Source organism: Cupressus sempervirens, chromosome 5 (assembly GCF_028749045.1).
Source record: "Cupressus sempervirens isolate cs-2001-9-10 chromosome 5, ASM2874904v1, whole genome shotgun sequence".
In the NCBI taxonomy this organism is placed as follows: Eukaryota; Viridiplantae; Streptophyta; class Pinopsida; order Cupressales; family Cupressaceae; genus Cupressus; species Cupressus sempervirens.
Window position 1 is genome coordinate 705,531,001 of NC_143122.1, and position 144,179 is coordinate 705,675,179.

At 34.5% G+C, this 144,179-nt stretch overlaps 1 pseudogene; it reads right to left on the reverse strand.

Moving 5' to 3' along the window:
- Window positions 1-49,305: 49,305 nt before the first annotated feature.
- LOC149557939 (exocyst complex component EXO70B1 pseudogene) lies at window positions 49,306-114,193 on the reverse strand (annotated as a pseudogene).
- Between the last annotated feature and the right edge of the window lie 29,986 nt (window positions 114,194-144,179).

Below are 144,179 nucleotides of genomic sequence, written 5' to 3' on the forward strand. Positions count from 1 at the left end.
CAAAAGAGTTAGAACCTCCAACTAGATTTTTTGAAAATATAATTAAAATAACTATCCAACCATATAATTTTTATACCTTAACTAGGTCACATATACAAATGGAAACTAGACAACGACAAATATTTTTTCAAAAATCAAAAAATCTCTCTTATTTCTATATCCAAGCTTGTAAAAAAAACCCTTTTTCACTATTAATACATTTTCCCTATGATATAATTTGACCAAAAAAATCATTTATAAATGTGACTCTTGTCCTTTTGAGTTCTTGTGTATTTAAAAGACTCTTATACTTCTAAAATTTCTAGAATTTCCTAGTTTTAAGAGTGCAACTTTGTATTATGCAAGCAATATTAAACTACCATGCATTTCTATTTGTGTGACCAATTTGAAACACTTAGATGATCCTAATATTAAATTAAATGAACTAGTTACATGCTTATAGGCTAGTTAAAACTTGAACATGATGGCTTATAGGTGTGACAAATCATATAAGTGTCTTACACAATAAGCAATTATTATAACTAAATGCAATTAGAAGACTAGATGGCATGAACATGATCTATCCTAATGCATGATGGACATATGTACATGTGGAAATGAAATTTAAAAACTTTGTATGTAGGTGCTCCTACACCAAACTCCTAAAAGGATTGGAATCTTGTAATAGGGATTCAAAGTCTCCTAACAAGGACTCATATGTACTAATTATATTAAATTTTCTCCTATAAGGGTCGTATCCTTTCACGAGGAACTCTTATATTAGTACATCATCTCTAGGTTACCATCTACATTGAGGTTTCCCTAGTTAACAAATCTTGTGTAACTTTGCATGTTTCTTATCTTCTAGTTTGTTCATATATTTCTTACTGGAATTGGATTTAACAAGATTAATTTTATTTATATTGGGCATACAACTAATTCACATCCCCCCTATTGTGTTGGTGGACTTGACATCCTAAAAATTGGTATTAGAGCCTCAGATCCTTGGTCAGGAAGCTTAACAACTTAAGGAGATCCATGGAATTCAGGAAAAAAAGGTCCTAACTTTGATGGTGAGAACTCTAAAAACTTGAAGGATAAAATGAAGACTCATTTTATATGCATGGGAATTTATTATTGGATGATCACAAGGGAGAGTAAGACTATGGTGAAATAGGAGAATCTAGGAACTTGTACTGCAAAACAAAAGAATGATATATACATGTATAATATGTATGCTAGATAAGCATTGATCTATGAACTTCTTGTTGTTGAGGTAAATAACTTCTAACTTCCTAATGATATTTGAATTAGATTAGAAGCTCTTTATGATGGTGATCAATATTAAAGGAAGTATAAATTAAAAAATTGGAAGAATATGCTTGAAAGTGTTAGAATGTAGGAAGATGCATCAATAAGGTCATATTTTGAAATTAGGAATAAAGTGTTGTGATGGAACTATTACTATAGATGGAGTGCTATGAATTTTTTGAGGTCATTATCACTTGCTTATGAGACTAAGGTAATTGCTATAGAATAAATTATTACTATCACACTAGAATTTAATAGAGAAACATTGATTGGAAAGTTGCAAGCACATGAGTACATACTTAAACAAAATTAGACTAGGACAGAAATTGCTTTCAAAACTAGTGAACAAAAGGCTAAAAGAGCATTAACTAGAAGTGAAAGCACCATTTGGAGATTATGATAGAGAATTGGTATCCATGCAAGAGGAAGAAAGGAAGGTAGATGAAGGTATTGCACTACTTGTGAAAAGAGAGCCTAGAGGTTTAAAAATATTTTTTGGACTTGCAAAGAATTTGGTCATTTTTCATAGCAATGTCCTAAGAGAGAAAAGAAGATGACACCTAGGAAGTCTTGAAAATCAAAGACTACAAATGATTACTTCTTTTCTAATGAAGATGATGAGTTTTTTTTCAAAGAAATAAATTTCCTAGAAAGTGATGATGAAGATGCTCAAATAGGATTTGTTTCTATTAAGGAAGAATGTACTATAAAGGGAGAAAAAGCATTACTATCACATGTAGAAAAGAAAATTTTAGATTGGATCATAGATAGTGGATGTTAAAATCATACAACTAGTGATAGGAATAAATTTGTTGAATATAATATCTATGATGGTGGGGTAATAAGAGTTGGTAACAATGCACCATGTTCCATTAAGGGAAAATGATCTATTACACTTGATGGAAAAACTAAAATTGAAGATATATATTTTGTTGAGGGATTGAAACATAAATTGTTGAGTGGTTGACAACTTGTTGATAAGGGATATCTTCTGCAATTCACTAAGAAAGCATGCACAATCAAAGATAAGTATGGTAAAATAATTGGAATGAGTACAAGAACTAAAAGTAGTGTCTTTCAATTGAATCCTATTGAGATGACTTGTCTAATTACTAAAGTGGATGGCAGTTGGTTATGGCACAAGAGATTTATTCATATGAACTTTAATAATAGTATGAAGATCAATATTAGTAATGTAGTAAGGAACTTACCTAAGATTGTGAAACCCTCTAACATAGTTTTTAAGGAATGTGTGATGGCTAAATAGAAGAAATCTTTTCCTTGAGAAAATTATTCACTACATCAAACAAATTAGAGATTGTGCACATAGATTTATGTGGTCCTACAAGAACAATAACATTGTATGGTGAAAGGTACTTTATTCTTTTGATTGATGATTTCATAAGGATAATGTGGGTAGCGTTTCTTAGAGAAAAACTAAAAGCTTTTGAGAAATTCAAGTTATTAAAGCTAAGAATAGAAAATGAATTAGGATTTAAGATAACATGTTTAAGATCAGATAAAGGAGGAGGATTTACATCAAATCAATTCAATATTTTTTGCAAAGACAATGGGATTAAAGGAAACTTTCAACTCCTAAAATACCATAATACAATGGAAAGAAGAAAGAAGGAATAGGTCATTAAGTGATACACCTAGAGATATGATGCTTAAAGAAAATGTAACACATACTTATTGTAGAAAGATAGTTAACACCATAATATATACCATGAATAGAATATAGATAAGATAAGGTACTGGCAATACCCCTTATAAACTTTGGTGTGGGCATACACCTACTATGAAATACTTTAGAATTTTTGGAAGAAAATGTCACATCAAAAGAGTGGATGGAATATGAAAGTTTCATAGTAGAAGTGATGAAGGCATATTCCTTAATGGATACTAATTGAATATCAAGGCATATAGATGCTATAATTAGGGGTTGAGGATAATAGTTGAAAATGCAAATGTGAAAGTTAATTAAAATTTGAGAATTCAAGAAAGGAAACTTGATTATGATTCTAATAATGAAGAAAGTACTAGTCAAAGGTATAATAATCATAATATGGAATTGTTAGAGTGGGGTTGCCATTGCACCAAAAGATTGATTTTTCAATATTCGATAGAACCACTCAACTTATAGTACACATGAGGCACTTAAGCCCTTATCATGAATCCTGAGGGGAGCACTAAAAAAATTTCTAATAAGAATTATAATTCTATGAAACTAATAATGATTTGTACACTGACAAACCAAGAGAGGAATACATACCTAAAGTAAGAGAAGAACATAGAACACCAAAATAGAGAACACCAAGATATATGACAAGGAATCATCTTGAGAAGAAAATAATTAGGAGCATAAATAAAGCGTCTTTGATAAGAAATCAAGTAAGAGATTTTATTTTTTAATATCACAAGTTGAAACTAAGACTATAGATGAAGCATGTAAAGATGAGTAGTGGATAAAGGATATGAAAGAAGAACTTGATTAGATAGAGAAAACAAGACATGGGAACTGGTCCCTAGAGCTAAAGATAAGAATAATATTGGCACTAAGTGGGTATTAAGGAATAAGATGAATGCACAAGGTGAAGTTGTAAGGAGCAAGGAAAAATTGGTATGCAAAGGGTATTCAAAATAGGAAGGAATTGACTTCAATTAATTTTTTTCCCCTGCTGCAAAACTTGAAGTAGTAAGAATATTTTTCTCCTATACATCTAACAAAAAATTGAAGTTATATTAGATGGATGTCAAGTCAACATTCTTGAATGAACAACTTGAATAAGTTTACATTGAAAAAACTAATGGCTTTCTACTGATTGAGGACAAAGATATGGTTTATAGGATTAAAAAAGCTTTATATGGATTGAAGCAAGAACCTATAGCTTGATATGCTAGATTTTACAAACACTCTCAAAGTTTAGGATTCAAGAAAGGTAATGTAGCTAGTAATATGTACTTAAGAGAAAACTCAAATGGATTACTAGTTATAGAAGTATTTGTCGATGATAGTATCTTTGGTGGAAATTATGATGCTAGTGAGAAATCATCAGAGGAGATGAATAATGAATTTGAGATGAGTATGATTGGTGAGATGGAACATTTCTTGGGATTGAAAATAACTTATATTAAGCATACAACTTTCATACCACAAAAAAAAAATCTCAAAGATCTATTGATAAGGTTTGGATTGGAAAATTATAAACCACTTGGTACACCTATGTTCACAAGATGCAAATTATCAAGAAAGGATGAATCTCCTAGTGCAATGTAAACAAGGTAAAAATTAATGATAGTAGGATTACAATATCTAACTCATACAAGACTAGATATTATAAAGACAATTGGTATTGTGGCTAGATTTCAAGTAGATCCTAAAAAAACACATCCATCAACACTAAAATGGATATTAAGATATTTGAAGGGCACATCAAATTATGGATTACGATATGAAAGATCATATGATTTCACTTTATGTGCATACAGTGATGTAGATTGGGCGTGGAATATTTATGATAGAAAGAGCACTAGTGGTGGAACATTCTTCTTGGGGGGAATGTAGATTTCATGTCTAAGATAAAAATGAGATTGTAATTCACACTCTATAATAGAAGTAGAGTATGTAGTTGTAGAATTTTTTTGAAATTAGATGATTTAGATGAAGCAAATATTAAAGCATAGAGGTATTGAATTTACAAAACCTATTATTACTCATTGTGATGACACAAGCACAATTGATATGTCAAAGAATTTTGTACTACATTCAAAGACAAAATTCATTTCTATAAAGTATCACTTTTTGAGAGAGAAGGTAGTAGAAAAAGAAATCAAAATAGAGTATGTCAACACAAAGGAACAAATAGCAGATATATTTACTAAACTATTGGATAAGGATACATTTGAGTATATTAGAGGTATGCTTGGGATAATTTCCCAACTTATTTTAGAGTAATTGATGCAAGATTTCACCATTCCAATATAATCAAAGCATTTTCATAAACTTGGACTAGATGCTTGGCAATGCTCCTATGGGGAGCAATCACATTGGGAAGAGTTATTTGAGAACTTCTAAGAATTTTTTTAACATATTTGTTTCTATTGGCACTTGGAATTTATATAGATTGTATTGGATATGATTTAAATAATGAGAGAAGTTAAAATTATTTCAATTGGCATAGTATTTTTTTTCCATTTATGTCAATGGGGTAGAGTTATACATGAAAAAATCATACTTAATGGGGGAGAGAAATTTATGGTAGAGAGTATTCATTAGAGGATTGATTTATAGGTTGTATATTTTGAAGATATTCAAGGAAATATTGTATTGAATTGGCATTCATGTTTCACCATATGTTACCATTAATGCCAACGAAGGAGATCATTATCATGAATGAATTGTTGAGAAATTATAAGTTAATGGATAGATTATTGGCACATGGATTCATTGTATTCATGTCAAGATTTGGTTCATGAAAAACAACATTTCTATACATCACAGAGGTTAGATTGATAAACAAGGATAGACTAATTAGAGTTAAGTGATGCAAGCATAGAATCATATTTAGGGATATGTCTAGATGCTACATATGTATTTACAAAAAAGTTGTCTAAAGAATCACATGGGTCCTAGTTGTATTTGTGAAGACTGGTTACAAGCCAATGTGTAGGAAAGAGTTTACCAGTAATTCGGTTGTATTTGTTGAGCAAGAAGAAATTCAATTGAGAAAGTTTTGATATTAACTAAAAACATGTTTAGAATATTGTGTTCAAGGTAGTAGATGCTAGATATTACTTTGGGAAGACGGTTGAAGGATAATGTGTGATGTATTCACGTTTAGCCAAATTTTTGGTTTAATTATTTTGCGATGTGTAAATGTAATGTAGCGTGTATTGTAATATCTTAATATGGTCCTATATTTTTTATTGTACATTGGGAAGCCTCAAGGCTGACTCAATTGGTTATTAGGACAAGGTATAAAGGAAGATTTTTTACTTGGATGTAAATTGTACCATGTGGATGTGTAATGTTCAAATGATGAGATAGTAAATTTGATCAAAGAAGAGAAGAAGATGATTTTGAGAACTTCAAAGGAAATATATTGGAAAATAAGTTGTTGTATTGGTTAGTTCATTATTTGATATGTTGTTGAGATCTATTTTTTGTAATAGTTCTGTAGTAATTTGGATAATGGATTCAATTGTCTTCTTCCCATCTCCTAGTAGGTTTGGAACAACTCCTAACAAGATTGAAATCTTCTAATAGGGATCAAGAGTCTCCTAATAGGGAATCATATGAATATATTATATTAAATTGGCTCCTAATAGGGTCATATCCTTTCACAAGGATCTTTTATACTAGTACATCATCTTGTGGGTACCATCCTTGCCGGGGTTTTCGCTCTAATCAAGGGTTTCCCTAGTTAAAAAATTGTGTGTCACTTTGCATATTTCTTATCTCATGGTTATTTCATATATTGGATATTGGAATTAGATTTAACAAAATTAATTTGAGTTATATTAGATACACAATTGATTCACCCCCGCTAGGTGTGTTGGTGGACTTTACTTCCTAGCAGTATCTTACATTTCTAAAACTTAAATCAGAAGCTTTTTATATGTTGAAAATGTATAAAGAAAGAGTTGAGAATGAGAAAAGTAAGATATTGAAATGTATTAGATCTAATAGAGGAGTTGAAGTTACTTCACATGAGCTCAATAAATATTTTGATCAACATGGAATCAAAAGACATTGACTAAACCACGAACATAATTATAGAATGGAATTGTTGAAGGAATAAATAGGTCTACTATGGAATATGCTAGAACATTATTGAAATGGAAAGGAGTTGCAAAGAAATTATAGATGATGCATGATGCTCGCAAAAAAAAAATGTGGGAGATTTGCATTTTGTTTTTTCTTGTCCCTGTTGAGGTGGAAGCTTGTGGTGAAGATGAAGATGGTTTTATATCTTTCTTTTGGCGTCAAAGTGTGGGACACACTTCTCTATCTACCAAGGGAGTCTGATGTAGGAGCATCTTGCATGGGATAATTAAATTATTAGAAATATATATATATATATATATATATATATATATATATATATATATATATATATATATTTGTGGAGGAGAGAAAAAGTGATGAAAATAGAAAGAAAATAATAAAAAAATTGAAAAATAGGAAAAAAGGAGAAAAAAGGAATTTCTATTTTCAAGGTGCATGGGCGGCATAAATAGGAAAATAGTTCTCATTCCATTAATCGAGGTGGAAAGTTCCTTAAATCATGCATTTAATATTTTTTGTGATCCATGAAGGAAATGTAATTTTTTAATTGGGCCACATGGTGGTGCTTAGTTGTATCTAGGTGGAAATTCTAGAAGGTTGTGGATATTGTAGAAGGTTGTGGATATTCTAGAATGTTTTGGATAAATCATGCCTTGGGTGTCAAGTGCCTATTTAAGCAAGCCATAGGAACAATTGTGAGCAAGCTCTTCAAGTGTAAGCTCTCAAGGAGAAGCTCTTCGGATGTAATTTCTTGTAGAAGCTCTTCAAGTGTCATTTGGAGAATATTGTAATGAATTGCAAGTATTAATGGATGCTTTATGAAGCATTTTTTTTAATCTCTTGTCTCCATCTTATTGTGATCTTGGTTGTGAGTTGGTATGGGTGGTATGCCCCTACATCAGTGGTATCAGAGCATACCTTTGTTAGTGGTAGTAGAGTGTCCCTATATCAGTGGTATGAAAGTAGGAGTTCCTGAGTGTGTGGACAAATCGTCGAACGTGAGGCAGTTTGCACCAGGACCTTGAGTTGGGTGAAGTTTGTCAAGAAGTTCTTGATTGTGTAGACAGATCGCCGACTATGAGGCAGTTTGCACAAGGTTCTTGTGTTACACTAGACTTGTCTTCTAAAGACTTGATTATGGAGAAGAGAAAGAAGAAGATGACTTTTGTGATTGGATGGATTTTGAGGATTCCTCGACTAGAGAAAATTAGGACAAGAAATCAAGAGGCATTGATAGTTGATTTGCAGAAGCAAGTGAATGAATTCTAGAAGCTGAGTTGTGGAAATGAAGAGTGCATTACTAGAAAAGGAATGTTGATGATTCCTTGGATGCAGAAAAGAAAGAAGATCTAGTGGAGTATCAGACATGTGGTACAAAAGAAGAGCAAGCGGATGTAGAGGAAATTATTTGCGAACCTAAAGTGGAAGAAGATGAAAGAGAAGAAAAAGAGCATGAAGATGACAAGATTTATGAACCTGAAATAAATCAAGATGATTTGAAGATTGCAACAATGGAGGAGAAGTATAGTGCCTTAGTTGGAGAAGTAGTTACATGCATTGTTGATGACATGAAAGGGGCAAGCAAAGATGAATATTTCAAAGAGGTAAATTCTTATGAATTATATGATGTTGAATTTAAGGTGAGTTTAAAAGATATTGATAATGGTTTGCATGAGGATCTTATTAGTCATGTGTGGCATGCAAAGGAAGATTGGTATGGTGTTGTTGGGTTTATTACAGGTGCAATTAATTCAACAAGATTGAATGAGGATGAGTTTTATACTTGGATAGAGTTCATTGCAGAAGAGAGATTTCAGCAGCAAACACTTGTTCTAGCCAGGTGTTGGAAAAGAAGAAAGAAGGAAATATATTGGCACCAGATACTTGTTCTTGCTATGTGTTGGAGGAAGAGAAAAAATATATATATATATCAACAGTGGCTACTTCATTTTGTGAATCCATACTCACAAATTCTTTTTCCTACCATGGGATTCGGATGCAGGAGCATCATGCATTAGCAAAAAAAAACTATGGGACAATTGCATGTTGGTTTTTCTTGTCCCTGTTGAGGTGGAAGCTTGTGGTGAAGATGAAGATGGTTGTATATCTTTCTTTTGGCGTCAAAGTGTGGGACACACTTTTCTATCTACCAAGGGAGTCTGATGTAGGAGCATCTTGCATGGGATAATTAAATTATTAGAAAAAAAAAATTATGGAGGAGAGAGAAAGTGATGAAAATAGAAAGAAAATAATAAAAAAATTTGAAAAATAGGAAAAAAGGAGAAAAAAAGAATTTCTATTTTCAAGGTGCATGGGTGGCATAAATAGGAAAATAGTTCTCATTCCATTAATCGAGGTGTGTAGGTGGCATCTTAGAAGTTTGTGGAAAGTTCCTTAAATCATGCATTTAATATTTATTGTGATCCATAAAGGAAATGTAATTTTCTAATTGGGCCACATGGTGGTGCTTAGTTGCATTTAGGTGGAAATTATAGAAGGTTGTGGATATTGTAGAAGGTTGTGGATATTCTAGAATGTTGTGGATAAATCATGCCTTGGGTGTCAAGTACCTATTTAAACAAGCCATAGGAACATTTGTGAGCAAGCTCTTCAAGTGTAAGCTCTCAAGGAGAAGCTCTTCAGATGTAATTTCTTGTAGAAGCTCTTCAAGTGTCATTTGGAGAATATTGTAATGAATTGCAAGTATTAATGGATGCTTTATGAAGCATTTTTTTTTTATCTCTTGTCTCCATCTTATTATGATCCTAGTTGTGAGTTGGTATGGGTGGTATGCCCCTACATCAGTGGTATCAGAGCATACCTTTGTTAGTGGTAGTAGAGTGTACCTACATCAATAGAGAGAATTTGTAAGTACTATTGTATACACATTGAATCGAGTACAACTTAAGAAAGGTACAAACAAGATGCCTTATGAACTTTGCTATCGATGAACACCTAATGTTAGCTATTTTGAAGTATTTGGTATTAAATGATATATCAAGAAAGATGATATGAAATGCAATTTTGATACTAAATTTGATGAATGAATATTTTTTGGTTATTCTACAAAAATAAATCCTTACAAAATCTTAAACTTAAGGACAACTAAGATGATTGAAAGTGAAAACATAAAGATTGAGGAATTTTTAGAAAAGATTGAAGAAGACAACATGAAAAAACTAGAAGGACACAATGAACTAATTTACTATGAACCAATGAAAGTAGAGAAGACACCACAAGTGATTGTAGGAACAAGTAATACTTAACTAATAACTAATAACCAAGATGGAACCAATAATGCAAATCAAGGAAATGAAGGAATTCAAAATGCATAACTAGTTACCCCAAGACATGTAAGGATAAATCATATTTTATCATATAAAATTAGTGATAGGAATGAAGGATTATTAACCAAAATTTAGTTAAGGACAAGGTATACTAAAAATTTACTATCAAAGGTGGAACTAAGAATAGTAAAGAATTATTTAAAGGATGGTGATAGGATACAAGAAATAAAGGAGGAGATTGATTAGATTTAGAAGAACACAACATTGTCACTAATACCCAGACTAAGCAAGAAAATTCTTATAGGTATGAAATGGGTTTTTAGGAACAAGTTGAATGAAAATAGTGAGGTGACAAGGAATAATAAAATGAAAGTTTGCAAAGTTTATGCAAAAGAAGGAATAGATTATGGAGATTTTTTTTCACCTATTTTAGGATTGGAAGGAGTTAGAATATTGTTGGCTTATGTTACATATAAAGGATTCAAGGTTTATCAAATGGATGTAAAATCTACTTTTCTAAATAGAATACTTGAAGAGGAAGTCTACATTAAATGACCTAAAGCATTTGTAGCTAAAAAAGGTAAGTATATGGTTTGTAGGCTAGTATTGTATGGATTGAAGCAAGCATCACAAAGGTGGTATGAAAGACTATAATCTTATCTTATCAAGATTGGATTTGAAAGAACAAGAGATAACAATAAAATTTACTTGAAATATGAAAGTGAGAATATCATATTAATTGTTGAAATATGTGTTGATGATATAATATTTGGAGGAAATGAGTTAATGAATAGATCATTTTCTAATGAAATGAGGAAATCATTTTAAATGAGTACGATAGGTGAAATTAATATTCTTTATAGGATTACAAGTATAAAAAATAAAGAAAGGTATCTACATCACTCAATCTATGTATATCAAGGAAATACTGAGAGTTTTTGGTATGGAAGATTCAAAACCTATTAGTAGACTAATGATTACTAGTTGCAAATCATCAAAGAAAGATGATTCTAAGGAGGTAAATAAAACATTGTATAGATAAATGATAGGTGAGTTACAATATTTTGTTCATAGAAGAAAAAACATTACACATGATGTTGGAATAATTATAATATTTTCATCAAATCCCAAGGACTCACACATGGCCATTGTTAAAAGAATATTTAGATATCTAAAAAGAAATAAAAATTATGGTATAAAGAATAAGTTGACTCTGATCTAAAAGTATATACAGATGTTGATTGGGCTAGAAATATCGATGCCCAAAGAATAACAAGTGGTAGATTATTCTATCTTGGTAATAGATTAGTTTTATGGATAAACAAGAAAAAAAATTGTATTTCACAATTCATTTTGAACTTGAATGTGTTGCCACTACAATTAATTATCAACAAATACTATGGATTAATAAAATATTGGAAGGAATACATGAGAAGTCCAGCAAGGGATAGTCCAAACCCCACTGGTTCAAACAGAAGGATCTTCTTGAATGGATTGCTAAGATCATTGTTTGTCATGAGAGTTTCTAAAAAGTTATCAAAAGAGGAATGCAAAGGATGTTCACAAAAGATCGAATCTAAGAAACAACACCAATGTCTTGGCCACACAGCCTAAGCATGGTCAGGATACAGAAAGAAAATAAAAAAGAAAGAAGGTGTTAAGTATGAAGGATTCTACAAAGTCTGAGAATGGTAATCTAATTAAAGGGATATGCACTCTAAATAAGCTATCCAGTATCAAAATCATTGCTTCATTGAAGAATCAAATGATGACATTATGGGCTATGTGAAGCAAGTACTCAAAAGGTTACCCAGGACTTCAAATGAAAAGTGACAACCTGCTAATAGCCCTTTGAACTAATTCCCTCATCTAGTTAGACAAAGGATTGATAAATATATTTCATGAAGATTCCTTATGGATGGATCGGATGAGGGGAGAGATTGTTTCCAAGTTGTTGGAAACTTTTGATAGACTACATTCTGAGATGTCAAAGGAAATGAATACACTAAACACACACTAAACTTGGAGATTTAAGATTTTGAGGTTTTCACTATAAAAGTGACTCAAAATATGCTTGAGTGTTCAGGATTTAGTTTGTGTTTGATACATATCAGAGGAAGGTTTACTGATGAAGAAATGCCTTTACTTCTTTCTTTTTCTGAGGCAATTTATTGTGGTTTCACAATGCACACCCCATTTCTAATAGAAATGAGGACCCCTTACTTTATTTTTTAGTTTTTTGAAACCCTAGTCTAGGGTCTAAGTCTTTTTTAGGGTTTCATTTACTATTTCTAGTGAAATCTAGATCCTAGTTCGAAAACCTAGAGTTTAGATTTCATCATCAGAAGGAGATAAGTCTTTTGCAAAGAAAAAGGGGCACACCAGCGCACCTCAACATGTGCACTAGTGTGCCAAAGTACTAAAAAAAGACATTAGCATCCCCCTTTGGTGATGTGAAAATGTGCAGTAGCGCACTTGTGTACTTGCACAACTCCAAAGGTGTGTGGGGTCCCTAGGTCCATAAAACCCAAGGGCCCCCTTTCTCCTTCCCACTTCATTTCATTGTCTTCCTCCAGCTCCTAAGTTGCACACCTGCACCTTAGTAGGTGCACTTTCCTACCTACACAAAATACAAACAAATGTTAAAGAAACCTAAGCTAAGGTGTGCTATTGCACACATTTACAAATAAAACCTCAAGAAAATCTTAACAAAACTTTCAAAAATATAAATGCACACCCTTGGTATTAAAGTTTGTCTAAATATAAGAGGCGCACTGAATGCACTAGGTGCACCCCTTTTTGCAAATAAGAGACATAAAGTTAGGTTTTTTGGTTTTTTTGAGTAGATTAGGGTTTAGGGTTTTGTTTGTGTTAGTCTATGGGTATGAATTTGTGAATTTTTCTTCAACTCTAGACTAATGGGAATCATTTTTATGTAGATTCAATGGCTTCTTCATCATCCTCCCTTGCAACAAAGATGGTCCCAATGCTCATTGTATTCAAGTTTCAAGGTGTTTTGACCAAATCACGATTTTAGGATGATCATTCAAAGATCTGAGACACTAAACTAGGTCACACTAATTTGGGCACATTCCTAACACTATGTAACAAACCAAAAAAAAGGTCTCCAATGATTTCCACATTGTTCCAATTAGGGCTTGTCAGTGTAGCATCACATCTGGTGTTAGTGCAATCCTTAGAGCTAATTACGACACTCGCAAAGAATTATGTTCCTAAAGAGAGAGTTGTCAAGAGCATTACTGGAGAGATCATCTTGGATCTTTGACCCAAGAACATTGAGAAGGTGATCATGTTGGAGTTGATGAAATCGAACTCTAAAGAGACCCAAGATCACCTGCATGCAAAAAATTGTCAAAGAGAAGCCAAGGAGAGAAGAGCGTGGAGCAAGGGAAAAACCATGAACGAACATGAGAGACAAGAAGTATGCAAACACAAGAAAAAATGTATTTAAAATATGCAAGAAGTGATGTTGTTATGATGTTGTAAAAATACAATGAGGGAGAGATCACTTATAAAGGCCTCATGCAATCTTCTAGAATGAGCTAGAAGATGCTAGGAAATAAGTGTGACAACTAAGCATACATCCACAAGAGGTGGAAAGTCCTCGAACAAGGTGAGAGGATAAGTATCACTTAGGAGAGAACAAACTCTCGTATTGTCAACAACTTATAACTAACTCCTAGACTACAACTAATAAATAAATGCATTTACCTAAGTAAGATTAAGTAAATAGAATAAATAATTAATAAATTGATTATTTACTCTAACACCCCCTATTAAGTGCAACTTAGGGAAATGCCTTAAGCTCATAAAACTAAGAAATGCAAAAATGCATAATGGGTCTCGATAACGAGGCCATGTTAGGTACCCATGTACAATGAAACAAAATGCAACCTTTGTAAATGGGGAAAGAGAGAAAATCACATGGGAAAAACCCTCCCTCAAAAAGAGGTAACCTAGTGAAGAACAGAAGAAGCCTCCAACTAGGGAAATGTCCCCTAAAATAAGAACAAGGAGTGATCATGAAGAAGCATCACCAAAGCATGTAAAAGTCAAAATATGCCAAAATGTTGATCTGAAGAACCTCCATGGAAGAAGAAGGCATGAACCAAGTGTGTCTATATGGTAGATGATCCATCTCATTGAAATGCATAGGTAGCTAGCGACTGCAATTACCTTGTATATAGGATCAACCACTAAATACATAGTTCACACTATCGAACCATCAAACCAAGGATACATTAGAACAACACTATAACCCCCCTTAATGTAGATGGGGTGAGATGATAGGCAACTGAGAAGGTGGGCCAAAGTCTCCTATAGATGAACCAAGAACGATGAGAGAGGAAGAGGTACAAACACTTATAAAGACACGGTCACACTAATGCTACATGGGGCTAATGTCATGGAAGGGACACTCACTTGACAAAAGGAGAATGCCTAAAACAGTAAACAACTATCCCCCCCATGGTGTTTTAAAAAAATAGTGCATGTACAACTAACTCAAAACAACATTCATGACCCCTGGAATGCAAGAGTGACACTTTATCTCAATGTGACACATAAAAGAGCTTCAAAATGATATCTACAATGATCAAAACCAAAAAAAAGCTGCAACAAAACATAGTACAGCCCAAAACAAAGGAAACCATGCCAGGAAAATGATCTTTGGGCCTAAAACACTCAAGATATCTACCATATAGCAAAAATGTCAAAAATATGATAGAAAGAGCATGGGCCAAAAACTAAGAAAAAGGACCACATTTCTAAAAAGGTGACAGAACCAGCTTTCCAAAAATATAAAGCTTTTAAAAAATTGACATGGGATGCAAAAGATATGCTTGCTAGAGTCAAAAATAAGATTTCAGACTTTGACTAAAAAAATGGATAACAAAAATGAATCAAAACCTAAAAATACCTACATCAATGTCTCTATCTCAGAACCAGCTTTTTGGCATTTCTTTTGGATTGGAAAAATACCTCTATATACTCAAGTTATGGCCAAAAAAATGAAGGTAGGTCAAAAAGGACCTAGCAGAGGTGCAAGGAAGGTATGCTGATGTAGTGCTAACATCAACATTTCACGAAATTAAAATTGATGGCTTGAAGGTCGTCGCCACAAAAAAGAAGGTGCCATGTGGCATGCCACATGGCAAAGATGATGTGGCGAGGTCATGTGGCAAAGTGCCATGTGGCACCCATGCCACACGTCACCCCCACAGCTGTTGATGGAGCTCAGAATAACCAACTGAGCGTTGATAGGCCTACCAATTGTGCAAAGGTGGAGCAGCAAGTACTAGAAGCATTTCTGGTGTTGCTATTGAAGAGGTGGTGGGCGGGTGGCAACCGGGTGGTTCTACTGCAACGGTGCGGAAAGCTACGGCCACTCACGGGCTATGTGCAAGTAGTGTCGTGGTGGCATGACGGTGACCGCCAGGCCGCGCACTAGCAGAGTGCCCAAAAAAATTTATTTTATTTTTTAACTTTTTTGATGAAATCATCCGTATGACAGCCCTAGAATGAAAAATAATTTGCCTCCCGGAGCTCTGTCTCCAAAATGGACAAGTTTTATATGGATTCTAGCTGAAAAATGCCTTTTGAATCCAATGACAACGTCTGTTTGGATCCAAAGTGCTCCAAAAAAAATTTGTCCCCCCCTGATTTGAAGAAAAAATGTACAAACAAACTAGGGTTTGTGACTCCAAATCATGGCTTCAAAAATCTTCAATGAAGCAACAGTAGGGAAGCTCTGATACCATGTTGGAGTTGATGAAATCCAACTCTAAAGATACCCAAGATCACCTGCATGCAAAAACTTTTCAAAGAGAAGCCAAGGAGAGAAAAGAATGGATCAAGGGAAAAACCCTAAATGGACATGAGAGACAAGAAGTATGCAAACACAAGAAAAAATGTATTTACAATATGCAAGAAGTGATGTTGTTATGATGTTGTGAAAATATAATGAGGGAGAGACCGCTTATAAAGGCCTCATGGAATCTTCCAGAATGAGCTAGAAGACGCTAGGAGATAAGTGTGACAACTAAGAATACATCCACAAGAGGTGGAAAGTCCTCGAACAAGGTGAGAGGATAAGTTTGACCTAGGAGAGAAAAAACTCTCGTATTGTCAACAACTTATAACTAACCCCTAGACTACAACTAATAAATAAATGCATTTACCTAAGTAAGCTTAAGTAAATAGAATAAATAATTAATAAATTGATTATTTACTCTAACAACTCCATTTCCTAAGGGTAGATCAATTCATTAGATTAAGGAGATAAGGGAAAAGGCATAGCTAAGAAAACTCCATCATCCTCAATAGGAAAATCCCTAGTACAACATATTCCAAGATGGTTGAGAAAATAAGTAAATAAGAAATAAGAAGCAGCAATTCACTACTGAAGAGGAGGATAGAATGGAATTAATTGAAGTTCTAAGGAAACCTGAGTCACCACCAAAGGATGCACAAGCATTAGCCTTCATCATGAGTGATCAAAACCAAGACTTGTTTTCTCACATGTATATCCCTCCTCTACATTAAAATGTTTAAAAATTGACTCCACAAGATTATTAGATCAGGGAGGTTATGCTCAAGAAACCTTCCATGGATACTGTAAAGTTGATAGTTACAACAGGAATAAAAGAGGTATTCAGTTGCTTAGAATAGGATGGGATGGAATTGATAACACTTAAGTGACAAAATGAAATCCTAAAGGGATATCTAAGTGAAGTTTTTGGTCCCTTAGATCTCAAAAACCTCGAGGAAACCTTGAATGTAGTAATTGAGAGAAGAGATAAGGGTGCAGCACAATTAGAGCTTTGAGAGCTTGTCAGTAGTGGAGAGAAAGTTTTGAGGAAAAGGTTGTATAGATCGTTCAAGGAAATCTAAAGTTGTTGCACCTTATGTAGGATAATTTAGATAGGCTTATGGCCATTTTGAATCAAGATTTTGGTCTGATGGATGAAGTACATACTTTGGGCAAGGATTTGCAGGCATTATAGGCAATTAAAGGCCAAAGGTATCAAATGTTGCTAGAAGTGTATACAACTGAGGAGTTAGACAATATTGATGGTTGGATTGAAAAAATTGTAGATGGTGATAAAGTAATAGAGGTATTACATCCAGAGATTCACAACCTCAAGGATCAAACCCAAGAGAAAATTTTGGAAGCAGAGAGGCATTATAGTGATGTGTATTTAGACACTTTTGAGGATGATTCGAGGGAGAAGTTACTAGTTGTAGAAGTAGTAGTCAAGAATTTTTGGAAATATTTTGAAGCGGCTACTAATGATGATGACACTAGGCAAGCATTTAGAATAGAAGAAGCATTGTTAGACTTGGATGTAGAATTAGGAGATTTTGCGGAGACTCATATTGAGGTTGGCAACTATAGGTAAAAGGTGAAAGAAAAATATGAAGCCTTAGATTTACCATATGCATCCCAAGTTACTAAGATCATTGAGAAATTAAAGGGAAAATACCCAGACATAACTTTGGTATAAAAGGGAACAGAACCCAGAAGCCAGAATTTCAATTTTGGCACTTGGAAAAATTTTGCATTTTTTGAACCTACCTCTAAGGTGTGTTGTTATGCCAAGTGTGCATGTGCACTTTTTCAATGGTGTTTTGGAAGATTCTAAAGAATTTAGAGGTATACCAATAGTTAATTTCCATTTCTAAATTTTTAGAGCTTTCCATGCATCGAAAATGCATTCTGACAATAATTTAACTCTGATAGATGCCTAGTGAAGATAAAGCTTCTATTTTTGGCACTTCCAGACACTCCTACATCAACTGAAGGCTTTCTCTTTCTTATTTTTTTTAGGTTAATTAAATATTCACTAATTACACTTACTTAAGCTTACTTAGGATAATACTTTGCATAGTAGTTTGTGATTGAGACATTTAGGAGTTTGGACCTCAATTAAACACATGGTGTAGGAGAATTCCACTCTAGGTGTTCATAGTTGTTATATCATAACACCTTTAGTGTACATATCACATTATCATCCTCATCATCACACATCCTTGATTGCATAATGGAGGATGATCCACCTTTAGTGGACATGTGATTTCACCTGATGTGGGTCATAGCTTATCTTCTCCTTATCATTGTCTCTTATCACCTCTCCTATATAAGGAGCCCTATTATGTACATTTCAAATCAATCCATTAGATGTCAATCAAGTCCATTATCAATAATATCTTTCTTGCATCTTCATGCAATTGTGTTGCCAATCTCTTGTGGAAGTTATCTTGATCTTTCATTTGATCCTAGGGGTATTGTAGAGCCACCTAAAACTCTAACATGGTATCAGAGCTCTCATAGTGTGAAAACCTCTTGTCAAGAAGTGTAATCTTGGCTTGACTTATTGTTGGTTCAGCATTGGCAATTTGGACATCACAATTTGGAGGAGGTCCAAAAATCCCTAAATTGAATTTTGTTTCATCCAAATCGGACATCTAAGGCCAAATCTACAACCATTTGATTTGTGAAGGTGTGGCGGTGGTGATTCAAAAAAATAATTTCAGAGACAATTTTCAAACAACAATATCTTCCTCATACGGACTCCTTTTTCTGAGTAATTTGTTTTGTTTTAGGGTAGAATTTCATGATCTACACAGTGGTGCAGGTGATTTTGAATCTCTGTCTCTAGATTTTTTGAAAAAATGCAAATCCCATTTTTTGCAAATTTCAAGACTTTTTTTGGGCACATCCAGTAACATTTTCAAGTGTAATTTTTTTTGAAAGTGCATGATTTTTCTCTACTTTCTAGATCTATAATCAGATTTTAGTGATTTGGAGTGGACATATCACTTTTAGAAATAGGTCTTTTTTTGGCTATATTTGCACTTAGTGAATATTTGGATTTCAATTTTCTTAATTGAATCAGTAATTTGAAGAAGTTATCAATTTATTTTAGTCATTCTTTCATTCATTATGGATTTTTCAAAAGTTCCATTACTCACTTCATATAACTATCATGAATGGAAATAAGTAGTTTCTAATTAGTTGATGAGTATTGGATTGCTTAGAGTAATTCTTGGATAGGATCTAGAACCAGCTACAGGTGTTGTAAAAAGAAGGAAATGGTTTGATAGAAGGGATAAAGCACTTGGCTCTCTTAGATCTACCATCTCAAGTAATGTGTTATATCATATTGCATCTTACACACATCCTCATGATGTCTGGACTACATTGGAAGGAATCTTTGGCAAACTTGATAGAAGAAGAAAATTCAAATTGGAGAATGAGCTTATGGGTCTAAGTCCATGTGATTTTGACAATATTCAAGACTTTTTTTCTAAGTTCAATTCCATTAGATTGGAGCTTTCTAATTGTGGCATTACTAAAGATGATGAGCAATTGATATTATCTATTCTTTCCAAGCTAGATCCTAAATATTGAATCTTTGTTTCCACATTCTATTCTACTATGGATGCTCTTGGTAGTGCATACAAAATGCCTTCTCTTGATGGATTTTTAGCTCAGCTCACAAGGGAACAAGAAAAGTTCCCAATTGAACCCTTTAAAGCATCAACCATTGGTTGCAAATGAATCCTCTCCAAAGGCTTCCAAAGGAAAGGGAAACAAACAACACAAGAATCCTAAGCAACATGGAAAAGGTGATGACTCTTCTTCACAACATAATATTGAATCCAAGTCCTCTTCAAGAGAGCAAACATCTAGAAGAAAAAGAGATAAATGTTCTTATTGCAAAAAGTTAGGACAAGATGAGCATAAATGTTACTATAAGAAGATTCGTGAGCTTACTCACATTCTTCAAAAGGAAAATATCTAGTTGCCCTCATTAGTGTCTTCTCCTTCTTCTCAATGTCAGGTAGCTACTACATCCACATCATTATCCAAAGGCAAAGGACAAGCACTCATTACTTCCACACATCCTAAGCAAGGTAAATGGCTTCTTGATTCAGGTGTATCACATCATATGACATCTTCTATGAATATGTTTTCTTTTATTGAGCCTAGTACTTCTCCACCTATATTAATGGGTAATAATACATACATGAAGGTTTGTGGGAAAGGCTCTATTCCTATTGGATAGGGTACATTTAATGATGTTCTTTGTGTACCATCCTTAATCACTAATAGCCTTTTCATTTACCAAATTACTCATGGGGGACAAGGTAAAATTGTTGAGTTCACTCCTAATTATGTCTATATTAGGGACATGGAGACTAGAGATGTCATAGCTATGGGAGTTGTTGATCATACATCATGCTTGTATTCTTTTGCACATTTTTTTGTTAATGATGATGATGTTAACGATTTACCTAACCCTTTATCAAGGGTGAATAATTCATGTGAGGAGAAAATTGGACACTTGAATCATTTTTTTCTTGAGACAAGTGTTGAACTTCCTACTCCACCTCCTACTTCTTTATATATGAGTTCTACTATTTAGCAGGATGATCTTTGTGCTTCAGATCTTGTAGTGTGGGATGAATTCATGGATGCTCTTTTAGACGAGTCTCATAATGTAGATTTAGTTAATACACCTGACGAGGTTTCTCTATGAGATACTTATTCACCTTCTTTGAAGATTGGATTTCCCAACTCTTCATGTTTTCTTGTTTTTTCACATCTCATAGGTCAACTTGATGGTGTGATAGAATCTTTGAGCTTGGAGACACCTATTGAATCTTTAGAGATGCATACATGGAGACCTTCTTCCTCCTTCCTCACTTTTTACATGGAGTGGCTTCTTCATCTTTTGATGTTTTTATCTTGTAGGCATTGGATTATATTTTTCTTGTAGGTACTCTTCATCTACATTGGAGCTTCTTCATTATGGGGGGGATATCATGTCTCCTTATTTCCTTCCTATGGGGGTATCATTATTTGTATTTACATGATCTATGCAATTTTTGGGGGGTCTCGAGTACTCCATCCATCCATGCATCTTGTTTTCATCTCTCTTTTTGGGGAATGGTTTTTCTCATGAGGCTTTCTCTCTTTCTCCACTTTATGAGAGATTACATTTCATGTATTGCATTGCATATTGTACATGGGTACCTAAAATGGCCTTGTAGCCAAGACCCATCTTGCATTGTGAGTTTAAATGCATTCCCCTAAGTTGCACTCAAGAGGGGGCATTGATGTAATTAAATATTCACTAATTACACTTACTTAAACTTACTTAGGATAATGCATTATGTATTGCCCTGCCAAGGGATCCAAAAGAATTAACCTAAAATTTTACTAAGTTTTCCAAATATTTTTTTTTTAAACATGAAATATAAACCATTCACATCAAACACATAGTAGTAGAAGCAATAACATACATACATACATAAACATACATAACAGGTTACATTCCTTAAGGATCCCAAGACGTTGAGTCACATTTAAACTAATTAAGACTAATTCTAACAACTACCACATCCACATAATAGAAAGTCCAATGTCCATATTACACATTCATTTTCAAATGCCTATTCAGAATGCTCAATTATCCGCTATACATGTCACAGTGTATGAAAATCTTAAAAGATTAAACATATGTAAAAATAAAGATACATCATCCTCATCGAATCCATGATACAAGTGCAACAAGGTAAATGAAACCAATAACATACATGATACATCCATTAATCAATAAAGATATAACAATCATCATAAAATATATCCATCCATCATAAAACACATCTAATCTAAGTGCGTGGTTCCTCCCAACCATCAATAGCATCATTAGACCATCATGGGCCCTACCCATCCCCTGTGTATAACATCCCAAATCATTGAAGAGATCATCAGTATTATCATAGTAGGGATGTCACTCCTAGAACATACTACAACATATGCATAAAGAAATCTAACATGCAAGAATAAAGCATAAGATGATCCTACAAAGTAGATAACATCATCTATCACATGCTAATCATCAATATAAAGAAACATGTCAGTAAATAACATCCATCATAAGATCCAAGAATAAAATGAAGATAAATACCAACCAAGAATGCTCCAGCCACAGTGTCTCAGACGGACCTCAAATGGTAAGAGTCAAAAAGTACTACCACCTGACCGCATAGAACCTAAATGGCCCACACCCACCATGATAAGGAGATAGTCTCAAGTCCCAAATATATTATCAAATCACGTAACACAAGTACTCTCTACGTCCAAGAAATCCTCAAAGTATACTAACTCAAAGATTCCAACATAAAAGAGTCAAAACCTATACCCAGAGGCACAACAATGACATGTAGGAAACTTACTATGTAAGCGGGAAAGTGTCATCCCACGAATCACACTAGAGTTACCCTGGTAGTCTCTCAATAGACCCTGGCCCCCTAGTGATCCCTATGCGGCCACTAGTATCCTCTCATACTGATGAGGCATACTACAGAATGCAAGGTCACAACCAAGCATTCTCTTTACTCCCATCCTAGTTTATACTAGCACTCGAGGCATGGGCAAGAACATACAATTATCTTATTAAGTTCATTTTAATCCCCATTTAGTGTAAATGTTTTCACTTATTAAAACAACTTACAATGAGTTACCCTGGTAGCCACGTAGGGCCCCGGCCCCCATTGCAAGCCACTTCCTGACACTACAAGTAGATAATCTACCCGAGGCTCATGAAATCACAAATCAAAAAATCAGCCTAGTCCTATACAAGCAACTAGAAAGCAACATAAAGATAATCAAAATAATCACATCAGTTCTCCACAAGCAACTGAAAAGCATCCAATGATAATCATAATATCCATATCAATGATAAATCACAACATCCATTAGTTCTCAACAAGCAACTGCAAGGAATCTCAAAATAAATCACAATATCCATTGGTTCTTAACAAGCAACCAAAAAGGCATCTAAAAAAAAAAATATTGATCAAAGACTCCAAAATGGTTGAGTCAAAACATGTCACAACATGACAACTTCAAGAAATAAATCAACACTTTAGTCTCATCATGGCGACTGGAAAGTAATACAAGGATAACTGATTGATGACTCAAAAAATGGTTAGGTCAAGTGTCTCATATACATATAACTCAGCTTCACTCAAGAAGACTGATGAGTAATAACAATTAGTAAATACAAACATCTCATAGAGCATACCATCACATTACCATGGTTGGGTTTTAAAAAGATCGAGATCAACATCAGCATGACATCACAAACACATAACCCCTGAGCCTCTAGTAACAACCTAAGACTGGTCAAGCTAGGACAAACTCCAAAACCCCAAAACACATATAGCATAGAGAAACAAGATACAAACACATGTTTTAGTTTGCTTTTGCAATCACATGGTTAAGCCAAACATGAGGTTTCAGATTTTATTTCAAGTACATTTCAAAAGTATAAGATTCTTCATTTAATCTCCAAGTCAACCCATTTATCTTTTCGAATAAAACATAGAATTATCCCTCCATTATTGTAAAATAATTTTCTAAAATAATCAAAAGATAATTATTTACTTATTTTAATCATTAAACTAATTCTCATTGACTTTTAATAAAATCATTGCATTATTTTACTAAGATCAATGTTACTAATAATTAAATGAAACTCCCTTAATTCCAAGAGCATCTCCCATTATTCAAATCATAAGAATAATACTTATATACTTCCAAATAATTAGTTTACAATTTCCATAAAACACTTCAAGGACAATCATCTATTTAAAATAATCCTCATTGATTTTAAGTAAAATCAATCTCATTAATAATTCAATTATTTAATTCTACTAAACACTTATTAATCTCTTTTCTTTTAATTTGCCCTCATTTAAAATCCATTTACTAAAATTGACTAATAATTAATTAGACTCTTTCTACTATTAACTAATCTTAATTAAATTAAATTTAATTAGATTAGTTAATAAATTATATAAAACTAATGCTAATAATAAGATTTAATTCGAACCCAAACCCGAATCAATTTCCAAATCTTGATTCTACTAAGGGGAGATTGCAATAATATTTTTAATTCCCATAACTGGATGAAACAATATGCATGCCCAAATTCCAAATTACAAAATTGAAGATTCATTCATAAAGAATTATTCAGACACACATAATAGATACGATGAAGATAGGAAAAGAAAGAGCGTAATAAAATATGTGAAATAATCATGAGTGTCTACTTGGACACTGATGCTAATTTGCTATGCCTCAGAAAATTGTAGAGAAGCTCCTCCTCTTAGAACCTTTTCCTTTCCGAAAATTCCTTCCTTCTCCAACATTCACAATCCCTCCAAGAACTGAAATCCCCCAAGTGACTAGGAGTGCTTGTAGAAGCATATGAGGATGTAGAAGCATATGAGCTTCTCAAATGCATGTAAGCTTGTCCAAACACACTAGGAGAGCCTATATAAAGGCCTCTAAGATGCATTTAGAATGTGTCTAGAAAGAACTAGGAGATAAGCATGACAACTAAGAATGTAACTTCCATGACAAAAAGATAGACATGATGAGGTCTCTAGAATGTTGTAGACAACATGTGCTCAAATAATATGCTAACTCCTAAGTGTAGACAACACGTGCATAATTAGAGTGAAAATCGTTTTGTTGTCAACATGACAACTCGCAAGAGTTTGCATACTCCTATGTGAATAAATAATGTATATTAATTTATTTAATATTCACTTGACTATTTTTAAATTAATTTATTAATTTTAAATCTCATGCACTCACTTTATTAAATCCACTTGTTTTATCTTAATATATTTTAATCACATGCATGCATCACGTGATCTAGAATCTTTTAATAATTTTAATATCTTTTCCACTCTTAAATTTATTTTTGAAACTTTAATTGATAAAATATTTAATAATATTATTTAGCATTTATTAAAAATGAACTCTAAATATATTATTATTAAAATAAATATTGTCACGTTCCAAATTTAAACTTATAACTTTCATCTCCAAATTTAATTCTTTTATTTAATTAATTTTTCAATTAATTAAATAAAATAAATATTAATTTTCCATTAAATTAAACCATTAATTAAATCTTTTAATTAGGCTTAATTAATAGAAAATACACTAAAGACTCATAAAGTAAATACGAAAACCCATCATAGCAAAACACATACAAAATCAAACTAAGGGGTTATAATCACGAATTAACGTCATCTAACATATTCGAAAGGTACTCAACTCAGATACTTGTCCTAATTTTCAATTAGGAAAAATGGCTTAAAGGGTTGGGATTTGGACTTGAGAATTTATCTCCCCTCTCTTACCATTGAGATAATGTGATAGAGTACGCTCATACTGCCAATTCAGGAAATTTGATACCTGGTACCTGCAACCTGCATAAATCCATGCATGTACAAGCACAATATATACTAAGCTAAACAAGTAATTGCAAGAAGTGGTGCATCGTGTAGATCCTGACTAGCAGGTGACTACGACTCCCTTCCTTAACCACATCAGAAATGTCATACAAAAAGAAAACAAACACACACACCTTACACATGCAAGTATGGGGTAAGTATCCATAAGAAAACACACACAGAATAAACTATCTATCTAATCATCATCAATAACTAAAATCACTAAAATAATCATCATGCATACATGAACTATAAAGTACCAAGTAATCTCATCATATAATAAACTGAATCTAAAACAATATTTGATAATCTCAAAGCAATGCCACTATTAATCATCAACATAAAACTATCCTAAAAGAGTTTGGCCACAATAGCAAAATGCAAACTAGGGCAGGCACTACACATTATATAGTAGTTTGTGATTAAGATACGTAGGAGTTTGCATCTTAATTAATACCTAAAACTCTAACATTTTCTCATGCTTTCTTTGTTTTATGACATGTAAGGATTCATGCATCCAATTAATGATATAAATATGGATGGAGTCCTACTTAGCACCAGTTAGATAGTTAGTTTGTACATAAATAGATTTGTTTTATTAGTTTAGAAGCATATGATTGGATAAAGATATCTCTCACTCTCAACACAAATTGAGGAGAATATTTTTTATAAATTTAGGAATTTAATATGTATTCAAGGCCACCATTATTTTGATACAATAATATATGTTGTTGGTGCTCACATTTGGAGTGTAGTGATTCTTGCCTAAATGTGTTATATTTTATGGATGTATGTTCATGGAATGTAATTGAGCCAATAGTTTTATTGCATTCTTTTGTTTTTGTGATCTTTTAATTCTAGTGTTTGCTATAGGTTTACAAATTCTGCTAACGTACTTAGTTTCAGAAGAGATCATCATATTGTTCCTACATAGCTTTTCGTCTTGCACGAGTGCACTTTTCATGGCCTTGCAATTTGATGAAAAGTGAAACATCTTATGGTTACTAAATTCCCATCAATGATTGCATTGGTGGAATTAAGGAAGTGCTACTCCTATTTTCATTGGTTACCTATCCATCTTTTCAAAAGCTTAACTTGCAGATGCATTGTTTCTATGGTTTATGTTCGTTGGGATTTTACTTTCCAAGTTATTTGCTTAAATTTCTTGTCACCCTATCTTCGTTATTTTTTTTACTAATTCTTTGATTAATTTAGGAATTCATATAGTTGCATTGTTAGATTGCATTCATCATAAAAAAAAAAAATACAAAAATATATTCCTTTTTGTGTGGTTATTCTTTTTGAGATAGCAAGCAAATTCAAATCTTATCCAAATTGTTTCTAGAACTAGAAAAGGCCTTCTCGTGAACATTCACATTTATCTTCAATAAAGAATATTCTTGTAGGTTTCAGGATCACTTAGAACTTTGGATTTGATCCCCAGATTAGTTTTTAAGAAAGGAGTTCAAAAGGATTCCTGTCATTAAGCATCATGCAAAATGATAGCTCAACATGATGATTAGTAAAAATTCAGAGGAGAGAAACAAAAAGAAGGATGCAAATAGATAGAAGATTTGTAGAAGAGAGCTACATAACATGGACAAATACCAAATGATGAGTGTCAAATGGGATGAATACTCTAAGGGAACACATGGAGTGATTAATAAGTATGATGGTTGGAAGTAGATGAAACTAATGCTTGGGAGAAATGAAGAATAAAATATTTCCACTTCTATTTCTAGTATCACAAGTATTTTCCATTAATGTGAAAGGGGGAGATTATTGGCGTAATTGATTAATAAGGTGACATGTTAATTGGATAAGTATAGATGTAAGTGATGGATGATGTTGATTATTGGTATCATGCTAACACAATCATGATAATTAGTTATATTGTTGTCATTGATGTCAAACTATTTGGTATTTTATTTTTAAGTTATTACCACATATTCATAAGGATGAAAAAGTAAGTTACAAGATGAGTTACAATACAAAGATATTATGTAAAGGTTTGTGAAAAGTTTGAAGATAGAAATTAAACAAGGTCACAATTGGAACAAGACAATGAGAACAATTGAATGATTTAAATAGTTTGTCAAATCTATGAAGGAAATATTGATTTTATTATTGGATGTGATTTATTAATATGTTGATATGATCTAATCAAGGAAAGATTCTATAATTATTATAGATGATGATAATTTAATCAGTTCAGAGTGACAAAAGCTTATCAAGAAACTCAAAATACATATAGATAAGAGTATTTTCTTATTTGTGGACTAAGTTCTTATCAAAAAAATAGAAGTAAACTTATTAGACTAAATGATTAATGATCCTATCATAATAAAGGAGCTTATCAAAATGTAGGATAAAGTAATCAAAAAATAGGCAAGTCTTATCGACAGATAAAGAATAGCAAGTAAATATTTGAGGTATAATTGTGAAGTTTGAATTATTAGACAACTAGAAGACAGATGTGTAATTTAAGGCATGAAGTGATCACAAAAACATTGAGGTAATAAATTTGAGGATGGATTCATTGAGAATTTTCTACAAAGTCAAAATAGCTTATTGAAAAGATGAGATACGAGGTTGACTGAATGATTAGAAGTGTAAGAGTTAATTTGAATAATTGGATTTAGGTTTAGGATTTCTGATCAAAGTTTTTTTAATTAAGAGAGGAGGAAGAATATCTTATCATAGATTATTGAGTATTGTTAGAGTTGTCAGATATCAAAGTGAAGGAAAAAAGATGAAGTTACAATCATAAAGGAAAGTTGCAGAATCATTACAGAGGATCTAGTGACTGGTATGTTGATGTTTGAGGAAATTTATTTCATCTTATTTACTATGATAGTGTAAACTAAAAATCATTTTGATAATTAATACTCTCTAACAATTGTGACAATAAAAATCCCTTAATTGGGTGGCCCTAATAGGTCTTTTGTAAAATCCTCTCACCAAGTGACATTCTAAAAAGAGTTTCTAAGACCCTCTAACAAGGTTACTCCTAACAAGGTAAAGACTTTAACAAGTCTATAGGGAAACCCCTTAATTCAGTAGCATTTAAAAGTGATTTTGTAACCCTTAACTAGGAAAGCTATTAACTTTATGTATTCTAAAAGAGTGCAAATATTTGTGGGCATCACTCTTACATAGTGGCTTTCACCCTAATTAGGTTTCCATGAGATATATCTAGTGTTACTATTTTATGGATGGTATATCATATGTTGCATGTTGATTGAATATTCATATAACCAATAATTCTATTATAAATTAAAGAAGATCCAATCTTTAAATATATTTGATTAAGTTTAATTAGGCCTATGAGTTTAGGTTGGTGATTACTAATTTACCCTCACCCCCAAGTAATCATTCCTATACGTAGAATGCCAAAAAATTCTTTAAATTAGAAAAGAGGAATGTTGAAGAAACAAATAAAAAATAGATTCACTCTTGTAGAGACAAAGACAAGAGATCCAAGAAAAAATAGAATACATAGAAGGTATAGGTGACATGAACCTATAGTTACAAGCAAAAAATCAGAGAATAAAGAAAGAGAATGAATAGTTGAAGAAAAATCTAAAATTTGAAAATGAAATCAATGAAAGTCTCACAAAGTTTAAATAAAGCATGCAAAAAAATGTGGAGAAACTCAAATTCAAAGGAAACCTATTGATACTAGTAGACTAGGATATTCCAACAACAACAAACTAGAAACCTAAGAGTCATTAAAAATTGGAACTAAATAATAAGCACATACCCCTCAAGAATCAAAAAAAGGTAAGAAGCCCCATATGCATACCTACTACAACTATGGGAATTTTGGTCATAATTCAAATGTTCACAAAAATATACAAGTGAACACTCTAATAGGAACATTTTTTAATGGTTATTGTTACAATTGCAATAAGTATGATCATAAAGCATATGAGTGTAGATCTAGAATAGTTAGTAGGATTTATAAGAAAATATTTGTTGGAGATTGTTATAAATATAATTACTATGGACATAAAGCTAGGGAATGTAGAACAAAGATGCAACAAAAAAGGAAGTTTAACAAATTGGTGAACTATATAACAAAAGCTGGCAATAATCCTATTATGTGTTTTAAATGTGGAAAAGTAGGACTTCTGACATCATAATATAGATTGGGAGATAATGGAATAAATTCTAAATCATAGAGATAAATGGGATTTTCATGGTACACTTGTCAAAATTTTGGTCATGCAACATACAATTATAGATATTGGTTCTCTCCCAATAAGGAAAACAAAGGAAAAGGAATTTTTAATCAAGAACAAGTCAGAGAATAAATGAAGAAGATATGGGTAAAGATGGATATAGATACAACCTCTATGGAAGACCCTATCTCATTAGGCATCGGAAATTAATCTACCAACTAAGAAGTAAGTAAATGCTTAGGGACTTATAATTTCATTTAATTTTGAATTGGTCCCTTAGATCATTAGAGCTATAACACCTATCAACATAAATAGATGCATTGGTGTTAAAATTCAATAGAACATGAAGTTAAAAAATAAAAATTGATTGCTATAGAGTTATAGATTGAAAGAAGTATATTCTATGCTATCAAATAAAGAGGTGGACTATTATAATGAATAATATTATCAATACTCTAAGTTAATATCGATAAGGGAAATCTTGTCATCCCAAAACATTTATTAGTTCGGTATAAATAGTTGTTTAATTCTTTTTAGCTACAAATAGTTGAAGAATGAATGATCAGCATAAAATGTCTAATAAATACTCTAAGGGGGAGTAATGTACACACACAGGAAGTGATTAATTAGTGTAATGGCTAGAAGTAGTTGAAACTAGTGCTTAGGAAATATAAAGAGGAAAGTGTTTCCACTCCTATGTCTAGTGTCCCAAGTTTTTCTTTTCTTCAATAAGGTGAAGATATTTATTGGGTAAGTATAGTTTCAAATGATGGATGATGTTGATTATTGTTATTGGGATGATGCAATTAGGATATCTAGTTATATCATTGTCTTCAATGTCAAATTGTTTTGCATTTTTCTTTAACTTGTTACCACAAATTCGTATAAATGAAAAAGTAAGGTACAAAATGAGTTATATTATAGAGATATTATGTAAATGTATATGAAATTTTTGAAGACAAGAATCAAATAGGGTAATATTTGGAGCAAGACAATGAGAATAACTGAATTATTTGAATAGTTTGTGAGGCCTTGCCTCGACCCATCCTAGCACTGATGATACATTTTTATTTTGATATGACTCGATATGTCAAGACATTATTGATGCATTGAACATTATTATGCTAATTATGATGTGTGATGCTTTACTTTCAAATATTTTATTTTGTCATTTAATGCTTTATGAACATGTATGATGATGAAATGAATGAATGCAAAACTAACACTTTGATTATGCAAGTCTAATGGCTAGAAATATGAGTAGAATTAGGTAAACAATTGATTATTAGAGAATGGATGCTTTAGTTTATATGATTTTTTCGATACGTAATTTACATAATGCATGTGATTTCTTGATCTACTGATGTGTGCAATGAGTGTGCAGGAAAATTAGTCGAGAAAACTCAATGGAAAGACAAAATTGAACCCCTTGTTTATTTTGTGATATCCTTTCACTGTCTATCTTTAAAGGTTGTTAATTGGTCTTATTATTCTCCTAGCTTTTAATTGTTCCTATTAAGTCTTTAAGGCCTAAAAACATTAAATTTAAGTACCCTAGGGGTAAGGATGTGGGTGGGGGGCACTTTCCAACCCCTTAGTCTTCTTGGTTGACTTTTAGGGTCACTCAAAAACCCTACTTTTGGTTGATTGCAAAAATGGATTGTCTCTTTACTTGAGTTGGTGACTCAAACTCCATCTTGATTTTACTTGAATTCTACTTGAGTTAAGGATCATACTTAGAGGTTTTTGGAGTAGTTTTGGTTTTGTCACCCAATCTCTAGTTTTGGAGAAAGTTTGAAGATTGAAGGGCAAAAAAAAAGGGAAAAGCTCTTCTCAAACCACCATTTTTTCCATAACTATTTTGGTGAAGGTAGGAGTTCTTCACTTCTTTGAATTTTTTTCTTCATTGTCATGCTTGAATCTTGCTTGAAACATGTATAAGGCATTGTGTTGTTTTTGTATTGCTTGCTTGTGTTTTGGGGTTGATTTAGAGGGATCTTAACTTGCCTTTCTTTGGATGTTATTCTCATGCTTGCTTTGATGTTTTTTGTTTTGAGAGGATTTCATGGGGATTTTTTTGGCATCACTCACCCTTGGATAGGGAAGAAGTGGCCATGTATGGGGGAAGGGCCTTAGTTAGACCTCAATAGTGTAGAGTCTCCTCTCATGGTGAGAGGAGGGAAAGAGGGTAGGGTGTATGGGCCCCTACTTGTCATCCCATACCTTGTATGAAAGTTTTTTGAATTCTTGAAGAAGGGAAGAAATGAATACCCTTGTTATATTGGCCCCAAAAAGGCATTTATAGAAGAATGAAAGTTCTTGAATGTTTGCCCTGAAAGGGCTATGTTATGATATGGTGATTAACATCTCCTATTGAGAAAATTTACCTCCCCCCTATTTTGGTTCATTGTTGAACCGATTGTGCAAAATTGGGTTGGGCATGCATGCTTGAATTGTTCATCTTATTGTGTTGTTTTTACCTTCATGTTGGTTCTTGTCTCTCCCATGATTTCTTTGATGCATTGAAGACTTTGGTAAAGATCTTTTGTGAGAACCCTTGAAGAGAACTCAATTGAGTTGTAATATTTGTAAAATTGTATTTTAAACTTTGATGTATTGGCAAAGACGTCAGGTTTTCTTACTGGTTCTTTCCTGATGGAGCCTTGAACCAGGTTAAATAATAGAGAAAGGAAAAGATTGTGAAAAAACCTCCTTGCATTACTCTTATGTGATTCCAAATTTTGTATATGTATGTGAGAAAATAGAATGATAGATAATGTCTTGAATTATGAATTTTCAAGTTTTCAATTATGTTAATGAGAAGCTATTTAATATGATGAAGTTTCCAATTCGATGTTTAAGCATTAAGATGAAATAAAATTCCTACATTGTGATCACAAAGTTATCTATCTCCTTGTTAAGTTTCATAATTGTCAAAATCAATTTGATTAAGAATTATGCATCACCTTGAATTCTGAATATAAAGGAACATATATCTTGTATATGATGATTGATAAAACATAAATTATAGGAGAGAAGAAAAGAATAACCCTATTCACATCTTTGTATTAGTATAATGTTCATAGGAAATCTATGTTGTCATTTGGTTAAATTCACTCTTATGAAAAAAAAAAAAAGGTATATAGCAAAACATGTCAAAACTTAGACAAAATTGGCTTTAAAAAAATGGGCATCTCCAGGAGTTAAAAACCTCTCTGGAAAATGTATGGGGAAAATTTTAATTCCCCCCCCCCCCAGCCACAAAGAATATTCTCTAAATTATGCTTTTATATTGCAACCAAAAATCATTATTAAACCTTTAAAAAAAAAGGAGTAGAAATTAAATACATTTAAAACTAAAACATTTAAATGTGTATCATGAGGACACATCTCACCTATAAAAATTTTGCATTAAACTCCAAGGGGCAATGGACTTAGGTCATTATATCTATTCATTCAATAATAAAAAAGAAATCAAAAGTCCACCCACTTAATTATCTTTCCCCCCGTTCCTTGCTTGTTTTACCTTCCCATTTAAGGGCTAGGTGTGGACATCCCATCTACTGTCAGCATGAATCCTCATGCCACTTATGACGTGTCATGTCATTTAAGGGGGGGCAAAGTAATGTTGCAAAAATCTAAGACTTACCTTTTACCTACCCCTCTCCCATTCTCTTCCAAGCATTTCCTTTGGGTTGAAAGTCACACAAGGTGGAGGGAAGTGGGGACCAAGTCTACAGCACACTCACCTTGGGGTATGGCCCACATTTTGGAGCTAGCTTAGCATTAGGTTAGTATGTTAGGATGTGTAGTTTAGGGGTTAGTAACATTTAGTATGTAGCCTAGGTTAGTATAGGATTAATTGGTTAGTGTTAGGTTTATTAATATTTTTTAATTAGGTGTAGCATCATATTAAGTGTTAGACATGTAGATAGTCTCTTATTTTTAGAAAGTAGTTTTATATGCTTAGTGGTTTAGCCAGCTTTAAATCTAAGGTTGAAGGGAGGTTAGTATTAAATAAGTTTTTTAGATGTTAGAATATTAAATTGGTTCTAACTTAAAAGTCTTAACTTGAGATTAGAATATTTTTCTTAATTAAAATGACTTTAATGTCTTACTAACTAGCCTTACACTATTGTGAATTTTGTTAGAATGATTTTAATATTGGCTCCTAATGGTGGGACTTATGTGTTATAATAGTTTAGAATTAGGTTAGAGTTTTTTTTTTGACAATTGAATTGAAATAAATCTACTGTTCACTCTTAATTACAATTGATAAATCAATTAATTAGATTGCTATATGAACATTGGAGATACTTTGAAATTAAAGTGTAGATAGTACAATTGATAACAATGTTATCTCTATGGTATGTATATTAAAGGCAAGTTAGATTTTTTATTAATGTGATAAGTGTAGTCAATATGGTAGAACAGTTAAATTTAATAGATCTTCTAGAGTTCCAAATTCTCTTAATGATAAATGAAAAAAGGAAGAATAAAAAAATGTAATGGCGATCAAGTTATTAAGTTAATAGAATGGACTAGAAAATTAATTTATTATAAAGTTAGTGGTATTTTGATTATTATTAAGTTGATTCTAAGCAAGTTATGTAATTAAGGAATTATTAAAGAAAATCGATGGATTAGGATTTTAGTTAAATGGAATTAGTCATTTTATTTAACTAATTGATTTCTAATAAACTTTATGTTCACTCAATTAATCTTTTTTACGAAATGTTCAAAACAAGTTGTAACCTTTTTATCATCAATGGTGAATTTGCATCTAGCTTCATTGTACCTATGGTTATCTAAACCTTAAACCCCTCCAACAATTAACTCTATTGTAGTTAAACATCTAAACCTTGTCGACCATATTATCTTATTGAATCATAGTTCATTGTGAAAAGAAAAAAAAAAAAAATTGTGTGCATTTTTGCTCTTATATTTTGGGCATGACATAGTTTGTCAAATTTGTGAAGAAATTATTGGTTTTATTGTTGGATATGATTTATGAATATGCTGAAATGATCTAATAGAGACAAGCTTCTATAATTTTTATAGATGATGACAATTTAATTAGTTGGGAGTGATAAAAGCTTATTAGTAAACTTAGTAGACTTATAGGTACTTGAGTCTTTTCTTATTAGTGAACTGAATTCTTTCAAAAAAATAGAAGTAAACTTATTAGAGTGAAGGATAAATGATCCTATTGGAACAAAGGAGCTTATCAAAATGAAGGATAAAGTAATTAGAAAATAGGAAATTCTTATCGACAGACAAAGAATAGGAAGTAAAGATAGATGTGTAATTTAAGGTATGGAGTGATGACATAGATTTTGAGGTAATATATTTGAGGATGGATTCATTGAGAAGTATCTACAAAGTCAAAATAGCTTATTGAAAAGATGAGATACGAGGATGATTGAATGATGAGATTTGTAAGAGTTAATTTGGATGATTGGATTTAGGTTTAGGGTTTGTAATCAAAGTGTTTCTAATTAAGGAAGAAGGAAAAATAATATCATATCACATATTACTGAGTATTGTTAGAGTGGCTCGATATTAGAGTGAAGGAGAAAAGAGGAAGTTGTGATTGCAGAGGAAAGTGCAGAATCATAATAGAGGATCAATGAATGGTATGTTGATGTTTGAGGAACTTTATTGCATCCAATTTAGTAGGATAGTGAAACTAAAAATCATTTTTTTAATTCTTACTCGCTAACAATTATGACTATAAAATTCCTTAATCAGGTGGCCCTAACAGGTCTTTTGTAAAATCATCTAACCTGGTGCCATTCTCAAAAGAATTTCTAGAACACTATAAAAAGGTTACTCCTAACTAGGTAAAGACTTTAACATCTCTCTAGGAAAATCCCATAACCAAGTAGAATTGAATAGTATTTTTCTAACCCTTAATTGGACAAGCTATTAACCAGACATATTATAGAAGAGTACAAATATTTGTGGCCATCACTCTTACACTATGGTTTTCACCCTAATCAGGTTTTCATGAGATACATGTAGTACTATTTCATGGATGGTATTTGACGTCTTACATGTTTATTGAATGTTCATACAATTGATAATGCCATTATAGGTTAAATAAGATGTAATTGTTGAATCTTTTTTGTTAAGTTTAATCAGGCTCGTAAGTTTGAGTGAGTTGGTTATTTCTAATTCAACACCCCCCCCCCCCCCCCCCATAGCCCCACCCCCTGCCCCTCTCCCCCAAAGTAAACATTCCTTTACCTAAGTGTCAAAGAAATCCTTGAATCAAAAAAGATGAATATTCAAGAAATAATTAGAAATAAAGATTCACTCGTGCAAAGACAAAGACAAGAGATCGAAGCATATATAGAATAGTTAAAAGGGATAGGTGACATCAATCTAGAGTTACAAGTACATAATGAGAGACTAAAGAAACAAAATGAATATTTGAAGAAAAATCTAAGAGTTGAAAATGAAATCAATGAAGGACTCACAAAGTTTAAATAAAACATACAGAAAAATTATGAGAAGCTCAAAAGTCAAAGAAATCCTAGTGATACTAGTGGATAAGGATATTCTAACAACAATAAATTGTAAACCCAAGAGTCATCAAAATTTGGAACTAAAAAACAAGCACAAACCCCTAAAGAATCCAACAAAGACAAGAATCCCTATAAGCCTACCTATTACAATTGTGGAAAATTGGGTCATAATGCAAATGTTCATAGAAACAAACAAGTGAACACTCCAATAGGAACATATTTTGGTGGTTATTATTATGATTGAAATAAGTATGGTCATAAATCATATGAGTATACATCTAGAATAGTTACTAGGATATCTAAGCTAATAAATGTAGAACTAAGACACCACTAAAAAGGAAGTTTAACAAATTGGTGAAGTATATGAGAAATGGAGGAATAATCCTATTATATGTTTTAAGTGTGGGAAAGTAGGACATCTGACATCACAATATAGATTGAGAGATAATGGAATAAATTATAAACCCTAGAAAGAAATGGGATAACCATGTTATATTTGTCAAAAATTTGGTCATGTAACATACAATTGTAGATATTATTTCTCTACCAATAAGGAAAATAAAGGAAAAAAAATCTATAATCAAGAACAAGTCAAAGAATAAAAAAAGAAGATATGGATAAAGAGGGATGTAGATACAACCTCTATGGAATACCCTTTGTCATCAAGCATGGGGAGTCCATCTACCAACTAAATAAGTAAATGCTTAGGGACTAATAATTTTGTTCAATTATCAATCAATCCCTTAGATCATTAGAGCTATAACACCTATCAACATAAATAGATTCCTTGGTAATAAAATTTAGTAGAACAAGAAGTAAAAAACTAAAAACTAACAAGAAGTAAAAAACTAAAAACTAAGTATTGTAGAATTATATATTGAAATGAGTATATTCTATGCTTTCAAATAAAGATGTGAACTATCAAAATGAAGGATATAATCAGTAAACTAAGTTAATATCGATAAGGAAAATCTTGTTGGCTAACAACATTTAGTATTTGGCACAAATAGTTGTTGAACACTTTCTAGCTACTATATATAGGAATGTTTATTTTTCTATTGTCAAATTTCTTCAAAGAGCTACTATGATAACTAAGATAAAGTGATCATTACAATCTAGCAATCTATAAGACCCCTCCTTAAATGCACTTATTTAAATATGAATTTCTCTAGTAATTCTCTATATAGGAGCTTAGAATTGATAAAGGAGTAGTACGAGGTGATGCTATGGGAAATTGTTAGAGTTTTCTTGCTAGAAATCATGTTAAGGACATATTGATAATTCATGCTACCTTAGGTAGAGTAAAATGACAATTGTGATGGTATTAGGGTTTAATACTTACCTTTATAAGGATTGTTAGCAAATGATCAATACCTTGAGAGGTGATCATTAAATAACTTAAGATTAGGAGTTAAAGTAAACTATTGTGCCAGTGATTGTGTGAGAATGGTTTGTTGTAAAATGTTAAATTGCTACTTTGTGTTGAGTATGTCCAACTGTGTGAAAATAGGAATTAGATGTTATATGGTCAAGGATCCTTTGTATACACTATATCTATATATGTATATATTATGATTGATATAACTAGAGTATTAGGATGGGGATAGGACTCCTTACCCATGCTTTGACATTTACCCATTTAGGTGATTAGTGGATAATGCTAGGAATTATTGCTTATATCTTGATGATATCTATTCAAGTGATTATTTTGATGTTGTAGAATGAATTAATGTAAAATTGAGATTTTTATGTGAATTATATTTTAAGATATGATTAGCATTGCTAAGATGTTATATTAAGCTTTAGATATAGAAATATAATGTGATTCCAGTAGGCCTTGAAGATGAATAGACTATGTGATTTTAATCAAAAAATGAAATGTTGGATTTTTATTTGTATATTCTAATGTCTATGTTAAAAAGCATAAGTTATTGATGGGGACAATTGAGAAAGGTGTAGATTCAGGAAGTTATATGAGTTATTGTTAAAAGTTTAACAATTGAATTGATGATATATCATAGTGTTTCAAGTATGCAAGTGCTTTATATGATCATTTCTTAGAAATGAAAAAAAAATTGAAATAAATTTAGGAATATCAAATATTGAATGAAATTATGAAAAGTTAAATTGATATGTGTGTGTATGTGTGATTTTTCCTTGAGCTACTAATATTCAAATTGAGTATGTAGGGAATTAAAAATGGTACTAAATCAAAGAATCATGGCTAAACCTATGTGAAAATAGTGAAAGCCAAGGTTGAATTTATTGATAAGATTTGAACCTTGTTGTTATGTATTTTAATTTGTAAACGTAAATTGAATGTGTATTAGATTAAATTCATTTTATAAATCAAGGATATGTCACTTGTAATGTGTAATTTGTTTTTATGGTGTCACTTGACACTTGTAATTTCTATGTGTAAATGACATGTCAATTAGGGTTTGGCAAGAGACATTTAACCTAAAACTAAATCTAATAGAGTGCTTAAGTTAATCTCATTTGTTAAGGAGAAGTCATGTGGAGTACTATAAAGTAGATTTCAAATTCAAACTTCATAGAGACTTTTGAGGGATAAAAAGTGACTCTAGAATTTTCATTTTTGTGAAAATTGCCACCATATATGATAGTAGTATGAGTTAGGTTATGACCCTCCAATTAAGAAACTTTTCAAGAGTGGAAAAAATGGAGTAACAACCACCTTTTTCCTTGGCCACTCATAGTTGAGATTACATTTTTAAAAGGGGGACAATAGTGAAAGAAAGGGATGCTTTTGTCACAACCATTTTTATTTGAGGAGTTTGGAGGCCATTTTAAAATAATTTTGGAGGTGTTAGTGAGTGCTTGCCCACTCTCTACTTTCACAAAAAATAGGATTTTGGAGATTGGAAGAAAAAAGGAAGGGGAACTTCTCAAATATTCATTTCCATTATTTTAAATCAATGTTGGTGGCTCGTGCCAGGAGAATACTCTTTTCATTTTTCTATAGATTAGTATGTTAATATACAATGAACATGTATTATATGCATTTCTCCTTGTATATTGTTGTTGTAAATGTTAAGGGATGGGCATGGATATTTTTGATTCATTGTTTTTCTTGCATTTTTGAGGGTATTTTTTTCTTGGGTGTGAAAGGAATTACTTTTTCTTGGGAGAGAATAGGTGGCCTTGGGTGAAGGGTTAGTTGGTAGCTCTATTGTAGTATAGAGTCTCTTTTCATGGAGAAGAGGGGGGAAAAAACATGGAGTATGGGCCCATGGTTTCCATTAATATTTTAAGACATTTTAGAGGTAATAAGAAGAGAGATACGTATTTAAAAATTGTGATTAGTATGATTCTTGTGAATGCATGAATTTTATTATGTTATCATTGACATCTCCTCCTTGGTTGACCCACCTTCACCCTCTTTCATGGGTTCATAAGTGATCCCATTGTGAAGCATTGGTTATGGGTGTATTTGATGTTATCATTTTGTTTTATGCATCGTGAGTTTGGTTGTGTGTGTGTTTCCATTAGCCTTAGTTTTCCAAGCTCAGGGGTGGTCACATAAAGACCTTGGTTGGGAGGTGAGAACTATATGGTTATGCTCAAATATTATTGCAGGTTTTTTTAATCGAAGTCAAGTTTTAAAGTGGAGAAAAAGGAAGGATGTTGTATAAATTTTATTCTTGGACTATATCTGTTAAAGAGCCTTGTAAATAAGAAGTTTTGACTATGTATTATTTTCATGATCGATGTTATGTCATTCAAAATGCATAGATGAAAATTTTAGTGTATGTTTGTGTTGGGGATATGTTTCTTTTAAGATCTTTAAAATATTATTAAATTAAAATACACTGTGTTTAACATTTAGGTTAATTGAGTTGCTAAAATGTAGTTGTAAGTAAATAACTTTTATTAGAAGCATTGCAATACTTTCCCAACCTATGTTTTAGATGTTAGAAAGTAAAATCCACCAAGATAACTAAGAGTTGGGGGGGGGGGGGGGGGGGTGGGGGTTTAATTATTTATCAAATCAATCCAACTTTTATCAACCTTATTAAACTTCAAACATGTGATCAATATAAACAACAACCATAAGAAGATAGACATACACAATGACACCATATTTATTAATTAGGGAAACCATTGATCAAAGAGAAAACCCTAATGGGGATGGTACATACAAAATGATGTGCTAATATATAAGTTCCTTGTAAGAGAATGAACTTTGTTAGGAGCCAATAAAATGCATTTAGTACATATCAATCCATGTTAGGAGATACCAACCCTGTTAGGAGTTGTAGAAGGCAGAAGGACCCACTATCCAAATAGCTTTAGGGGAAAGACCATCAAACTCATTGTCCAACTAGTCTCTGTGTTATTTCTCTCAAAATAATAGAAATTCAATTAATCTCAAAAACTCAATAATTTCTATGTCCTCTTACCATGCCTCTACCACACCAAAACACTTCTCATATCTCAATACTATTGAGCTATCATTTTGCAGGATGCGTAATGGTAGAAATCCTTTTAGATCTCTCTCTTGAAAAGTTGATCATAGACCAACTCCAAGTTTCTAGATGGCTATTTTTCAACTTGCTAGATAACTCAATTAAAGATAAATGTGTATGTTCACAAGGAGGCCTTTGTTGGTATCGACCAATCTACACACCTGTTGCTAAAATGTAGCCATAAAAGAGATATATTTTTGTATTTTATGTTTTATGATGAGTGCAATTTATCAATGCAACTATATGAATTCCTATTTTAACCAAGTGTTTGAAATGAAAATAACAAAGATAGAGTAACAAGAGATTAAAGCAAATTGCTAAAATGAAAATTCCTAACGGAAATAAGCCAAAGTAACAATACATCTACAAATTAAACTATCAAAAGGATCTTGGTAGGAAACCAATGAAATTAGGAGCAATGCTTCCTCAACTCCACTGATGCAATCATCGATGAGAACTTCAATAATAACCAAAAGATGTTTCACATTTCATGAAATTGCAAGGCCACAGAAAGTGCAGTCACACAAGACAAAATGCTATATAAGAAAAAAGATGATCCTTTCTCCAATTCATCACAACAACAAAATTTGTTAACAAAAGGAAAACACCAAAATTAAAAGATCACACAATTATAACAACACAATAAAACCATTGTCTCCATTATTATTCTTGAACATGCATTAGCAAAAATCACACACTACGGCAAGAATAACTACACTCAAATGAGAACACCAATAGCATATATTATTGCATCAAAATAATGGCTTGGAGTACATATTACATCTATCTATTTAAAAGAAATCCTCTCCTCCCTTTTTGTTAGGAGTGAGAGCTCTTTTAATGCAAAATCATGCCAAAAACTAATAAAAAAAAGCTAATTATATACAAACTAACTCTCTAAATGGTGCTAATTAGGCCTCCACCCTTTTTTATATCATTTTAATGGGTACATGAACCTTTACATGACTCAAAATAATAAAATAATGAGAAGATAATAAGATAGAGGCTATGAGATGATCTCAGAGTCTTCGAGAGCTCTAAAAATGGAAGCCCAACCTTCTCTAGGTGTTTCTAGGAGTTGAACTATCGTTAAAATGCCTTTTGGATGCATGAAATGCTCTAAAATAGCAATTGGAAGTTAGCTACCGATGCATTGCTTCTTCTTCAAATTTTTGATGCCCTCTAAGAAAAGAGCATCTATGCATCTTGGTGATATGATCCAAAAATATAAAATTCCTTTGAAGTGCCAAAACTAAATTTCTAGCATCTAGGTTTTCTTCCCCTTTATACCAAAATGATGTTTGGATGTTTGCTCATGAATTTCTCTATTATATCTACTACTTTTCTAGCCTTCGATAAATCTAATGAATCATACTTATTCTTAACTACTTGCTAGTAGTTTCTCACTTTTATTCTTGTATATGCAAAATCCTCAAGCTTGGTATCTAGTTCCAACAATGATTCTTCAGTCTTAAATGCTTTTCCTACATCTTCTTTTGATGAATAATTTTCAAAGGTATCTCTAAATTGTTGAACCACTATCTGTACTAAGGAAAGCTGGGTTTTCACTCATCTTTCAAAATCTCAAGACTAATAGCATTGTAGTATTTATCTACTTCCAAAAAATTCTCTTGAGCCTTATTCTATATTTATTGAATCCCTTCATGTAGTCCTTCCATGACCTTATTCTCCAAGGATATTTTCTCTATCCCATCATCTAATTTGTCTATCTCTTCAGCAGAGTATATCTCCTTCAGCATTTGGTACCTTTTCCCTTTGATAGATTTAAGTGCTTATAAATCATTAGCCCAGGTACGCACTTCATCCATTAGCACAAAATCTTGGTTTATAATGGAAACCAATTTGTTGGAATTAGTCTAGATGTTGTGCAATAGGTTCAAATTTTCCTATATCATGTGCACTCCTCTTTCTTGAAAATTGTGACACCATTGATGACATGCATTGAAAAATGATTCCAATAGTGTCCCTCCTCACTTTCTTCCAAGTGCAGCTCCAAGAGTGATCTTAGGATTATACTAGTCTATAGGTCTTAGCATCTCATTCAGGTGTCCTCTTAGTATCTCATTCTACTTTTGAAACATTATTATCTCTAACTCATCTTGATCCATGTGTTTGAACACTTTTTTGAGGCTTTTAGTGATCAAAAATTTTACTATATCCATTGTGGGCTTTTTCCCAATATCACCTCCTTCATCTAGTAATCTTTTGGAGTCAGTTCTTTGGTGTCATTATGAGGAGGAGGAATGGTGATATGTGCCAAAAGTTCTCGATCTTGATTCTTCATAATGAATGCAAGTGTTCTAGCATCACCCTTAGGTGGCTCAGGCTTCTTCATCACTTTATCAAATCTATCATTCCCTCCTCTTCTATCAATTCCATCTACTTCTTTTGTCAAAACATGACTGTCTTCTTTAGCCATGATGGTGTAGTCCCCATTAGTGACATTTATTATGCTAAAGAAGTTGGTTTTGAAGCAAGCTCCTTTCCCTTATTACTCCTCTTCAAAGTTTTCTCATGTTGAGGAAGATATTCAGAGAGAGTTTCTATGTTATGTTGGGCTAAGGACCCAACCTCTGTATCTGAAGGAAGTTGTTGAGTTTTTTTTTATATCTTTCCTTATTCAAATACTTCATCGGCATGAAACTATTAATATTCTCCTTCCTCTATATTCTAAATTTCAATTTATGCTTGGGTTGTCAGAAGAGGTCGAGATACTAACTCTTTATCCATTATTATGACCATGACATGTGCTAGTGGTAGAGGAATATCGAGAGGTCCTTGAGGTGGAGGAGGAAATTGATTCCAATCCTCTCCTAATGACTCATTTTTGGGGTATCTCTTATTTCCTCACCCACCATCTCGGTGCCTACAGGCATGAAATCAAAATCCAAGAGGTCAAAAATTGGCAGCTCCATCACCTTCCATTTCCTCTATCCATTTTTTTGTTCATGTTTTGAAGTTTAACCCTAGATAGGCTCCCTAGGGACAGATGGAGGTGTTTGCGTAGATATTATCCTTCTCTCTTTAGTAGTAGTAGCCAAGTGAGTTATTTTATTCATGGGGACAAATTAAATTTGTTCCCCTTCTTCCTCATCCTCTACTTCAGGAATGGTTTCTAGCACCTATGGTGAGGGACTATTCTTCTTCTTTAATTTTCTCCTTTTTACACCAACCACTATTGTTTTTGTTCAAGCTCTCTTAGGCACTAATGGGAAGGCTTCTTCCTCTAAGGCTCTAGGTGGTGTAACTCCTTGATCTTTTGTTGGTTCTTGTTGTTGCTCTTGCTAAACTTGATGTGGCTCTGGTTGGGCTTTTGATTCCTGGGAAGATGGTTCTACTTGGGCCATAGCCACATGCTTCCTTACCCTTGGGGTTTCCTTCCTCTTCTTACCCTTTCCTTTTCAAGTCTCAAAATACTCAACCTCCAACTCATGTTGGTGTACCATTTTTGGCCTCACTGGTGATTTGGTTGGGTAGGTCACTATTGTGACTTTAGTTCCCTTCCCTTTCCTTTGTGAGGCCTCACCCTGATCCATCATAGCACATCTAATACATTTTATTTTGACACATTATGACTTGATATGTTGAGACATTATCAAGTAGACTGGACATTATTATATTGTTTATATCATGTAATGTTTTATTTTAAAAATACTTAATCATGTTATTTGATTTTTTATAAGCATGCATAATGATGGTGTATTATGGTAAATGAATTTAGGATTATGAATATGTTAAATACTTTAATTATGCAATGTGTAATGATTAAATATGTGTGTAGAAATGAGATAAAGGTTATTTAAATAAAATTTTGATGTTTTGATCAATGTGATTATGTAATTTGTTTTAAATATATGAATATGATGTTATCAAACTACTAATGTACAAATTTAGTGTGTTGGATTATTAACCATGGAATTTATCAAAGAATCATAAATTGAGCCTATGTATGATCTATGAAACAAAGGTCGAGTCTAATGAAGAGATGCAAAACTCATTGTTTCATATTTTATTTATATCATAAAATGAATGTGTGTATCATTATGTAATTGTAAGTGTTTAATGTTACGTAATAGTAAATCTTATGGTGTCACTTGACACTCATACTATGTATATGTGTATCAGCATGTTAATTAGGGTTATCAAAGTAACTCATTACCCAAAGATTGATTAAGTTAGTAACCTAAGACTAATTAGTTGGTAACCTAGATTAATTACCCTAATTAGGGTTTAGTGGAAAGTTTGCATTCATAAGGTTTTAAAAAGTTCAAATTTTTCAAGCCAATTATATAGATCCTAACATGATCCTACAATCCAAAATTGATGCAATCCAAGTGCCTAAGGGGTATGTATATGGGTTGGGGATATTTTCCACCCTTCTAGATCCTTCGGTTGACATTTATGGCCCCCTAAATATCTCATTTTCCCCTTAGTGAGAAAATTTAACATCTCCTTGAGGTTTGCCAAGTTTACACTTCTACTAAATTTTTTTCTTAATAGTAGGATCAAGTGGGAAGACCCTCGAAGGCTTAAGTCAAAATATAGAGTTATTGTCATTTTAGATGAGTGAGTTTAGAAGCCTATTTAGTTGCCATTTTGAGGGTTGAAGGGTGTCCACTCATTCTCTACATTTAGAGAGATTCAAGCTTGGAATTAAACAGGAAGAAGGATTAGCTATTCTCAAAAACTCTAGTACCATGACCTTTGTGAAGGTGGGATTCTTCATGAACTTGTTCTTTATGCATTGTTCTTTGTTTGCTTGTGTAAATCTCTTGCATGTGTGTACATTTTATGTTTGTGATGAAATGTGTGAGGGATGGGTATTTGTGGGTTTTCTATTTGTTTCCCTTCATGTTTTTCTATTTTTCTTTGTGGGGAAAATTGTTAAGGGTGTGTTGGCATTACTCACCCTCAGATAGGGAAAAAGTGGCCATGTATAGGAGGAAGGCCTTAGTTGGACTCTAGGTTAGTGTAGAGTCTCTCCTCATGATAAAGACAAGGAGAAAGTAAGATGTTATGGGCCCTTACTTGTCAATACAAACTAGTTTTTTTTTTTGGGAGATAAGGAGAGAAAGAATGAAAGTTCATTGTGATTATTAGCCTCAAAAGAGGCATATATTTTGTTTTTGTGATTAACATCTCCTAACCTAGAAAAATCCACCTTCTCCCTAGTCTTGGCTCAATATGGAACCTATTGTGAAAACCTTGGATGGGATTCATTTTTTTAATGTGTCAATGTGATTGAATCTAATTGCAACTCGATTAGTTTTGGTTCTCCAGGTTGTCGTTATGTAAACAATAGATTGCTTAGTTGATACCTTGATATGGAGCAAAACTAGTTCAGCATTTTTTTGGTGTTCCTGAGTCCATTGTTATGGAGACTTCTCCTCAGGAAATATGATCCTAATGTATAAAATTTGATAGTAGAAATGAGAACATGCAAACGAATTTTATGGTAAATCCCTTGAGAATAGATTGGTTTAGGATGGATACAGAAACATTGTGTTTCACAATTCATTACTAACTTTATGATTGTAATGACAATGATATCATATTGATTTCCCTAATTCATTCATGATTGATTCTTTGAATTAGATTTTAGTAAAATAAATATGTAGTGGCTAGCTCACTTATGTTAGAAAAAAAAAGCAATTCATTTCTTATGACACTCCTTATACTCCTGAAAATTCATTCCATATGCAAATGATCAATTGTAATTATATATAATGATCTTAAATGAATTGTTTGATTTAATTATGATTATGTGTTAGAGGAGATTTGATTCAAATGAATGATACTTTATATTTCATTGTTAGTGTTAGAAATGGAAAAAGAAATCTGTAAATAAGAAAAACCAGGAAAGAATCTAAGTGAGTAAATGCATGAAAAGATATTACCATAAAATAGGAGAGAGAAAGCTTCAAGCTCCAACACCATGAGACAAGATATTTGGAAAGGGGAAAGCAAAGATAACCTCTTGTGACATTATGAATGAGGCATGAAAAGCCTAAGAAGGAAGAGAGAGAGAGAGAGATAGAGAGCAATGCTCATACAATAATTGAGAAGAGGAAGAAACCTCATTGTTAAATGAGAGAAGAGGATCATCTCTTAAATAGAGATGAGAGAGAGGAGTTAGAATGTAACTCCCATGTCTATGAATGCCACCATTCATAAGTGTGTGAGGCCAAGTGTGAGATTCCTCTTAAGGAGGAATAATCTAAAATTAGAAATTACAATATATATTTGTCCTCACATATTCCACTAGATGACAAAATAAGATGTAGTGGAAAAAGGACAAAAAAGAAATATATTAGGATACCTTGGCTTATATCCTAATATATTACAGCAATAAAGAAAGGAGTTCTAACCTTGGTTTATAAACACACCAAGGAAAGATTACAACTTCTAACACCCCCCTTTAATCTTTACTTGGGGAAATTACATCAAAGGGTATTAAACCCATAATTTACAAAAATTTGCAACTTAATCTTCAATATGAAGTAATTTGATTGTCTTCAAGCCATATGGTACATTTGCATATCCAAGAGAAGTACATGAGTCCTTTGAATGCGATCAAGTGGAAGCATAGACACATCTTCATATGTAAAAAAGGAGAAGGTTCCTTAATGGATCACCTGAAAAAAAAAAAGAATAACAAGACAAATATCCACAAGTAGAATGCCATCATATATGCAAATTGTTAGAAATAGAAATTTGAAATCCTTTTGAATAAGGATAATAAAAGTCTCATAGAGAAACAATGAGTAAAACATGTTACCACAAAAAAATGGAGATAACCTGATATCAAGATAAAGTATATGCTCAAAAAATTGTCAACAAGGACAAATTGAGTAAAAAGCTTGATCAATGCTCTCATGAAAAGTATATTATACTAATGCACAAATGACCACAGACAAGGCCAACTAATGATACTTGCATCAATCTTGCATCAATCATGTGGATATAGACAGTCCACTTAATGAATCATCCCACTGCAAGCTAATGGGGGTGTCCCTCCATAACATGCATGACTCATGATCTAAGCAATAATGTTTGCAGATCATTATCACATTAATATATGAAAATAACATAAAGGAGAGACATGCTGATCAAAGTAGAATTATCATGATTTTTGTTAGGATAATCAAAAGAAGTGATTATGAGGATATAACAACATATTGCCTTCAAATTGGATGAAATCATTTGAATTTGGAGGGAAAATTCCAATAATAACATCCTCTTCATGGAGGAACAAAAATGGAAAAATATGGAGGGAAACTCCATAAAAATATATCCTATCAAAAGGGAACAAATAAGATCAAATGGAGGGAAACTCCATATAAAATGAGTGCATACCAATATAGGATGGAGGTATACTCCATGGGCCAGATAAGGAAACTATGTATCAGTTATACTGAGGGGACCTACATAGTTAACCTTGAAAAAATATTAAGCTCCCTATGCAACTCAAAAAAATATCATATAAATCATGTAGATCATAAAGTGCCAACATGGGCATAGAACAATGCTATAAAAGCATAAAAGTGCAACTATGGGCACATCAAAATATCAAAATGAAGGCAAATGTGTAAGATTACTCATAATCCAATTAAGTAAATATGATTTAAGGAAGATCAACTAAATATAGATATCAGGTATAAAACTCCATTGAGTGTAAACATGAGTATTTAATTCATTTTGCAAAGGTATATATATTAATTTCTGAAATATTATAGTCATAAATTATATATTTATCTGGGCATATATGTGGGCCCCCATATATACTCAAATAAATATACAAAAATAGATTGGTTAAAGAAAATAATCACCTTTCCATACTTAATATTTTGGAAAGTCACAATATTTACCTTGGTTCAAAAATATAACCTCAAGGTAATAAGAACATAAAGTCATGGGGCAAGAAAAGAGCTCCCCATTTTTCTCATACTATGCCTTCAAGATTGGAAGTGATTCAAAAAGAATTTTTTTTGAAATAAAACATTAAGAAAGATATAACTAAAAAAACTTAGTAATTAATGATAGAGGTCAAATCTAGCAGATAAGAATATACTAAAAAGAGTTTAAAAACTTTTCTAAAAAAAGTTTGAATAAAAGCTTGTAATGTGTAAGAGAGATTTAAAATAGAATATTGCACTTGTCTGACAATGAATGATTACCTGCCAAAAATAGGTTGACAAAAGGCAATGATAAAAGCAAATGATGCCTCTATCAAGAACTCAAAAAGGAAAAAGAATCTTGCATGAAAAGACAAGAAAACGTTACTAAAAATAATAGATTTCAGGAATAGACTGACAAAACCAAATAAAATCATAGCTAGCTAAAAAAAAAAACACCTGCCAAAAGTTCTCAACGACAAGGAAAAAATAGGTAATGTTGAAACTGACCTAGAAATGCATGATAATCTGTTATAACCATCTCTGCAATAGAAATTCGTAACTCGGTTAGAAGTTGTTCATCTCCAATAATCCACGTTGACTGTGTCTTATGAATTTCTTCAAATAAAGCATTAAAGTTCTTGAATCTGTCTTTTAGCACAGGTCTGGAGACACCACTGGAAAAGTTCCCACTGATGTGAATGCCTTCATCTTTCAAACAAGAAAGAATCTTTCCCCAAGCAACTCTTTGGTAGCTTTTATGATACTGATGGACATTACAGGAATGCTTACGGACCCAATTATCACCCAATAAACTGTGGATTTCTGAGTTTTTTACTTTTTGCACAATATAATGTCCATTGTTCATGAGAGATACATAGCTCAGGGCTGGATCCTTGTAAAGCCTTGACTTTGCATCTAAATTTTTTTCTAAGATATCCATGATTGCAATTGTCTGGATGGATAACAGAGACAAGTTTTCCCTATTGGTTATGTCCCTTTCAGAAGAAAACTCATCAGAGCTGTCCAGAGGACTATCTGCTGATCCGGGTGAGGGGATGAATGGCTCCTCCAGGTACAGGGCTCTTGGCTACTTCCCCCCCAGATGGCAGTCTCAAGCTCTACAAATGTTCCTCGAGCGGCTTCCCCCAATAGCATCCAAACTGCAAAAGCTTCTAACCTCACTGCTGAACCAATTTCACCTGAAAATACACAGGTTATTTCAGGTATAAGATCCCTCAATGTCTCGTACATATCCAAAATCTTGAAGAGCTTTTCGAGTGCCCTCCAACTGATTGCCTCACCAAAACTGAGAAGTTCAAAAATTGTCCCCTTTGCAAGCTTTCTGTAGAAATTTCTTGCGGATGGTTCAAATAAATTTTTAAATTTTAAAAGAGATATATTCTAAATTCCAAGAAGAGATGAAGATTAGAATATAATGCACAAGCAAGCTTAGTGCTTCCTCCAAATAGATAAAACCAGCATCCAGTTGAGTAGTTCATGGAAAAAAAGACAAAAAACCATAGAAGCATGATATATAGTCAGAGAGCCATATCTTAAGAAAAAAAAAAAAAATTAGAAAACAAACTGTGAACGCTTTGGAGGCAAGCCTTCCAAAGGAGTTAGATGAAAACTAATAGAAAATAAGAAGTAACCTGCACAAATTAGAGAAAACAGAAGTTAATCGGGTTTGGTGGTAAACCAGCCAAACTCAAAAAAAAAATTCAATTTCTTCCATCTTAAGAAGATTAAAGAAGAAATTAGTGAAATCTCTCTCAAGAGTCTCCTTCAAATCGTACCTTCATGCAAACACTCAAAACAAAGATTAAACTTCTCTGATACCATGTTAGAAATGGAAAAAGAAATCTATAAATAAGCAAAACTAGGAAAGAATCTAAGTGAGTAAATGCATGAAAAGATATTACCATAAAATAGGAGAGAGAAAGCTTCAAGCTCCAACACCATGAGACAAGATATTTGGAAAAGGGAAAGCAAAGAAAACCCCTTGTGACATTATGAATGAGGCATGAAAGGCCTAAGAAGGAAGAGAGAGAGAGAGAGAGAGAGAGAGCAATGCTCATACAATAATTGAGAAGAGGAAGAAACCTCATTGTTAAATGAGAGAAGAGGGTCATCTCTTAAATAGATATGAGAGAGAGGAGTTAGAATTTAACTCCCATGTCTATGAATGCCACCATTCATAAGTGTGTGAGGCCAAGTGTGAGATTCCTCTTAAGGAGGAATAATCTAAAATTAGAAATTACAATATATATTTGTCCTCACATATTCCACTAGATGACAAAATAAGATGTAGTGGAAAAAGGACAAAAAAGAAATATATTAGGATACCTTGGCTTATATCCTAATATATTACAACAATAAAGAAAGGAGTTCTAACCTTGGTTTATAAACACGCCAAGGAAAGATTACAATTTCTAATAGTTAGTAACTATTGAAAAATACTCCTATTTGAATGCAAAATATAACATCAAAAACTATTCCTATATTCCATCCAAGAAAATGAATTTAACATTAGTATACCTTTCCATTTTAATAATTCTATAAGAAAACCTAACAATTGATGAGAAAAATAAACCTTAAAATTTTCATCTATTTTGGAGCAAAAATACTCTCTAGAATTTGTTTTGAAATGTTTTAATTCTCTTTAGGAACAAAGAATATGCTTAAAAGATTCCCTTTTTAATATTTGGACACCATTTTAAATAATGATTATGTAATTATAAAATAAAATAAAATAAAAATAACATCAATGAAAAACTTCTACACTTTACCTTATCTTAAGTCTGCCCACAAAACTTTAAATCATTACTTCTCCACCTTGTCTATATGTTCACTGATGTTGACGCCACTCTTCCTCCATGCGTTGAAGGTCTTTATTACCCCTGTCACTTGCACACATCACCTTGAAACTTAGCTAAGTTTAAGATTGAAAAGGAGGGAACCATTTGTCATGTTCCACTAACCTTTATGCTTTCCCACGCTAAGGTTGTTGCATTCTATTTTCCCTCTCACGTGGGTTAGAAGATTGCCCTTGGAACCCACACCACCTTACCATGTAAGAGTTTTGTTTGGGCACATTAACCCTTGGATAATGAGGGTGATTTGTTTTAAATAAATGGGGAGTAAAACTTCCTTCCCCCAATCAAATCAAATAAACCTGCAAAGTGCAGACAAAATCTACACCATAGGTTATGAATTGCAGGCCTAGCACCACATATAGGGGTGTTGGGAGTCATCCATGCTTAGTGGTAAGTAAGTTAGAATTTAGTGGATAAGGTAGTTAGAATATGGTAAAGTTAGTTAGTAAGTAATAAAATAAAATTGGTTAGGTGTTTAGGAAAAAGTGAAAAGGGTTAGTTAGGTGATTTGTTAGGATTAAGTTATTTTAATTAATTTTATCTTTTAATTAGTATTTTTATTATTATTGTTTAGTTAAATTTTAACTTTGATAAATCATATTATAGTCATGTCTTTAAAGGGTTATATACAAGTGTTTTGATTTTAATAAAGAAGGGATAGGTTTTATAATGCTTGAGATCTAGTTTTTAATTTAAATATTTTAAATGACTTTTGGTAATTGAATTTCTATTATTAATATAATAGATTTAATGAAGTTGAATATGTAACTAAGAACAATAGCCTATTCGGTTAAGACTAAGTTGGTTTGATATTATAACATTGAATTAACCTATGAAATGAATGTCTTGAATAATTTAATAGTCCATATTTAATGTTTTTAACTAGTTTAAAAGTTTACTTAAATAATGGTGACAAGTATTAGGGTAATTAGATGAACGTTCTAAAATGATGAAACCTGGTTCAACTAGGAAATTGAATCGGCACACAAAATGAGATATGGAAACTTAGAAAACCAAATGTGTCTTGTGTGTCCTAGTCAAACATATTAAGTCAATTTTAGGAACTATGGAAATTTTTCATAACCTGTTTAGGTAACATGTTTTAAATAGTGGATTAATTAACTTATAAAAAATAAAAAATAAAAAATTTGTGTTTTTTTGCCTTGATATTTTGGGCATGACATCTTGGGTCTAGCTATTATCTGAAGAGGTATGGCTTGGAAAACTAGATCCATTTGAAATGGTTTCTTGATCCACTCCCTTGTGAGTTTGATTACATGTCAACCCTAATGATCCATGACATCATTCTCATCACACCCTATTTCTATGTTCATGATGGGTCGACTATAGATCTTATCCCTATTGTATAAGGGATCCACTATCTCAGGGACATCTTTTTCCTAGGCCTTTAGGGGCATCTCCTTGTTGAGCACCTTTTCTGCTAGATATGGAGTCATCCTACAATATTTTGTAATGAAGACATCATAGTCATCTACCACATTCATCTAGTGATCTTCAAGGGTTTCCTCATGTACAAATTTCTTACCCGCCACATTTGTACCATCTTAATGTTATCAAAATATGGGTGTGGCGCATGATAATCTTCCAAGGGATATTAATCCCATGCTTAGTCAAAGGTACCAATATCTTGCTTCTACTTCACTTAAAATGCCCCAATGTTGATTGGCCATACCCATGTTTTCTTATGTCATTTCCTCGCTCTTTCATATGCAAAAGTGAGTTGACAGACTATCTCAAGTAGCATGAAGTGGTTTGAAGGGTATCTTGGGAGATTTTTACGACACAAAAGAGTACCAGCCTCTTAGAGATTAGTAAAGGTCTTGAACTAGGTGTAGTAGGCACCTACCTTAGTTATCCTTGTTGTTACCTCTATTGACATCCTTTTAGCATAATTTCCTTCAATAAATTTGATGATGGTGTATATGAAACCATCATTTACCACTTTTTAGTGGGAGCTTCTTCTTTACAAGTTATGGATATACCACATAAGGCCAATCATTTATGTCTTGCATGCTTCCCTTCCTATACAACCTTGAGTAGTATGTAGTCTTGACCACCAATAGATATACCATGTAAGATATCATGTAAAAATACAAATCAGTCTTGTCTAAGATCATTTGCTTGTCCAAATTGTCACTTAGGATAGTGGCCCAATTAATAGACATCTTTGTTGTTCTAATGGTCTCAATAAAGTGCACCATCCATGTCTCTAGATAACCTGCTTTAGGAAGGTCCATGGCTCTATTAAGGAGAACAATTGAATATTTGATATCATCTTTCTAGTACCCTCACATCATATCCACCTTTCCTACTCTTCAACCCAGGGTATCATGTCAATTAAGAATGTAGATTGTACCAATTCCTTGGCCTCTTTCTCATTTTCCCTACACCATCTCTCAACACCTTCATAGGACATCTAGAGGTATTGATATGCCCTTGGGAGGTGGAAAACCTTCTCAATATTTCATGGCCTAAGGTCTAGGAATATCTCTCCTTTAACTCTTTTCATGACCTTCTCATCTGGTACATAGTGTTGAGCTAATGTCATGATTAACTCAAAAGATTATACTAATGCAGGGTATGAACTGGTGTTTACTATCCCACTCTAGATCATATGACTACTCTTTCTTTTGGCTTATTACAGAGGGTGAGGAAGACATTCCAAACAATGTGGCCAAGGTTTGTATCTTGGATCTCTATGTGTTTATCCTGGAATCAAGATTTCTTTGGAGCTCCTTGGTATTTAAATGCTACTAGTTTAAATGTCATCTTTGCTACCATGGAATATGATGATAATAACATTGTATCTACACAAAAAGGCAGAAACATTAAAACCCTAATGTCAAAAAACCCTAATGGGACTTAGCTAGTACCCAAACTAGTGGAAAAAAAGGAAAAAGCTAATTAAAACTAATTGTGTCTATAGTTTTGATAACAAAGAGTGTAGTTGTGCATGTGTGCAACAATGCACCTATTATTTATGTTATCAAGGGGGGAGTTGTTTAGGTTTACTCATGTTCACCTCTTGATGGTGCACACATGTGAAAGTCTGTATGTGTACACCTCCAAGAGTGTTTTTTTTTTACCTTGGAGTGTGAAGATCTTTGACAAGCAGAGTTGTGGACCTTCAAGGGGTGTGAGGGTGCACAAGAAGAGAGGAAGGTAGAAGACAAGTGAAGAGTGGAGGGGAGAGGGGGTCTATTGATAGACCCTGACACAAGTGTGCACCTCTAGAGGGTTTGCAAGTGTACACCTCTGAAGGGTGTGCAAGTGTGTACTTAGCATATTGTACAAATAATTATCCCTCAAAATAGATCTTTTTTGCCCCTCTAACCTTGTCAACACTCCTTGATAGGAGACTAGGGTTTGACCTAGACCAAGATGAGGGTCCTAACTAACTAAGGTGACTGACTAGGTGCATTATGGAGGATTGGAAACTTGGGGGTCCCCATTTTGCAACTCAAAATTGGGTATGCATTGTGGGACCACAACAAATAGCCCCAATAAAAGGAAAGAAATGACAATGGAATTTCTTCATTAGCAAGCATTTTTCTAACATGTGTTAAGTGACACCTAGATTCCAAATCTTTCAAGTAGCTTTCAAGTCCTTTGGAAGTCCAAACTTTGGAATCTCAAATCTTCAAGCTCAGTGTGTTCTTAGTGTTCCAATTCCCATTGATGTCTCAAGGTGTCATCTATCATGAGTATTTAGCAACTTGAAAAAAATATTTTTCTCCACCAACATAGACATTGGAAATCCTCATAAAGCTATTTATCCATCACTATTTGACCAAATGAGAGAATCCATTCTACAGTCTCTTGGCAAGTTATCAATTCCTTCTCTTTGAGGTTTTTGGTATTCTTTTTTAACTGGCTTCATGGAGCTCATTTTTCCACACTATTCTTCCTTGAATTTTTTTCCTCATTGTATAGAATAGGATAGCCATTTAGGAGTGCATATCCTTATATTGATTACCTTCTAAATTTTTCTAGAATCCTTAAAAGAAACACCCTTGTAATTCTATTTTTCTTTCTTTTCTACCCCGACCACATTTAGATTGTGTGGCCAAGGCATTGGTGTTCTTTTCTAGATCAACACTTAGTTTGATAACTCTTGTGTTCCTCTTTTAGTGAAATTTTTGGGAAACTCTCATGCCAAACAATGATCTTAGCAATTTTTTGAAGAGACCCTTACCTAAAGTAGTAAGTTTTGAATTATCTCTTGCTACTATCAACTTAGATTGAAAGAAAACCTAGATAATCAATTCTTTAAATTTCCTAAGTGTTGAGAGTGATCAATCTTAGATTTTGACTTCATGACAAGAAGTCCTTTACAATTACAAGTAGTACTTTTTTTTAGTTGTACAAGAAAAAAATTATCTGAATGCTTTGACAAATAAATGCATCTTCCCTAAAATTGAGACCAAATGTAGTGATCTTTGTTATGCATCAAGAAGGAATCCGAATTTCTCCTAACCCTCAGACTAAAGCACAACTAAATGTAAATACACGTACAAAATAAACACTCATGCATAAAGTAAACACACATGTAGAAAATAAAGACTCATGCAAAAAGTAAACACTTATGCATAAAGTAAAAACACATGGGTTTTTTTTGTTTTCTATGTTAGGCTTCAAAATAATGTTTTAGAAATTGGCCATTCACTGGAAATGAGACCAATTTCCCTTGTAAAGAACTTATCCTAAAAGTATTTTCTCCCAAAATATCAACAATTTTATAAGGGCCAATCCACAAGTGTTGAAACTTGGTGTGACTCCCTTTTTTTATTTTGCCTTCTCCCACATAAGAAGAAGGTTTGAGATTCTAAAAGATTTAATTATGGTTCACTTGTCAAACCAATGTTTTATGACAACTTGATGTTTTGACATGTGTTCTAAATTTTTTATCCTCTTCATTAATCTATTTTGGACTCTCTCATCATCCTCAACATACCCTCTCATAAATTTCAACACTAGAATTTTGACATTTAATTGGAATATTGGCTTTTGTCCATAGACAAGTAGATATGGGGATTTTCCCAAAGAATTCTTTATCCTAACCCTATTTGTCCATAATGCATATTTTTATTAAGTGTGCCACTCTTTTAGATTCACAATGAGCAGGCATTTTATGATTGTAATCAAGTTCTTATTGGTGGAATTGGACACACCATTCCCTTGGGTATAGTAATTAGATGAAAATTGATTATAAATTGATTTTCCAATGCCCACTGAGTAAGTAAAATTGACATGAAAGATGACCCATTATCACACGCCAAGAAGAATGGCATTCCAAATCTAGCCACAATGTGTTCCTTTAAAAAGTAAGTAACCACTTTTTCTAGACAATTTCAAAAAGTTCTAGCTTCAATCCAATGTGTGCAATAATCTATAGTTGTGAGGGTGAACATATGTCCCATTGATGATGGTGGGTTTACTAGTTCAATAAAGTCTAGTCCCCACTTGTCAAAGGGGCATACCTCAAATACTGGTTGCAGTGGCATAGCCAAATTTCTTTCTCTATTGGAACTTGTTTGACAAGTGTGCCAAGAGCGTACATGTTCAAATGTGTCTTTGAAAATTATAGGCCAAAAGTAACCTTATCTCAAAATTTGATGGGTCATAACCTTTGTTGATCCATGTCAAGTGCCATACTTGTCATGATATTGTTCTAGTACTTCTCCTACTTCTTCACATCCCAAACATTTTAAGTATATCCCCTCGTAGTTCTTCTTGTAAAGTTTCATATCTTGAAGCATGTAGGATTCACATTTCATCTTGATTCCTCTGCATTGGGAACTATTCATCCATTGAGGATATTGATTCTGCAAGAGGTAATACACAATATCTTGATACCAAACATCCATTATTATTCCTTTATTAGTACCTACTTGAGACACTATGATTTTTTCTTCATTGTTGGTTATGATCTCATTGTCAACTATCATCTTAGTTAGCCCTTGTCCTCTCACTAGCCTCATTGGTTGAATTTCCAAGTTAAACTCTTATAATATAGCCATCCATTTTTCTCTTCTTTCATCTAGTTTATTCTAGATCAGTAATGATTTGACTACAAGATCCTACACAATAGCATATTGATGTAATGAGAATCTAAGGGTACCCCTATTAGTGATAAACTAGATCCCTGCAAATAACCACATAGTGGAAATAACAACAATGAAAGAACAATGTAAGATTTGATACCAAGTCACAATACTTTATTCATAGATATAACTATTTACATGCAATATGTGTGCCTATAAGGCCTTCCAGGTTAGGGCCAAATACAACATCAATTATAATAATAGTTCTACAAGATCCCTCTATTGACATTCCAATCATGTTTGTTATTAGTGACATACACTTATTCAAATTGTAAGTATCTATCAAGTAGTTACAAGTGTTAACCAAGATTTTCAATTGCTACCAAGTCCATTGGATAGATTTTAGTTTGCACTGAGCAGTTACTACAAAGTTGTTGATCTGTAGTATAAACTGAGTATCTCAGTGTATGCTGAGTTTATCAGTGCAAACTAAGTTATGTAATGCTTACCAAGTTTGCAATTTATGTGATGTGAGTCTAGTGTTAATTGAGCTACTCAGTGTTAACCAAGTGACTCACTTTATACCAAGCTCATAGTGATAGCATTAACCAAGCTATATAGTGTGAATCAAGTGATTCAATTTATATGCTGAGCTTCATAGTATTCACTGAGTCACTAGTGCAGACCGAGTTCAAGACTACTTGGGAGTGATCAGTATGGACCGAGCTTATATGTCTACTGAGTACATGATGATGCTAAGCATTGATAATAGATGTCAAACATTGGAACCTCACTGAGTCAGTCTTCAAAACTTGAGTTTCTACACTTTGGCTGACTTTGTGATTCTTGTGTAAATTTGTATTGTGGCTAACTCTGTAATTTGTAAATTGAGTTGGTATGTATGTAATGTATTGTCTCACATCCAATGAAATGGCATGGAAGTAATGTAATAATTGGAGAAGAAAAAGAGTGAATTACAAAGGCTATAGCAATATAAGGAGCAGCAAAGATTTATCTATCACAACAAGGTAATTTCTACACTCAAAGGAATCTCATTCAACAAACCAAGTTGCAGGTCAAAGATCAGCTACTACTTCAACCTAATAGGTGGATTAGTCAAATCCTTTAACAAGGTAGACCTAATAGTCTTGTGTAAATCTATTTACTAAGTGCGTACTTCATTGTATCTTTGTTAATCATTTTGTAAGATGGACCTAGCAATCCTTATTGCTCCTAATAGGGTAGATCATCAGAAGTGATCATTGTAAGCCTTGTTGGTGTTTGAAAATGTTACCCATTTCCAATTACCCTGATGAGAACAAAACATATCTAGGGGTAGCTAACTCCCATTATCAACACATCCATTCAAACACTAGGCCAACTATAAGGCATGACCCTTCTTCTTCTTCAGGCTCTGCAAAACCTAGGCAGGTGGACCTACAGATTCTTTATATGGTACCAATTGTCAAAGCATAAACTGAATCTACTATGAAGCTGATAAAACCCTTATTTCTCCTAATAACTCATGAAAAAACATCAATCTATAGTAGCTAGATGCAGATCTAGGAATCTCATAAGCTGAGTGGGGGCATTATGTTATAGCTCTTCAACATGAAAGGGGAAAAGTGTTTGATTATTGATGTTGATGTTCAACAAATCCTCAAACATGTAGCAAAACCTAATGATCCTATAACTGATTAGTGCCTAATCCATTGGGAAATTTCATGAATCCAAAACATACATTTGTGACATTAGGACATATTCTGTATACCCAGACATCAGATCTATCTAACCACCTTGTGATTCAAACATCGATGTTCACTCAGATCTCATTGTCACAAAATATCCTTCTCAGCATAACTAGTAACCCTGTCAAACACATTAAGCATTTACTTGGCACTTTGTTCCAACAGCAAAATATATCAGACATACAACCTTAAGGGGAAGCAAATTGATCTCAGCTCTTCATTTTAGGACCACATAAGACTACAGATTACTAAGACAGGAGACGAGAACCAAACTGAATCTTTGGAAATGCTTGCTTATATGTATTCATTTTCTTGAAACAATACAATCAAATGCATGAAATTAAAACATGAAATAACCTAATGTATCATAACTATCTGTATTATCTGCACTACTACTGTTCACATGAGAGAAAATGTTGAAGAATGGAGGTGGAACCATAGTTTTGGATCCAAAGGAATGGTCTCACAGAATGACTGCAAATTCTCTACCAACAGTGGTCTCATAGTAACAAAAAATTGGAACCTCTCAAATGGAAGAAAGAAAGAATAATATAGGATGAAGATGAATTCTTGGATTGAACCTACAATCGACATGTGTCCCCTTAGAATTTCATCTCTTGCAACTGAAAAGACTCTCTCTAACCTTTTTCTTCCATCTAATTTGATTTTCTATTTCATCATTACATTGTAATTGATTTGCAAAATATCCCCAGCTGAATGATGAAATCCCTTAATTGAATCTGAACACATGCTAACTAATCAAATTTTAGCCAAAACATCATAAAAACACCAAATAATTAGACACAAAGGTTACTGAGTGTATTTTAGGTGTCTTTTCACTAAATCTTGCAACTGATGATTCAAAACACCTGATAAAGCATGCCAACAAACCTCTGATAGAAAACCCCCTGTAGCAGGAACAGACTACTACTTGTTCATAAGCCGACCTCATATTTGGAAAATTTAGATCTTCCCGATTCTGGCGGTATATTGGAGTGCATATCTAGCCTCCCAGAAATGCCCAAAAAGTTAATTTGAAAAATGCTCCTCTGTTATAACTATCAGGTCTACATTCCTTTGAAATTTAAATCTTGAAAATTTTAAATTTATCTAAAGTAAAAACTTTAGGCTAAATGTCCCCTTTTGCAATTTTTTCTTTTTAAAAAAATTGAACATACCACTTGAAAAAACAATAAAATAATATTTTTTATCATTTTCAAACTTTTACCCTTGCCCTTCAAATCTGGGGTCAACCCACAGTTGACTGAGCCTCTCTGCCATGTGGCAATTTTTGATTAGTCAACCTCTAATGTTGGACTGCCTCGTCATCACCTTGTCTACATTCTTGAGACCTACGGTGCCACGTGGTACCCAGGCGCATCCCCGCATTATTTAACCTCTGCGCAACTCCTTTTCTGGGGATGTGCACACCGTCGGATCAATCCATGTGTCATCGTCTCCTTCAATCTCTAGTTTCGGTGCCACATCAGCTCGCGTGCAAGTTTGTTTAAAAAATTACTTAATCCACATGCTAACTGACGTCGTTGTAGGGTCCATAACATAGCACACCCTTGCCTTAAGGCTCTTTCCTTAATTCATATTATAGTATGAGTGCTTTAGCATTTAAACTATAAAATAACTTCTCCACTTACCAATGTGGGATATATGCGTTTCATTGGTTTTCTGTCTTTTATGCCTGCTCTGTCTCATTGTTGGTGTGATTCTCCATTCATGGGTGTTCTAAGCTTTGGCGTCTTTGTCTTTATATGCTCAAGTTTTAAATGTTTTTGTATCTTTTAAAAACTCCACTGCTTCTCCTTCTTTATCAGTGTGTTTTACTGGACTCTTCTTTGCATAATGTGTGAGAGTTTTCCTATTTGCCTGGCATGGATTTGCTTTGATAGCGTGGACCTTCAAATTTCATTTTCTGCGACTCTCTTTCCTTGCAATCGCCTTGATGGACATTTCCTCTGAAATTGTTTAAAAGTCTTCTCACGCTGTTCCTGCCAATGCTAACTGCAAATGTTCCTTAAAAGGCGTGGGTGTATCTTCTTCTACTGTCTCATCAATCTGCTCTTTATCTGCATCGATCTTCTATCAATGCGTGTGGACTTCCTCCTAGAAAATGTGGGCTATTCCTTACTGTTTGGCATGGCAATCATTTTAAATGCATGATCTTTTGTTCTTTGTTTGCACAAGGTTTTCATTAAAAATGTGGATCACTCTGAAAATGCCCATCGCCTTTGATCTCCCCTGTGCCTTGAGTTTCTTTTTCTTTCATGTAAATGTGAGATGGCTGCTTAATTTGTATGGAATCCCTTTGCAGGCGTGAGCTCCATTTCTCATGCATTAGTTCTTTCATTGCTTAGAGTCTCTTTCTCCCTGTGGCTTTATATGCTGCGACTATTGCCCTTTTGCCATGGCTAGTTTCTTCTTGGATGCGTGGGTGCTTATTTTTAATGCAAGCTCTGTGTCATGAAATGTCCAACACTTTCCTTTTCTTCCAACATGGAACTTTATTCTAAATCTGCTGCAAGTTTGCTTGCTATTAATCTCTTCTTTTTTGCAACTTAAATTCCTCCTATCATACGGAGTGGAGAAAATGTTGTCGTATATATATTAAAGTATCCTTCAATTTGAAAGACCCTTTTATTATATACATTGAATGTTCATTTATTATAAACATTAGCACAATTTTAAAGAAAAACATTTATCTAGATAATTTGGGCACTTTAAGAAATGGTGGCTTCATTGTGCTTAAAACACATAACGTGCTACTGAAATGATAAGTTTTTTTAAAACTTTCAAGCATTAAAAGTTGCCTACAAAATCTTATCAACATGCATTGCATCTTAAATTGAAAATTCCCTTTCCTGAAAGCATTGCATATCATGCCATATGAGAGCTCAATCACCCATGCCTGAAGGAATTAATCGGACCCCAAAGTGGGTCCAGCTAAAAAAATTTTGCCTTTCAAACAACTGGCATCGTCCCATGACTCCATTGTAATGATTGGAATTAAAAACAATCACTGGGACATCACTTTAAAACTCCATTTCAATCATTTTCGCACCATTGTGAAATTTGTGTCTAGAGGCCTGCCAACCGACCTTAAAAATTGACTCAATCAAGTACCAAGGCCATGAAAATCAGCACGAGTGTTCAATCCTACACACTCTATCACACTGCAAATTTTTAGCCCATGATGAATCCCCAATCAAAAGATTTTAATTGCTGAACATCCATACTTCAAATATCTTGCAAGCAAACAGTGTTAAAAAACATAAACTCGGCTCGGGTTTGGCATAATAAAATTGGGTTATTGATCGCGTGGGGTTCTAAAAATTAGGATATAAGTTCTTTGCCATGAAGAGAATATAATTTCATATTTTGGGCTCATGAAAAATCATAGGGAACATTTGGCAAATTTTCGAAAACAGGCACTTGGAAATTTTAACTGGCAAATGTGTCAAGAAGTGATTTTTGGCAAATGTACGGACATATGAAAATATGCAGATGGATTCATCATGACTTGAGAATTGGCATACTTGAAGGATTTTTAGGACACAACACAATGGTACAATTATTTTAGGCTTACCAATCATGGGATCAAAGTTATAACATTTCGAACAGGGGTACGAATCAACTTGGATACCTTAGTCATAACAAAACAATGTAAACTAGGTTTTTGATCATGCTAGCAAACTGATCAAATGGATTCGTCATGATCTCAAAATTGGAACGTATGAAGTGTCTGACCCCTGAAACACAATGCAAAAATAATTTTCTCATTTGGATCAACTAGGTCAAAGATATCATTGGTCGAACAGGGCTTCCTAGAATTGTGAACAACTACACAAATGTACAAAACAGTAAATGACCAACTTTGAGGGGTTCGAAACCTAGTCAAACGAATTTGAAATGACTTGAAAACTGAAACATAGATTCTTTGTTATGGACACTAAACACTCCCAAAGTGGCTAGTCATGACACATTCTTGGGTAAAATATATTTAAATGCAAACTGGGCCTCTAGTCGCTATTTGACACTTAGCAGAATTGCAAATTTTGACACTAGCTCAAAATGGAACTTCACAGAATGATTCGGGATGGAAAAATAACATTGTGGATCACATGCACATGTCAAATGGAAGGTGTTAAGCCACTTAAACACCATCTAGGCCTCAAACTGACAACTAACCATGTATGCATAAAAGGCACTTTAGGGCATGATTTTTTCAACAGTGCTCAAAATTAGGGCTACAATTTTGAGCACTAACAAGCCTTAACAAGATAACTTTATACTGCAATACTAAAGCTTATGGGTATCATCCCCACCCTAGTTTTACTTTCTATTTGGAAGGTTTCTGGGTCACCAAATTGTGTGTTTAAAGTGTTATGTATGATTTAATGTTTTCAATTTCTCATGCATACAATTAGATCAGAATTCACATGAAGGATTAATTGCTAATTCGGGATTAAATTTTATAAGTTGTTGATTCACCCTCCCCTCTCAGTAACTGAGCCTATCATAATATTTCCAAGAATTGGTATCAGAGCTTTTTGCTTCTTAGAGAAAAGTTTAAACAACTTGAACAAAGATCAAAAGCAATGGAAGTATTTAGACTTGACAAGGCTATTGACAATGAGAAGCTAGATTTGGAATTGGATATTGGACAACTAAAGAAAGAAAAAGAGTAACTCTCTCAATCCCTAAAAAGAATAAAAGATCTTGCAATCCAGATAAATGATTAACTCTACATTGAAGAAAGAATTGAAGACATCCATTCAAGCAATTCAGATGAAGTTGATGAAGCAATCAAAGAACTATTTGAAAAGAATAGTACTCTTCAAGAAGAAGTAAGAAAACTAAGAAGAGAGCAAGAAATTCAGTCAGTAAGATTATGTGAAGTCATGGAAGAGAAAAACAAGATAAGAGAAGATATAGAAGGAAAGAACAATGAAATTTAGCACATATACCTTCAGTAAGTAGACTTCATTGATTAGCTTACCAATGATAAAGAAGAAATTATGGATCTAAGATCAGAGAATGAAAGATTGTAGAATGATATTAACATTGAAAGGCAACCCAATGAAAGAATATTGAAATCTCAAGCAAAAATGAATCGGTTGAATGAGCAAAGTCATTTTAGAGAAAAGGAAAAAGTAGGAATTGGATATATAGAAGAAGGTGAATCATCCAAGCAAGGAGCTCAAAAGAATAAAAACCTACTTGCAGTCACTATGGTAAGATAGGTGATACATGAAACAAATGTTGGAGCAAAGGGAAAGCAAAATTCAATGGAAAATGCTATAATTGTAATCAACATGGTCATAGAGCAAATGAATACAAAGAAAAACCAAAAATTGAAGGCAAATTTCACAAATGTAAGAAGCATGGACACAAGTAATCAGAATGCAAAACTAAGATATTGAATCTAGTAGAACAGATTATAAAAGCTATATTTGGTTGGGACTACAACACTTGGTGCAAATGTCATTACTATGCAGAATTTGGACACATTGGAATGAATTGTGAGAAAAATATCACGTGAGGAAAAGAGATACTATTAGAAGATGTTTCATTTGTACAGAACTTGGCCATCTTGCCAAGAACTATAAGAATATTGGAAGAATTGAAGATGAAAAGAAGGCAAAAGCTAATAACATCAAAAAGCATATGAGAAAACAATGGGTTCCAAAATCTTCTAAAAATGCAAGTCCAAGCAATGATGATGTCACTCAAAAATTGGGTGACTCCATCATTTCAACTTGATTTCTCAAAGGAGAACTAGAACTAGGATACTAAAGAAGACATCTAGTATCAGTTCCAGGTGATAGGACGAAAGATCCATATCAGCATTTAAGATGCAAAGGGATTACCAAGTAAGAGATGGTAGTCACTACTGAGTTACTATCCTTACCAAGCGAGGTCAAGTTGCAGACCCTACTGAGCAAGGTTGGGAGTAACTAAATTTTGTGTGGTTACTGAGTCATGAAAGACTACCAAGTATTCAATGCAAGTGAAGTGGATGAAAGTCTATCATTTGAATGAACAATTGTACTAGGCATTTATGGAAATCAAAAGGAGAAATTTGATAAAAGGGTAAATTCAAAGTCATTTCTCACCAATTTTTTAGAGCTATCTGTGCAAAGTGATCTTTAGAGCATTCAAGCAATTTAAGAAAATTGTTACTGAAAGTTTTCTTATTCTCTCAAACCCTACTAAACAAAGATTGCATCCACTAGTAGCAAAAAAAAAAAAAGGTTCAAAAATGTTCGTTTGAGGTGTGGAATGGAAGGCACTAGATTTTAAGTTGACTACCACCGTTACAGAAACCCTAGATTTGAGTGGAGTGTAGTCACAAATTCCACTAAAGGTACTATTAATCAATGATACTTGTTTGCATTTCAAATGTGTTATTCAAGACACTAGAACACTAGAAATGGATGAATTGTTGAAGGAATTATGCATTAATGTTGTGTTGAAACCTAAGCATCAACATCTTGAAAAAAGGTTTAACTCACATTCCACATATGCCACAAGATTTCCAAGTAAAATGGATAAGATTTATTCTTAGTCATGTCCATAATGGACAACTACAGTTGGAACAACTAGTTTTGATAACCAAGAAGATGATCCATAGGATCACTGGTCTTTTGATGTTGGCAAAATCAAAAAAAACCAAAACCATAGGTAGGGTTAAACTAGAGAAGAAAACCCTTTGTGAGGCCTTGCCCTGACCCATCATAGCATAGTTGATACATTATTATTTTGATACTCATGACTTGATATGTCGAGACACTATCAGATACACTGAACATATTATATTATTTCATGATGTGCGATGTTTTACTTTCATATATTTGATTACATTATTTAAAGTTTTATGAACATGTATACTGATGAAGTAGTATAGAAAGTGAATGCAAAATTGACACTTTGATTATGCAATTTTAATGATTAAGAATATGAGTAGAACAAGATAAACCACTGATTATTTGAAAGAAGGATGTTTTAATTTATGTAATTTCTCTAATACATTATATACATATATGCATGTGATTTTCTTGAACTACTAATGTGTGCAATGAATGTGTAGGATATTTTAGCAATGAAATCTAATGAAGAAATGGAACTAAACTCTATGTACTATTTGTGGAAACCAAGGTTAAATCTGATGAACGATGCAAACCCAGTTGTTTGTATTTTATTTGTATTGAGTTGAATGAATGTATCATTCTGTAATCAGTAAATTTTAATGTTTTGTAACAATGATTTTTCAGTGTCGCTTGACACTCATGAATTGTATATGCATTCCAACATGATAGTTAGGGTTAACCAAGTAACCTAAAGATCTAAGTCAAACTACGTTACTGACTTTTTTGCTAATCAATTAATAATTGAAGTTAATTACCCTAATTAGAATTAGTGAGTATTTTGCATTTTTGAAGGTTGTTAGAAAGTCCTAAAATTTCTTAACTTTTGATAGGTCCCTAATTAATCCTAAAGGCCATAAATCATGAAATCTAAGTACCTAAGGGGTATGGGTATGGGTTGAGGACATTTTTCACTCCCCTAGCCCCTTTTGTTGACTTTTATGGTCACTCAAAAACTCCATTTTTGCTTTATTACGAAAATTGAGTGTTTCATCATGAGTTGGATAACTTTAACTCCACCTTGAGGTCAACCTTATGTCTAGTTGAGTTAGAAGACCCTAGAAATTTTAGGCAAGTGGGGGAGTTGCTGCTTTTTAGAGGTGGTTGAGTTTAGGATCTTATTTAGAGGCATTTTTTAGAGGGTTTGAGTGTTCACCAAACCTCTAGTTTTAGAGTGGAATTCAAGATTATAGGAGAAGGAGAGGAAAGCAAGCCAATCTAAAATTTGTTCAATTTCTATAACCCTATTTGGAAGGTAGGAATACTTCACCTCACTTGTTCATGTTTTGCTTCATGTTTCAGTTTTATTGCATATGTATGTTCATGTGTGTGTTGAGTATGTTTGGGAGGGATTGAAATTGGTTTTCTTAAACATTTTTCCTTTTTATTTTTCTTTGAATTTCAAAGCAATTGTATGGGTTGTATTGTCATTACTCACCCTTAGATAGGGCAGAAGTTGCCATGTAGAGGAGGAGATCTTTAGTTGGACTCCGACAATGTAGAGTCTCTTCTCAAGACAAGAAGAGGGAGAGAGGATAGGGTGTTATCGGCCCCTACTCGTTACCTCAAACCATGTGTATGAGTTTTGGAAGTTAAGAAATGAAAGAATGGAAGTTCTTGAGTTTTTAGCCCTAAAAGGGCACCTATTTTGGTGTTGTGTTTGATATCTCTTGTTGGAAAAATTCACCACCTCCCTAGTCTAGTTCAATGTCAGACCTATTGTGTAAACTAGGATGGGAGTGAATGTTTGATTTTGTCTTCATGTTATGATTGGTTGTCTCCTGGTCAGTTTTTATTCTTTTCATGATCATCGTGATGTATTGCAGAATTCGTAATGGATCCCTTGTTAAGGGCTAGGAAGGAAATTCAGAATTGTATTGGATTTCAAATATCTTGAGAGTTTTTCCCTCGGGATAATATCCTATGTAAAAATGTTACATTTAAACTTAATGTTGAAGTGGCAACAATGTCGGGTTTTCCTACTGGTTCTTTCTTGGTGGAGCCTTTAAATCAGGTGGTTTAATAGAAAAGGAGATTGAGTAATAGTCTTGCATTTGAGTCTTATAGTATTTTAGTTTATGCATGTGTGTATTGAAAAATAGATAAAATGGTGACATGCAATTTTTGCAATTTTGAGTTCAATTATGTTAAAGAAAATTCGTATTGGATTGGAACTTCATTTGTATTATCATGAATCAACATTAGAAAAAAAATTCATAATATTGCCCTTGATTTATTAGATATGGTTGGCTTAAATCCAACTAGTAAAAAAAGAAAATATACACCCCCTTGGGGAAAAAAAAAATTGCATAAGAAAATTAACACTTCGAAAAAAAAATTGTACTTGGCAAAAAAAATACCCCCTAAGAGTAAAAACTCTTTGGAGTTTGTATGGAGAAAATTAAATTTCTCCTTTTTGAGATAGAGAATCTCAAGAGATTCTCTCAAATATCCTTTTTGAGCTTATAAATTATTAAATATTTAAATAAAAAGAAATTAAAATAAAAAAAGATATGTTAAAACAAATATCCTATCTCTACCAAATAAACTTTATGTTATAAATGCACCCTACACTTTCCTAGGCATCATTTTTGAACAAGGGGTAGATTTGAGTTTTAAACCAATGTCCAAGTAATTAATGAGGTTAAACCATGGCCCAATCAAAAACACTTGTCATAACTTTTCCTAGTTGCCTGTGAATTTTCCCAGTACATTGACTTTGGGCCACGTGATTGATAGGTTTGCAAATCAAATTTAATGGGAGGGTAACTTTAATGGGTCGTTGGATCATCCCTACCATTCACACCCTTTTTCTTCCAAGTGGCGGCCTTGGGGCTTGTGCCCACATGAGGAAATATCTTTAAAAAGCTTACGCAGGCATTGTCTCTTATCAGCACATAGGGATAGAGTTAGGGGGTGACGTGGATGGGGGGGGGGAGGTTTTAGGCATGGGGTAGAATGTATTAAGGGTTAAGGGATGTAGGGAGGGGTGGTTAGGATGTAGGTTAGTAGCATTTTAAATTTAGAATTTTGTATAAGTAAAGTTTTAAAATTAGTTAGTAGTTTTAAATATAATTTTTTTTGTTTTGTTAAAAATTTAAGTTAGTTTAAGTTTTAAATAGTATTAGTATTAATAAAGTAATGTTAGTATTGGTTATTATTATTTTAATTTAGTTTTAGTTTAGTTTAAGTGTATAGTTTAGTAACTTTAAATTGTAGTGTTTAATTATTAGTTAGTTGTTAGTTTTTGTTTTATGATATAGTTTAGTGTTAGGTGTAATTTATAAAGTTTTAATTAGTCTTAAATTTGTATGTTTTTAATTACTGTTTAGTAAGTATTTTACTTAAAGTGTTCTTTTAAAATATTAGTTAAGTTTTATGTTTAGTAAGTTAATTAGTATATTTTTAAATGTTAAATAATTATAATTGTTTTTTAATTGTAGTTAGTGTTAATGTAGATTAATTTAGTGTTATAATAGTAGTATAGTATATGTTAGATTTTTCGATAAAGTTAGTGTTTTATTTTATTATTTAGTCATATCTTAATTTAGTTATCATTATTATTAGGATTATAACTCTCTTAAATTATTATCAAAATAGTAAGATTTGTAAATCACTATCTAAGCAATAGATAGTTTGTTGTTTTTTTATATTTCAAATTAATTAGACTTATAATTAGTTGAATAAACCAATTATATTGTTACTTAACATTTTGCTTAATTGATGTTTTATTGACTAATGTTATCCAAATGATTTAAATGTATTGTTCATTAATATTTTCAAAGTAAATAAAAGTAACAATGTGATAAATCTTTTAATAAATTGAAATTGGATTGTTTAAATTAATTATGAAATTTAATTATGAAATTTTGATTAAATGATCTATTCCTATACATGTGTTTAAAATCGAGATGTAGTCCTAAGTTGTTGTTAGGAGAAATTGTTATGTCTTATAATGTGCCTATGCCTTAGCCTACAAAATAAACTTATCGAACTTAGTGAATTTAATTATTAATTTTAAAAAAAAAAATATTACGTGTGTTCTTGCCCTTGTATTTTGGGCATGATTTTTTGGTATCAGAGCCTGTGTTTCAACACTAGGAACCTAAAACTATTATGCTTTTAAAACTTAATCTAAACTTTAAGCTGTGTAGGATGCCTCTTGTCATACGAAGCAACCGACAAGGTAGAGGTCATAGGATGAGAGGTAGTAGAGTAGAACAAGAGGGTGGACCACCACCTCCACCACCACCACCACCAAGGAACCCAAACTAGGACATTTTGGATGTCCTTCAAACATTGATTGGTGTAGTCTAGCATAGGTTACCACCTGTAGTACAACCAATGCAACAGATTCCTAAAGTGGAAGCAGAAGGACCTAGAGAAGATGGGGCATGTGGTAGAGAGAGGAGTAGGAGTCCACCACTAAGACAGGTAGAGGGATAGGGTGAGCATGAGGGTGAGTTGATACATCAAAGAGGACCACCACTCAATAGACCTCCTAGATATGTAGGAGACAATATTAGGGAGTTGATACGACTATAGCCACCATTCTATACTAGTTCCATTAAGGGAATAGTAGCAGAGGCCTAGTTACAGAGTCTTCAGCAATGCTTTGAATTACATCCTTATGGGAGTAATCTGAAGGCACCTCTAGTGGTCCATCAGCTGAGGGGAGATGCCTCCAATTTGTGGCATCGGGAGGAGAATATAGGAGGAGTGAGGATGGATACCCTCACATGGGAGTCATTCTTGGACAGATTCTAGGAGAGGTACCTTTTTGAGCACTTCAAACAGAAGTAGATAGAGGAATTTCATTCTCTATATCAGAGGGGTCTCATAGTAGCTTAGTATAAGAGTAGGTTTCTCGAGCTCCTTCCATATGTTGAATACATGAAGGATGAGAAACTACAATTACATCACTTCATCATGGGACTAAATTTCTCACTCTACAGTCCAATCTATTTGGCCTTCCCTACCACCTTCAAATAGATAGTTGAGATAGCACTAGTTGTTGAGGATACTCAAGGTAAACGTGAGTCACGGGATTGGTCTAAGAACTAAAACTCTACCCAATAGAAATCACCTTGGAAAGGGAATCAGAACTATATAGTAGGGTCCTTTAAGGGCCAACAATAGAAACCACAGCAGCAATAGAAACCCTCACAGGATTATCAGGGCTACAAGCCCAAACAATTGTAGTCACAGGGTCCCAAGTACGATCAGAAGGTGCAGGCCCCATAGACATAGTCAGTGAAGACTTGGAAGTCTTCCAGGGGTGGATATAGTGGATCTAGAAAATTAGGGGGCCCACAAAAGTCTGGATCATACGATGTATAGTCTTATACTTGAGGACCATGCTACACTTGTGGTGGCATGGGTCACATAGCTAGAGAGTGTCCGCAGGGACAATCATTTGGTGGTTAGAGAGGGGCTTTTTCAAAGCTGACAGTTGATGATATGGGCAGATCCCACAGAGATTTTGCAGTGGTTGACAACCGCCAAGCTAAGTGATGCAAGAGCTTCCAGTAGTGTAAGGGCAATCCTATATCACCCAAAAAGAATACTTAGATATAGTTTTTGTTTAATGTTTTTTTATTTATAGATACCCATTTGGGTCAATTAAAGATTCCAACTCTCATAGTTCCACTATTAGTTTTTTGGGTTAGATTTTTTAAGCACCTTGGGATATGTATAAATGTAGAAAATGAGTTATTTTGTAATTGAGCCAAAATTATGATGAGTTAGAGGGTGTTAGTTGGAGGGATGATTATACTTGTAATTTAAAATGCTCTAGAAAAAGAATCATGTCAAAAGGCTTTACGATTAGAAAGTTATTATAGTTTTAATTTTCCTAGAGACCTCCTAAGAGCACTTCAAAGTCAAATTAAATGTACTAAATGGCCTCATATAGGGAGAAAAATGGGGGATGAGAAAAATTGATCCATAGGGCTGTAGAGCACTTCAAGAGCTTTCTAGAAATGTAAATAGTTTGTCAATCAGAGTCACGGTTCAAAAGTTATGCCTCTTGAAAGTTGGACTACCATTTTTGGATTCTTCTAATTTTACACCAACTTCTAACACAACTTTTGGAACCTTCTATTTTGGAGGTGAATTCCAACTAGCATATTCTATAATTTATTCCTAACCCTAAACCATATGGGGCTTATTTAAGAACACTTCTGGCATTGTAAAGGCAGTTCTAAGTGGAGTTTGAGAGAAGGCACTATGTGGAGGATTTCTTTCTCTAGAATCATACTATTGTAAGCCCATAGGGTATTTTTCATTGATAATAATATTTTCCCTTTTCCTATGTGTTTATTCTAGTCTTTGGTTGTGTCTCCATCAAGTGGTATCAGAGCAAGTTTTCCTAAGTGTGTAGACAGAGCACCAACTATGAGGCAACTTGCACCAGGACTATAAGGTTGTGGGTTTGAGACAAGAAGATGTCTCCATAAAGGGAATTTTGTGGAAGGGCCAAAGTTGTTACTCCTGATGTTAGAGCCCTCTAGAGACAAGTTCAAGCATTACAAGAGGAGATCCGTAGATGACTAAATGTTGCCACAGGCAATGAAAGTGAGGAAGAAAATGAAGAAGAAGAAAATATTGGACAAGAAGGGGAAGACGAAGGGGAAGTCCTAAATCAAGTAGAGGAAAGGATTTTTAGGGCTATTTCTAAGCTTGGAAAAAGACCTAAAATTGATGTGGGTATATTTTTCAAGAAATCTAAACCCAGATGAGTTGATCGACTGGATCAATGAACTAGAGGAGTATTTTGAGTATGAGGATATTAGGAATCTAGATAGGGTTAAGTTTGCAAAGGCCAAAATGAAAGACCATGCCAAAATCTAGTGGCAAGAGATTCAGCTAGAAAGAAATAGAAGAGGAAAGGAGAAAATCACAAGATGGGATCGTATGGTGGACAAACTAAAAAAAGAGTTTATTCCTGTTGATTATGAGCTTGATTTGTTCAAGAAAATGCAAGGATTAAAGCAAGCAAGAAAATCTATCCAGGAATATATGGAGGATTTTTATTGACTTCTTATTAGGGTAGGGCATGCAGAAGCAAATAAGGAGAAGGTTGCATGTTACCTCAATGGGTTACGACCTAGCATTCAGAAGGAGTTAAGTCTAGTTAGAATGACTAGCATTGAAGAAGCCTACCAATTTTCCCTATGAGTAGAAGAGAAGATAAATAAAAGGTTTGAAGGAAGGAAAAGAGGGTGTGGTCAAGGAGGAAGGGGCGGAAGTAGGTCATCTAGAGGTCAAAATGAGACCCAAAAGAAAAATGAAGATGTGGGTACTAGCAGAAACCAGAGAAATGAAGGTTTCAACTACTCTCGTGATCAAAACTTTGGAGATCAGAGAGGAAGAGGTAGAGGATGTGGACAAGGATCAAGAAGAGGAGTCTTTCGTGGTACCTATTTTCATTGAAATGAAGAAGATCATCGTACCTTTGAATTCCCTCAATGACAAGGAAGGATAGAAAGGAGAGTTGATGGTTAAGCAAGGGTTGCTCACGTGGATGAGGATACACAATCATCACATTCTGAGGATGTAGAAAGAGGAGAGGTTCTTGTAAATGAAAGGGTCTTATTAAGTGGTGAGACTAAACCTAGACAAAGGAGGAGTTTGTTTCATACCAGGTGCAAGTGAAAGGGTAAGTGTTGTGATGTGATTGTTGATGGTGGCAGCACTGACAACTTGGTGACTAAGGAGATGGTCTCTAAGCTAAAGCTCAAGAGGGAGAAACACCCCCAACCCTATCAAATTACTTGGGTGAAGGATGATCATAAGGTCCTGGTCAATGAACACTATTTGGTGAAGTTCAAGATTGGGAGTTACCATGATGAAGTTCTCTATGATATCATTTCAATGGATGTCTGCCATTTATTATTGGGAAGACCATAGCAATTTGAGAGACATGTTATACATGATGGTCATGCAAATACATACTCTCTGACAAGGTCTACTAGGTGAGATCATTTCATGGTCTGGTTATTTTTTACATGAAGTTCACTAAGAATTTCAGTGGCATATGTGCACCCCTGATTGAAACAATAAGGGGGGATAGGAAAGAGTTCAAGTGGACCATAGTAACTGCAAGGAGTTTTGAACTATTGGAAAATAAGGTGACAGAACAACCTATGTTGGCACTTCCTGATTTCAGTAAAGTGTTCCAGGTAGATTGTGATGATAGTGGGAGTGCTATTGGGGCTGTATTAAGCCAAGAAGGTAAGCCTATTGCATATTTTAGTGAAAAATTAAATGATGCAAAGAAGAAGTATTTTGTTTATGATTAGGAGTTCTATGCAATTTTTTAGGCCTTAGAGAAATGGAGGCATTATTTATTGCCAAAATAATTTGTCTTGTACACTGATCACCAAGCATTGCAGTTCTTAAATAGCCAAGGTAAATTGAACCAAAGACATTTAAAGTGTGTAGAGTTCATGCAAAGCTATACATTTGTGTTGAAACATAGAAGTGGAAGGTCTAATAGGGTTGTAGATGCATTGAATAGGAAACAGTTGTTTATGGTAGTAATGTAGGTTGAAGTGGTTGGGTTTGATGAACTTAAGAATCTGTACCCTGAGGATCCTGATTTTGCTAAAGCATGGAAGGCTTGTAAAGAACCTATTACTATAGATAGAACTAGATGGATATATTATTTGATTCAGGATGGTATGTTGTTCAAGGGCACTCAGTTATGCATTCCAAGGAGTTCCATAAGGGAAAATTTGATCAAGCAAAAACACAGTGGGGGGATGGTAGGATGCTTTGGTCGAGATAAGACCATTTCCATTCCTAGAGAACATTATTTTTGGCCTCAAATGTCACAAGATGTGAAGAATTTTGTGTAGAGTTGTTAAGTATATCAAGCAACCAAGGGATTTAGTCACAATACTAGACTCTATTAGCCATTGTCTATTCCATTGAAGCCATAGGAGGACATAACTATAGATTTTGTTCTTGGATTACTGAGGACACAAACTGGTAATGACTCAGTATTTGTGGTGGTTGATAGGTTCTCCAAGATGGCACATTTCATTCCATGCCACAAGACTCATGATGTTGTACATATTGCAGATTTGTTTTTCAGAGAGGTGGTGAGACTACATGGTCTCCCAAAGAGTATTGTTTCCAATAGAGATACTAAATTTGTGGGGTATTTCTGGAGGACTTTATGGAATAAGTTGAGGATAGAATTAAAGTTCAATTCTACACATCATCTGTAGATTGATGGACAGACAAAAGTCGTAAATAGAAGTCTGGGCAATTTGTTGAGGTGTTTAGTGGGAGATAAGCCTAAGGGATGGGATTTGATTCTACCATAAGTAGAATTTGCTTACAATAATTATGTAAATCAGAGTACTAGTAGATCACCATTCTAAATTGGGTATGGTAGTAGCCCAAGGACTGCACTAGAATTAAGGAAGATAGAGCAAGGGGAGAGGACAAGTTTTAACGTAGAAGAATTTGTCGAACATGTCAAGAGCCTACATGAGGAGGTCCATGCACACATTACCAAAATGAATAAATAGTATAAAGCTAGGGCAGATCAAAGGAGGAGACATAAGGAATTTCAAGTAGGGGATTTGGTTATGGTACACTTACGAAAGGAATGAATTCTAGTGGGTACTTACAACAAGCTGAGGATGAAGAAATTTGGCCCTTGCAAAATTTTGAAGAAACATGACTCGGGAAATGCATATAAGATGGAGTTGCTAGATGGGATTCACATTTATCATATCTCCTATCTTCAATATTGCAAACTTAATAGAATATCATGATGATGGTGCAGATGAGGGGTTGATGCTGGAGCCATGTCCAATTCCTACTTCTAACAAGGAGGAGATAGAAGAGATTCTAGATAGTCATGTGGGAAGGAGTACCAGAAATAGGCAGTATGAAGAGTGCCTGGTGAAGTGGAAAGGATGACCAATAGAGGACTCAACCTGGATATCAATAGCAAAGGTTTCCCACTTGGGTTTTCCTCTACCATAAAGTGATAGGGTCACTTTTTAATCTACCCTAGGTGTCTGATGTAGGAGCATCCAGTGGTGTAAGGGCAATCCTGTATCACCCAAAAAAATATGCTTAGAGATAGTTTATGTTTAATGTATTTTTATTTTTTGGATACCCATTTGGGTCAAATAAAGGTTCCAACTCTCACAGTTCCACTATTAGTTTTCTGGGTTAGAGTTTTTAAGCACCTTAAGCACCTTGGGATACATGTAAATGCAGAAAATGAGTTATTTTGTAATTGAGACAAAATTATGATGAGTTAGAGGGTGTAAGTTGGAGGGATGATTATACTTGTAATTTAAAATACTCTAGAAAAAAAATTAGATCAAAAGGCTTTATGGTTAGAAAGTTATTGCAGTTTTAATTTTTTTGGAGACATCCTAAGAGTGCTTCAAATTCAGATTTGGGGAACTAAATGGCCTTGTATGGGGAAAAAAAATGGTGTACAAGAAAATCTAGTCCATAGGGCTATAGAGTTCTTTTAGATCTTTCTAGAAATGTAAACGGTTCGTCAATCAAAGTCACGGTTCAAAAGTTATGCCTCTCAGAAGTTGGACTTCTGTTTCTAGATTCTTCTAATTTTACACCAACTTCTAATGCGACTTTTGGAACCTTGTATTTTGGTGGTGAATGCCAACTTCCATATTCTAGAATTTATTCCTAACCCTAAACCATTTGGGGCTTATTTAAGAACACTTCTAGCATTGTAAAGGCAGTTCATGGTGGAGTTTGAGAGAAGGTAGTGTGGAGAGGATTTCTTTCTCCAAAATCATATTATTATAAGCCCATAGGACATTTTTCATTGATAATAGTATTTTTCTTTTTCCTATGTGTTCATTCTAGTCTTTAGTTGTGTCTCCATCACTAATCATTAGGCCACAATTATCGAGGCTACAGGTATAATACAGAGTAGTATGGTTGTTGTTTTATTTAATTTCTAGAGCTACTAACTCTTTTATATCTCCATATGTAGTGGAGCATTGCAAGCTAGTGGCAGTTAGATAGGAGGTCAGTTGGGAAGTGGAGTTAGCCTCAGGAGCTAGAGTGTCAGTTAGTTCTATTGTGCATAATTTCCTAATTCAGATTGGAGACATGACCACGATGTCTCATCTATGCATTACCCCTCTAGGTTCTTATTGTATACAAGGATTAGTAATGCAAAAGAACACTAAATATCAAATCAAAAGTATTCACAAAACTAAATAATTGTAACTTCAAGATAGACTAAGATGAGCTTTCAATTGAGAATATGATCCATTAATGGGCTCTCTCAATGTGAAGCTCTCTCGTTGAGTAGCTTTGTCTAATTAGATAGGATGTATGCTCGATTCTCCAAAGGCTTCAATGGTGTTCTTGATGGATTTTGGCTTAGGTGAATGGATTTGATGTAAAATGGATTCTCAAAAATGGCATTATGGCTTTACTTCATGATCAAAATGGCATTACTTTGTTACTATGGGTGATTGTGTTAAAATGGCTTGGGAGAGGATTCCTTAAATAGGCAAAGGGATTGAGGGATCAAGGGCTAGGATGCAAGGATGGGAGAAAGTTTATGGAAGGTTTAGATTGAATGAGAGGAGAGCACATGGATTGTGTTTCCTTACAACCAATCACAGAGTGACACATGTCACAGGGTCATTAGTTAGAGCAAGACGGGTTGAGGGGTCAACAAAGGAGGCTCATAGCTCATAAAGACCCTCATAATGGCTTGTAAGAGCAATAAATGGTCTTGTAAGAGTCATTTATGGCTTTGTGGGCTTCATAAAGTTTTATGGTTAAGATATTTGTGAGAGAGTTGAGATATTTTGACTTGGGTTGGATTAAGAAAGTCTTAAGCTTGACTTAGGAATGTGCAAATGATTAAGGCTTGGATTAGGCTTGGGTTAAGATTAGATTAGGCTTGTTAGAGATGGGCAAGTGGATAGCATTTAATGAGGGTGGGTGAAGGAGGAGATATTTGTTGACTTTGGCTTGGGTTAGCAAGTCTTAACCCATGTTTAGGGAATGTGACAAGGTTAGGGGGGGGATTAGGATTAGGGTCAAAGATAAGGATTGACATCTTCTAGAAGAGTCTAGGCTTTGGATGAGGATGAAGACTTTCTAGAAGAGTCTAGAACTTCCTAGGATGAGGATAAATAAAGTTTTTAGGAAATAAATAAAGTTTTATTTATTTCAAGGGTTTGGGTTGAGGAGATATTTATTAAAATATTTTTAATAAACATGAAGATTAATATTTAATCTTAATTAAATATTTTGAGTTGAGATTAGGGATAGGAAATGATGGGATTAGCCTTTAATTGAAACTAAAGAATGATTAGAAGATTTTGGAAGAGGTTAGTGGTCTTAAGGAAATTGGTCAAGTTTTGGGCAGAAAATAATTATTTATTTATTTTGGAATTTTTGGTCAATTTATTAATTAAATAATTAATAAATAAAGAAATAATGTTTAAATAAGATTTAAACATTTTTGGGAGGGATTCCTTAATTAAATATTTTTAATTAAGATAAAGGGATTTAATGGCATAAAAATAAATTAATTAATTAATGATGATGTCATCAGGGACTTTTTCAAAAAATAAAAATATTTTATTTTCTAAATGATTTTTAGGTGTCTACATTTATGATGTCATCCTTGGTATGGATTGGCTTTATGCCCATAGCACCAATATGGATTGTCAACAGAAGAGAGTGGAATGTATGGATGAAGATGGGATCTCTAGAGTGATCTCCAGAGTAAAGAGACTAGTATCCCTTCATATGATTTCCACTATGCAACTTAGATGGTGCATGTGAAAGGGATGTCAGTTGTTTGCTATCACCATTAGTGATAGAGAGGAAGATTTAGAGGGGGAGCCATTCCTTGATGATTTTCCAATCTTGCAGGAGTTTGCAGATGTGTTTCCTTCAGAGGTCCCTAATATGCCTCCACCTAGAGTAGTAGACTTTCATACAGATCTTATGCCAGGAGCCAACCCAATATCAAGAGTATCGTATAGGATGACTACTCATGAGCTCAGTGAACTAAAGATTTAGTTGGAGGAACTCTTAGAGAAGGGGCATATTTGACCTAGTGTGTCCCCTTGGGGTGCACCAATGATCTTCATAAAGAAGAAAGATGGATCACTTAGGTTGTGTATTGATTATTCGCAGTTCAACAAAGTAACCATCAAGAATCGATATCCTAATCCTAGAATTGATGATCTCTTTGATCAGCTACAAGATGCCTAAGTATTTTAAAATTTTGATCTAAAGTCAGGTTATCATCAGTTGAGAATTATGGATAGTGATATCCCCAAGACTTCATTTTGTATAAGGTATGGTCACTATGAGTTCACCGCAGTACCATTTGGTCTCACAAATGCTCTAGTTGTATTCATGAGCATCATGAATGGGGTATTATGTACTTCTTTGGATAAGTTTGTGTTCATATTACTTGATGACATTTTGGTTTATTCTCGTAATGAGAAGGAGCATGAGGAGCACCTGAGACAAGTATTGTAGAAGTTGAGGGAGAACCATTTGTTTGGCAATTTGTCAAAGTGTACATTCTATAGATCTAAGATACATTATTTGGGTCATGTCATTTCAAGCGATGGTGTCTCAGTAGACCCATTGAAGATTAGGGCCATCATGGATTGGCTAGCACCCACCAATGTCATTAAAGTGAGGATCTTTATGGGACTAGTAGGATATTACTGATGCTTCATTGTAGGATTTTCTAGATTGGCACACCCAATCACATCTCTTCAAAAGAAGGGGAAGAAGTACAAGTGGATAGAGAAGTGTGATAGAGCTTTTCAAGAGCTCAAGAGAGCCCTCACGAGTGTACTAATCCTAGCAATGCTAGATCCTTATGTAGATTTTGTGGTGTGCACCAATGCATCTTTAGATGGTATAGGGGTAGTCCTTATGTAGGATGGACAACCTATTTCTTTCAAGTCTAGGAAGTTGAAGGCTCATGAACTCAATTATCCTACTCATGACCTAGAGCTTGCAACAATGGTTCATGCTTTAGGAAGGTGGTGACACTTCCTTCTAGGTCATAGATTCAAACTTCATTTCAACCACCAAAGCTTCCAATACATATTTACTTAGCCGAACCTTAATGCTAGGCAAAGGAGGTGGATGGAGTTCCTTTGTGAGTACAATTTTGATGTTCATTACATCAAGGGAAAGGGGAAAGGAGAATGTGGTTGTAGATGCCTTAAATAGAAGGTGCCATGAGTTTTCATCTATGACTACTTGCACTGACTTGAGAGAGTGGATCCTATAGCACTTGCTAGCAGATGAGCTTTATGCAGAGCTTAGTCAAATAGTGCATTCTCAGAGACCATTGGAAGGGAAGTATTTGGAGTATTCTTTGGAGTCTGATGGACTCTTGAATCATAGAGGATGTATGTGTGTACCTTCCATTGGGGGTTTGCATGAGCTCATTGTACTTGAGGCTCACAAACCACCTTATGTAGCACACCCTAGTGTTAAAAAGTTACATGAAGATCTGAGACAATTATATCACTAGCCAAGCATGAGAGTGTAGATTGTTGATATAGTTGTAAGATGCCTCAAGTGTTAGAGGGTGAAGGTAGAGCACTGTCATCTCGGTGCGCTTATTTAGCCTCATGAGATTATAAAGTGGAAGTGGGATGCTATATCTATGGATTTTATTGTTGGTCTCCCTATGTCATCTCATCGCCATGATGCCATTTTGGTGACAGTTGACATGTTGACCAAGGTTGCCCATTTCTCACCTATGTGTACTACATACATAGCACGATACATAGCCTAGGTTTTTTTGTGGGAAATTGTTAGACTTCATCACATTCCACATAAGATCATCTCAAACAGAGACTCATTGTTCACTTCATCCTTTTGGAGAAAATTGCAGGTAGCATTGGGCACTAGGCTCAATTTTAGTACAGTGTACCATCCTCAGACCAATGGTTAGACCAACCAAGTGAATCAAGTTTTGGAGGACATGTTACGTATGTATGTGATGGACCGTTAGGTCAAATGGGAGGAATACTTACATCTTGTTGAGTTTTCCTATAACAATGAGCACCATTCCTCCATAGGTATGTCATCTTATGAACCCTTGAGTTGAGATAAGATCAAGGATCGAGTCTTTATTGGTCCTTAGTTAGTAAAGGAGATGGAGTAGCAAGTGACCCTGATTAGACAGTGCCTGAGAGAGGCATAAGATAGGCAGAAGAAGAATGCAGATGCAAAGAGCATAGATTGAGAGTATCAAGTTGGTGATAGAGATTTCTTGAGGGTGCAATCACACAAGAGTTTGATTTGATTTAGAAAGGACTCTAAATTGGAACCCTAGTTCGTTGGATCATTCGAGATCCTAGAGAGGATAGGACTAGTTGCATACCATTTAGCTTTGTAACCTAGCCTATCACACATCAATGATGTGTTTCACATTTTAGTACTTAGAGGATACATTTATAATGAGTCTCATATTATAGATTGGGATGCTTTGCAGGTGGACTCAGACATACAGCTAGCGTTGGAGCCTATTCATATTATTGCTTGATGGACCCTAGCTCTTTTAGGCCAAGAGTTGGACTAGGTTAGGGTCCACTGGGATTGTTATGATGATGTCATGGCTTCATGGGAGGATGTAGCATGGATGTGATCTTAGTACCCTTATCTTTTTTATGAACTCCGAGAGGAAGTTCATGCCTAGTGGGGGAGGATGTGAGGCCTCGCCCCAACCCATCGTAGCATAGTTGATACATTATTATTTTGATACTCATGACTCGCTATGTTGAGACACTATTAGATACACTGAACATATTATATTATTTTATGATGTGTGATGTTTTACTTTTGGATATTTGATTACATTATTTAAAGTTTTATAAACATGTGTACTGATGAAGTAGTATAGAAAGTGAATGCAGAATTAACACTTTGATTATGTAAATTTAATGATTAAGAATATGAGTAGAATGAGATAAACAACTGGTTATTTGAAAGATGGACATTTTAATTTATGTGATTTTCCTGATATGATATATACATATATGCATGTAATTTTTTTGAGCGACTAATGTGTGCAATGAGTGTGCAAGATATTTTAGTTTATCTAATGAAGAAATAGAACTGAACCCTATGTACCATTTGTGGAAACTAGGGTTAAATCTAATGAAAGATGCAAACCTCATTGTTCATATTTTATTTGTATTATGAATTGAATGAATGTATCACTCTGTAATCAATAAATGCTGACATTTTGTAATAGTGATTTGTTGTGTTGCTTCACACTTGTGAATTGTATATGCATTCCAGCATGATAGTTAGGGTTAACTGAGCAACCTAAAAATCTAAGTCAAACTAGGTTACTAACCTTTTTGCTAATTAGTTAGTAATTGAGGTTAATTACTCTAATCAGGATTATTGGGTATTCTGCAATTTTGAAGGTTGTTAGAAAGTCCTAAAAAATTTTAACTTTTGATAGGTCCCTAATTAATCTTAAAGGCCATAAATCATGAAATCTAAGTACCTAAGGGGTATGGGTATGGGTTGAGGAAATTTTCTACCCCCCTAGCCCATTTTGTGGACTTTTATGGTCACTCAAAAACTCCATTTTTGCTTTATTGCAAAAATTGAGTGTTTCATCATGAGTTAGATAAATTTAACTCCACCTTGAGGTCAGCCTTATGTCTAGTTGAGTTAGAAGACTCTAGAACTTTTAGGAAAGTTGGGGAGTTATTTATTTTTAGAGGTGGTTGAGTTTAGGATCTTATTTAGAGGCATTTTTGAGAGGGTTCAAGTGTTCACGAAACCTCTAGTTTTAGAGTGCAATTCAGGATTACAAGAGGAGAGGAAAGCAAGCTCATCTAAAATTTGTTCAATTACCATAACCCTATTTGGAAGGTAGGAATACTTCACCTCACTTGTTCATGTTGTGCTTCATGTTTCAGTTTTATTGCATATGTATGTTCATGTGTGTGTTGCGTATGTTTGGGAGAGATTGAAATAGGTTTTCTTAAACATTTTTCTTTGTATTTTGCTTTGAATTTTGAAAGGATTGTATGGGTTGTATTGGCATTACTCACCCTCAGATATGGTAGAATTTGTCATGTACGGGAGGAGATCTTTAGTTATACTCTAATAGTGTAGAGTCTCTTCTCAAGACGAGAAGAGGGAGAGAGGGTAGGGTGTTATGGACCCCTACTCATCAACTCAAACCATGTGTATGAGTTTTGGAAATTAAGAAATGAAAGAATGGAAGTTCTTGAGTTTTTAGCCCCGAAAGGGCACCTACTTTGGTGTTGTGTCTAATGTCTCCTATTGGAAAAATCCACCTTCTTCATAGTTTGGTTCAATGTCATACCTATTGTGTAAACTAAGATAGGAGTGAATGTTTGATTTTGTCTTCATGTTATGATTGGTTGTCTCCTGGTTAGTTTTCATTCTCTTCATGATCACTGTGATATATTGCAAAATTTGTAATGGATCCCTTGTTAAGGGCTAGGAAGGAAATTCAGAATTGTATTGGATTTCAAATATGCTGGGAGTTTTTCCCTCGGGATAATATCCTGTGTAAAAATGTTACATTTAAACTTAATGTTGAAGTGGCAACGATGTCGGGTTTTTCTACTGGTTCTTTCCTAGTGGAGCTTTTAAATTAGGTGGTTTAATAGAAATAGAGATTGAGTAATATTCTTGCATTTGAGTCTTATAGTATTTTAGTTTGTGCATGTGTGTATTGAGAAATAGATAAAATGGTGACATGCAATTTCTGCAATTTTGAGTTCAATTATGTTAAAGAAAATTTGTATTGGATTGGAACTTCATTTGTATTATCATGAATCAACATTAGAAAAAAAATTCATAATATTTCCCTCAATTTATTAGATATGGTTGGCTTAAATCCAATTAGAAAAAAAATATATATATATATACACCCCCTTGTAAAACAATAATTTGCATAAGAAAATTAACACTTAAAAAAAAAATTGTACTTGGCAAAACAAATACCCCCTAAGAGTAAAAACTCTCTGGAGTTTGTATGGAGAAAATTAAATTTTCCCTTTTTGAGACAAAGAATCTCAAGAGATTCTCTCAAATATCCTTTTTAAGATAGAGATTCTCTCAAATATCCTTTTTGAGCTTATAAAATATTAAATATTTAAGTAAAAAGAAATTAAAACTTTATATGTGTGTGTGTGTGTGTGTGTGTGTGTGTGTGTGTGTGTGTGTGTGTGTGTGTGTGTGTGTGTGTGTGTGTGTGTGTGTGTGTGTGTGTGTGTGTGTGTGTGTGTGTGTGTTAAAACGAATATCCTATCTCTACCAAATAAACTTTATGTTATAACTACAGGCTCCACTTTCCTAGGCATCAATTTTTGAACAAGGGACAGATTTGAGTTTTAAACCAAAGTCCAAGTAATTAATGAGGTTAAACCATAGCCCAATCAAAAACACTTGTCATAACTTTTCCTGGCTGCCTAATAATTTTCCCAATACATTGACTTTGGGCCACATGACTAATAGGTTTGCAAATCAAATTTAATGGGGGAGCAACTTTAATGGGTCATTGGATCATCCTCACCCCATTCACACCCTTTTTCTTCCAAGTAGTGGCCTTGGGGCTTGTGCCCACATGAGGCAATATCTTTAAAAAGCTTGTGCAAGCGTTGTCTCTTATCAGCGCATACGAATAGAGTTAGGGGGTGATGTGGATGGGGAGGGGGAAAGGTTTTAGGCATGGGGTAGAATGCATTAAGGGTTAAGGGATGTAGGGGGGGTGGTTAGGATGTAGGTTAGTAGCATTTTAAGTTTAGAATTTTGTATAAGTTTTAAAATTAGTTAGTAGCTTTAAATATAGTTTTTTTTGTTTTGTTAAAAATTTAAGTTAGTTTAAGTTTTAAATAGTATTAGTATTAATAAAGTAATGCTAGTATTGGTTATTATTATTTTAATTTAGTTTTAGTTTAGTTTAAGTGTATAGGTTAGTAACTTTAAATTGTATTGTTTAATTATTAGTTAGTTGTTAGTTTTAGTTTATAATATAGTTTAGTGTTAGGTGTAATTATAAAGTTTTAATTAGTCTTAAATTTGTATGTTTTTAATTACTATTTAGTAAGTATTTACTTAAAGTGTTCTTTTAAAATATTAGTTAAGTTTTATGTTTAGTAAGTTAATTAGTATATTTTTAAATGTTAAACAATTATAATTGTTTTTTAATTGTAGTTAGTGTTAATGTGGATTAATTTAGTGTTATAATACTAGTGTAGTATATGTTAGATTTTTGGATAAAGATACTATTTTATTTTATTATTTAGTCATATCTTAATTTAGTTATCGTTATTATTAGGATTATAACTCCTTTAAATTATTATCAAAATAGTAAGTTTTGTAAATCACTATCTAAGCAATAGATAGTTCGTTGATTTTTTTATATTTCAAAATAATTAGACTTATAATTAATCAAATGAACCAATTATATTGTTACTTAATATTTTTCTTGATTGATGGTTATTGACTAATGTTATCCAAATGATTTAAATGTATTGTTCATTAATATTTTAAAAGTAAATAAAAGTAACAATATGATAAATCTTTTAATAAATTGAAATTGGATTGTTTAAATTAATTATTTGATTTAATTATGAAATTTTAATTAAATGATCTATTCCTATACATGTGTTTAAAATGGAGATGTACTCTTAAGGTGTTGTTAGGAGAACTTGTTATGTCTTATAATGTACCTATGCCTTAGCCTACGAAATAAACTTATCAAACTTAGTGAACTTAATTATTAACTTTTTTTAAAAAATAATTATTACGTGTATTCTTGCCCTTGTATTTTTGGCATGACATTTTGGTATCAAAACCTATGTTTCAAAACTAGGAACCTAAAACCATTATGCTTCTAAAACTTAATCTAAACTTTAAACTATGTAGAATGCCTCCTTTCACACAAAGCAACCAACGAGGTAGAGGTCATAGGGTGAGAGTTGGTAGAGCAGAATAGGAGGATGGACCACCACCTCCACCACCAAGGAACCTGAACTAGGACATTTTGGATGCCCTTCAAACATTGATTGGTGTAGTCCAACAGAGGCTACCACCTGTAGTACAGCCAAGGCAGTAGATTCTTGAAGTGGAAGTAAAGGGACCTAGAGAAGGTGGGGTTGGTGGAAAAGAGAGGAGTAGGAGTTCCCTATTGAGAGAGGTAGAGGGATAGGGTGAGCATGAGGGTGAGTCAATACATTATAGAGGACCACCACTCGATAGACCTCCTAGACATGTAGGAGATGATATCAAGGAGTTGATATGACTCTAGCCACCATTCTATACTAGTTCCACTAAGGAACAGTATCAGAGGCCTGGTTATAGAGTCTTTAGTGGTGTTTTGGATTATATCCTTATGGGATTAACCTAAAGGCACATCTAGTAGTCCATCAACTAAGGGGAGCTTCTTCCAATTTGTGCCATCAAGAGGAGACTATAGGAGGAGTGATGATGGATACTCTCACATAGGAGTCATTCTTGGAGAGATTTGAGGAGAGTTACCTATTCGAGCACTTCAAACAGAAGAAGATAAAGGAATTTCATTCTCTATATTAGACAGGTCTCATGCTAGCTTAGTATGAGAGCACGTTTCTCAAGCTTTTTCCATATGTTGAATACATGAAGGATGAGAAATTGCAAGTACATTGCTTCATCATGGAACTAAATTTCTCACTCTAGGGTCCAGTCCATTTCAGCTTCCCTACCAACTTCAGGTAGATAGTTGAGATAGCACTAGTTGTTAAGGATACTTGGGGTAGACAGGAGTCATGGGATTAGTCTCAAAACTAAAACTCTACCCAGCAAAAGCTCCCTTGGAAAGGGAATCAAAACTTTACAGTAGGGTCCTCTAAGGGCCAACAATCTCAACAGCAAAAACCACAGCTGCAACAGAAACCCTCACAGGATTATCAGGGCTCTATGCCCAAATAGTGGTAGTCACACAATCCCAAGCAAGATTAGAAGGTGCAAGCCCCATAGACATAGTCAATGAAGACTCAGTAGTCTCCTAGGGGTGGATACAGTTGATCTAGCAAATCAAGAGGCCCACAATAGCCTAGATCATAGGGTGTATGATCTTATACTTGAGGACCATGCTAGACTTGTGGTGGCATGGTTCACATAGCTAGAGAGTGTCCACAGGGATAGTCATCTAGTGGTTAGAGAGGGGCTTTTTCAGAGCCAACAATTGGTGATATAGGTAGATCTCATAGAGTTTTTGTAGTGGTTCACAACCACCAGGCTAAGCATCAGGCCACAATTATCGAGGCTATAGGTATAATACAGGGTAGTATAATTGTTATTTTATTTGATTCCAAAGTTACTGACTCTTTTATATCTCCATATGTAGTGGAGCTTTGTGGGCTAGTGGTAGTTAGACAAGAGATCAGTTGGAAAGTATAGTAGAATGTTAGTTCCAATGTGCATAATTGCCTAATTCAGATTGGAGACATGGCTACGATTTCTGATCTATGCATTACCCCTCTAAGTTCTTATGATGTGGTCCTTGGCATGGATTGGCTTTATACCCATAGTACCAAGATGGATTGTTAATAGAAGAAAGTGGAATGTGTGGATGAAGATTGGATCTCTAGAGTGATCTTCAAAGTAAAGAGATCTTTATCCCTTCATATAATTTCCACTATGCAACTTAGACGGTGCATGTGAAAGGGATGTTAGTTGTTCACTACCACCATTAGTGAAAAAGAGGATGATTCAAAGGGGGAGACATCCCTCGATGATTTTCCAATCTTGTAGGAGTTTGTAGATGTGTTTCCTTCAGAGCTCCTTGGTATGCCTCTACCTAGAGCAGTGGACTTTCATATAGATCTTATGCCAGGAGTTGAGCATATCGAGAGCACCGTATAGGATGACTACTCATTATCTTAGTGAGCTAAAGAATTAGTTGGAGAAACTCTTAAAGAAGGATAATATTCAACCTAGTGTATCCCCTTGGGGTTCACCAATGATCTTTGTAAAAAAGAAAGATAGATCACTTAGGTTGTGTATTGATTATCGACAGTTGAACGAAGTAACCATCAAGAATTGATATCCTCTTCCTAGAATTGATGATATCTTTGATCTATTGTAGGGTGTCTGAGTATTTTCAAAGATTGATCTAAAGTTTGGTTATAATTAGTTGAGGATTGTGGATAGTGATATCCCCAAGACTGCATTTTGTATAGGGTATGGTCACTACAAGTTCACCGTGGTACCATTTGGTCTCACGAATGCTCCAGTTGTATTCATGAGCCTCATGAATGGGGTATTCTATACTTTTTTGGATAATTTTGTGGTCATATTCCTTGATGACATTTTAATTTATTTTTGTGATGAGAAGGAGCATGAGGAGCACCTAAGACAAGTATTATAGAATTTGAGGAATAACCATTTTTTTGGTAGCTTGTCAAAGCGTGTATTCTATAGACCTAAGATACATTATTTGGGTCATGTCATTTTAGGTGATGGTGTCTCAGTAGACCCATCAAGGATTAGGGCCAACATGGATTGGCTAGCACCCACCAGTGTCACTGAACTGAGGAGCTTTATGGGACTAGCAAGATATTATCGATGCTTCATTGCAAGATTCTCTAGATTGGCACACCCAATCAGATCTCTTTAGAAGAAGGGGAAGAAGTACAAGTGGATAGAGAAGTGTGATAAAGCTTTTCAAGAGCTCAAGAGAGCCCTCACAAGTGTATTGATCCTAGTAGTGCTAGATCCTTCTATAGATTTCATGGTGTGCACCGATACATCTTTAGTCGGTATAGGGGCATTCCTTATGCAGGATGGATGACCTATTTTCTTTAAGTCTAGGAAGTTGAAGACTCATGAACTCAATTATCCTACTCATGACCTAGAGCTTTCGGAAATGGTTTATGATTTAGTGAGGTGGCAACACTTACTTCTAGGTCATAGATTCAAACTTCATTCTAATCACAAGAGCTTGCAGTACATATTTACTCAGCTAAACCTTAATGCTAGGAAAATGAGGTGGATGGAGTTACTTTGTGAGTAGGATTTTGATGTTCATTACATCAAGGGAAAGGAGAATATGGTTGTATATGCCTTAAGTAGAAGGCACCATGAGCTTTCATTTGTGACTACTTGCATTGACTTGAGAGAGGGGATCCTACAACACTTGCCAACAAATGAGCTTTATGCAGAAGTTAGTTAGATAGTGCATTCTTAGAGACCCTTGGAAGGGAAGTATTTGGAGTATCCGTTGGAGTCTGATGGACTCTTGTGTCATAGAGGACATATGTATGTACCTTTCATTGGGGGTTTTCATAAGCTCATTGTACTTGAGGCTCATAGAGCACCTTATGTAGCACACCCCAGTGTTAAAAAGTTACATGCACATCTGAGACAATTATATCACTAGCCAAGCATGAGAGTGTAGATTGCTAATTTAGTTGCGAGAGGCCTCGAGTGTTAGAGGGTGAAGGTAGATCACTATCATCCCAATGGGCTTCTTTAGCCTCATGAGATTGTAGAGTGGAAGTGGCATGCTATATCTATGGGTTTTATTGTTGGTCTCCCCATGTCGTCTCGTCACCATGATGCCATTTTGGTGACTATTGACATGTTGGCTAGGGTTACCCATTTCTCACCCATGTGTACTACATACATAACATGAGACATAGCCTAGGTATTTTTGTAGGATATTGTCAAACTTCATGGTGTTCCCCATAAGATCATCTCAAACAAAGTCTCATTGTTCACTTCATCCTTTTGGAGAGAGTTGCTAGTAGCATTGGGCACTAGGCTCAATTTCAGTCCAATGTACCAACCTTAGACTGATAGTCAAACCAAGTGAGTGAATCAAGTTTTGGAGGACATGTTACATATGTATGTGATGGACCATCAAGTCAAATGGGAGGAATACTTACATCTTGTAAAGTTTTCCTATAACAATGGGCACCATTCCTCCATAGGTATGCTACATTATGAAGCCTCGTATGGAAGACCATGCATAATGCCCTTGAGTTGGGATAGGATCAAGGATCAAGTCTCTATTGGTCCTTAGTTAGTAAATGAGATGGAGTAGCAAGTGACCCTGATTAAACAATGCAAGTGACCCTTACCAAGGGGGATATAATGGGAATGAAGATTAGCTATGTTACTAACATGGAATTGAAGCTCAGCGTAAATGTCATCACTCACAAAATCTATAGCTCAAGCAGGTTGAATAGTGTATCTTATGAAGCAGTTGATTTAGCATACAAGGTGGTCAAGAATAACCTATCACTTGACCTTGCTATGTTATTGTTGAACTAATTCAACAAGAACATGGAGAGCATCATAACTTCCAAGAACAATCCATGTAAGTTTGGTTCACTCTTGACTTGTTTATTTTTCTATGTTTAGAAATTATTCCCATCAAAAGGTACAGTAGTTTAGATAAAAGGTGTGCCCATTCTTTATTATATTAATGAATATATTGTTGAAATTGGAGAGACTTATGCAAGTATTATGGATAACTACTTTAATGAATTCAAAGAAAAGATGAATAACAGATTAAGGATTCTAAAGAAGTTAGTTGAAGATTACAAAATGATGTTTGTTTCATGGTTGATAGTGACAAAGTATACATTCAGGCATTTAGGCCAAGAATAGCATGGGTAAAACCTCTTGGATATGAGGTTAACATTGATGAAACCAAAGACATAATTGAGGCATTGATAAATGAGAATGTTGATACTAAAGCTACTTACTGGTACCTATGATGAGGCAAAAGCCAGAATAGAACTGGAAATCAAACTCCCTGAGGCAGTCAAAAAGGGAATGAAGAGAATTACTAAACTGAAAACTAGTTCCTTTCTTCTATTGACTAAATGCAAAGGAGAAGATGAAGAAAAGTCAGAGGAAGAAGAGCCACTGAAGAAGAAAGGTAAGGTAATTATTACCAAGCCTTCTAAGACATATACTATTGTGTTCTCTATAAGATCATCCAGGAAGAAAGTAGATAAAGAAGGAGGAAATATAATCTTCAAGAGGTCACCACCCACCTTTGAGGAAAGGATAAAAGAATTAGAATTAGGATCTAGCATAACAAACTTCAAGGTACTAAAATATGAGTCTAGGATTGAAAATGAGCAAAAGAAAATAGAAGTGTTGATAACTAAAATGGGTAAGTGGAAATACTCCCCTGACCAGCTTGCTCAGTAAATTCCTAATGTTTTAATGGAGAAAGTCAAGCCAAGATGGGAGCATGCCATGGAAACTGCAAAAGATATATATGAGAAAACCCTAAGGCAACTCATCTAAAATTTAGATGACAAGGAGGTAAAAGAATCTTTGAAGAAAAATGAAGAAAAACTAACTTTAAGCAACACTTGTCTTGTACTATTGAAAGATATCGAGCATGTTGTGAAGAATGCTACAAACACATGGAAGAATGTTTATCTTCTTCACAAGCCAAGTGATTTTATAGTTAGTGTAAGTGACAATGATGAGGATGATGATGATCAAGAGAAAGATGAAGAAATTGATAATGAAGAAGTCACTCATTTTGACAATGTAGATGAAGAAGAAGAATAAGGGTAGAAAGCTATTGAGGAAGACTAACCACATGTACAAGATATTGAGGAGACTGACCCAATAAAGATTATTGTAGTGGTCATAACCTCACTTCCCCATTCTCCAAAAAAAACATTGAAAACACCAAGCCTGGAGACATCTTCAGTAGGATTGATTGTGACCAGTACTAAAAGAAAAAGAACTCAATCAATCTTTGCACCTATCCAACTTAGTAATTCATTGATAGAAGTGGAAAGCACTTCATCTATCGATCAATGAGCTCTTCTCTCTACATCAGTTTTGGCTACTCAAGGTATTTCTTCTATAGGTATTTCAATAGTGAGTGTAGTATCCACTTTTTTAGTAAGTTCTACCATTTCTACAATTTTTTCCATTCCTACCATGAAAATAATAAGTGCAAGGACAATTGAGACTAAGCCTCAATCAAGCACAATTTTTTTGGGAAAAGGCAAGGAGAAGGAAGAAGATATAGATCTTGATGAAGAGATTGACATTCCTAATTGGGACATCTCTGATCTTAATCTTGATTAGATGCATGTTTTTGGAGAAATTCTTCAAAATAAAGCTAAGTAGCAAAGGCTTAGAGAAGAAAGGGACAAGGAATTCAAAATAATTGAGGATGCTAAGAATATTCTATTAGAGGCTCTAGGCATAGAGGTTGATAATTCTCAACCAATTTTGTATTAGCTTGCAGAGGCAGTTCAAAAATATAATGAAGATTTGGATGGATAGGATAAATTGTTGCAAAAAGCTAAGAAGAAGTTTGAGAATAAAGTTTTGGAACTTATTACACAACAAATTGCTATTCATCAAGTAGAATTATCTACTATTCTAGGCTCTCTAGAGACCTCCTACATCGATGTATCTTTACTTTTTCGTAAACTTTGTGATACATCAATCTTAACTAAGGAAATAAGAGATAACTTGTCAAATATTGATGAAGATCTAAAGACAAGTGTACAATAGTTGCAACTTGACATGAGTTCAAGCTCTACCCACTTCAACAAGATTAGATTTCTAACTAATAAGTAGGCAAAATTGTTAAGAGAAGAGGCCAGAATAAGATCTACATTGATAGATATTTGAAACATGATTCTGGCAAACATGGATGCACTACAAAAACACATTGCACATGCAAAAATGCTCATCCATGACAACAACTTCTCCATTGTAGACCATATGATAGAACTATCAATAGAAGTATAGATTGCATTGCACACATGTAAGGTGTTGCAAGAGAATTGGGACAAGACTTTAGCACTTATCCTAAAGGTACATTCAGATTTCTTGTCACATTTTGGCATTACTGTATAAATATATATAGCATAAATATTTGGCATTAATGTCAAAAAGGGAGAGAAGATGTAAGGAAAAAGGGAGAGAATATTGAAGGAATATTGGACAAATAATATTGGAGAATATTGAAATATTGTAGAGAAAATGTATATTTTATAAAGAAGGAGAAAATGTATATATCACATGTATAGTATATTGTATATTATGTATGGGGGAGCATTACCATATTATTCATGTAAAAAAATGCATCTCTTACAAAACCATTTTTTTCAAAAATCTCAAAAATAGTATACTCTACTGAGTTGGAGACATAAGGTGATGGATAAAGATGTTCTTGAATATTCTTGAATTTAGTTTCGACTGATAAGTATTTTTGTTACTAATGTCAAAGGGAGAGATTGTTGACATTCCAAACATATTTGTTATTAGTGACATACACTTTTTCAGATTGTAAGTATCTACCAAGCAGTTAATAGTGTTAACCAAGAATTTCAGTTGCTACCAAGTTCTAAGGTTGCCACCGAGTCCCTTGGACAGATTTCAATTTGTGTCAAGCAATTACTACAAAGTTGTTGATCTATAGTATAACTTGAGCATCTCAGTGTATGATGATTTTATTAGTGCAAATCAATTTATTTAATGCTTACCAAGTAAATAGTTGACGTGATGCAAGTCTAGTGTTAACTGAGTTACTCATTGCTAACCAAGTGACTCAATTTATACCAAGCTCATAGTGATAGAATTGACTGAGCTATGTAGTGTGAATCAAGTGATTCAATTTATATGTCAAGTTTCACAATATTCACTAAGTCACTAGTGCAAACCAATTTCAAGACTACTTGGAAGTGATTAGTATGGACCGAGCTTCTATATCTACTAAGTGCATGACAATGCCAAGCATTGATAGTGGATGCCAAGTATCAAAACCTCATTCAGTCAATCTTCAGAACCTGAGTCTCTACACTTTGGCCAACTTTGTGATTTTTGTGTAAACATGTATTATGACCAACTTTGTAATTTGTAAATTGAATTGGTATATATGTAATGTATCGTGTCACATCCAATGAAATGGCATGGAAGTAATGTAATAATAAGAGAAGAAAAAAAGAAAATTACAAAGGCTATAGTAGTATAAGGAGTAGAAAAGATTTATCTATCACAACCAGGTGATTTATACACTTAGAGGAATCTCATTGAGCAAACCAAGTTTCAAACCAAAGATTATCTACTACTTCATCCTAATAGATGGATCAATGAAATCCTTTAACCAGGTAGACCTAATAGTCTTGTGTAAATCTCTTTATGGAGTGTGTACTTCATTATATGTTTGTAAATCTTCTTGCAAGGTGGACCTTGTTGGTCTAAATTTTTGCATGATAAAATTCCTTTGTCTAGGTATAAAAATTTAGATTGGAATCCATTAATGGTGAATAGGGTTTCTAGCTAAATCATCCATTTGTTAGCCTTTGAAATTTTTCGTTAAAACCCTATGTCTCATTCTGTTTAAAAAAATTTTAGGTGTGAAATATTTCAAAAAGGAACTTGGGTGAATATTCTATTTTCTTTTTATTTTTTCGCACCCCCGAGTTACCTTTCCTCATGTTCCTCATAATGTGATTTGGAAAGATCTATAATTATCACTATCTCGCTATAAAAAGGTGTGCACTTTTTATGCATAGCGAAGTAGAGAGCACCAAAAATTTTAAAAGAATGGGACCGTAAAATGAAGATACGATGGTCAGAGATTTGTTTTCTAGCCAAATTTTTAGTCACGTGCACCTTGTAAGTACTATCAAAATAGGAAAAGGGACCCAACAGAAGTAGCCAGAAGTCAGCATCAAAATAAAGGTCTTTTCAATGCCTCGCTTCCTCGCTATTGGAAAAATTGAGCATCTTGCCATTAACGAAGTAGCAAGGTGTTGTGAAATCAAAGACACGGTGGCCTCCAAGTTTTTTGATAACCATAGTCTATCCAGGTGGCATGATGAGTAATAACTGCTATTGTCAAAAGTAGTTAGTAGGAGCGATGGTGATTTGATGGGTTTTTATTCTCTCGGTGTTGGGTTTTATTAAAGTCATCAGAGCTCGCTACCTCACTATCGAAAAAATTTGACATCTCACCATTAGCGAAATAGCGAGGCATCATGAAATGAATAGCTGGTGGGACATCAATTTTTGTGGATGGGTGACTAGGATTAAAAGTAAGGTCTTGTTGGGTGCCAGCAGTACAAAATTTCGTATGTCATCAGTACTCTAGACCCATGCCCCATTCATAAAGTTTATGAGGGATCCTGATCGTCAGATCAAACTAGAATCAACAGTCATCACTATCTCACTAGGGAAAGTTGCAGGTTGTTTAATCTATGTGACATAGTGAGTATGGGACCCACCACCTTTCAAGGTACTTTGTGCAATTTCTTTACCTTTGATTTGATCTTAGATCAATGGTCATCGCTATCTTTCCATGAAGAGTTTCTCAGAGGATATTTATAGTGAGGTAGCGAATATAGGGCCCACCACTATTCTTATAAGCAATGCAGTAACGTATCATCCACAAGATCAAGATCAAATCAATGGCTATCACTACTTCACTATGGCAAGGTGCTCATTCTTTATGTATAGTGAAGTATCGACCTGTTGACATGTGTCCTTAGTCGCCAGTGGGTCCATATAGAAGTGCCATCAAGGAGGGAGCTGTGTAAATGGGTAGTTTTCATTAGATTGGTTGGCCAACTTGTTAAGTGCAACACCAAGTTGTCTTTCTCTGTATCCCATGATCGTAGGATTTTTAAAGATCGATGACGTAGATTTAAATGCAGAAGGTGGTGCCACTCTGTGTATTAATTAGACATGAAAGCTTCACATGTAAGGAAAAATAGAGTATAATATAGAAGATTTAATCAATTTCACCTTACACGAACAAAGATTTTGAACCTTTCCTAAGTAGAAGCAATTACTGAAGAAGATTGTGCTGAAGTTTGACAAGATTGTAAAGCAATTTGTTCGCAAAAAATTTGCAAGAAATACAGAGGACAACAAGGATAGAATTCAAGTAAGTAATCCTACTATAATCTCTGCAAGTATTTTAGTTCTATAAAGCATAACTAAATATGCCTCCGAAGAAGGATTTTTTAGGTCAAGTAAATTATTTGGATAGAAATGTACATGATGATTTTCTTGAGTTACTTCTTGAGTCTACTATAGAGACAGTGCAAGTTAAAAAGTTGACCTCATTAAACCCTAGGTTGAGGATAGTTGATGGATTGTATGATAAGGGTAATTGGGTTCAGGATGCTCAAACCTCACAAAGTGGTTTAAATTTGTTCAAGAAATGGTTTGCAGAAAGGAAATTGTTTGCCCCACATGCCAATATATAAAATTTCAACCTAGGAAAGCTAGTTGTTCCTAGTGTGTTTATGGATTATGATCTCCTTCAGATCGTGGTGAAGAGTTATGATCAAGCCACTAGGGTAGTGAGAAGAGTAGATGGTGAAATTCTAATCACCATCAGTCTAGAAGAGATTAGGGAAGTTTTTCATTCAGAACCTCTCACTAGGTATCATGTTCCCTTTAATTTGATAGATTTAGAAAAAGAATATATGTCAAAGAAGGATATAGTTAGACAAGGTGCACTGAAAGCCCATATTGGTAGAATTGGAACCCTATCAACAATAACATCATCATCTAAAGAACCTTTCAAGAAAGCATGCTTCAATGCCAGGGTAGTAGAGATATATAAGACCCTGTGCAAAGTTTTTGGAGAGGGTGAAGAAGATTTTATCCCTATGAGTTTCATGTATATGATTACTCAAATCTCCTCTTTTGGTGTGGAAACAATTTTTGATTTTGCTTCTTACTTGGCTGATGAGATTCATAGTGGATTGGTTGGGATTGCTAAGGGCAAGGTGGAGAAGGTTTGGGGCCAATACTCCATGTTGATGCACATGTTTCTATTTAAGGGGGCTACATACTTTGGTAAAGAAATGGTTTTGAATAGAGAACAAGAGGGGGAAGCACTGCTAGTTCAATTATGGAGTACAAATATGACTGGGGAAGCAGAAAGTGATAGTTTTGTTAGATTTGATAGGCACTTTGCCTCCAAACTGAGGTGCCTCATATTAAGGGACAATCCCAAGATTCCTAAGGGACTAATGCACCTTGTTAGGCCTATGGATAAACCCCATGATCTAAAAGTTTCGCATAATTGGGGAGATATCATCCCATATTTAGTTTCAAATGTTATCAGAATTTATGGATTCAAGGGAACATCCCATGTACTACCTTACGAGGTGCCCTTAAAGGTAGGAGTAGCTGAATTCTTGTCACAGTTGGGAGGAGTAGAAGAAGCCTTTTTGCACAAAAGGGGAATAGGATCAATTTTTCCCACTTGCACAGTAGCCCACCAGTTTGTAATAACCAAGGAAGTGTGGGTCTTCCTCTACAAATTTTTGGACCAGTATAAGATGGCAGCATCTCACCCTCATTTTTTTGATGCAAAAGGTTTCTTGAATTTGGCTCTTAGGCATAGGATCAAGCTTCATCCAGTTGAGCATGAATTTTATTTACCTGAAGATGTAATAAGGAATGAGTACTCTTTACAGGAGCAAGAAACAAAGAAAGAAAAATGGAGGGTCTATTCAAAAGTTTTGAATTTTATTAATTGTTTTGACAAAGATTACAACCCTCTTAGTAATGTAGTAACTACTACAAATAAAATAAATAAGCTTATGAGTACATTCCCTAAAATAATGGAGGTAATGAATGAGAAGAAGCAACATTTCATTGATTCTTTTCTATATAAGGCTAGGGAAATAATGAGAAGATTGGGTTTCACTCCCAATATAGGGGCAGGCCCACTAGTTGTTCAAAGAAGGTCAGGATATACTATCATTCAGGATCAAAGGCCCATTGTGGATAAAGGAAAATAGATAGTTGAATCTACTAGTGTTGTTTTTGAAGAAAGGCCTCCTGAACCTTCTCCTAAGAGGAGAAAGATAATAAGGGAAGAGCAACAACATGATGAGAGTTACTCACCTTCCCAAACCCCCATGAGAATTGAGGAGGAGCAGCTCACTGATGAGAAAATTGAAAAAATTGGATCACAAGGGGGAATTTTTGTTACCCAAGTAGAGATTGATGAAGGGAACCCCCAGGAGCCTCCTGTGCCAAGTTTTGAGTTGACTGTAGTAGATTTTAGGGTAAGGGAATTTGATCCTATTTTTGAACAAGCCAATCAACATTTTTTGTCTGACGACAATTTTGTAAAGTCTAGGGCTTTCCATCAGTTTGCTTGGAGGGAAAACATGCACATTTTTGAGGAAAGATGTAAAAATATGAAAACAGAGCATCCAAAAATGGATGAAGCCTCCATTCAAAATTAAATAAAGGAACAAATGATTCAAGAGTTCCAAAATATAACCCCTAAAGAAGGGAGACAAATGGTAAATGCTACAAATATTTCATTATTGCCCAATTAGGACATTGTTGATGCCTTGATTTTTAATTATGTGTCAAATAATTTGGGATTGCAAGATCCAAATAAAAAAGAGTACTTGGAAACTGCATTGAGTAATGACCAAGTTGCTCTTATCATGTGGTCATTGAGAAGAGGGTCTAGAGTTGCTCCATCACAGCCTGATGATTCAAGACTAACAGGGAGTATCATTGTGAGGAGAGTTTTCGATACCTGACATGTATAGGTAGCTCACACGAATGTAGATTACTCTCAATTTTCCTCGGCTACTATAGAGAGGGAGGAAAAGGAAATGATTGAGCTACAGAGCAAGTATGAGGCACTTGTGGATGCCTACAATAAAGAGGTAAAGAGGAGAATTGAGCTTGAGAACAAGCTAATGGTTAGGTTAGTAGCACCAAGAATAACATACCCTTGCCCCCCAATTGAACCCTTCAAATTCACCCCCCTCATAGAAATACTAGCTAAACCCCAAAGGCCACAGTACTACACTGCTGAGGATTTTGAAGAAGAAAAGGGTAAACGGCGGGCCTTACATGTAGAGTTGTAGGCAAAATATGAAGATAAATTAAGAAAATCTCTCACATATTTGGGGGACAAAGTTGAATGGCCACTAATTCATGATTAGTTGGCCAGGGTGATCAGCATCTAGGAGGAGTTAAAAGCCAATGATGAGGCTTTAAAGCCTATAGTGAATAAATGGGTGAGAAGGGAGAAAGAAATGACATTTTTTTGTTTCTTTGTCATAAAGAATTCTTATGATCAAATTGAAAAAACCTTTGACATTGTTTCTGATCTTGATGATTTGGACAATAAAAGGATTCATTTATAGAGAATAATAATAGGCTACTTGAACAAGTACAAGAGCCAAAAATTCAATTTGTTTCCTCATGCCCTAGATAAAAGAAATAATTTTTAAAACAAAGATGAATGGGTAAAGGAACTTGACAATATTTTTTGTTTAAGGATGAATAGAATTATAAATGAAATAGGGCATGCATGGTGGGCTACCACAATGGAAGAAATGGTGAAGGCCAAAATATTCTTTGATTCTTTAAAACAAGAATTTTTTGCTATTAATAATGAGGCTAAGTATGTACTCAAGAAGCAGAGTGATATTTTGCAATTCAATTGGCCAAATGGCACACTATTTGACAAGTGGATGGTAGAAATAGCTCCTGATGAACAGTTTGAAAAAGTAGAAACTGACAGTGATGATGTGCAGGGTGATGAGATCCAAATTATTGACACCATCACTACACAAGGCCAATAGGGAGAAGAATACAAGAATGATCAGTCACTTTTAGTTGTAGACCTGGGCCCACAGGACACTGATACAACCAAAGAAGAAGGAAAAGTAGAAGTTATTTCCACTGTGCAAGATAAAGATGGTGAAAACCCATAGCTGGAGACTAACTTGCAATCATCAGGACAAACTTCATCATTGGCTAATTTTGTAGTTGCATACAAAGAAGGATCAGAATAGTAGCCAAATCAACAACAATAGAGGATGTGACAGAAGTGGACCCACCAAAAGGAATGTTTGATCTAGACATCTTTTGTTACCCACATTTTTGTCATTTTATGATAGGTTTATGTAATTATCTCTTGTAAAGGACACCTATCATTTTCTCCTAGCCTGAAGCTTGTTGCATCTCACATTATATAAGTGAGATTCCAGGGCTAGAGATGGGTCCAATTTTCTAATGCTTAAGTGATATACTTAGTCTATTTTCGGTCCAATGTTTGGAGCAAGTTTTATGATGTATTATCTCTGTTAGTTCCTAAAAATACATTAATATAGAATGATCTCTGTGTTTTTCCTAAGTTCATTCTGATTTTATTGCAAATGTATAAAATTTTCAAAGAAAATTAATACAAATTATGAGTTGTCCCCATATCAGTTCTTTCTAAATTTTATCTCCTTTTAGTTACTTGGTCATCTTGATATTGTATAAGTAAAGGCTTCTGTAATTGAATGCAATCTAGTTAGGTTGTATATCTATTCACCATTGTTATTAATTCAATGGATTAAGTAAAATCTTTGATGAATTTGATAAGGTTGCTATAGTAGTAGGAAGGATTTTTTGAATGATGAATTCTGATAAGAATTGCTGATAATATTTGTTGTAAGGAGACAAATTAGATCTAAGGATTCGTAGTAGACTCTGAAGCCCAATGGATTAGGCACTGGTCAAATTAATTCAGCTAGAAGAGAAATATGTCATAAATGGGTTTCAAATGCAGAATTATAATCAATTTTACTTTTATTTCCTAAAGATCTTCAAAGTTGGCTAGAACTTGTTTGCATGGAATGTTTTAGCTTCAATTAGCCACTATTGCTAAGAAAATGTGCAGATCTATAGAAGAATTCTAACCAAATCTATTATATGGGATGTGTTTATCAAATTGTCAAGAATTATGCATGTATTTGAGGATTTGAGAGGAGAATCAGAATGAAACTAAAATAATTCTCATATAGTGTTTCCTAGTCTTGAATCATCCTTGGGTATACCCACCCTAGTTTTGTAGAGCCTAAAGAGTAGAAAACCACCCTTGGTTTTGTTGAAGTTGGGTCCAAATGGTTTACACACATAATTTTTAATAGGAATTGGCTAATCTTTAGATTGTGTGAGTGATATCATTTTGGTATTGAGCATTTTGTTGATGCCAAATAAAAAAATCCACAGTTGTATTTATCTTCACCAAAGGCTTCCACTCTAATAGGGATAAGAAAACCAACATGCAAATCATCCACATCTAAATCATTCTATCAAACACCAAAACCTCAACCATCCAATTAGCATACTCACTCCGAGGAACAAACTAAAAAAATTGCTTCATCAGTAAAACCCCATTCCCATCAACAATTAGTGAATCCACACGAGCAGCAACAAGCTCAACATCAATAGAAATATGTAGATATCCATAAACACATTCCAAGCTCTCAACACTAGCCACCTCATTGCTCACAACAAGATGCTATGCAACACATAAGTCACCACCAATAGCAACCTGATCATTGACAACCAAGCACTCTGCAATCTCTTTGTCAAACCCAACCAACTAATCATGAAAACCAATCTCAACCTTAGCATCAACAAGGTTAGGAATATCCTCAATAACAACCTCTAGTTGCTCTGCAAGTTATGTATCAAACTCCACAAATTGATCAAATAAACCAACTTCTTCTACCTCAACCTTGCTATTCCATCTTCTCTCATGAACAAGTCTCTTAATCAGCCAAAAAAATCTCCTCTAAATTGGTAGACTCCAACTCCACAAATATCTAAAGAACTCAACAATCCCTTCCTTAACTCGATCAGCCAACCTAGCTTCAAACTAAGCAAATACCTTAGAAAGCCTTCTCTCCACCACATCAAAAAGATTCACAATCATCTCAAGGTCTAATACTCTCCATGCAATCTCCCAAGATCTTCGCAAACCCTCAAAAAAAATCCTTCCCACCCTCCTTGTGAAAACTCAAATTGTTTACAATTCAAATCGCAACATGTCATCTCGTACGAATAACCAAGAACAAAATTACAAGTCTAGAAACATGGATCTGCAATCCACAAACTCTCTATTGGAGTTCTTCTAATAAGGAACATATCAAGTGGGTTTAAACCTAATACCAGGAAATAATAAGATAGGGACAAGCCTAAGGATCAGCTAAATCTTATATTTAGCAAGGCTAAATCTTAATTCTGGACCAACATTAACAAAGTCATCAGGACTCACTTCACTTTAGGCTCTACAAGGCCAAGGCAGGAAAACCTTAGGGATTAATCTTGCTAATTTGATATTATTGTTCTTCAAATATTGTTCCCTATAGAAGAAATATCCTTCTATGATTTGCTAAATAAAATTGCTAGACATAGTAGTTAACTATAACCAAAAACTAGATGCAAATAAATAATGACCAACACTTTTATTTCTTCGTACATAAAATAGTTAATTGATTTGTTTGTTATGTATTTCCTACAATCAAGTGAATCATCAACTTGTTCTTGAACTTTAAATAGACCAGTCTCTTATCCATTGGGATATAGAGTCAAAGATCAGTAGATTTAGACCTTTTTAATCAACTTGTGATTAAAATGTCAACATTGAATTATAAGTTTCATTCTTACCATATCCTTTTCAAAAACCCTAAACCTTATCAATTACAGAAAGTAATTATCTAATTCTTTAAATTAGCTATAATCAGTAAGAGATATACAATTTGTGTGAATTGCATTAAACTGAATAAAACTTGTTCATATCAATCTCAAGATTATGAATATATGAGAAATGAGACAAAACTCAAAGACAATGATATTTAAGAGAAATTCCTTCTTTTGAAAATGTTTGTAATACTAATAGAGACTCATAATACAACTCAAAAACAAGCCATTGGAACCAAATGTTCACTTTTTATATTCAAGTATGCAAGAACTAAACTCATTCACATAATTACAGAACAAATGGATGGACTATAAAACAAAACATAATAATGAGAAAATTCTATACATAACCAAAATAAACTCCACATCTTGGAAATCTATTTATAGGATTGCAACAAGCTACATATGGGAGGAGGACACGTGTCCAAATAGGAATGGATACAAAATTTGGCAAGATACAAACAAAAAGATATACAAAACACTCTTTAGATGTTTGATCATAGAAGGGGAAGTAGTTGATATAGTCAGCAAGTGAAAATTTATGTCATGTTCTTTGACTTTACTCTACTTTGCCTTTTATTTTCCCCAGCAAGTAATATCTCAGCTACTTCTACCAACAGGGCCTTGATCTCTCCCACCACTTCCCAAACATAAATCTCCCTTTTTGTGGGCCACTCTATCATTTTAACCTCTTTTAAATCTTGAGTAGCTTTTGTCCACCTGGCATCCATAATTTCTTTAGATTCAACAATAAATTTATTCAAATCTATTTATGCCTTAAAAAGGGAATCAATTAATTTATTGTATGGGAAATCAAAAGTATCTTGAAAAACTAACATTGTGGCCTCTTGAGTTAAAATGGCACCAAAGGAATCAAACCATTCCTAACAATCTATCATTGTGTTAGTGGCATCCAAAATTGATGGTAGATAGGGTTGTACTCCCTAAGATAACTTTTTTTAATTTTCCTTGTATAATTTGTAATTTACTAGTAAAGAAACCAATCAATTCCTTCACTATCTCCAAACCCTCCTTCACTATGATTATTTTGTCATGCAAATCTGGCTTTTTAGCCATTAATACAATAAGCCTCTCCAAGAATTATGTGTGTGGCCCCAAAGTTTGAATGTGGGTGATAGCCAAGAAAGTGCCTCATTCCAAAATTTCTTAGCACTTTGTAAAGCAATATAAAAATTATGAGCCTATTGTGACATATTTTTCAAAATTTCAATCCTTTGGCTCATCAAACTCTTAAGGAAAGTTGTCCTTATTTCATCTCCTTACTGATTATATGGAGTATCAATGCTCATTCTCCTTGATTCTATTATATCCTCTTCCCCCAAATCATATGTTTGTATTGGGGTTTTAGTTGTGCTCCTAGCTGACTTTTTTTGATCTTCATGTTCTTGTCCTTATCTTGCAACAACTACCTACTATGCATGTACAAGTTTCTCTCTGAGAGATGCAACCTCATTCTAAAGAACTTGGACCTTATCCTCAAGATCTACAATCTTCTATTTTTATACATGGCTCTTTCTAAGCTCATCTTCATAGAGCTTTCTTACATCAATGTAATCATATATGGATTTAGAAATTCTAGTCTCCATCTCACTTGGCTTCATTCATAAATGAAAAATGTTTCATGGCCTTAGAAATCTCTATACCAGAGGTACCCTATAGATTCCATACAATCATATTACCCTATTTAGTGCCCTGCACATCCATTAATACTGATTTATTTGATGATGGAGCCATACTCCAAACTGCCAAAGATCTGGTATCTATATTAAAACATGTTCCTCGCCGCAATCCATCAACACCAAATGCTTCATATGAAATGGCATTTTCTTTCCTTCTTATTTTATCAAGCATGAAAGCTTTCTCTAGATCCCATCCAGGCACTAATAACATGCCACTTCTCTATACAAGATCACTTGCCTCCTCTAGAGTCATGTTTTCACTATCAAGATCATAGGCCTACAACTTCTCCACTAGTTCCAGTTTCTACTCATCTAATTCTCTTGGCTTCATCTTCAGCACCAGCTCACTCTATTTGATCTTGTATAGAAAACTTTTTAATTCAATAGACTTGATGAATTCATCATCTTCTAGGAACTATTGGGCCTGAATGATCCTATCATCCTACCTTGTTGCTACTAGTTCCATGTCAATGAGTGTACTCTCAGCTGCATTGATCCTATCCTAGAGGTAACTCTTCCTTAAGTCAGCAAAATATTGACTATTACCAAGTAAAAGATACAAAGTCCTATGTTTCACCTCTACAGAGATATGAACAACATTTTATCTTTTATTTCCTTCTGTGACCCATGATGCTTTAGGGACATTATTTTCTTCTATTTCTAGGGTCACATTAGGTTCAGGGTTGTCTAGGCATACCCTCTCCTCCTCTCATAAAGGTACTTCAGTCATCTAATATTAGGATAGGGGATATCCATATAGAATCCCATAAATTTGGGATCTATTCTCTTTATTTTGATTTCCACCCTCAAGACATCATCTAGCTTTGATAACCTATTAGTTGCCTCACCCTCTGTAGCTATTTTTTGAATAACATCCTCAAGGGGTAATTTCATGGTGCTAGGTAGCACATAATTTCTCATCTCTTTAAGGGTGACCCTCATCCAATTGTTAGAATCATACATTCTATAAAGACCAATTGACAAATTGTAGTGGTAGAGGAAGGTATGGATCTGATCTAGGGCCTATTTTCCAATTGTAAAATCCCCCACCCTAAAACATCTACACAAGAAAGTGTCTTTATGCACTTTGGGTCCTAGATACTCCCTATTGGACATAAACAATTTCCATATTAATTCTATTAAAACCAACCTAGGAGGGATAAAATTTGGTAATATATGAGGTGTTGGAGGACAACCATAGACTCTCATTAAAGAAAAAGTTGGAAATAAGAAAATGTGATGCAAGAGCATCCAACAGTGTAAGGGCAATCCTATATCACCAAAAAATATGTTTAGTAATAGTTTATGTTTAATGTTTTTTTATTTCTAGATATCCATTTGGGTCAAATAAAGGTTTCAACTCTCACAGTTCCACTATTATTTTTCTAGGTTAGAGTTTTTAGTCATCTTTGGATACATGTAAATGCAAAAAAAAAAAAAAGATTATTTTGAAATTAAGACAAAATTGTGATGAGTTAGAGGGTTTAAATTGGAGGGAAGATTATACTTGTAACTTAAAGTGCTCCAAAAAAAGAATCAGGTCAAAAAGCTTTACGGTCAAAAAGTTATTGCAGTTTTAATTTTCCTAGAGACCTCCTAAGTGCGCTTCAAAGTTAGAATTAAGGAAATAAATGGCCTTGTATAGGCCTAAAAAATGGAGGATGAGAAAAGCTATTCCATAGGTCTATAGAGCACTTCGAGAGATTTCTAGAAATGTAAATGGTTCATTAATCAGAGTCCTTATTCAAAAGTTATGCCACCTAGAAGTTGGACTACCATTTGTGGATTCTTCTAATTTTACACCAACTTCTAACGTGACTTCTAGAACCTTTTCTTTGGTGATGGATGCCAACTAGAATATTATAGAATGTACTCCTAACCCAAAACCATTTGGGGCTTATTTTAGAACATTTATGGCACTGTAAAGACAATTCTCAATGGAGTTAGAGAGAAGGTACTATGTGAAAGATTGATTTCTCTAGAATCGTACTATTGTAAGCCCATAGGGCATTTTTCATTGATAATAATATTTCCCTTTTCTTGTGTGTTCATTTTGGTCTTTGGTTGTGTTTCCATCAAGTGGTATCAAAGAAGGTTTTCTTGAGGGTGTAGACAAAGTGCTGACTATGAGGTAGTTTGCACCAGGACTATGTGGTTGTGGGTTTGAGATAAGACAATGCCTCCATGAAGAGAACATGGTGGAAGGGTTGGAGTTGTTACTCCTAAGATTAGAGCCCTCTAGAGACAAGTTCAAGCATTATAGGAGGAGATCTGAAGAGGAATAAATGTTGTCGCAGGTGACAAAAGTGAGGAAGAAAATGAAGAAGAAGAAAATATTGGATAGGAAGGGGAACGCAATGAGGAAGTCCTAAATTAGGTAGAGGAGAGGATTTTTAGGGCCATTTCTAAGCTTTGAAAAATACTTAAAATTGATGTGGATATGTTTTTAGAAAATCTAAACCTGGATGAGTTGATCAACTGGATCAATGAACTAAAGGAGCATTTTGAGTATGAAGATATTAGGGATCCAAATAGGGGTAAGTTTGTAAAGGCCAAAATGAAAGGCCACTCCAAAATCTAGTGGCAAGAGATTCGGTTGAAAAGAAATAGAAGAGGAAAGGAGAAAATCACAAGATGAGATCGCATGGTGGACAAACTAAAGAAGTAGTTCATTCTTGTTGATTACGAGCTTGATTTGTTCAAGAAAATGCAAGGATTAAAGCAAGTAGGAAAATTTATCTAGTAATATATGGAGGAATTTTATCAACTTCTTATTAGGGTAGGGCATGCAGAAGAAAATAAGGAGAAGGTTTCCCATTACCTCAATGGGTTACAACCTAGCATTCAGGAGGAGTTAAGTCTGGTTAGAATGACTAGCATTGAAGAGGCATATCAATTTTCCCTATGATTTGAAGAGAAGCTAAATAAAAGGTTTGAAGGAACAAAAAGAGGGCATGGTCAAGGAGGAAGAGGCAGTAGTAGGTCATTTGGAGGCCAAAATGAGACCCAAAAGAAAAATAAAGATGTGGGTACTAGTAGGAACCAAAGGAACGAGGGTTTCAACCACTCCCATGATCAAAACTTTGGATATCAGAGAGGAAGAGGTAGAGGATGTGTACAAGGTTTACAAAGAGGAGGCATCAGTGCTACCTATTTTCATTGCAATGAAGAATGTCATCGTGCATTTGAATTCCCTCAATGACAAGGAAGGATAGATAGGAGAGTTGATGGTCAAGCAAGGATTGCTCATATGGATGAGGATGCGCAGTCATCACATTCAAAGGATGCAGAAAGAGGAGAGGTTCTCGTAAATGAAAGGGTCTTACTAAGTGGTGAGACTGAACCTAGACAAAGGAGGAGTTCATTTCGTACCAGGTGCAAGTGCAAGGGTAAGTGTTGTGATGTGATTGTTGATGGTAGCAGCACTAACAACTTGGTATCTGAGGAGATGGTGTCTAAGCTAAAGCTCAAGGGGGAGAAATACCCCCAACCCTATAGAATTGCTTGGGTGAAGGATGATCATAAGGTCCTAGTCAGTGAACAGTGTTTGGTGAAGTTCAAGATTGGGAGTTACCATGATGAAGTTCTCTATGACATTATTCCAATGGATGTCTGCCATTTATTTTTGGGAAGACCATGGAAATTTGATAGACATGTTGTACATTATGGTCATGCAAATGCATACTCTCTAACAAAGGATGGAGTTTTCCACAAACTAAAGCCCTTGATAAAGCAAGGTGAAAAGGTATGTTGTAGTGCTAGGATATGTCTTATTGATGGAAGAAAATTATTGGATGGTATGAAACATCAGTGTATGTGTTATGCTTTGATTTCTAGAAAAGATAAGGAAGGTAGTAGTAAAATCATCTCTGATAATGTTCCATAAGGGTTGCCACTAGTAAGGAAAATCAGTCATCAGATAGATATGATCCCTAGAGCTAGTTTATCTAACAAGGCTACTCATAGGATGACTCCTACTAAAACTGGGGAGCTAAACAGACAAGTTTAGGAGCTATTGAGAAAGGGTTTGATTCAAGAGAGCCTAAGTCCATGTGCAGTACTTGCAGTACTAGCACCAAAGAAGGATGGAGAGTGAAGAATGTGAACAAACTCTCAAGCTATAAACAAAATAATCATCAAGTATCAATTCCCTTTGCCAATAATGGATGATCTTATGGACTACTTGAGTTGACCTTAGTACTTCACAAAGATAGATCTCAAGAGTGGCTATCATCAAATATAGATACAAGAGGGAGATGAGTGGAAGACTACATTCAAGACCAAGGATGGTCTATACGAGTGGTTAGTCATGCCCTTTGGACTGACCAACATGTTAAGCACCTTCATGCAACTTATGAATGAGGTACTAAAGAAATTCTTGGGAAAAAAAATTTTGATTAGATAAACAAGTTTTACAGGGATCCTAAAATCCAATAGTTAAAAGATATAAGGCTGATAATAAGTGTGAAAGCCTGGCCAAAAAAGTATAAGTTTAGAGGCTAATAATACGCATAAAGCCCAACCAAAAAGTAAAGTTCTAAGAAAATACTAGGAAAAAAGACAAGTATTACCATGGCCTAAAGCTAGAACAAAAGCCAAAAGACATAGAAAAAAAAAAAGAATAGGCGAGAGTTATTCCTTGTTCTTTCACTCTAGCTCTTGCATAAGCTAAGCAGCCTTGAAGGCTAGATGATTCTCCTCTGCTTCTAGTTGTTGTGCCCTTTGGTCCCCCTGGTCTTGATCAAGAATGGTATTTTCCTTTGTAGAGTCATCCTCCATTCTAGCTTCTTCCCTGTCTTTTCCTTCCTCATCATCCTGCATTTCTTTCTTTTTGATCTAGCCAGTAAGAGAGATGATGTTGTTGTTAATGGAGCTTAACAAAGAGAAAATCTAATTCGCAAGGTTGTGATTGTAGTTCTCTAAGTTGTGTATCCTTCTTTCCTCCAGACTGAGCCTGTCAGCCAAATCCTTCCTCTTGTTAGCATCCATCCCATTCCTTGTTGCCTCAATATGTCTCACCTATTCGTTGACCTCCTCCAGCTCGTGGAAAAGCCATTTGATTGATCTAAAATTATCAATCATACTATTATGAGCATTATTCAAGAGGTTCATCCCTATCTCCCTAGCTCTGTCTAAAATTGCCACTATCGTCGGGTTAATGAGTTCTTCCAGCCGCGGTTCATCTTGATTTTCCACAAGGATTTGAGGATTCATGGCCTCCCTAAAGATGCCCATCTTCAAAGTCCTAACATTAAAGTTTTTCCAAGCTTTACTCCTATCATTGACCTGCACTTCCCCTTTTGCATTTCCTGCATTCTCCTCTTTCTGCTCCTCAAGTTGGGCTTGGAGGTGGATAGGAGATAGGGGCAGCACTGACGCCTCCTCAAACTGAGAGTGCGCTTCCTCCAAATTCTCCCTCTTTCATTTCTTCCTTCCACTTTCATCCTTAATTTCCTCCTATGTCTCCTTAACCACCTCCTCAGACTTTGGCTCCTCCTCATCCTTCTCAGGAGGCTTTTGCCCAAGATCCCTAGGGTTTTTTCTGCTATGGGTTATGGGGGAGGGTGATTTATTAGCTTGGTGGGTCACTAATTTCCTCGAAGAAGAGATCCCTCCTTCCTCAGAGCTAAGGCTCTATATATCTTTCGAATCAAAGGAGTAACTAGAACTACCAAACTCCACATTCTCTACCTAAGGGGGAGCAATGCTTATAGTATGAGCCTTGAAGTGTGTTGGTCTAAATTTTTGCATGATGGAAGTCCTTTGTCCAGGAATAGAAATTTCAGATGGTGTCCATAAGTGATGAATAGGGTTTCTAGATAAGTCATCTATTTGCTACCCTTTGAAAAAAAATTTGAAAACCCTATGTTTCACTCCATTCTTAAGTGGTTGGGCATAAAATATTTGAATTTTCAAATAGGGCGAATATTCTGTTATCTTTTATCCTCCGTACCCCCGAGCCACTTTTCCTCTCAAATTCCCCAGTCATCTAATCTAAGTAGATCAGCCATTGTTATTTTCTCGCTATGAAAACATTGGCACTCTTTATGTATAGTGAGGTGTTGAGTGCTAGAAAGTTATAAGATGGGACTGCAATTTCAAGACACAACGGTCAGAGAATTGTTTTTTGATCGATCATTCAATCACAGACACTTGGAAAGTACTATCAAAATAGGAAAAGGGACCCAATGGAAGCAATCAAAAGTCGGCACCAAAATGATGGTTTTTCGATGTCTTGCTACCTTGCTATCAGAAAATTTGGTCATCTCATCATTAGCGAAGTAGCAAGGTGCTGAGAAATCAAAACATGGTGGCCTCAAAAATCATCGACAACCATGGTCTGACCAGGTGGCATAACAGGCAATAACTACTATGTCCTTGGCAGGAGCGATAATGATTTTATGGGTCCTTGTACTTCCTGATGCCAAGTTTTGTTGAAGATTATCGGAGCTCGCTACCTCGCTATCAGAAAAAGTTGACATCTCATCATTAGCAAAGTAGCAAAGCACTATGAAAATCAATAGCCAGCAGGACTTAGGACAATGTAGAAGGCTAGCTAGGCTCAAGGTAAAGTTTTATGGATTGCTAGCGGTGCAAATTTTCCTATGTTAGTAATGCCTTAGATCGATAAAGCATTTAAGAGATCCCAATCATTAGATCAAGTTTCAATCAATGATCCTCACCATCTCACTATAAAAATTTGCACGAGGTTTAGTCTATGCAACATAGCGAGCATGGAAACCACAACCTTTCAGGGTTCTTGGTGCAATTTCTCCACCTTTGATGTAACCTCAGATCAACGGTCATCATTGTCTCGCCATAAAGAGTTGCTCGAATGATACATATAGCAAGATAGCGACCAAGGCCCCACCACTGTCTTCTAAGCAGTACAAGCAATATATCATCCACAAGATTGAGAATGAATTGATGGCTATCATTGCTTCACTATGGCAAGGTGCTCATTATTTATGTATGGTGAAGTAGCGAGCTATTGACATGTGTCCTCTGTCACCAATGGGTCCAGGTGGAAATGCCATCAAGGAAGGCATTGTATATGTGGTTAGTTTTTATTGGATTGACTGGTCAACTTGTCAAGTGGAATTCCAAGTTGTCTTTCTCTATACCCCATGATCGTATGATTTTGAAGATCGACAACACAGTTTTTAAATACTGAAGGGGGTGGCACTTTGCATATTAATGAGATATAAAAAGTTTTGCATGTGAAAGAAAAAATAGGGCATAACTTATAAGATTTTCTCAGTTGAACCTTATGCAAATAAAGATTTTGAAGTCTTTTTTGAATAGGATCTTTTACTAAGAGGATTGTGTAGATTTTGGCATGAGTGTCGAGCAGCATAAAAGAACTATAGATAAGAGATTTCCAAGTGAGTATTTTACTTTAGTCTCTAAAGTGTTGCAATCTTGCATGGTGTAGTAGAAATGGCTCCAAAGAATTCACTAACTCTTAGATTGTGGATAGCAAAGGGATTACTTGACAAGAGTAATTGGATCCCTAGTGTTTCTTCCTCTCAAATTGGTTCAAGTTAGTTTGAAAGGTGGTATGCAGAGAGGAAGTTGTTTGTCTCGTATGTTAGTATGAGGAATTTTGATCAAGGAAGACTAGTAATCCCAAGTGTTTCTATGGGTTGTGATCAAGCTACTAAGGTAATGAGGGGAGCAAAGAATGAACTTAATAAAATAGAAACCCTATCAGTAGTAACACCTTTCTCTAAGGAAATTTTCAAGATGGCACACTTCAAGCCATGGCAGCAGAAGTATGTAGGACCCTGTGCAAAATTTTTAGAGAAGGTGAAGAAGATTTTATACCCATGGGCTTCATGCAAATAGTCCCTCTGACTATTTGTTAGTACACGTCTTTTTGTGTCAATAGGTGAACAATTTTGGTTGAAAGCTAGTTTTGGATGCAGACGTGGTTGGCTAAGTGAAAATTGCTCATCTTGTTATATTTGATAGCCACATTGTTTCCATACTTGAGTGTTGTTTCTTAAGGGTTAATCTCATTATCTTAAGGAGTTGTATTAATCAACAAAGAGTGGGAAGTAAGGGTGTTTCTCCCAGTACCATGATGATGGTAAAACTCATGGGTTCAAGCCAGTTTGCAATCATCAGATTAGATTTTGTCATGGGAAAGCTTAGCAGTTACATATATGACAGAATCACAGTTGGAGCTAAATTTGCAAAAGGATGTGATAGACAGAAGCCCACATGAGAATATATGGTTTACATAACTTCCTGTTAATCTTTTTCTTTTTGGATAGATGTATGTGTCTTCTTCTTGTAAAGGACACCTGTCATTTCTCTTAGCCTGAACCTTGTTGCATCTCACACTATATAAGTGAGATCCCAGGGCTAGAGAAAGGGTCCAAATTCTATTTTTCTAAGTGATACTTAGTCTGTTTTTGGTCCATTTTTTTGATAAAATTAGTGGTGTATTATCTCTATTAGATCTTGAGAATACATAAATATAGAATGGTCTATGTTTCTTCTGAAGGTCATTCTGAGTCTACTATAAATTGTAGACAATTTTCATGGAAAATGAATACAAATTATGAACTATCCCCATATCAGTTCTTTCTGAATTTTGTCTCCTTTTGATTACTTGGTTATCTTGATGTTGTATAAGTAAAGGCTTATGCAATTGAATGCAATCCAGTCAGGTTGTATATATGTTTATCACTATTGTTAATTCAATGGATTAAGTAAAAGTTTTGATGAATGTGATAAGATTGTTGTAGTAGTGGAAAGGATTTTGAATGATGAATTTTGATAAGAATTGTTGATAAAATTTGATGTAAGGCAACAAATTAGATCTAAAAATTTGTAGTAGACTCTGAACCCTAATGGATTGGGCACTGATCAAATTTGATCCATCTGAAAGAGAAATGTTTCACAAATAGTTGTCAAAAATGCAGAATTAAATCAATCTTACTTTTATTTCCTGAAGATTTTCATAGTTGGCCTGTACTTGTTTGCATGGAATGTTTTAGCTTCAGTTAGCCACTATTGCTGAGAACACCTGCAGATCTATATAAGAATTTTGGCCATATCTACTATATGGGATGTGTTTATCAAATTCTCAAGAATTGTACATGTATTTGAGGATTTGAGATGAGAATCAAAATGAAATTAAAATAATCTTCATACAGTGTTTCCAAGTCTTGAATCATCCCTGGGTATACCCATCCTAGTTTTGCAGAGCTAGAAGAGTAGAAAACCACCCGTGGTTTTGTTGAAGTTGGGCCCAAATGGTTTTGCACGTACAATTTCTAATAAGAATTGGCTAGTCTTTAGATTGTGTGATTATTGTTATCTTGGTATTAAGCATTTTTTTGCTTCGTAGTTTTAAAACACCAAAAAATTGCTCATGGATAAGCAGCAGTAGCCCCTCGTGTAGAGCTGGATTTACGGTGGGCTTCTTTTTGAAGCTATCCACCACCTTGCTCATAGAGGTTAATAGATAATATGGAAAGGAAATATTAACATTATGTTAGAAATTATTCAATATAACAAAGTGGTGGGTATAAGCTCTATCAAACCTAGGGTCCAACGTGATGTACTTGATAACAGCTCTTAGAACATACCTCCACCGCTTCTTCATGGAGTCAGGAACATAGTAGTTGTCAATCTTTCTCAGCACCTTTAGTTCCTTCTCACTCTCCATAAAGACCCTAACCACATTGGCCAAGAGCTTCTTATCCCTGAAGAATTTAAAACCCTCGATAGGGATTTCGATGACAATCGCAATCACCTCCTCCATTATCCAGAAGTAGACCCCATTCACCTTCACCCTGCTATCCTTCCAGGACCCCACCATACTTTTGGTCACCTCCTGATCGAATCTATGCACCTTCATGATATAATTGGTAACCCCACCCTCTTCTAGCTTTTCCCACACTTTCTTCCTACTTTTTCATTTTTCAAAATCTCCCACCGGCTCCTTTTTGCACCTTTTGCCTACCATTTTTGCACACTGCACACCCTCTTTACTCATGTACTCCTCACTCTATGATTGAAAGTGACCTCTGAGAGTAAGTAATAAATAGAGAAAAATAGCCCTACTATTGCTCCAGAAGCGAGTGTGAAAAATAACCCACAAAGCATGTCGATTAATCAATAATGAATCACTGCAATTACGATTTCCCATGCTTCCATTTTGAAAAGTACCCTTATTTCTTAAAACCTTCATAATCATAATTATAGCTTGATTTTCTCTGTACTTCCTTGGATCTTATCTAAGTCGATCAAAATTTTCACATCTGTCAACAAAAAAATTATGGGATGCCAAGTCATTTTTTGGTCTACGCTGACCCCAATGTTCACAAACCTGTCGACAATTGGGTTTGCTTCCCAAAAGATATGAGTGACGTGGCTTCTATTAAATTTGGTGAGGGTTTCATGTGTCTCATCAATTAGATTTTCAATTTTCCATGATGGATGTGAGTTGCCTATGATGCACTTTATAATGTTCTTTAAGTCCCCTTCGAGCATAAATTGGTAACACCAATTTTAAAAGCCAGTTTTACAACATTGCACGCGACATTCACTTTCGTAAAATGATTAGTTTGGAATCCCAGCAAGAGAGAAAAAGCCGCAATACTATCTCCATTTTCATTCCTTATCACACCTCCACTACCCAAGGAGCCAAGGTTTCCCTTGGAGGCTTTGTCGAAGTTGGCTTTGTGCTAGCCTTCAGGGGGGAGAAACCACTTGGCTTCCTGTCTTTTCTTTGATCTGTCTTTTACCTTCTCCTTTTTCCTACCTCCTGTCTCAAATTCTCCCCCCTTCCTCACTAGAAATTTTTCCTTTATGTTACTGAAAATATTCCTCCCAACAACTAAAGCTAGTTCATCCCTATCTCTAAAAATCTGATTGTTTCTCTCCTTCCATATGCTCCAACAAAAATGGGGCAAGATCTAGGAGCTAATTTCCTACAAGACAATCTCATTGAACAAGCCATGCCATTGACAAAAAAAGTCCAGAAGGTTAGAAGGAATGCACCAGCTGTGGCCTAAGTCCTAGGTGAGGATGCCCCAAACTGTCCTAGAGAAAGAACAGTGGATGAACATATGGTTGCCTATCTATGACTCTTCTTTACACAAAACACATCTACTGGGCAAGATATGACCTCTTTTGATAATATTTTCCTGGGTTAGAGTTTTGTCCTGAAGAACCAACCAAAAAAATATGTTGACTTTTGGCATGAGGCCATGGATCCGAGCCCTTGACCAAAGGGGAGTCTCTTTTAAGCTCCATAAAGAAGAGTACCCAAAGGCAATCGAATAGGGCCCATTGGCATTATCCCTCACAACCAGTTCATCCTTATTGTTGCTAAGGGACAAGGAATTAAGCATGATCATGATTGTTTTGAGGTCATCTAAGATAATAGAAAGGTCCCTCCAACCCTATTCGGTCATGTAATTGTTGACATTGTATTGATAAAGGTAGATGCAATCATTAGCCCAAAACCCATAGCTAGGGTTGTTCATAAGGGGGCCCTGAGAAAGCCAACTATTAGACCAAAACAGAATGTCCTTCCCATCACCCAACTTCTAGCAGACTTTTGAGTTAGCCAAGTCCCTAGCTTTTAGGAAACCATTCCAAATAGAAAAACCTCTTGGGATATCCTCACTAAAGAGGGTGAACTAAATAGAGGGCCTCTTTATATACTTATTTACTACAGTGTCTCTCCATTCCCCTGTGCTACTAAAGATGTGTCAAATTTGATTTGCCAAGAGGGCCTTATTGAGGTGAATGAGCTTCCTGATTCCCAGACCTCCATTCTTCTTAGGGAGGCAAACTTTGTCCCATGCAAAAAGGGGTTACCTTTTATTCCTTTCAGCTCCCGTCCATAAAAAATCTCTCTAGATTTTTTCCATCCTCTCAGCATATTTCACCGGTATGGTAAAAAGGCTCAAAGCAAATATCGGCAAGTTTTGAAGGACGGATTTAACTAGTTGACATTTTCCAACTTGGCTAAGAATGGCTCCTTTCCAGCCTGCCAGTTTCTTACTGAACCTTTCCATGATGTCATTCCAGAAGGAATCTGAAGGGATCATTCCCAAGGGGAGACCAAGGTAGGTAGAAGGAAGCTTCCCCACCTGACATCCCAGGATTTTGGAGATTCTCTTCTGTCTATCCTTTAGAGTATTGATGAAGAAAATAGAAATTTTGTCCCAATTGATGAGCTGCCCTGACCCTCTAGAATAGGTGTCCAAGGTGTCTTTCATAGCCTTTGCCTCCTTAACCAAGGCCTCTCCACCCATAATAGTTTCATCAACAAATTTCTGATGCATAAAGGGGGTGCATTCGGAAGAAGGTTTAAAACCTTTGATCCTCCCTTCTTTCTTTTTCTTCTCCATGAGTCTGCCAATGCATTCTACTAGGATAATAAAGAGAATAGGAAATAGAGGATCCCCCTGACATAGGCCTCTAGTAGGTTTGAAGAAATTAGAAGGGGATCCATTAACTAGAATAGCTAGAGAGGAAGTGGTGGGAGATTAGCTTACATGATTTGACATCAAAGCCAAAAGCCTTCAACACCAAATCCAAAAAAGACCAATCTACCCAATCATAAGCTTTAGACATGTCTAGTTTGAGTAACATCCCTTCTCTCTTTCTAGCTTCGATAGAGTGAATCACTTCATGCACCATAATAATCGAATCTAAAATCTATCTACCCAAAACAAAACTAGATTGTTGCTAAGAAATAATCTGGGGGAGAAGCTTGAGAAGCCTTGAAGTGAGCACCTTCAACATGATTTTATAAAAGGAGTTGCATAAACTGATGGGTCTGAACCTATCCAAAGTGCCAGCTCCTGGCACTTTGGGAATAAGAACTAAGAATGTAGAGTTTATCTCCTTCAAAATACTTCTAGCCCCAAAGATTTCCTAAACTGCCTTCACAACATCCTTCATAATGATAAGCGAGTACATTTGGAAAAATAAGGTGGGAAAACCATCAGGGCCAGGTGATTTATCTTCCAGAAGAGAAAAAAGAGCTTCTCTTACTTCAAAATCAAAAGGAATGGCCCAGAGAAAATTATTATGTTACAGTTGGAGGATCTGAGGAATACAAGAAACAATATCATCCTGATCCACTTTAGAGAGAAAAGGATCCCAAGACAGCAAGGAGGAGAGAAAAGAAACAGCTTCATTTGATATATCTTCTTCCTTTGTCAGCACACGCTGGTCTTTCTTCAAGCCTAAAATCTTGTTATTAGCTCTATGCTTAAGAGTAGTTAAATGGAAAAACATTGTGTTCTAGTGTCCTTCCTTGAGCCAATTGATCCTAGATCTTTGCCTCCATAACTTTTCCTCTTTGTTGATAATGTCATATAAATCAGATAGCATGGACAGCTCTTCTTCCCTATTCAAGGAATTATACCCATTTTCCTGAATGGAAGCTTGGATAAAAGAGAGATTAACAAAGAGATCCTCTTTAAGAGAGAATATGTGACTAAAATCTAACTTATTCCAAGCTTTTACCATCCTTTTAACATTACTAAGTTTTCTAGCAACCCTGTACATTGCAGTGCCTTCCACTTCTATACTCCACCAGACCTTAATTCTTTCTAAAAGGTCAGCATGGGAAGTCCACGTTTTCTCAAAATAGAAGGGAGGAGGTCTAAAGGGATCAAAAGGAACAATTGAGAGGGAATTAGGGGAGTGGTCAGACCCAAATCTAGGCAAAAGAGCTAACTTGCAAGAGGAAGACTATAGCCAATCAGGAGAAATGAGTGCTCTATCCAGTCTAACCTAAATAAAATCCTTGCCTAAGTGTTTATTGGACCAAGTGAAGTCACCTCCCATTAGGTCAAGATCCAGAAAAGCCAATCCATTGATGAAGTTAGAAAGGTCATGCTTGCTATCTCAGTCCTAAGGCAGACCACCCTTCTTCTCCTTGTCCAAAAAAGGGGTATTGAAGTCTCCCATAATGATTCTTGGGAAAATTTGTTATTGTCTATTTGGATGATATTTTAATTTTCAGCAAGACTTTGGATGAACATTTATTGCACATTCATAGAGTTCTTGAAAGGTTGAGGGAAGAGAAAATGTTGATTAATTTGAAGAAATGTAGCTTTGTAAAATAAGAGTTAGACTACTTGGTTAGTTTTTATAAGAAGTTCATTAAGAATTTTAGTGGCATATGTGCACTCCTGACTAAAACAATTAAGGGAGATAGGAAAGAGTTCAAGTGGACTACTATAGCCACAAGGATTTTTGAATTGTTGAAGAATAAGGTGACAAAACAACCTATGTTGGCACTACCTGATTTCAATAAAGTGTTCTAGGTAGATTGTGATGCTAGTGGTAGTGCTATTGGGGTTGTATTGAGCCAAGAAGGTAAGCCTATTGCATATTTTAGTGAAAAATTGAATGATGCAAAGAAGTATTCTATTTATGATTAGGAGTTTTGTGCAATCATTCAAGCTTGAAAGTAATGGAGACATTATTTATTGCCAAAATAATTTTTCTTGTGTACTAATCACCAAGCATTGTAGTACCTAAATAGCCAAGGTAAATTGAACCAGAGACATTTTAAGTGGGTAGAGTTCATGCAGAGCTAAACATTTGTGTTGAAACATAGAAGTGGAAGGTCTAATAGGGTTGCAGATGCATTAAGTAGGAGACAGCTATTGCTGACAATAATGCAAGTTGAAGTGGTTGGATTTGATGAACTCAAGAATTTGTATCCTGAGGATCCTGATTTTGCTAAAGCATGGAAGCCTTGCAAAGAACCTATTACTATAGACAAAACCAAGTGGCTAGATTATTTGATTTAGGATGGTATGTTGTTGAAGGGCAGTCAATTGTGCATTCCAAGGAGTTCCATGAGGGAAAATTTGATCAAAGAAAAGCACAAGAAGAAGGATGGTAGGACACTTTAGCCGAGATAAGACCATTTCCATTCATAGAGAACATTATTTTTGACCTCAAATGCCACAGGATGTGAAGAAGATTGTGCAGAGTTGTCAAGTATGTCAAGCCACCAAGGGATTTAGTCATAATACTAGACTCTATCAACCATTGCCTAGTCCATTGAAGCCATGGGAGGACATAAGTATGGGTTTTTTTCTTGGACTATCGAGGACACAAAGGGGTAATGAATCAATGTTTGTGGTGGTTGATAGGTTCTCCAAGATGGCACATTTCATTCCATGCCACAAGATATGTGATGTTGTATATATTGCAGATTTGTTTTTCAGAGAGGTGGTGAGACTACATGGTCTGGCAAAGAGTATTATTTCTGATAGAGATACTAAATTTGTGGGGTAATTATGGAGGACTTTTTGGAAGAAGTTGAGGAAAAAATTGATGTTCAAATCTACACATCATCTGTAGACTGGCTGACTGACAGATGTGGCAAATAGAAGTTTGGGCAATTTGTTGAGGTGTTTAGTGAGAGATAAGCCCAAGGGGTGGGATTTGATTCTACCACAAGCAGAATTTGCTTACAATAATTGTATAAATAGGAGTACTGGTATGGGAGTAGCCCAAGAACTACACCAGAATTAAGAAAGATGGAGCAAGGGGAGAGGACAAGTGTTGAGGCAGAAGAATTTGTTGAACATGTCAAGAGTCTACTTGAGGAGGTCCATGCACACATTACCAAGATGAATCAGCAGTATAAAGCTAGGGTAGATCAAAGGAGGAGACATAAAGAGTTCCAAGTAGGGGATCTGGTTATGGTACACTTACAAAAGGAATGGTTTCTAGTGGGTACTTACAACAAGCTAAAGATGAAGAAATTTGGCCCTTGTAAAATTTTGAAGAAACAAGACTCAGGAAATGCATATGAGGTGGAGTTGCCAGATGGGATTCACATTTCTCCTATCTTCAACATTGAAGACTTAACATAATATCATGATGATGGTGCAAATGAGGGGTTGATGCTGGAGCCATGTCCAATTCCTACTTCTAACAAGGAGGAGATAGAAGAGATTCTGAATAGTCCATTGGGTAGGTGTACCAAAAATAGGTAGTATGAATAGTACCTAGTGAAGTGGAAAGGACGACCAATAGAGGGCTCAACTTGGATATCAATAGCAGAGGTTGCCCATTTGGGTTTTCCTCTACCATAAAGTGATAGGGTCACTTTTCAATCTACCCTGGGTGTTTGATGCAGGAGCATCCAGTGGTGTAAGGGCAATCTTGTATCACCCAAAAATATGCTTAAAGATAGTTTTTATTTAATATGTTTTTATTTTTGGATACCCATTTGGGTCAAATAAAGGTTCCAACTCTCACAGTTCCACTATTAGTTTTTTGGGTTAGAGTTTTTAGGCACCTTGGGATAAGTGTAAATGTAGAAAAAGAGTTATTTTGTAATTAAGCCAAAATTATGATGAGTTAGAGTATGTAATTTGGAGGGAAGATTATACTTGTAGCTTAAAGCACTCCAAAAAAAGAATTCAGTCAAAAGGCTTTACAGTTAGAAAGTTATTGTAGTTTTAATTTTTCTAGAGACCTCCTAAGAGTACTTCAAAGTCAGATTTGAGGTACTAAACGACCTTGTATGGGCTTGAAAAATGGGGGACAAGAAAAGCTGGTCCATAGGGCTATAGAGCACTTTGAGAGCTTTCTAGAAATGTAAACGGTTCATCAATCAAAGTCTCACTTCAAAAGTTGTGCCTCCCAGAAGTCGGACTAACATTTCTAGATTCTTCTAATTTTACACTAACTTTTAACATGACTTCTAGAACCTTCTGCTTTGGCGGTGGATGCCAACTGGCATATTCTAGAATGTATTCCTAACCCTAAACCATTTGGGGCTTGTTTAAGAATATTTTTGGGACTATGAAGGCAGTTCTTAGTGGAGTTAGAGAGAAGGTATTGTGCAAAGGATTTATTTCTCTAAAATTTATATTATTGTAAGCCCATAGGGAATTTTTCATTGATAATAATATTTCACTTTTATTGTCTATTCATTCTGGTCTTTGGTTATGTCTCCATCAAAATGTCCCCCAATTATGGTATAATATTTTACCCTCAAGAAGTAGGGTTGGTCTTAAAAGGCCTTTTAAAATCTCAGGTGCCCTAAAGTAACCTGGATCTAACATTCTCATTATTATAGCACTAAAATTATTAAAGAAAGAAATAGAATTAGAAAAATGATAATTATTATCCCATACCCATGTCCACAACTGAATTTCTAGATCTCTATTCGCTTCAAAAGTATGATCAATGAAATTAGAACTCACATACTCTACATTCTTGTAGAGGATCAGGTGCATTAGTAGTGAATAGTGATGGAACTTGAAATCTTTTAGTTCTCCACTCTAAGCCTGAGTAATGTTTTCTTTCATCACCTCTAAAATGTAGTTAACATAGTCATACTTCTACCCATGGTAGGAGTCTTGCACATCTCTAGTAGTAATGAATTCAGCTCCATATACCATGTCAGTTCCATCCTTGTCAATCACCCTGTGGACACCATATACTATTTTTACAATGTAATTTTTAGATTTTTCCAAAGGCATCATTTTTTCTACCTTCTTAGGGTAATCACCCACATTCTTTAAATCCATGGGAACATGTTGTAGCATAGACTTCCCAACAAAAGGCCTTAGTATTTTCCTCAAACTTCCTCTGCAAATCCTTCAAATCTACAAGCTTGACCATGACTCTATCCAATCCAAAAGCTTCAATGAACGATTCATAGTCATGTGTACAAAGAATAGTTCTATCTCTCTTATCTAAAGATTTGGTGGTCAGATTGTAGAAATGAAATAGGGCCTTCATCAAGTCCACGTCCATAAAAACTTATAGAAATATCAATTTGGACAAGTTCTTCCATGGATTACATACAAGGATCTTTTTTTCTCTATTATAGTACAAATACTTAAAAATTTTAGAACCAGTGACACTAGGGCATATAGCATCTCTATAAAGAGCATATGGGTCAACAAAGCATGGTTGTCTACAACATTGGCATTGGAGGAACCAGGGAGAAACTCAATCCATTCTTTAACAAACCTATTAGGTTTCCTCTGTTGTGATTTTCCCACCTTAAAAAGTTGAATTCTTTGCAACCCCCACATCTGGTGCTTGAATTTTTTCTACCTCTTTATCATAAATCTTGATAATATGCATGTAAAAACATAGTGTGTACTTCACCCTCAAGCTCTGAAAACAATTATCTATATACACTAAAAGCTCAACAACTACTCAAGATCTTTTTCTCTATATATGGTGAAGTGCAATTGACAAATAGGAAAGCCTTTATAACTTAGTGTATACTATGAACATTTATCTTTACATTGATTTTTAACATGCTCAAAAATTAATACCAACTTATTCTATCACTTTAGGGGAGCATCGCCATTACTATCGAGCAATGCACTTTTTGTACCATATTCAAATATCATTGGTTGAGAATTTTGTTGTCATTTCTAGCTTAGAAGAGTGATTACCACATTTTATGTCAAAATAAGGTCTACGATCTTATGATCATCACTAAAGAAAAGACTCCTCATAATATCTTATACATGAAGAAATAGTTCCCTGATGTTACAAAACCTTGGAAAAACCCTTATCAAACAATCATACACCAATGGAAAAACCTTTATGACCTTATGGCACATTAGTCATCATGGCATCAAAGCTAATTGTTGAATCCTTTATGATCTTACAGCAATCTATTCATATTGAAATAGCGTAGCATCTTAAGTCAACCCACTTTACCCTACAATCTTATGATCGTGGTCATCTATCACTTTGTAACATCTCAAGTTACCCATTTTCAATTGTTTCCTTTACATTTACAATCTTACGATCGTAGATTTTTTGTAGCAACGTAGCATTTAATCTGTTAGCCTGAGATCATATGATAAACTATCTATCATAAAATTGGAGATTGCATAATATTGCATTATAAACTTATATAGCATAAAATTTTAGCCCCACCAGTCCAACTAAGCATCCACCTAGTGTATATTTCATAATTGGTCAATCAGAACTAGACACCTGTCACCTGTCTGGCAATGTATTGTCACTTTTCCCTATCATTATCACCTTATGATCCTACAATCATAAGTTTCTTGTAGCATCACTTCACCAAAACATTACCTTGACAACTTTATGTTGCCCATTGCTTCATAAGATCATAGCAAACTTTTCCTTGGTCTCTGATGTCTCGGTCACCTTCCTTGAGATAACATCGTAGAAGATGAATTGGGAACTATTCAACCCAACACACGATCATATGATACAAAGGGAATTGTAAGATTGGGGAACTTAACTTTCTCATCCATGGTGTTATGGCACACTGCTTATCTTAAGATTGGGAAGCTGAAAACAATTCAACATGATCCTATACCTACTCCTTTGTTGTAACATTGTAGAAGACAATGTAAAAGATAAGTAATCCTACTCAGTTATAAAACCTAGGCTAGACTTTGATTTTTTATGATGATTTCAAGTAATATTGGATGGAAACAAAAGCCTAGGGCATCAAATTTCACACTTGGGGAAAATGAAAAATAACTAGACTAGGGTAAAAAATCATGTTAGGGCTATCCTTTGTAGATGAAAACTAATAACACATAAACCCTAACATCACAACAATCCTTTTAGAATATTTTTACCATACATTTTTCCAAAATTTAAACTCAGTGAAAATAAGGGCTATAACTCTCTATGATCATGCCTCAACAAGATCAATCTTCCATCTCCACATCCATCTATCCATCTACAAGTCCTTTACAATTACAAGTTAGAACCATGATCTGGTACCTCACAACCAAGAGATCTAGGACTCCAAAAAGAATAATCCTCTATTAGATCAAGATCTTCTCACATCAGCTTCTCTCAAACCAAGTCTTGGTGCAAACTACCTCAACTTCGACGATCTATCTACACACTTAGGACCACCTTCACTCTGAAACCACTTGATGCAATGAGAATTTGAGGGTACCCCTATTGGAGGTAAACTAGATCCCTAAAAATAACCACACAATAGAAACACAACAATAGTGCAAGAACAATGCAAGATCTGATACCAAGTCACAATACTTTATTCATAGATATAACTATTTACATACAATATGCCCAGTTGTAAGGCCTTTTGGGTTAGGGCCAAATACAACATAAATTATAATAATAGTTCTGCAAGATCCCTTAAGATCCAAATCCACACACCAATCCTAGCTAGTCCAGATCCATTACTAGATAAGAACACCAAGAAGAATCTATGTTTGTACCTTTAGGTCCACCAAGCTATTCTCTGGTTCTAAAGCCACAGCTACTAACGCTTCAAATTTAGCATCATCTTCTGCAAGATGGATCATAATGCCTAAAGACTCCACAAAACCCACTACTTTTACCCAACTAAGCCACAAGTTGGCCTAGTTCATTACAAATTAATTTAAATCGCTTACATTAAATATACATTGATCCACAAGTTAGCTACAACACAAATTAAATACCCAGAGTTGGCTACAACACAAATTAAATACCAAAAGTTGGCTCATAGATAACTTGGCACCTATAGGAACCAAGTCCAAATTGAGCATTAGAAAGACCAAGCTAAGCATCAACCAAAACACTAGCATTGTCAAGCTTCTAGTGCATGTCGAGCAAGCAACATATGTCAAGCACTATAGTGAATGTCAAGAAAGCCATACAAGCTAAGAAGCCAACACCTATTGAGCATAATAGGTGTTGAGAAACCAATACAAGCTTAGCACATAGAAGAGGTCGAGCTCAAACAATGACCAAGCCCCCTTCAATGACTGAGTACCTCGGCCAATAGCACCTCTAGTAGTGACTAAGCACCAAACTTATCCATCAAGCCCATTCTATCAAGCCTCCAATCGAGAACACCATAGAGATGACCGAGAAACTTTCCCATAAAAATGCTTTAACCTTTAGGAACCTCAGATGCCCCTATATCACATATACCTTACTCTTGAGTATGTAATGGAAAAATTTCTTGAATGCCTTTATCAGGGTGAATGATTGTTTGTCAAGATTGGAGTAGTTTAATTCAGCATTCTTCAGAGGACAACTCATGAATGTGATAGGTCTCTCATCTTCTTTGTCTTTCTTTTGTATGAGAATCCCTGCACATGAGTGTTCTAAAGAAAAATAATAGATTTGGAAAGGCAACTCATAATCAAGACTTAAAAGTATTGGGGCTATGGAGATAGCCACTTTGATATCTTTGAAATATTTCTTGATTTTAGGAACCCATTTAGTTTTTTCTCCCTTCTTTGGTAAGTCATTAAAGGGGGTGAACTGTCTCATAAAACCCACTAATAAAATTTCATACAAAAGTAATCTTCCCAAACAAAGATTTAAGCTCTTTGCGACTATGGGGAGGTGACAACTTTATAATTGCCTATATCCTCTTAGGATTAATGGATATACCAACTTTAGAAATGATGTGACCTAGTAGCTTTCCTTTGGTAACCCCGAATGAATATTTCTTGGGGTTCAAAATATAATGTATATGTGACATCGGTTGAAAACTTGTTTCAAATCAGCAATATGAGTACTCCAATATTTCAAAAAGACAATTAGGTCATTCATATAAATAACTATACATTTATTTATCATCCCCTTGAATGCTTGATCCATTTCTCTTTGAAATGTAGCTCCTGTGTTGATTCATCCAAAGGGCATTCTCATGTATGCAAATGTTCCCCATTTTGTTGTGAATGTATTCTTTAACCGATCTTCCTCATATACCATTACTATGTTATATCCTAAATATACATCTAGAAAATACATCATTTTAGACCCATTTACAATCTATAATACTTCATCTATTGAAGGCAAAGGATAATTATATTTTTAGGAGGCTTGGTTCAAATTGTGAAAGTCTATGCAAAGGCAAATCTCTCCAGTCTTTTTCCTTACTAGTACCAAGTTAGCAACCAATATAGAACATCATATTGGAAAGATAATCTTGGCATCAAGAAATTTTTGGAATTCTTTCATTATCAATGATTCAATAATGGGGTTTATTAGTCATTGTCTTTGATGAAAAGGCTTAGCATTAGGCTTCAACGAAATATCATGAGTGAAGATTTCAGGATCATACATCTTGAGTTCTTCATAACTTCATGCAATGACATATTTTTATTCTATAAGTAACTAAAGAATACTTTCTTATTCTTGGGGACTACATGGCTTTCCAATTCTCACCAATTTAGGGTCATCTTTTGCACCTAGATTATATGAATTGCATTCTTTGATTGATTCTTCTTCAATGCTTCTCTTACTATATATTGATTTTTCTTGGTCAAAGATAATTTCCAACTATACCATCCCCTTTTTAATAGTATTAGTTTTCAAATTTATGATCCCATCTTTGTCTTCTAGTTCATCGTCCTCAAGTTTGTCATCGGATGTATCATCAATTTCTTGTCCTTCTAAAAGACCATTGCACATAATGAACTCTAGAATATGTTGACCATCTTGGAAGACCTAGAAGTTAGTAATTTTACCTAGAATAGATAGGGTAGCCACTTGTTCAACTAAAAACCTTTTGAGTTTCATTCTTTCAATAGGCTATAATGCACTATCTAAAATTGTAAGGGCATTGGCTACCATATTCTTCCTTCTCAGAATAGACCTTATGTTTAGTGCTTCAAAATATTCCCTCAAGTCCCAAACTCTTTTTCAGTAAGCAAGTAGTCTTCTATCATTGCAAGAGTATATTGATTTAACTTTTTGAATCACCAAATGGGAGTCTCCTTAAATTATGAGAACTTTAACATCATTTTCTAATGTGAACAAAAATTTGCAAATCAAGGCTTCATATTTTGCAACATTGTTAGTACACCTAAATTGTAAATGATATATAAAAGAACCTACCTTTGAGATTAATTATTTATATACTTGTGTTGGCTCTTAACTTCCATTTAGAACCATCAAACTTGAGTGTCCATATTGGTTGTTCTTTTAGCTTCCTAGACTTGATGAGTTACTATTGTTCACCTTTGATAAAGGGACTGTCCATTTCTTTTTTTGTCTTTAATCTCTCCAAACAAGTCTATGATTTTATCAATTTTTACCTTAGGTTGAATGACCATAGAAGTCTAGCCTTGACCTTTCACAAAGCATCTTCTTCTTAGAACTTGAATCATCCCTATTGGGGGAGAAGATAAAACTCCACCATCTAAAGAGGTTTTTAGCATGAATATTGATGGTATTCCATTGGAGGAGTATCCTAAGAATTGGAGAGTATTGACATGTTGCATTCATGACTATGTTTTCCATTGATGTCAACATAGCAATAAATCTATGAAGACTAGCAGAGTAGCAGACAAAGATCATACTTATATGGACAGAGGTTTGATGTACAAGTGAAGCACGTTTAAGGATATGTTGAACCTTGTATCTTGATGACAAGGTTAAATGAGAAGAGTCTAAGTCAAAGATGTATGAAATCTATAAGTGACTTACAGAGAGCAGTGTAGAGATAGTGTGCATGGAAATCAATTTTTGATGATCCTATTATACCTTCTAGCAAAGATATAATCTGGTGATGCATGGTCTGCTAGTAACAAATGACAATCTAATGGTGATATCATCGAATGGACAATTCCTAAAGTCACATGTGTGAAGTTTTGTATATACTGTAAGTCAAAAGTGCTATTGTAATTATGAATTAATTAATTATCTTATTATAATTAATTGGGAAAGCCTCAAGGTCAACTCAAGAAATTATTTTGAAGATAGGCTATAAAGGAAAGTTTTTTCCTTGTTTGTAAGTAATTAATTGAGTGTATTTTCCATGTGATGTGTGAAAAGGAACATAGTGTTTAGATAATTTGAGTAAGTGATCCAAGAGATTATTGGATGCAATATTTGTGATCTGGTTACAAGATTAGAAGGAGCAGAGATCTAGTTGGCAGAATAGAGAAATAGGAAGGAAGTACAATTCTATTATATTATTTTACAAGGAATAATATAGAGATCATTTGGGCAGTGGGTTCATTGGTCTTTCTCTTGAAGTTGTTTGGATGATGGGTCCATCTACCTTCCACAACTCCTAACAGGGTTGACACAACTCCAAATAAGGTTGGAATCTCCTAATAGGGATTGATATGTATTGAATGTTGTTATAGACTCCTAACAAGGTCCATCCTCTAACAAGGAATATTTATATTAGTATATCATCATGTGGGTGTCATCCCCACCGAGGTTTTCCCTATGATCAAGGGTTTCCCTAGTTAACATATTTAGTGTTATTGTGCATGAGCATCTTGTGGTGGTTTCTAATTATATTTTTCACATGGTTAATTTTGATTAAGGTTGATAATTGTGATAATATTTGGATAACCGACTCATCCCCCACTCTTAGTTATATTGGTGGACTATATATTCTAACAGAGGTGTCACTATATGATGCATTTAGATCTTCCTTTTCCTCTTCATTATTCATGACTTCAGACATGCACTTTGGATTTCAATTTCCTTTTAGAATTTCACTCATGGCTTGACCATTTTTTAAGTGCATTACCTTAGTTAATTCTTGAGCAATCACTTCTTGACATTGTAAGCACTCAAATTCTGAATGACTTACTTTGTGCAACCTGAAAAATCTTGGAAGGAGCAAAATGTTTGGGTCCTCTTCTTCCCCTAAGCATTGAAAATTTTCAACCATGCTATTTATGAATTGAGTTATGATATCTTACCTTTAGGTAGGGTTCAGTGACTCTTCATCCAAATTGTCCAATTTCTCAATTGAAATTTTGTCAAGAGCCAATACCCTATAAGAGCCTAAATCTAATTGAAGAAATGCTACTTCATTCAAAGAATTATACTCTATGATCATTGTCTTTAGATTTGGCACACCATCTATCTTGATATGGTTATTCAATCCCTTCTAAGGCAACCATAATTGAGTAAAATCAATTGAGAACCATCCTCTTAGGCATCGGGTCCATTCTCTACTTAGTAATAGGCCATATATTTTTGGAATCTCCAATACATGTCTGTCAATGATATCTTGAATCTGGGGTTATGTAGTCAACTGTATGCAAACATCTTTGAATAATCCAATAACCTTTACTTTTGTTTTGTCAAGTTGGATTACTATTCGATTCATGTGTTGTGGGTTAACTCCCAACTTTTGAGCATTGAAACTGGCATGACATTGTAAGAATCTTCTGAAACTATAAAACAATTATGAGGGTTTCTTCCAAAAATTCTAAGATTGGGTAAGAAAGGAGTCACTTCAACCTTGTCTTTATACATAGTAGGCATAGCCTCAAAGGTATTAACTTGTTGTGACACTATCTTTTGAGGACCTATGCTAGGTTTTGTCTTTGTATGATAAAGAGTATTTAGCAATGCTTCCCTTTGATTGGGAAAACTTTGTAGCATATCAAACATGGATATATTGGCCTTTTTCCTTTTTAAATCCTCAATTTTATTGTACTTTTTAGTTGAACAAGTAGGATTCTTCAGTATTATAGCACTAATACATTTGGTACCAAATTGCAACGGCAATGTCATTGCAGTTTTTTTGTCACAACCTTGTCGTCGTCACAATTGCAACGATCTATCATCACAATTGCGACAATAACAAGGTGGTGACAAAAAAACTGCAACGACATTTGGTACCAAATGTATTATTGTAGGTATATTTTCTTGGTTCTAAATTTGTTGTCCAACATAGGTTTCTCTCGTGGGTACTAGATTATTATTTTCTCTTAGATCTAGAGGCATTGGTTGCAATCCCAAAGGAATTCCATCAGTCATGGGTTTCCTTTGATTTTGTAAATTGTAAATATTCTAGTTGTCATTTTGAAAAGAAAACATCTCTACTAGTTTAGGGTCTGATTCTTGATTGAATAGAAAGATAAATTCTTCATCGTGTTGTTCCCCCATTTTAGTATTCCATGGAGAATCATAAGACTCTAACAACATATAATTGAATTGCATAGGGGGCTCATTACTAGTGCATTTTGAATTCTAGTTTACTTCTTGATTTCCATTGAAAAATGAGCTACCATCATTGGGTTCATTTTGATTGGTGTCAAGTTGATTGATATCCAAAAACTAAGCATTTTTATTATTGTCTATGGGGATACTTCCATTCTTTAGATGGGTATTCCATTGTCAATTTTGTCTTTGAAACCATTGTTGTGATCTAGAGGGTTAAAATTATTCCCTACATTATTATTTCTACTAAAATTATTGGTATAATTTTGACCGTAGTTGTTGTTATAAGGGGTTGCATTAGTGACAACCTCAAACGAGTTATCTCATTGGTTATCTAAGACATGGTCTCCTTTAATTGATATAGCTTGGTTGTGACATTATTTTTTTCCTCAGTGGATGGTGTTGCCTTTTGGTCAAAGAAAATAACTTTTGAAGGTTCATATCCTAGGTAGGTAATGGCTTGAGCTGGCATAGCTTGTGCCTATTTCAGTAGGATTGGAGTTAATGGAATGAATTGACTCAGAATTACTTGTGCCCTAGTAGGATATGTTGTACTAGCATTGGCATGAGTTGAAACCATCATTCCTCCTCCATTTGGGTTAGCCTGCTTAGTGAAAGTGGCAGCTTCTTCGAAGACCTTGTCTATTGTATCTATATTTGTAGAAGGCAATCTCCTTGGGAAGATTATAGTGAGTTGGTCCATAGAATTTAGATAAATCTAAATTGTAGCCCCAATTGGTATAGTGTAAGGTGTTCCAACTTGCAATATGCCATGTGAAAGTGATGTTTGAAACATGAAATGGTTTATGTTCGATCCCTCTTGATAGATATGAATTGGTGGTGTATCACAACTAGATTGATGATTGTTTTGAATTGATCTAGGAATAACTTTTCAAAAGATACCTAGTTCTAGATAGATCTCCTCGGGAAGATTATAGTGAGTTGTTCCATAGCGTTTAGATAAATCTAAATAGTGTTCCAACTTGCAGTATGCCATTTGAAAGTGATATTTGAAACATGAAATGGTTTCTACTGGATCCCTCTTGATAGATATGAATTGGTGGTGTATCACAACTAGATTGATGATTGTTTTGAATTGATCAAGGAATAATTTTTCAAAAGATGCCTAGTTTTGGATAGATTCTAATAGCATATTCATGTACCATTTCAATGCAACCTCTCCCAACATATATGAGAACAAACAAAGGATCATATTCTCTTGTTGAATTTTTTTCAATTGCATATTTCTTTGAAAACATTAATGTGATCCTCAGTTGTATGTGTTTCTTCATAAATGAACCTTGGGCAGAATTTCTCAAGGTTCTTGGGAAGGTCATTAAGTGGATCTTGAAAATTGATTGGTGAATCTACTATGTTTGCAAAGAAGGCCATTGATAAGGGATTAGGTACAATGATAGGTGGAGGTTAAGTTTGAAGGTGGAACTGAGGAAGATGATGAAATTTGAAATGAGAGTGTTAGAATTCTTGGTATCCCCTTATGGCTGTGAGGCTTATGAAAGTGACTAAGTTCTAGGAACTCGTGTCCATCGAGTGAAGACCTTAAAGGTCGTTGAAATGGAGATGGTGGATCATGATCTTCCAATTTGTGGTTATTCTAGAAAAGTGCACCTTTGAAAAGAGCACCTCTAAAAAGAACATCCCTTCAAAAAGTGCACCTACGCACCTTCTAACACCAAAAAACTTGGAAATTTTATGGACATTCAAAAATTGCAAAATTTTCAAACAACTTGCAGTTCTAGGCAAATTGGTTTTGGGCCCTCCTTCTAGCACCACTTTTGTTGACTTGTCATTTTGCACAATGCTTAACAGTAGAAATCCTATCGGATCTCTCTCTTGAAAATTTGATCAATGACCAACTCCAAAGTTCCAGATGGTTATTTTTCAACCTTTTAACTAACTCAATTGAAGATAAAGGTGTATGTTCACAAGGAGGAATTTGTTGGTACTGACCAATCTACACACCTATTGCTAAAATGTAAAGACAAAAGAGAAATATTTTTGTATTTTTTGTTTTATGATGAATGAAATTTATCAATGTAACTATATGAATTCCTATTTTAACCAAGTATTTGAAAAGAAAATAACAAAGATAGAGTAACAAGAGATTAAAGAAAATTACTAAAAGGGAAATTCCTAACAAGCCTAACCCAAAGTAACAACATATCTATGAATTAAATTATCAAGGGGATCTTGGTAGGAAAGAAATGAAATTAGAAGCAGTGTTTCCTCAACTCCATGATGCAATTGTTAATGAGAACTCAATAATAAGTGAAATATGTTTCACATTTCATCAAATTGTGAGGCCACAAAAAGTGTGCTCACATGAGACAAAACAATATGTAAGAACAAAGATGATCCTTTCTCCAATTTATCACAACATAAAAATTCATTAACACAAGGAAAACACCAAAACTAAAATATCACATGATCATAACAACACAATACAACCATTGGCTCTATTATTATTCATGAACATGCATTCACAAAAATAACACACTCTAGCAAGAATAACTACACTCAAAATGAGAGAACCAATAACATATATCATTGCATCACAATAATTCCTAGAGTGCATATTACATTCGTGCATTTAAAAGAAATCCTCTCCTCCATTTGAGTTACTAGTGAGAGCTCTTTTGATGCCAAATGATGCTAAAAACTAATAAAATAAAGCTAATTATATACAAATTGACCCTCTAAATGGTGCTAAGAAGGTCTCCACCCTTATTTATATCAATTAATGGGTGTGTGAGGTTTTACATGACTTAAAAGAATAAAATAATGAGAAGATAAGAAGATAGAAGCTATGAGATGAGTTGGGAGTATCTAAGAGCTCTAAAAATGGAATCTTGACCTTCTCTAGGTGTTTCTAGGAATTGAACTATCATCAAAATACATTTCTGATGCATGGAATGCTCTAAAATAGCAACTCACAATTAACTATCAGCACAATACTTCTTCTTCAAATTATTGGCACACCTCTGAGAAAAGTGCACCTACGCACCTTGGTGACATGATCCAAAAATCTAAAATTTCTGCTAAGTGCCAAAACTAAATTTCCAACATCTAGGTTTTCTTCCCCTTTATACCAAAATGATGTATGGATATTTTCTCTTTAATTTATGTATTATCTCTGCTACTTTTCTAGCCTCTAGTAAATCTAATGAATCATACTTATTCTTAACTACTTGCTAGTAGTTGCATAGTTCTACTCTGGTATTCATAAAATCCTCAAGCTTGGTATCTAGTTCCAACAGTGCTTCTTCAGTCTTAAATGCTTGTCATACATATTCTTCTAAAAAAGCATTTTCAAAGGTATCTCTAAATTGTTGAACCATTGTCTATACTAAGGAAATCTTGATTTTTAAGCCATCTTCAAAAACCTTAAGGATAGCGGCATTGTAATACTTATCCACTTCCAAAAATTGCTCTTGAAACTTATTCTATATCTTTTGAATCCCTTCATGTAATCCTTCCATGACCTTATTCCCCCAAGGATATTTTCTCTACGCAATCATCTAATTTGTCTAGCTCTTCAATGGAGTATATCTTGATCAACATCTAGTACCTTTTCCCTTTGATAGATCTAAGTGAATGTAAGTCATTATCCTAGATAAGCACTTCATCCATTAGCACAAAATTTTGATTTATAATGGAAACCATTTTTTTGGCATTAGTTTGGATGTTGTGCAATAGGTTCAAATTGCCCTATATTACTTGCACTCCTCATTCCTCAAAACTATGACACCATTTATGACATGAATCCAATTGCGGACCTACCTACTTTCTTTCGAGTGCAACACCAAGAGCGATCTCAAGATTCTCCTAGTCTATAGGTCCTACCACCTTGTTTAGGTATCTATTAGTAGCTCATTTTCCTTTTGTAGCATTATTATCTCTGGCCCATCTTGATCCATGTGTTTGAACACTTTCTTAAGGCCTATAGTGATTAAAACCCTTTCTGAATCCACTGTGGGCTTTCCAAATATCACCTCCTTCATTTGGTAATCCTCTTTTGTTAGTTCCATTTGCTTCTTTTGTTAAAACATGACCTCTTTTTTCAGCCATGATGGTGTAGTCCCCAGGTGACATGTATTGTGCTAAAGAAGTTGGTTCTAAAGAAGGGTCCTTTCCCTTATTACTCCTATCTAGAGTCTTCTCATATTGAGGAAGATCTTCAGAGGGATTTTTTGTGTTATGTTGGAATAAGAACCTAGCCTCTATATCTAGAGGAACTTATTCAGTTTCATCTACTATGTATCCTTCTTCAAAAATGTCATCCACATGAAATTGTTCATATTCTCCTACCTTTGCATTCTGACTTTATGTTTCTACTTGGGTTATCAAAAGAGGTAGAGCTACTAACCCTTTATCCATTATTACAATCAAGTCCTATTCCAATGGTTGAAGAATGTCGAGAGGTCCTTGAGGTAGAGGGGGAAATTGATTCCAATCCTCTCTTAGTGACTCATTTTTGGGAGTATCACTTATTTTCTCACCCACCATCTCAGTGCCTATGGGCATGAAATAAAAATCTAAGAAGTCAAAAATGTTAGCTCCCTCACCTTCTATTTCCTCTATCCATTTTTTTTGTTCATCTTCGAAAGTTTCAACCTGGATAAGTAGCTCCCTAAGGATAGATGAAGGTGTTTAAGTAGTGCTTCTCCTTCTCTCTTTGACTACAGTAGTCAAATGAGTTCTTTTATTCAAGAAGATAAATTCAATTTGTTCCCGGCCTTCATCCTCATCCTCTACTTTAGGAATGGTTTTTGGCACCTGTGGTGAGGGAGTGCTCTTCTTTAATTTTCTCCTTTTTACACCAACCACTATTATTTCTATTCAAGCTATTTTAGGCACCAATGGGGAGGCTCTTCCTCTAAAGCTCTAGGTGGCGAAACTCCTTTCTCTTCTTCCATTTTGTGTTGTTGCTCTTGCTGATCTTTCTCTAGTTCTGGCTAGGCTTCTAATTCTTGGGCAGTTGGTTCTACTTAGACCTCAACCACATGCTTCCTTACCCTTGAAGTTGCCTTCCTCTTCTTACCTTTTCATTTTATGGTCTCAAAATAATTTACCTCCCACTCATGTTGGTGTACCATTTCTGACCTCACTAGTGATTTGGTAGGGTAGGTCAGTATCGTGACTTTAGTTCCCTTCCCTATCTTGGGTATAGTTGTTTCCTAAAGAGGTATGGCTTGGGGAACTAGATCCTTTCAAAATGGTTTCCTAATTCACTTCATTGTAAGTTTGACTACATGTTGACCTTAATGATTCATATCATCATTATCATCACACCTTATTTCTACATTCATGATGAGCTGATCATAGATCTTATCCCTATTATCTAAGGTATCCACTATCCCAGGGACATCTTTGTCCCAGGCCTTTAGGGGTATCTCCATGTTGAGCATCTTTTCTACTAGATGTAGAGTCATTCTACAATAGTCCCTAATATAGACACCATAGTCATCTATAACATCCATCCATTGATCTTCAAGGCTTTCCTCATGTACAAATTTCTATCTCACTAGATGTTGCACCATCCCAATGTTGTTAAAATATGGGCATGGAGCCTGATAATATTCTAGGGTATACAATTCCAATTCTAAGTTGAAGGTATAAATATCTTGATTTTACTTCACTTCAAATGCTCCAATGGTGATTGGTTGTACCCATGTTTTCATATGTTGTTTCCTCACTCTTTGATATGCAAAAGTGAGTTGACAAGCTATCTCAAGCAGTACTAGCAACCCAAAGATAAGTATCTTGGGAGATGTTTAGGACACAAGAGAGTACTAGAAACCCAAAGATAAGTGAAGGTCCTTAACTAGATGTAGTAGGAACCTACTCTGCATCTACTAACATCATTTTAGCATAATTACCTTTGATAAATCTAATGATGGAAAATATGAAACCATCATTTATCACTATGTATTCCACACTTTTTAGTGGGAGCTTCTTCTTCACAAGCTATGGATATGCCACATAAGGCCAAGCATTTGCATCTTGCATGTTTCCCTTCATATACAACCCTAGGTAGTCTATAGTCCTAGCCACTAATAGATATATCATGTAAGATGTCATTTAAAAATGCAAATCACTCTTGACCGAGACCAATTGCTAATCCAAATTGCCTCTTAAGATAGTCGCTCAATCAATAGGCATATTTTTTGTTCATATATTATCAATAAAGTGTACCATCCATGTCTCTAGATGACCTGCAGTGGGAAGGCCCATGGCTTTTTTGATGAGAACAATTGAATATTGTATATCATCTTTCATGTACCCTCATGTCATATCGACCTTTCCTACTCTTTGACCCAAGGGTGTCCTATCAATTAAAAATGTAGATTGTACCAATTCCTTGGCATCTTTCTCATTTTCCCTATACCATCTATCAACACCTTCATAGGATATCTAGAGGTATTAATGTACCCTTGGGAGGTAGAAAAATTTCTCAATATTTTGTGGTTTAAGGTCAAGGACTATCTCTCCTATCATGCTTTTCATGACCTTCTCATCTAGTACGTAGCATCGAGCTAATATCATGATTAACTCAAAAGATTGTATTGATGTAGGGTGTGAAGTGGTGTTGACTATCCCACTCTAGATTAGGGCTAACACCATTATTCATCTTTATTTTGGTTTGTTGTAGAGAGTGAGGAAGACATTTCAATCAATATGGCCAAGTTCTATGTCTCAAATCTTTGTGTGTTTATCCTAGAATTGAGATTTCTTTAGAGTTCCTTGGTATTTGAATTTTAGTGGCTTAGTGACATATTTTCTACCATGGAGGAAAATGATGATGTCATTGTATCTACACAAAAAGGAGGAAAATTAGTATCCTGATGTCAAAAAACCCTAATGGGACTCAACTAGTACTCATAGTGATAGAAAAATAGGAAAAATATAACTAAGACTGACAAAACCCCCTTAAGTTCTTAGAATGCACACTAGCACACCTGCATAGATGCACATGGTGCACAAGTGTGCATCTAAATTACATTTTTGATTACAAAGTACGTAGTTGAGCACATTTTCCACCTACACTAGGTGTGCATGTGTGCAATTTTCTTTTCTTTATGTTATCAAGGGGGGAAGTTATCTAGGTGGGCTCATGTGCACCTCTTAATGGTACACACATGTGTAAGTGTGTATTTGTGAACTTCCAAGAGTATTTTTACCTTGGAGAGGTTGGATTGCAAAGGTCTTTGACAAGTGGAGTTGTGGACCTTCAAGAGGTGCAAGGGTACACAAGTAGAGAGGGAGGTATAAGATAAGAAATTAGTGGAGGGGAGAGGGGGTCTATTTATAGACCCTAGCACTTAGTATCTTGTACAAATAATTCTCCCTCAAAATTTATCTCTTTTTCCCCTCTAAACTTATCGACACTACCCGATAAGAGATCAAGGTTTGACATAGACCCAGAGGATGGTCCTAACTAACTAAGGCACCTAACTAGATGCCTCATTAAGGATTTTGAAACTAAGGGGTCCCCATTTTACAACTCAAAATGGGGTGTACATTGTGGGACCACAATAAATAGCCCCAATAAAAGGGAATAAATGAAAAAGTCATTTCTTCATCAGCAAGTATTCTTCTAACATTTTTCAAGTGACAACTAGATTCCAAAACTTTCAAGCAGATTTCAAGTCCTTTAGAATTCAAAACTTCAAAATCATGAATCTCCAAGCTCAAAGTGTGCTTAGTGTTCCAATTCCCATTGAAATCTCAAGGTGTCATCTATCATGAGTATTTAACAACTTGGAAAAAATATTTTGCTCCACTAATACAAACATTGGAAATCCTTATAAACTTGTTTATCCATCACTATCTGACTAGATGGGAGAATCTATTTTGAGGGCTCTTGGTGAGTTATCAATTTATTCTCTTTGAGTTTTTTGGTAATATTTTTTAGCTTTCTTCATGGATCTCACATGTTTCCACTTGATTCTTCCTTGAAGTCTTTTATTCACTGTATAGAATAGGATAGCCATTTAGGAGTGCATATTCTTATATTTGATTACCTTCTACATTTATATGGAATCTTTAAATGCAACATCCTTGTAATTCTCTTTTTCTTTCTTTTCTACCCTAACCATGCTTAGATTGTGTGGCCAAGGCATTGGTTTTCTTTTCCAAATCGATTCTTAGTTTGATAACACTTGTGTTCCTCTTTTAGTGAACTTTTTGGGAAACTTTCACACCAAATAGTGATCTTAGCAAGTCCTTGAAGAGACCCTTTGCCTAAACTGGTAAGTTTTGAATTATCTCCTTCCACTGTCAACTTAGATTCAAAGATAACCTAGATAATCAATTCTTTAAATTTGCAAAGTGTTGAGAGAAATCAATCTTAGATTTTGACTTCAAGACAAGAAGTCCTTTACAACTGCAAGTAGTACCTATTTTTTAGTTGGTACGAGAAACAAAATTATCCAAGTGTTTTGACAAAGAAATACCTCTTCCCTAAAATTGAGACCAAATGGGGTGATCTTGGTTATGAATCAAGAATGAGTTTCAATTGCACCTAACCCCTAGATTGATAAGAAAATAAAGATGCTACTTTAAAAGAAAACACATGACTATAATTAAATACACATGCAAAAAATAAACACTCATGCAGAAAGTAAACACACATGGGTTTTTTTTTTCTATGTTAGGCTTCAAAATAATTTTTCAAAAAATGGCCATTGACTGGTAATACAACCAATTCCCCTTGTAAAAAACTTAGCCTAAAAGTATTTTCTCCCAAATCTCTGCAATCTGATAAGGGTCAATCCACAAATGCTGAAACTTGGTATGATTTTCTAGGTTTTCTATTGCCTTTTCCTATAGAAGAACAAGGTTTGAGATTCTGAAATATTTTATTGTGGCTTGCTTGTCAAACAAACATTTTATGAAAGCTTGATGTTTTGACATGTGTTCTAAAGTTATCCAATTCCAAGATATTCATTAATCTAATTTGGACTTTGTCAACATCCTCAACATACCCTCTCATAAATTTCAGCACTAGAATCTTCAGATTGAGTGTGAATGTTTGTTCTTGTCCATAGACAAGTAGATATGGGGATGTTTCCAAAGCATTCTTTATCTTGACCATGTTTTTCCATAATGTGTATTTCAATTGAGTGTGTCAATCTTGTTGATTCTCAATGATCAAGCATTTTATCATTTTAATCAAGTTCTTATTGGTGTACTTGCCACACCATTCCCTTAGGGATAGTGATTAGATGAAAGCTTGATTATAACTTGATTTTCCAATGCCCATTGAGTGATAAAAATTGATGCAAAAGATGACCATTTATCACACATTAAGAAGCATTGGCATTCCAAATCTAGTCACAATGTGTTCCTCTAAGAAGTTAGTAACCACTTTTGCCATACAATTTTGGAAAGTTTCAGCTTCAGTCTAGCACATGCAATAACCTATAGCTATAAGGATTAATATATGTCATGTTGATGATGGTGGGTTTACTGGTCCAATAAATTCCATCCCTCACTTGGCAAAGGGGCATACCTCCAATACTAGTTGTAGTGGCATAGCCAGATTTCTTTCTCAATTGGCACGTGTTTGACAGGTGTGGCAAGAATGTACATGTTCAAATGTGTCTTTGAAAATTGTAGACCAAAAGTAACTTGAACTCAAAATATTATGAGGTGTAGCTTCTACTAATTCATATTCAGTTCCATACTTGTCATGATATTGCTTTAGTACTTCTCTAGGCTCTACACATCCCAAACATTTTAAGTATATCCCCTCATAGTTCTTCTTCTAAAGTTTCCTATCTTGAAGCATGTAATATTCACATTTCATCTTGAGTCATTTGTGTTGGGAAGTATTCATCCATTTAGGGTATTGACTCTACAAGAGTTAATACACAATACTGAGCATCTTGTACAAAAAAATTCTCCCCCAACATTGGTATTTTTGCCCCACTAATCTTGTTGACACTTCCCAATAGGAGACTAGGGTTTTACCTAGACCCAGAGGAGGATCCTAACTTATTGAGGATCCTGGCTCAATGCCTTGTAGAGGATTTTAAAACTAGGGGGTCCCCATTTTGTGACTTGAAATGGGGCGTATGTTCTGGGACAACAATAAATACCATATCTGCAAACTCACATCACAATGATCCCTTTGATCGCTTACTTGCATTTACCAAATTCACATATTACTTCCCACTTATGCACTACACATCTACATCACAAGGAAAATAACTTTTCTTTATACCAAGTCCTCTAAATAATTCATTGATTCATCCTTGATGCTTTCCCAATTAATTACAATAAGACCTCATTAAATAACATGCTACAATACATCTTTTTCATAATTACAAAATATTGTCGGCTCATTATCTTTACAACTTCTCACACATATGACCTCAGACTTTGTGCCCTCATTAATGTCATCATCAGGTTGTATTTTGTTTCTATCTAACTTTTCTCATCCAGATTCCATCCCTATTAGGAGATATAATTGAAACACCAGAAACCACTTCTTAAGTACTCTATCTACAAGCTATCTTCTATAAATGATAAATGACTACTACCAATCTTTAACTTTATTCATGTGCACTTGACCACTACATCAGAACACACTATCGATCATGTACCCAACTGTGCTTGACCTCATCTTTTTTACTCAATCTATATGACCTCAATCTCTATCTGCTACTCTTCCAATCTTCTCAGTATGTTGACATCAATGAAAAACATATTCGTGCTAATTATCCCTCTACTACTATTAAATGCTAGAACAATTCCCCATTGGAATATCATTAGCATCCTTGCTAACAATCTCCCCCTTTGGAATTAATGGCAATACAGATGAAAAAACATCTAAGTTCCAAGAATACCAAAAATACTACTCTATTGTCGCTACTCTCATCTTTCCAAATCCTCTTCATTAATCAAATCTAAAACTCTCAGGAATAACTTTTGCTCCCCTATTGATAAACTTTTTTTTTTATTGTGTATACTCATCTTTCTCGTGTATTATGCACTTACTTCTCCCCACTCACTTTCCATTCATAGGAGATATTTTTCATGCACTCTTTCTCCCCCATTGACATCAATGACAAAAGCACCATTATGTTAATCAGATACTCAAATGTCTTAAACCAGCTCAAGTGTCCAAAGATGATGTTCAATACTAGCTACCAAGATTCCTTAATGACTCTGCTCAATCATAGATATTCCCCCATAAAGGAAGCATCAACATTTAATCTAGATAAACAATAGTGATCTATACCACTGGACTAATGCAATCTTTGTATCTTCTATTTTTAAGTAGGTATGGGCATAACCCCAAGCATACCTCACAAATACTCAAGTGTATCCTTAGAAAAATTCTTTGTAAATATATTTGTAGTCTTCTCCTTTGTATTAACATACTTCAATCTGATTTCTTTCTCTGCAACATTCTCTCTAAGAACATGATTTTTAATCGATATGTGCAATGTCTTAGAATGTAATACAGGATTCTTAGACATACTCATTGTACTTGTGTTATCACACTGTATGATAATAGGTTCTAAAAACTATATTCTAGTATCCTTCAACATCTATTTCATCCACATGATCTGATTGCAATTGTTTGTTGTTGCTACCTACTTTGCTTCTATTCTCCTTTTTGAGATACAATCTTGTTTCATTTTTAGCCAAAAACCAATCTTCCTCTAACGAAAAATGCTCCACCACTTGTACTCTTTCTATCATCCATATTGCCTCCCTATTCCACATTAGTATATGCACATATAGTAAAGTCATTTGATCTATCATACCACAACCCAAAATTAGGTGTACCCTTCAAATATATGAAATTTCTTTGTATTGATCCATACTGTGACTCCTTAGGATCCACTTGAAATATTTCTACCATACCAATTGCATTTGGTATATCTAGTCTTATATGATTCAGATGTTCCAAACCTCCAATCATGGATATGTACTTCTTCTTCTCAACTGTAGGTGTCTCATCTTTGATAGATAACTTGTGACAAGTTATCATAGGTGCATCAATAGTCTTACAACTTTCCAAGCCAAATCTCTTCAAAAAGTCTTTCAAATACTTAATTTGTGATGGAAAAATGCCATCACTATGTGAGTATATTTTTTGATTTGATTGTATGTGTTTTTAGCATCAATGTTTTGGATCATACTCGGTGATCCATCATTAGGAAGAGAGAGAGTAAGAATACAAAAAAGAAAGGAGTAGACCAAACTCAATACCTATAAGAATAGACAATACCCCAAAAACCAAGGTAGATAGGAAAAGAAATAAAATTGAAAGAAAGGAATATATGTAGATATTGATGCTAAAAGTACACACAATTGAATCCAAAAATATACTTAGATACTAATGGATTGTGAAAATCTGTTAATGTTAATACTATCATTATTTTGCACAACCTATAAACCCAAGAAATATTTCATCTCACAAATCATGCTCATCTCAATTTCATTCTTCATTTCATTAGCATAGTTTTCACTTGCTTTTGTTGGAAATAATCAAGACTAGATAGGTTACTAAGAGGGGAGGGGTGAATCAGTAACCTCAAAAACTTTTATCAAATTTAGCACTTAATCAACATAATTCATTCACCATTAATTGATCTAATCTACTGCATGCATGAGAAACTAAAAGATAAACATTCATAGCACATGAACACGATATTTGGTGACCCAGAAACCTTCCAAATAGAAAGTAAAACTGGGGTGGGGATGATACCCACAAAACTTCAATATTGCAATATAAAGTTGGCCTATTAAGGTTTACAATGATCACTTCTAATGATCTGCCCTGTTAGGAGCAATTAGGACTGCTAGGTCCACCTTGTTAGAGGTTTTACAAACATACAATGAAGTATGTACTATGTTAGGAGATTTAGAGAAAAGATTGTTAAGTCTACCCTGTTAAAGGATTTGAATCTGATTCACCTATTAGGATGAAACAGTAGATCTAACTTACAACTTGATTGCTAATTAGATCCTTGAAAAGCTAATCACCTTTTGTGGTAGATGTAACTTGACTACTCCTTATAGACCTTGCTAAATACTCTACTCTACTGTTGATTCGCATTCACTCTTCTCAAAACATTACTTGTCATCTTCTTGAAGAATGATATAATACATTACATATATACCATCCCAATTCTCATATTTACAAGGTCAACCAAAACACAAGTTAACATAAATATTACTAAGTCAGCCCAAATGTAGAAACTCAGGTTTTGAATAGCTGACTTGGTGACCTTCTAATACTCGATGTCCACTGCATTACTCAGCATCGTCATGCATTCAGTAGAAGTAGAGGCTTGGTCCATACTATTCACTCAACGTAGCTTTGAACTCAATGAACATTGGAGACTCGATAGATATAGTGTAACTTGGTAAGAATTGAATACTATGTTTACCTTGCTTGCACTTGGTAAACACTACTCATCGCATCACTTGGTAGACACTGGCTTCACATAATAGTAATTGATGACTCGGTAAATATTGTGAAGCTTAGTAACCACTATCTTCTCAGTCTGAACTACTGCACTACTGAACTCACTTGGTAACCATTGGAATGCTTGGTATGAACTACTAAACTATTGAACTTACTTGGCAACCATTGAATGCTAGGTAAACACTGGAGACTGAGTGATGAACTTGGTAACCATATAGAATTATGAATAAGTGTTGTCACTAATGGCAAACATAACTTAATGCGAACAATCTCCCCCTATGGCATTAGTGACAAAAATACTTATTAGCCAAAATATATGTATAGTGACATGCTAATTTTTTATTTTTCAAAATTTGTCTTTGTAATTCTACTG